The sequence below is a fragment of the Puntigrus tetrazona genome, chromosome 11, assembly GCF_018831695.1.
Source record: "Puntigrus tetrazona isolate hp1 chromosome 11, ASM1883169v1, whole genome shotgun sequence".
Classification (NCBI taxonomy): Eukaryota; Metazoa; Chordata; class Actinopteri; order Cypriniformes; family Cyprinidae; genus Puntigrus; species Puntigrus tetrazona.
In genome coordinates, this window is record NC_056709.1 from 5,676,461 (window position 1) to 5,820,639 (window position 144,179).

Below are 144,179 nucleotides of genomic sequence, written 5' to 3' on the forward strand. Positions count from 1 at the left end.
GCTGAAAAATTGGTTTAATCACAAAACGCATGCAAAAATAGCAGATACGCATGAAGCTGATGTGAGTTAGATCCACGCTGAACCTTAAATGACCTTATTGCGATTTCTTGTTAACCCTTTCTCTTCAGGACTACATATTTGAAGGATTACATTTCCTGTCTCTTACAAACATAACTCGTTTTCCTCTTCGCTGGGTATGTGTGTCTTTCATATTTATGTGTGTGCGTTTGAAGTCTGACTCCTGTCTCCTTGAGGTTGCTCGGAGCAGTAGGCGTGGCTTTGGCAGAGGTGTGATTAACTCTGACTGACTCAGGTACAGGTGTTTTGAAAGTAGAGGGACGCACCTGTAACATCCTCCTGCTTATTTTAGTTTCAGACTGACAGTCGGCTCACTCCTTCACACGCAAACCTCTGCTATGACCTAAACACACACAGAGGAACAAATGGGAGCTATTACCAAGTAGTAATTTTATATGACTTCAACAATCAATATTGTAAAATATTATTTGACAGAAAATATAACTGAAAATTAATAATAAATAATGTTAATATTTATGTCTGCTTTGCTAAAAAAAAATTACAAGGTTAAATTAGGCAACACGTGAGTGCTCCAAAATTAATATATAAACATATATTGTTTTGACAATAGTTACAATAATTACATTTCTGAGTCAAAATTATTGACTTTTCTTTTATGTACTGCTAACACCTTTAACAGTGATTTTCTCAATATTTAAATTTTTTTTGCACCCACAGATTCCAGATTTTCAAGTATTTCTATCTCGGTCAAATATTTTGTTATACTCTAAATATTGTCCTAACTAATCAAACATCAATGCTTATTTGTTCAGATTTCAGATTATGTATTAATCTTGATTTGAAAAAAAAAATGACTCTTATGACTGGTTTATGAAATGTATTTTTTTCAAATTTTGCACAGTATATACTACACAGCTCAAATACACATCTGCTCTGGTACTGTTCATCAACACAAGCTGGTATATCTTAGCTTACTGACAATTTGTATCATTTTGGCACCATCAATCTGTGAAGTGACATTGAGTGCTATTGTGATCAGCACTCAAGCCATGTGGATTTTCCTGTAAGATGGCCCATTGTGACGCAAACCGCCTTGAGAGTCAAAAGAGCCGATTGAGTCATCAGGCACTACAAAGTGAAGGGAGGCATACTGGAGGAGATGGTCTATTGTTTGAGAAGTGTGCCCAGCTAGCTTGTTTGAAATGTTTGATGATATCACTGAAATTGACCCGTTCATAATTTTACGTACAGTATATAGTACATACAGAAAAAAGACCAGTAGTGATTAAAAATCTTGCATCGTAACTGCAGGCAAATCAGATGCTTATCACCTCCTCCACCTCTTCAAATGACAGTATTGAATGTTACATTACAGAAAGAAGCATCAATACTATTTAAGCTCTATTTGGAAGTGTTTTCATGTCATTATCAGCTACCTGCATGCTTCTGTCACTTTCTGTCCTTTCGCTGATTGCTCTCGGTTGCACTTGGCACCACATTGCTAAAAATAATTAAAAACAAGGGAAGACGTCTCTGCTGCTGCCGTTCTGCTCTTAATTATAGAGTACAGAGTGAAATAAAGTGTGTCCTTTGTCTGACTACAGTCAAATGGGGATCTTTTAATAGCAGTCTCGTGGAAAATGTTCTGTTGCTCAGTTCTTTAATGACTTAATGGAGTCTTCAGTCATATTTCTTCTAAAATACCTTATGATGAATAAAACAATTGGGATGATTACTGATGCACAATTTGTGCAAATGTCCTTTGAAAGATTGTTCACTAAGAAATTGCTAGTAAATTTCACAAATAATTACAAAGAAATTGCAAGGAACAATGAACATGACATTTTGAAGTAGAATGACTATGCAGAACATCTGATTATCCTTGTTTTATAAAATGTTCCATTTAATTTAATAGGGCTAGCATAAACTGATTTATTTAGAAAAAATGTGATGATAAATTTTCAGTTCTCACTAAAATCTTGATAAATCTGGTAAGAGTTTGTGAGGGCCTCGTCTGAAACTTAGTCTTTTTTCATAATAAAGAACATCTAGGAAACGATTTCGCTGAGTTTAATCCAACAGATGACCTGTATTTAAAGAGATAGTCCACCCTAAAAAAATAGAGTCATTTAGTAGTCTTTAAGAAATTCCAAGCCCTATACACTTTTTCTTTCACAGACTACAAAAAATATTTTTAAAGCACCACTGCATTTCTCACAATCTTCTTTTAAGTTCCACAAAAGAAAGTAATACAATTTTGGCATGACATGTTGGCATGTAATGACAAATAAATTTTCTAATCCTTTAAGTGTACAAACTATACATTGTTTTTGTAGCATTATTCCTTCATTATAATTTCAACCCCAGGCTATCTTTGCACTGAAATTAGCCCTGTAATAAAATTTCATATTTAATGAATGTTCTGTTTCTAATAGCGTGATCTCAATGACGAGATTCATAGTCTCCTAAAGTCAGACGGTAGCACAAAATCACACCCACTCTTATCCTACAATTATTTTTCCTTTAAAATTAGAATATTATTCTCCCTTTTGTCATACAGGATGCGCCTACACATCTGACAGATGACTAACTGTTCACCTGGACTATAATTAAAATCTCTCCATTCTATTGAAGGCTTCTGAGAACAGATGAGGCAGAGAGGGTCTTGTGACTCACGATCAGTCAGGTAATATCAGCCTGTCTTGAATGAACAGGAGAGTGGTGAAATCAAATCCAGACCTGCGCCACAAATCTTAAAAAGCCTGCAGCGGAAAAGCAACTTAAAAAAGCTCCAAAACCCCAACCCACCTTTTTCAGACTGCAGGTGAGAATCTGGAAAAAGTGGATACATGAGTCACAAGGGGTGAGAATGAGTCCCAACAGGTGGGATTATTCAATCATCTCATTTATTAAGAAAGAGGGGATAAAATGAGAGATGAAAAGAGGAAGGGAAAATATAAACACGGGAAGTAACTACAAGTAGCGGCACAGTTAAAAATCGCTTTTTCCAACTAATATGCAATGCATTTCCAACTTTAAACTCAGTGACTTTGTTGTTTTTAATGTCACATTACACAAGTGTGAGTATCTCCTAGACTGGAAACATCCCCCGCACTCTCTAATTGAATGCTTTGCATTAATGTCCCGCATGGACCACTGATCTAGAAAAGGACAGAGAAAGGCGTGCATGCCTGACCGCTCCTGGGCTACTTATGCTCTTATATAAGCTTGATTATTGCACTTACACATGCACACACACGCTCCCTTTGGCTTCAGCCTGTGGCTACAACACAGGGGTTCGTACAGTTGTCAATTAACTTAGAATGTTTTCACCCCTGTTTACCCATAGGCTGCTCTAGTTTACCTTAGCTTTAAATGACAGGGGTGTTTAGTGCCACAAATTTCCAAGAATAACTACCTGTGGAGGTCTAATCAATTATGTTGAACACTAGCCTGCAGAGGTCATTTGTGCTTCTTGTTTTAACCATTAATATGTCTCTCAAGGCTTTACTAAGTTTTGAGAAATGACTTGAATGACTGTAAACCAATGGTGAGAAATATTTCTTCAGATTCTGGGCTTTTTGTAGCTCAAACAGTAAAGCATGGTGCCAGCCTGAGTGTTGAGAACAGGATCGTTTGACACAAAAATACAGTCTTTCTAACTAATAATATTTCAAATATTAAAATAAATAATAACTCAAATATTTCTGCATGTGGCAGACACTTTTATCCAAAGAGACTATATTGCAGTCAAGATATACATTTTATATAACAAAACAGACAAAACAATTACAGATTCCTAAACTCAATATTCATAAATATTAATAAACATTCAATATGTTACTAACAGGTAGAAGAATCAACTAGTTAACGTGCCCCTTTCATGTTTTGCCCTCTTTTCATATTTTTGTTTTGGGAGTGCATGCAAGGTCAAAAAACACTATTGTCTTACAAATCATTTTCTAAACAACTTCTTCGTTTTGATGATCAGAGTCGACTCTTTCTTTTGAGAGACAATAACTTTCAGTTTTCATTCACTTGGAGTTGTGTTACACACTGCATGAAAGGTCATTTTCAAAAATACATAATAAGGGCACTTTAATAAAGAAAAAAGTGTTGTCACAGTTTTTCTGCATTCCCTAAGGCTCGAACCTATGACTTTGTTTTCGCTATAGTGCAATGCTCAACTGTTATAGCTATAGAAAAGTTATCCCTTCACAAAAAAACAAAAAGCTGACCTTAAACTTTTGCTACATAAACATAAATGCCATTCTTTCATAATAAATCACAAAATCTACATTTCAAGAATTGCAGCAATCACAATTCCGGAACAATAGTTGTAAAGGATTCACAGACTATAATCTGTAACTATAATGGAGGTTGCTGGAGGTCCCTAATGGTGGTGGAGGAGCCTAATGATTTACTATTTTACATTAAGGAGAGGCTGAATTACATTACGACAGCTCATAATTTATGCTTCATTACATCTGAAAACTAAATTAAATGAGCAGTGCTGAACTCATTCAAGTGTGCCTGCCAAACGGGAAGCTCAGAGAGGATTATACATATATGTGCGTGTTTGAGCGTGTGTTGGTAAGCAGCACCTATTCTTGTTGCAGGGTTAGAATGCACATCGCCGTTTCTATATTTGTAGGTGACAATTGGGTGTTCAATTCTGAGCTCTTCTAGAACCGATGAAATGCCGTATAATTATAACACAGAGTGGGAACCCTCTTCAGTTCTCACTCTTGCTTATCTCTCTCTCTTCAAAAAAAACTTTAGATATTTTGAAGAGATTAAAGTTGCAGGCAAATTTGTGCCAACCTGGAACATTTTAATTTTTTTAACCCTGCACTTAGATTTTATGATTTTGGTTTTGTTTTCTTTTACCTCCTTATTCTAGTAAGCTTTAGTTAGTTAGATGTTAATTAAGGAGTATATATCAGCTTGGCGATCATGTGATTGAGGAAAATAATCATCTGGTACATTTCCTACAACATAAGCAGTGTTTATTTATGTTTGTGCCCATGACTATGCATGTGTGCGTGTTTCACACACATACATAGATAGACATTCGCAAAGTGCATACAGTTACACGCAGCCCATGGGAACCAGAAGAACAGGTTGGACAAGTGTAGATAAAGGGGGACAACAGGAAACAAGGATGAGTCGTATGTGTTTAACTGCTGGTGGCAGGCTTAACCAACACTCAAAACCATCATTAACACAATCATAACACAAAACAAACACTATTTTGTTTATTATTACAGGTTAGGATATCAGATACCTAAATGCATACGGCCAGTAAAATAAATGACTTCAGATCAAATCACTGACATCAAACAGATATAAAACTGTAACATTTGGACCTGTCAAAACAAAACATACCACTTTTGGTAAACATTTTGCTCGTCCTAGAATCATAATAACTCTGCATACTTATTTGCATTTTGCTATCTTATCTCAATCCCTGCAGGTGATGCAATTGCTGTGGTTGCAATCATACTGGTACTTTTACTTAAAGGTGCTGTGCACAATTTCACTCAGTATAATTTTTTTTTTCTATTCCAGTTTATTGTGCAGTGAATTGTAAAGTATAGAAACTAAAATAGTACACCAAGCAATATATTAGGTATCAAACAATATACAATAGAGCATTTGTTAAATATGGTAATCAATTTATTAGGTAACACTTTATTTTGATAGGCAACTTTAGACATTCTATTAACAGTTAGCAGCTTTGCAACTACATGTCATCTAGCAGTCATTAGAGCATTAGTAGACTGTCTGCTTAATATTATCTAACACTTTATTTTGATGGGTTTAAAGTGGACAATCAAAATAAAATGTAACCATTTATTAATGGTAATTTCTACATATTATTAGCAATGATGTAGAAATGTTTATGTACCTGCAAACATATAGAAAAACATTGTTTTTTGTCTTATTTTTAGACGTATATGAAGACAAAGAAGCAAGTTTATTCAGCAGGATTTTCAGAGAAAGTAGGAAAAAGAGCAAAGCGAGGATCAAGCGAGGCAGAGAACGAGAGTCTAGTTAATAATTTGTCAGCGACTGTGGTGGATCCAGCCAGTGTGTTGACAACGGGCCCAGTGTTCTCTGGGTCCGCTGATGGAGATTAGAGCTGGACTTATCCAACCATTCAAGGCGTGGGTAAAGAGAGGAACATGAGGGGTCTGGTGGGAGTGGGGGGGGATTGGATGCAATACAAATGGAAGTCCAACAGAACAAAGCAGTGAGTCCCCAGGGAATCAGGCTAGAACAGCATTCTGGGAGATCACAGCACTAGCTTTCAACGCTCCCTAAAACACTTATGCTTTCTATACTGCGAATGTGCGCCTTTTCTGACATTTGCAAACAGATGCTTTCTGGATAAAGTTTCATCACGCATCCGTTCTTCACTGAAAATACAATCCTACGCAAAACAACAAGACCTGAGCAATACTGGCAGCGGAACATTCTTACGCAAGCTGTAAAATCTCAGGCGTAAACTAAACGAACAAACCAAACACACATGATGTTGACAGAGTAATTATCTGCTGATAGGACGAGCAGACTAATAACCGGTCACATCTCGGTTCCCTGAAAGCAGGTACATTCAGCGTATGATATCAGCTGTCCAAACATGCTCTGGCTACACAGTGTACCCTTGTACGGCCCTTAGGCCATCGGCTTCCACCCACGCATGTTTCTTCTGACCTCTTTGTGCATATCACTAAATCAATGTGCTCTATCGCTGCTTTCCTAATTAGATTAGGTTCATATATTCAAAAAAAAAAAACTTGCAATAACCTTTATTTGTGCATTTAGGTTTCTTTATCGAAACAAACAGAAACAGCATGCTGCTACAGTCATTAACCACTTCGTTAATGATACTCTGGAATATTGTGCAAACAGGGCACATCAGGACGCATGCTAAATTGCATCCTCAACCTATGCTGTTTGGCAGTACACGGTCCTGCCACCTAGTGGTTCCCTGTGGAGAAACAAGTGTACAGGGACAGGGTGGTACGTGAAAGGTCAGCGCTTGTGAGTGGGGTAAAACCTCATTTTGATTTGTGTACATAACACAGCAAATGCATAATTTCGCAACTTTTTGAAGGTCAATGATAAAGTCCAGGAAAGATCCAGCGTTAGGAAACATGTTGCATGCGTAGCTTTGTTATTATTAAAGACTTTGGCTGAAAACTGCAAGATTTTGCATGCATACCTTGCAAAGGGTTACTATTTATCACCATTGTTTTGATGAAAAAAGCACTTAAAAGCATGACAAGCATTTAAATATATTAAAATAAACTAAATGCACTTAAAATAGTAATAATATGCACATTTTAGTGGTATTTAAGGTACAAATACCTTTCAGATTATTGCCACAATAACAAGTCTTTTACTAGGAATTACTAGGAGTCATACTTATTACTAGGATTCATTTCTGACAAACATTTTGACCTTCCTGTGTTACTATTTTTTACAGAGTTTTAAACTAAATACATGTTTATCTACCCATAATGATGCAGATTAGTACTAATATGCACCTAATAAGTGCATAATAAGAACATTTTAGTAGTTTATGATGTACAAAAACATATTATTGCCATTTTTTTGCAAACTAAACTAGTTTTGGCAAACTAAATTTACGTTTAGTGTACATTTCAGAATACTGCCACACACAAAAAACATGCAGGTTTACATGCTTCTACACCTTCTGGCAATATATCAAGTGTACCATTTAGATTACTGCAATAGCAAGCTGTTTGGTATCTTTTTTGCTAACATTATAAGTGAAATTTTAAGTGTGCTGTAAATCGCTCAACAATTTCCACAGTTCAAGATGGTGAAGCGACTGTAAATGCTAATATATTATCCTGCTTGTTTTTAATGAGTATATAGCTTCAGTGGCAGATTTAATGAATCAACTCTAAACCTGTATATTTAATACAGCCTCAGAGCATAAAACAAAGTCCAAATGTGCAGCTTCGTCATAACTCACTCAAACCCACACCCACGCACACACCTGCTCATCCACACCTACACATACAGGAAGAGGGAAGGTGGAAGATCCACCTACGCACACACAAAAACACACAAGGCCTGCGCTCGAGGAAGGCCGTCTGAACACGCAGCTTCTTCTGCAGCTGGATAACATACAAATGCCTCTATGCTGACATCCACATCTGAACATCAAAGCCAAAATCTGCAAGGGAAAACCTGTTTTATATCATGTGCTCTAGTCAAAAAGGAAAAAAGAAAGTAATACGTGCAAACTAAAAGAAGAGAGAGAAAGCAAAAGTAAAAGATCTAAAATTGAATTAAGCTTTGAGGCAGATTAAAAATGGGATAGATAATTGTGTCTTTACCAGTTGACGTCAAGATCTCCAGGAAGATACTAGGAAGAATTATTTTCTCTTTTACAAATGGAAGACCTAGTTACTAATTAAAACATCGTTTTGCCCTCTGCTGGTTACTGACATAAGAGTTACGATTAAGGTTGCCAGAATAAATCAGCATAATAATGCACCCAAAAGGTTTTAAAACGTCATATCAAGCTGCAGTTAAAACCTATTATTTTTGTTCTTTATAATGTACTGATCATGTATTTAAATGGTGCATAAAATAATCAGTCTGTTCATTGTCTGAATTTAATAATAATCTGAGTTAGATTAACAAAAAACACATAAACAAAAATTATGACCAATGAAAATGTAAGAGGGAAAGGCTACAAGTCTTACTCCAAATGTATGCAAAGCGCTTGTAAACATGTGGCTGTGGCTGGAATTTATTTTAACAGCAGTCAAAATTTCATGCAAATTTTTGACCAACAGTTTTGACATTATACATCTGATGTTACATTCATGCAAATCCATTAGGCACATATATACAGTATTAAGCAGAGTATGTATGTGACTTACGTAACTTGCAAATGGAATCGGAAGAACATCCTAATAGGTCTTAGGTTACAAAATCAATTCTGCATCTCTGAGAGTTGTTTAGAAATAAGTTGTATAATAAATACATAAGTCATTATTACAATAAATCATTTGAAAACTTACATAAATACTTATTTTGCTCTTGTTGTGCATATTTGTGCCAAAGGTCCATGATGACGTCTTGTAATGTTTAATTTATCGTTCATGGGCCAGCATCCATCGTGAAGCTTTCTGAATCAAAGCCACAAACAAAAACTATGGAAATTCCCACAACTTCTGTACGCATGCATTGTGCAAGCTGCCTTATTTCCGTTGTTTGTTCGACACTCCAGACAAATATTTTGAAGCAGACCTATTTTCTGTGCTTGTGTTCTGTCGCAGTTTGACACAAAATAATGTGACTAAGAAATCACACCTGTTTAAGAACATTACAAAATACTTTGACTCTTCTGTGTGTTATGTACCAAAGAATAACTTTATACCCAGTGCTTTAATAGTTATATAGAACAACAACTAACAAAACAGCAATAGCAGACTGAAGGAGAGCTTTTACTCAGTGTGCTTGAATGTAGAGGATTGACCAGAACATTTCCATGTGAAGCCTGAATGAAACTTGATGTAGACCCTTTTTTTTTACATGCAAAGCGCATGAAAGTTGATCACAAAAGCATGAGGTAGGGCGTTTCTCTCATTTACGTGTTGTTGGTTGACCGACAAACCATCATAATCACTCTCCACTCAGGCAATCACAGCACATCAAAACAAGAAGAGAATAAGCAATACTTCGACTGAGGTCAGTCCAGCTATTTCACTTTCATTTATTAATTTCTATGATATAGTGATGTGCTTCTTTACGCTTCCTGGAATGTTCGCCCTTCAGGATGGATAAGGAGTGGACACTTCTGGTGCTCTGTGGCATTCTTGGGTCTGGATTGAGCACGAATCCATCATGGTTCAAAAATATCTCAACTGATCTCTTTAAATCGCCTGGAGATGTTATGATAGGAGGACTTTTCCCCATTAACGACCTGACCAGTGATCTGAGCAAGCGGGTGAAGCCTGACGATCTTGAGTGCAACAGGTAAAATCTTGAAAAGAAGTCTTCAAAATCTGAAAATGCTTTGTTGCTAAAATCATTTTTATTCTTCTGTTGTGGCAGCATTAGCACATATGGTTTGTCCCTCGCATTGGCAATGAAGTTCTCTTTGGATGAGATCAACTCGAAAGAGAATCTTCTCCCTGGAATCACGCTTGGATTTGAGAGTTATGACACCTGCATGCAACCAGCAGTTGTCATGAGGCCCGTCCTCCAGCTTCTCACAAAGGAATCAACAGAAGAACTGGATGTCACCTGTAACTACACTGACTACAAGACTCGTGTTATAGCTATCATAGGACCAAACAACTCAGAGCTGGTCCCAGTTGTTGGCAAGCTGATCGGGTTTTTCTTGATGCCACTGGTGAGTTAACATTTAAAAGTGTTAGATCTGAAGGATGCTACATTTTCCCTGATAAATTTTTGGGTCTCACTTTATATTACATGGCCTTAACTACTGTGTACCTGCATTAAAACGAATCATGTGGTATTTGTATTTATATACATTTATAATTACACTGTTGACCTATCTCTTACACCTTAACCCACCCTTAAACTTAGTCCATACCACCAAACCCCAAAAGTGTTTTGCAATGCAATATGATAACTATAAGTACTTTACTTACTTTTTGATGCAGGTACATATATTTAAGGCCACCTAAAATAAATTGTGGCCTAGTTTTGAAATCGTAAGGAAAACACCTTTTAAAAATTAAGGTTTGTTTTTATATTTTACTGAAATATTTTTTGCAAATATATGCAATAATATAAATGATTGGTCTGATATATCTGAGTTGGAAATTCTCATGCAAAATCTTCACACGTTAAGAAATAAATACGACCTCACATTGTGTCAATCATGTTTACACCCTGCCTCCAAAAATCTAGTTTATTTTTTGCATTTAAGCATTCATATCAAGCATATCAATTAATAGGAAAGGTTGACAAATACAAAAAAATGTATTAGAACATTTCGAACTCAGTGTGCAAGGACTATTAAGGCTGGAATAAGACTACATGACTATTTAATAACTGAACAGTTCTTTAAGCACTGTACAACATGCACCAAATGAAAAAAAGTATTCTAAAATCAGCACAAAAATTTTTTTGGCAAAAAAATCTGAATCTGTGACCATCGTACATTAAACAATTTTCGATGAAATCTGTCTGTCGGCTATGACTTTTGGCAACATGCATTACCTTCTCCAGTAAATTGGTGGAAAATCAGGGCAAAAATCATGTAGTATATTCCAGCTTTTAATCTGCGATGTTCCTCCTGTTTTTAAATTTATGTCTAATTGTGCATTTTTAGATTAGCTATGGTGCCACCAGTGACATGTTCAGCGATAAAGAGACCTTCCCGTCCTTTATGCGCACAGTCCCTAGTGATCGCTGGCAGGTAGCAGCCATGGTGCAGCTTCTGAAAGAGTTTGGCTGGAACTGGGTGTCAGTAGTAGGCAGTGATGATGAATACGGACAGAAGGGTCAACAGCAGTTCTCCAGTATGGCCAATGATGAGTCCATCTGCGTGGCATATCAGGGTTTGATTCCTGTATACAGTGATCCTGAGCAAGCAGTGAAAGAGATTATCAATCGTATTGTGGATGCCAAAGTGGGAGTGGTGGTGGTCTTCTCTCTCCCCAAGCCAGCCAGAGACTTCTTCACAGAGGTGAACAGTTTGCGTCTTTATGGGTCATACTATGATGCAATTATTTTATCCTTTGAAGTAATAGTCTGCAATACTATAAAATTATGCTATAGACTTAAAACTGAAACTGAACTTTTGATCAAGGTGCTCTGGGTGTGTGTTCACTGCTGTGTGTGTGCCCTTTGGATGGGTTAAATGAAGTATGGGTCACTACATTTCATTTCAAAATAAAAAAAATGGTTTAATTAGATGTTGCAAAATGTGCCAAATATATGATGCCCAATAACAACTTCTGCTAACAATTTATTTTCCTCTTTGTTGGACCAATTTGAGACCATAACAACTTTTAAGAAAAACTAAAGACTCATTGCTTATCTACACTGTAAAAAAAAAAAAAAAAAATACAGCAACAGCATTTTAGGTTTAACAGTTTTAAGATAAATTTACAGTTAAATACTGTTATTTCATTAACTGATATAATGTTAATATACCAACCTATTAAAGTACTGAAATTTGTTTTGTACTTTGAAATACACTGATAACCACCAAAAGCAGGTGATGAGAAAATCATGATCAACCAAAGCTCATCACAAGCTGCTTTTAAATATGAACATATATAGAAGTGCTCAGTGTCATTCACACAAGCACTAAACACCACCATGGTGAGATTTAAAATGAAATATGCAAAAAACATTAATTTAACAACATTACATGTAACATACTACCCTAATTAACATAACTGGTAAGAAAAAACTAAGAAGAAACATTCAAATTCAGACAAACAAATAATCCATGTGACATAATTGGATCAACCATAATTTTACAATTCGTGTCCTGCTAGTAAGCCTTTTCATTTAGTAATTTGTGTCCTGCTTTATTTAGTAATTCAGGAATAAGCTTGTACCATTAAAATATCAATAATTTTCTTTTAGAACAGAGTAATTCAGAAATAAATATTAAATAGTCTATATTAAAATTAAGTTTACATAAAAGCTTTTCCTGCTTACAGAAGCAGATGTGAGTAAATATAAAACACGTCAAAGCTTTTTTTAAAGATCACATTGCATATAGAGAAAATAAATTACAATCAATCACATTAATAATAATACACAAATGCACAGATGCAGAAAAAAAATCGCAAATAAATCTTACTGTAAGTAGTACATTAACGTTATTAGTCTTAACTAATGGCTAAAAAGAAAATACTGTATTTAAAACTTTTCCCAAATTTTCCCGAGAGGCCTCTGGAATAAGAGAAGTGCAAATACTCTTCTTTGCGGGAAAGTGGAAGTTAGCTGATGTCACTGTGAAAAGGGATTATTCTGAGTGCTGGTCCCTATGCAATTTATACTAAACTACTGTCTGAGTTCGAGGGGAGGGGCTTACCAATTGGTAAATTGAAAAGCACCAAAGTGGAAGCAGATTTAAAGATCAAAAACCTTAACTGATAACATAAGTGGGAAAATATTAATAGATAATTAATGTACCATTGTTTTTCATTGCCTGCTTTTTTATTCATGATAAATGATGCAGGTTTTGGTGATTCTAAATTCTTTTTTGATCACTTCCTGATCAGGTAATCAAACGAAACATGACAGGCGTTTGGGTGGCAAGCACAGCATGGGCTCTGAACGATGTTGTATCCACCCTGCCTGGGATCAATTCGATAGGAACAGTGCTGGCGTTCGCGGACATCACCAGACCTCTTGAACTTTTTACTCCTTACATCCGTGAGCTCTTCACCAAAATGGAAGACATGCAAGTCCCCCAGCAGCCTGATACAGGAATCTCTCCTCTGGACAACCCTTGCACAAGATGCAGCTATTTAAGCCAAGCCAACGTGAGCATGGTAGAGATAAAACTCGTGCAGCGGTCAGCTTTCAGCGTGTATACTGCAGTCTACTGTGTGGCACATGCCCTGCATGACTTGCTCGGATGCAATGACACTCGCTGTGCTCTGAATCCCAAGATTGACAATGTTTATCCATGGCAGGTAACCACACGCAAGCAATTATTTCTGTAAATGTGCTTGTTTCATCCTACAGGGTTAATAGTGTGCTAATATAACAATATATGATCCTTTTTTACAGCTGCTAAAGAGTCTCCAGAAAGTTTCTGTAGATCTTGAAGGGGTGAATATTAAGTTTGATAAAGAGGGTAATCCGAGTTTTGGCTACGATATTATGCAATGGAACTTTAATGACACCACCGTGCGCTTCGACGTAATTGGATACTTTTATGATAACCTCACAATTAATAAAAACAACATAACATGGCACACAAAAAACAGAAAGGTATGGAGTATTAACATTATTTGCATTCGAAATGTTTGTATTTTCATTTGAATCCCTTGTTTTACTACCAGCCATAAGTTTTGACACAGTTTTTTAATAAGCCTTAAAAAGAAGGGATAGCTCTCCCAAAGAATTTCATTCTGACATCATTTACATCATTTACCCTCAAGCCATTTTAAACCTGTATGAAATCCTCCTGGTGAACACAAATGAGATTTTAACAAAGTAGTTGATGGCCGCTACTTTGATAGTATTTTTTTTTTCTATGGAAGTCAAGGGTTTGGTTAACCACATTCTTCAAAACATCATGAATTAAAATGGTTTAAAATCAGTTAAAATATATGAAATACTAATAATAAATAGCTGTGTCCAAACTTGACTGGCGCATCCAAGTGCAAGCACCTCTTGACAAATGGTCTTTGTAACAGGTGCCAATGTCCACTTGCTCCTCAGACTGTGGGATAGGACAAGTGCGCAGAGTTAAAGGTTTCCACTCTTGCTGTTTCGACTGCATCGACTGCAAGGAGGGAACGTTCCTGAATAGCTCAGGTGTGCGATTACACCAGCCAAGTCATTCTAAACAATCCTAAATATTGACTCTGACCATAATGGCTTCATGCAACATCATTCATCAGATATGAACCCCATAGCAAATTTATGGGGTATTGTCCAGAGGAAACAAGAATGCAGATGAGCTGAAGGCCACTGTCAAAGAAACCTGGGCTTCCATACCAAACGGTTCACCTCCATGCCACACCAAATTTAGGCAATAATTAAAGCAAAAGGAGCCCCTATTAAGTATTGAGTAAATGGACAGTAAATTAAAAACAGTACATTTTACAGTAAATTACAGTAAATGAACATTCTTTCCAGAAGGTCAACAATTCACTAAAAATGTTTTTTTGATTGGTCTTATGCAGTATTCTAATTCGATGAGATCGTGAATTGGTGAGCTTTGGTAAAATTGTGAGCCAAAATCATCACAATTAAAAGAACCAAAACCGTAAACTACTTCAGTCTTTGAATTTATTTAATAGAATAATTTGAGCTGAATTACTGAAATAAATGAACTTTTACACAAAATTCTACCTTATTGAGATGCTCCTGCAGATTGATTCAGTCGGGTAAGAACGTCTAGGCTACTCTCTTCAAATTAACGCTGTTGAACAGAATTCACAAAGCAAATCATTTGCTAAAACAGCCTAACCTCATCAGCAATGCTAAAATATAAGCGCAGTTCTGTCTGTCAGACGCAAATAAAAAAGATGCTTTACTTTAAACACTGCCTGTTTTGTTTCAGGATTATCACTGGCTGGTAGAAGGACAAAAATGGAAGGAATCCATCAAATCAATATTATCCAATCCATGATTGACTGAATAATACATTTAGACCTTATTAAGACAGCGATTTGCCACCACCTAATGTTTTATATATAATTTGATATTTTACAATATATTTGCATTTTTGTATGTTAAATTAAAATATTTATTTCTAAAGGTCCTTTTTTTAATGTCGATTCAGTGGGGGTTTTTTATTATCTTTAATAATAACTTCATTGTAAATTGAGGTGCATGTTAATTATTTGTTATTTTGATATTAACTTTAGTAATGAATCAGCACATTGCATTAAAAATCCCTTAACAGGCCTATTTAAAACATACAAAATATATTTAAATCTTATACTAGATTTATAATAAACATTTATAATAAACAGCTGCAATAAATTTTTAGCTATTTAGGCTAGTCATACATCTGTAGTTATTTTAATGAAAGTAACTCAAAAGTATTGTAAAAGTAGTGTAGCGCATTACAATTCAGAGACAATAATATTGTAATGTAACTAATTACTTTAAAAAAAGTAGCTACTAATATAATGTTTGCTCATGGCACTGTAGGGAACAGAAATGTATGCATTTAAAAGTTTTTTGGTTTGATGTTGACTAACCCTTCTTGCCTCCTCTTTTTATTGAAAGACGACATCCAGTGTAAATTATGTCCTTCTGGCCAGTGGTCCACCCTACGAAGCACAAGCTGTGTCTATCCAATCTATACCTACCTGGACTGGAGCAACTATGAGTCAGTCGGACTCATTTTAGGAGGAATTTTGGTGCTAGTATCACATGTATGGGTAGGAGCTCTGTTCTTCACGCACAGAGGAACTCCACTGGTGAAAACTGCAGGTGGACCCCTGACCGGCCTTATGCTCCTGAGCCTAGCGGGGGAGTGTATTAGTCTGGTGCTGTTCCTGGGTCAGCCAGGAGACATTGTGTGCCGTCTGCAAGAGCCACTAAACGCCTTTTTCCCCACCGTGGCACTTTCAGTCATTCTTACCATTTCGCTTCAGGTGATCCTACATTCAAATATTATAAAAGTGAAGTGCGTTTGACCCATCGCTGTGACTGACAGGCAATCTGACCGATCATACCAGTAAAATCCTCTATGCTGTCAGACAAACAAAAGAGACAGGAGAGTAGATTAAAGTTCACTTTCAAATTAAAAAAAAAATAATAATAATTTACTAACCCCCATGTCATCCAAAATGTTTGTGTATTTTTTTATTCTTCAGTCGAATAGAAATTAAAGTTTTTGATAAAAACATTCCAGGATTTAAATCCATATAGTGCATTTTTATATTTCAGTTTTCAGTGCAAATGTACCAGATGGTAGCAGATGCTAAGGGTCTAGCGAAACGATCAGTAAAAAAAAAACTACGCACACAAATGCTCGCCTTGCTCTATTCTTTTTTTAATGACCAATCATTTCGCTAAATAGGACCCTATTTTCATCTGGTATCGTTTAAAGCCCTTTGAAGCTGCACTGAAATTGTAATTTTGACCTTAAACCTTCTATATGGATTTAAATGGATTTGGTAAATATAATATTTAGAATAAGGAACGCTTATTCACTATTAACTATGACCTCTCCCTCAGTAAATTCCTAATTTTCTACTTTTTTATAGTTATTAAGGTAGTTGTTAAGTTTAGGCATTGGGTAGGACTAAGGATATGGAATAAGGTCATTTTTAATAAGGCATTAATATGTGCTTATTTTGTACTAATAAATGGATAATAGTAAAAATGCATGCTAATTAACAACATGCTAATTAGTTAAGAGACAGTCAAATAAAATTTTACCATATTTTTTTATTAAATAATTATATTCACTGTCATCTTTTATTTACCAGATTGTGTGCATCACAGAATTCCCTGAAAAGTCTTCGGATCACCTGGAGCACATACGAGGACGGGGAAGCTTGTTTGTGATTCTGGGATGTTGCGGGCTCCAAGCGGGACTGTGTGGTTGGTACGCCCAAGAGGCTCCTTCTCTGACCCAATACGTGGCCAGTTTGGAGGTGACCTATGTGAAAACCTTTTTGCGTTGTCCAGTGGAGCCCATGTTAAACTTCGGCTTGATGCTTGGTTTTAATGTTATGCTGGCACTGGTGTCATTCATGGCCACATTCATGGCTCTCAAGCCTCCTGGACAATACAACCTGGCCAGAGACATCACCATTTCCACCCTGAGTTACTGTGTAATGTGGGTGATGTTCATCCCCATCTACACAAGTCTAAACGATAAAGAAAAGTCTATTGCTCAAGTAGGAGTCAGTTTGCTTAGTAATATGGGGTTGGTAGCAACCTATTTTTTCCCTAAATGCCAACTCTTAGTTAAACACCCTGAACTTAACACAGATGATCACTTCCGTACATTTTTAGAAGGGGTCCCACCAGCACCAGTTGAAGAAAGCTAGAAACAACTGCTAAATTATAATATATATATATATATATATATATATATATATATATATATATATATATATATATATTTATTTCATACAATACAATGTCAGATGTTAATAAAAGAAATAATACAATTATTATATTAGTCAACCATTATATTGTTTTTTATATGAACTATTAAATACAGTTATGACTCCTATATTAAATAATTATATTCCACCGTCTCAATTAATCAAATGTTAAATGTTTGACACTTCATAATAAATGTTTTTCTTATTTAGACAATCCCTACTGAAAAAATAAAATAGAACCCGTCATAGAAATTCAAATGGTTTCCACTAAAAAAACATTTCTAACGTTACAAACCATCAATTTTTAAAAATTAAAACAATTAAAAATTATTTTGAATATTTTTATTTATTAATATTATTATGATTACAGCAGGGATATTATTTCATATTAGTTGCATAATGATAATGTACCTCCTATTTTCTATCTAACTTAACAAAACCAGTCCATAATTCTGCATATGGAGTTTTGCCAAGTCTACTAGACAGGTTATTGTAAAGTTTATTTATTATTTTAACGTTTTGTTTCACAAACTTGGTAACTGTGTAGTTTGTTGTTTGTTACTTGTGTTTTGTATATTATTCATAATTCAAAAATGTCTGTTGTTAGCCCAGTGTTGTATTCATTAAGGATAGCCTGTTAATTTACTCAACCTTAGCCCATTAAAGATGTATGACGACTAAAAATGAGCGAGTAAATGACAGAATTTGATTTTGTAAATATTTCCCCACAACAAACAGAAGAGGGCAGCATTTAGCTATGTTAGCGACTTGTACTAGTCACACTGGAATTCCCACGATTCTTTTCATAGAGGCTAATATCAAATATCAGTTCGTTTCAGTACCACCCTTTTTTTAGGGGTTATTTATTTTATACGGGTTACCCATTATTCATTCTTTCTTTTTTTCTATTAAGGACAGCGGTGCTTCAGAGTCACAGCAATTAAAAAAAACTAATATATATAAAAAGTCTGGCAAAACGGAAATGTAGAAATATTGTGTTTTTATCGAACATCAAATGACTTTAGCGAATCTGTTTGGAGACTGTGTTACTATACCTGGACCACTTGTGCGTGATTTCAGCAATAGAGGTCATGTCATATTGCTGATGAAGTATAAACGTTGCTGTTTGAGACAACAGTTGGTAAAGTTTATAATCCTAAAAAACATTCCACAATGCAGCATGGTCACAAATGATACAACCATTTCTGGTGAAGACACAATGAGACGTGAAGACACAAATGTAAGTACCTGTTTAAGTAGGCTACTTCGTTTAAACAGAATGCCATTGAAAAACAGAATCAAAGAATAGCCTGCTTGTTTTAATTGCTTATATTTAATGTAATCATTCATTTTAGGACGAACTGATTATCACACAGGCCTAATTTTGATTCCTGTTTATTATTTTATCAATGCTTATTCGCTTCTGTGCTCAGTCTCTACTAGGTATTTTGTTTATTGCAATAATCCGATAAAAGGATAAAAAAAAAATCTTAACCCTTGAAGGATTTGCGTCTCTTTTGAAAGCAGAGCTGCTTCGAATACGCATTCTGTGAAAGAAAACGCGCACAGATAAAGCATCAGACGCAAGTCAAGATGGAAGTTTAGATGCTTTGAAATTCGACCCCTTTTTAACCCCCTCCATTTGCTGCAAAATGTTTTGTGCGCACGGCCCACCAGGTTACCATGGCAACGCTCCCCCCTTTTTTTTTTATCACAGCCGAAGCTCATTTCCTCATACTGGCGAAGACTCACTCTCACCCACTTACAAGGACCGCCCACTCTGCAAAAAAATAGCCAATCAGAAATCACGTTGACACAAAGAAAAATAGTGACTGCTAGAACTTGGCTATTTACTATCACTACGTCTTATCTGGTTCTCCTCTGCTGTTTTTCTTCCCATTATGCATTAGGTTCCTTCCTCTCTGTCTTTCTGTATGTTTTGTTAATAATTGGAACGTTCCGAATCCATTCAAATGCAAGCATGGCTGTAACTCCTTTAGTTTTAGTATTTAAATTTACAAATATTAATTGTTCAAATTTGTGGTAGTGTCCGTGTTCTTATGTGATTATTTTTAGCTGACAGTGAATTTATTTTTGTCTTATTGACTTATTGGCTTTCAAATTATGTGCACTTTCATCAGGATTTAAAAGGCTGCACACAAACAAGACAGACATGTTCATCCACCGTTATCTTCAGCACCCAAACCAGCCCATATCCTGTTGATTTTGACAGCACACTCTCCAGCCCTTAAAAACACATCCTGTTCGGTCACTTAGACTCTCTTATCAAACACTTTTCATCCACATCTGGCTGCATTTGGTTCTTGTGGAAGCCTATTTCCGCCACTGAACTCACAATTCAATTTTTCTCAGAATTGCATGATATAAATTGTTAGATGTAAACTTAAGTAAGTTAAGTTTACATCTAAGTAAATTTTTTTTTCTATAGGTTCTTCATATCCTCTGCATGTGTTATTCTACCAAACACTACAGCTAGGTTTAGGTTTTGTTTTGTTTTGTTTTGTTTTGTTTTGTTTTGTTTTGTTTTGTTTTTTTGTTTTGTTTTGTTTTGTTTTGTTTTGTTTTGTTTTGAATGGTGTTTGCTATAACATTTGTTAACTGGCCCAAGAAAAATCAATTCACATGTACATTTCCAAATTATTTTTGGACAAACGAACAAAAAACCGAAATAAAACAACAACTGTGTCTATATATTTTACTGAAAGTTACACTATAAGGGTGCTGTTGTAGGTGACTTCCTTGTGGTTTGTTCCTGAAGGCTGCGTTCTTTGCCGTCAGATCTTATGACTGATAATGCACTGTACTTTTTTTTACACCTTTATTAGGTCTCTCTCTCTCTCTCACTCTCTCTCTCCTTGTTTATTTTTCTTGGCCAATTTCCAAGTATTTTCTTCCATCCACAAAATGTGTTCCCAGAGGCCCTCCCCCGATTCTGATTGCGTTGTTAGGCAACCTGAGATCTTATGTTGACCTGACCAATCAGGAGCTTTGTTTGTTTTTGAATGAGACTTGAGTTTTTGCTTCTGCACCCAGTTCTGATTTCAAATCAGATATTAATGTGACTGATAAAACATTACATGCACCCTAATGTAATTTTTAGGCAGTACAGCGTGAACAGAATGCTAATGTGAGTAAGTAGAGTAAATATAATCAAAATGAAATGACACATTTTACACATATAGATACCATGCTAATGCAAAGGACACCGTTTTAAAAACATGAAAAAGCCATTTATATCATATTTTTAAAAAGCCATAGAATCGTGTACATCTGTCACTAAATGCATGCATTGTTTTTAGATTTATTTGCATGATCTCATAAGAAATACTTCCTGTTGTTTGGGAAAATACATTGAATGGTTTAACACGTTCCAAGGGAAGAGGTTTAATATTTGTTTAGCTGTGAATATGCCATGAATTCACTATCAATCACATCACTGCACGGTGCCACTAGATGGTGGTAACAGTCACAGGCGAGAAGAAGGGCTGCTGTTGCTAGGTGATCCATCTGCACCTGTTTGTCATTTTGCAGGGCTATTCATCACTAATGCTTGTATCTGTTAATCTATAGTAAATAATATAAAATATTTGCACTGACTTGCTTGATAGTTTATGGGCTGCTATTGTTTAAGTGTCTAGCTGTGTTATGATTCAAAGATGTACAGCGGTGCGTTTATGTGTTATGATTGTGTTCAGAAAATACATTAACATGCATACTGTGAGAGAGTGAGCTAAAACCCAGTTCAAGCACATTTGAATAATAATTCCAATGGGGGGGGTGTAACATAGGTGTCACATGTTATATAGGTAACACTTTGCTTTTATTTATTAATTATATTTATTGCAAAGACTAATATTAACAAATATTAAGTAAAACATTGCTACAGTTTTTATTCATCTTTGATAACATTAGTTAATAAAAATACTTTTCCTGTTCATTTGTTAGTCCATGTCATCTCAGGTCCGTTAAATAATTATAATAATTATTAAATGACGTTTGATTTTAATAATGTAATAAACAATGGAATGAACAAAGATTAACAAAGATTACTAATTTACTTAAATTACTTAAATTAAACATTATTGTAAAAGGTTACCAGATATATATATATATATATATATATATATATATATATATATATATATATATATATATATATATATATATATTTTTTTTTTTTTTTTTTTTTTATAAAATCTGTATTTATAAAATATTTGTCCATTTACTGCTTTAAGAAAATTAATCTTATTTTTAAAATCTTTTTTAATCATTTTAACAGTGTATATATATATATATATATATATATATATATATATATATATATATATATATATATATATATATATATATATATATATATATATATATATATATATATATATATATATATATATATATATATATATATATATATATATATATATATTCATTTTTCTTAACAATAGGAAGATTACTTTAATAATAGAATTATATTCTGTTTAATCAATGGTATTATACTGATTCCTCTGTTGTTTTCTTTATAGTTTATTCTTGGCCTTTAGAATTATTTTCACTGTAAAGCTTTTATTAAACCATCACTATTGATAAAAATGGGAATGAATTATAGAATGCAATATCAAAACAAATCTCCTTGTATATGAAAGATAGTTCTTCATCTTGAGACATGAACCTAGAGATATACTTGAGAGTTCTGAGCTGTTTCTTTTCTCATTGGAGTAGGTAATGTCCTTGTAACTGCATTCAAACTTCTTCTTGATTAGACCTTTAACAGTGCCATATATCTCTCGACTTCTCAAAATTGGTGGATTCTTCTTAGATTTAGATCTGCCGGACACTCTTTTGAAATCGGTCGTGAAATGGTTAAACTGAACCCAGCCCCCGAGAGCTCTAATTACTTTCATCCAGTCCTGTTAAGGAAGTATGTTTGCGAAAGATTACAGCAGCCCTCCATTTTCTTGACTGTGTGCTGGTTTTTGGTTCTGTGCGCTCGTTTGAGAAACCATAGTTGGTTTACCCTTCACTGCAAAATTACCTCATTCCAGTACAGATTTCTGCAGAGGAAGCCCACCGATCCGGTTCCTCACTTTCTCATCTGTCTTTGTTCTTCTCTGTGCCTGTTTCTGCATCTTTCTAGAGCCGGCGTCCCTCCCCCAGTCAGTCAGTCCTCCATGTTTCTGTCTCTTGTCTCAGCTTGGCTTGCCCTGCAGATGGTTCTTTGTTGGAGCCTCACAAAGGGGCTGAGGTCAGTGTGGCCTAAAACAGACACGTAAACACCATCACATCAACTTTAGCTGCTTGCGCTGCTTGCAGAATAATGCGGCACTAAACACGCAAGGGTAGTGATTTAAGCAAACCCAACACTAACTTTTAAAAACTTAGATGTGTAACTTATCCATGTTTGTGCTCAAAACGTGAATGATTTCCTAAAACGTGATGAAAAAAACTTGCATTGAAGGCCAATCAGCCTTTAATCTAATTTATCATTTTAATATGCAAATTTTATTCAAGGTAAGGCATCTAAATTGACCTAAATCAAGATCAAAAACCTGCTAAAGAACCTGTGCACTGCTAATACCTGCTTTCTGTCATCTGCCTATTTTAGCAAATAAAAAGACTTATTAATATGATTTTTTCAATAACATTTCCAACTTAAGTTGTTGCACTTCTCTGTGAAGTCTTTGCTGATTTACATAAAGTAAACAAAATAAATATTTTATGATGAACACTTGCTGAACTAAAGCAGCTTTACTGAATTATCTATGATCCATTATGTTTATTGGATTTTTTGGTTAGTATTTTTTAGGTGAGTATTGAATGTGAATATTAAGCTTTGTGAAATTTATCTCTTCTATCCTAATCAAAGATGCATTATATTATATGTTTAGAAACTACAGATGTTTGATCATTTAAATATCATCTTATTAAAACATTTAATTGGGATGTATAGAGATATATCTAGACTTTTTTTTATCATTTTATTTAAGGAATTTTACTGTTATAAACACAAACCATATTGATTTACATTACAAAGTAGCAAAATTTAATCTTAATGTTTGAACATATAAATATCAGTATATATTTTTTTCTCAGTTTGAGCTTCTGAAAATCTTAATATGTCATATTATATGAGCCATAAAAGCCTGATGAACTTAATATGATAATAGACAAACATGCATATGCAATTGTTTTATTACTTTTTATTACTTATTTGTCTAATGTTTAAACTATTGAGTTTATATACTCTTATGTCATGAATTACAGGGTTAAAAAAACAGTTTAATTACACCAGTTTCAGGTTCATCTGACCCAAATCAGAAACATTTATTTGGGACTGAATATCTAATACTTGTTTAGTCTCATTTTTTTGGAGTGCAATAGCAGGAAACTTATTTGTTTTTATTTATTTATTTATTTTTAAGATGGCCTATTTATAACATGATCTTAAAAATAGAGTTCACAGCTAGTGGTTCAAAAAACAGTGATGACAACGATGCCCAAATAAATGAAAAAGAGTATGGATTTTAAAATAAAATGAAAAAAAAAACTAAATGAAATAAAAAAAATTAATCAAATAAAAATTCTGAAATGCTGCCTTGACAACTAAATGAAATAAGTTTTAAAATGAAGTAATACAATTGCAAAAACTGAAATAAATATTAAATTAAAAGCACTAAAACTATAGAAATGTTTCAAAATATAAAAACATTGCTACATAACTAAATGTAAAATGAAAAATATAAATATGAATAAATACTATAAATAGTACTATAATAAGACTGAACATATAACATCACATCACTTTCAAGTTATCTATTCAAAGTCTTTACCAGTAGGCACACCTGACTAGTGAGTTTAGGCAAACGCTGGTCACGTTTTCTTCAGGAAATCTAGTATACTATTAACCTGGCAGCCCTGTTTTATAAGGCACAGATGAAAGTGTTTGATGTAGTATGTGATGGTTGCTCATTGCGTAATAACTTCTGTGCAGCTCTGGCTGTGTATAAAGACTTCTTTGTCCTGTAAAACTAATGTGTGCATGGCAGCTTTTGTGGGTTGCATTTCATATTAGCTCAACACTGCATCTGCCAGTGCTTCTCTGGAAAACCACATTTCTTGCAGATCTTGCAGTGCGCAGATAATTGAATTGCTATGAATATCTCATTGTATGTTTGAACTTGCATGCATCCCAAATCAAATCCAATGGGAGAAATATCAGCTGCAGCTTATAGAGGGAAATGCTAATTTGCCATCTGGATTATTGGTCATTTGTTTAACTCCCTTGTGCGTTATCATCTGCTGCAAATGAAAGCTATCGTACGGATCCGGGAGAATGAAACCCGATTGGTTACTTCTTAAACTGTTAAAATATCCAGTGACGTTGAGGGACACACACAGACACTGTAAAACATTAGGAGTTTAGCATGCATTAGACGTCCACGTGTAGGAACATGAGGATTTGGTTTCAGACCGCCTTCATGTTGACTAAGACCTGCTAAGACCTGCAAGACCGTTGGAAAAACTTTCTAGCAAGGAGTGGCTTCGTTAATGAGATCATCCTCTTGAATATGGGTGAAGCACAGCCGCATCTAAGTGATCATTCACAGGTAAGGAGGGCTTATGGGAGGGAACTGTTTAGAAGACCCTCCCTGTGGTGAAAGAATGGAAATTTCCACTAGAAATAGGAGCAAGTAATCAAGACTGTAGGCTGTAATGTAGCTGGTAAAACGTATGTCACCAGCTTGTTAGTTGCCTCTTTAAGATTGTTACTGTACTGTAAGAAATTAGTGTTGCTCAGTATCATTGCTTATATGCACTCTACTGGTCAAAAGTATTGAAATATTATTACAATTTCAAATAACTGTTTGCTATTTTAAAGTGTCATTTATGAATGTGATGCAAAGTTGAATTTTCTGCATATTACTCTAGTCTTCTAGTCTCACATTATCCGTCAGATATCATTCTAATATTCAAATTTGGATATTCTTTGTCGAGTAGAAAGTTCAAAAGAACCACATTCATTTGAGACAGATTTTGTATTTACTGTCACTTTTAATAGATTCAGTGCAATCTCTGAAATAAAAATGTTTCTTGAGGCGCAATGATTTCTAAAGGGTTGTGCATTAACCACTGGAGTAATGATGCTGAAAATTCAGCTTTGCATCACAGGAATAAATTACATAAATGAAATATATTCAAATTGAAAGGGGTTTTTAAAAATGCTGTGTTTTACAATATTACTGTTTGTACTGGGGTTTATAAAATAATGCAGCCTTGTTTAGCAAAAGACGTTTAGTCAGTTGAGCAGCACCTAATCCAAATGAATTAATGGTTAATGAATGATTCAAATGTTGTAGGTTGTTGGTGAGAGCTGTGCTATTATGAGCCTATTTCTTTTTAAATCACATTCCTTAAACTCCACTACTACGTTTTAATTCTTTCATCTACATCTCATAGTCTTTGTTATGTTAACTGCCAGTGCAGTGGACACACTTACTGGAGTACCCAGCATGCCTCATTGAGCGTCACTATTCAGGACGGGGGCCAAATTGGCCACATTCCACAGCATCATCCCCTATTAGAAAGTCTGTGCTTGGATAGAGGACACAAAAGACTGACCCTGGAGTTTTACAGTGTGCACACAGAGCCTGAATGAGAGATGCAAATAAAAGTTGTTGGGACAAAAGTGCAGGTTAAATGTGACCGTGTCTGGTTGTAATGGATTTGTGCAGATTTTGCAGGATATTAATGTTGTTCATTGTCATTAATAGGCTGAATTGAATTTTCAATGTCAGTTACACAAATAATGGTCCCAAAGCGGTCACTGTGGCTCACTGTGACTTTTCTAAAGGTACATGTTTGTACCAAAGGGGGACATTTTGGTACCTTAAAGGTACATATTAGTACTTAAAGTGTACACATTTGAACCAAATAGGTAATTAAATTGTTTTGTAAAAACAGATACAAAACTGCCCTTGCAGCATTTGCTTTCATTATAATAATATGAAATTTACTAGCAGTTTCTAAACACCTTTTTTCTGTATACATGTGGCTGATTTTTACCGCTGTTCAAGACAAAAGCACACAGTTGGAACACCAAGCCCTCCCTCTGATTTCTCCAATTATGGTGACCTTTTCTTCCCTAATCCTGACCCCTGATCATTGACAAACTCCTCCTCAGACTCCCCTAAAGCCCTGAAATTCCAAGGGTCAGGTTGCAGCTCTTTGTCTCAAAAAATTCATGTTCAGTTGCAAATTACTTCCCTCACAGACCAAAGAGGAAGTTACAGAAGACAGTTCTCTATAGTACATATATATATATATGGGGTTATCTGAGGTCACTGTGAAAGCTGAAGTTTGATTATGCGCAACATGTCATTGCTAGCTCCATAAGAAGTGATAATTTGCCAACTGTAAATAGCAACTTTGAATGTTAAATATAGTAGTGCATCAGCTGTACTAAAATGCTACTGTCAACCCATTTTATATACAATTAGCATTCATTTTATATCTTATATTTAAAAAGTATACAAATTTTGATTAACTTATTAACTTAATTTTCATACAAATCTAACTTTTTCTGTGTTTTAATTGAGTCAACTCAGACAACTCAGTAACTTTGTTTTGTTTTTCTCTGCACACTTGTGACAAGCCACTCAGATTTCACTCCCACTGTATCGTAGAAAAGGGGATCTTAATATAATATTACTGCCCCTTAATTTGCAAGTTGTGTTTTAGCAAGCAACAAGGTTCTAATGCCATGTGGAAAGTTCAAGCAATCAATATGCTAACTTCTATCATTTCTGGCTGCACTGTTTAGTAAAATACTGTTTAGTTTCGTTCCAGCCTCAGAGGGGACAAGAGACCAGTGGATTTATTAATGTTTTTATTGTATATTTCATTGCTGGCACGCAGATCTAATATAAACATGCGATTTCTTTCAACATTTGTCAAATATCAAATATCTTTAAGTGCATTAAGACATGAAAGATAACTTAGCCTAGTACTCACCTGCCGTGTGCCAGACACTTTCTGTGTGTGTGCTTTCAAGTTTAAACTGAAAAAAAAGCATTATTTGATATGATAATATAAACCAAACAGATGTTTTTATCAGACCTATTTTGAAAAAAAGGGCTTGGGGAGCAGGAGCTCATTTGCATTTAAAGAGAGTTGCATTAAAACAACATGTTTCATACATTTCAACATTTTCATAGTTCTATAATAAATTATCTATGGGATATTTTGAGCTTAAACCGGCACATTCTGGAGACACATGAGACTTATATTATATATTGTTAAAAAGGGCCTCATAATGGGTCTCCTTTAATTGGGAACCAATTGTATTGTCATGTCAGGAGGTATCTAAGAGGTTGAGAAGTAAGAAGAATTTGTGATGTCAGGTGAAATGGCAAGTCATTTCAGAGGTGGAGCAAGTTCTATTTTGCTTTAATTTCAGATTTTTATTTGCAATTACATTGATGTTTTCTTTCCCTCCATAATATGGAAGCAAATGGCTACTGTCAACTGTTTGGTTACCCAACTTTTTTAAATATCTTCTTTGTGTTCAACAGAATAAAGAAACTAAAGGTTTGGGAGTAAACTTAAGAGAAAGTAAATGATGACAAAAAATGTATCTGTCTCTTTAAGACAGTAAATTGTGTAGATTTTGATTTTATTTCTTTTTTTATTTGCTGTTGCACTGAAAATATGTTGTGTAGAAACAATTTTCACGTAATCATTATTTAAACTTTGAGGGGAAAAAATATGTTTACTTTGTAACTGTGTCCTTTTGATGTCTCAGGAAGGAAAGAAAGTAACTAGTCATACTGCATGAAAGAAGATGTGAGGATTACAGGAACGTGTTGGCTATTTTCTTCTTCTTCCCATCTCTGGTTATTCCGAGGCTTTCCTTCATCAAAGCGCGCACTAAAAACCAGCAGGCAATCGTTGGAATTGTTCCAGTATCCATGGAAACAAATCTAGCTCGTGGGCAGGCTGTGGGTCTACAAGGAAAAAAACTACAGGAAATGACCTAACAAAGATTCTCTCCTCTTGCTCCCATTTTCCAGTTGCAGGGAATGAGTAATGCTTGGACAAGAAGTGTTTTCTTTACAAAAAAAAAAAAAAAGTCTGTTACTTGTCTGGATTTGTACGGCAGACACATCGTGGGCTTCCAGCGGCAGACGGCTGTTTTGGTGTGTTCTACATATGGTCTTCATTTCCCCAATGAAAGAGCCTCTATGTGCATGTGTTCCACTGAGTTTACGTCCAAGCTCAAACAAGGACTTCATGAGATTGAATACATTTTCTGTCAATCTGATGCATCTCCACCCCCTCTGACAAACTGCCAAACTCCAAATCAGTCCAAACACAAGCTCTTAAAGCCTCCTCAGATTAAGAATACATATAACACTTTCATCTTAGAGACTAATTACATTCACTCCTCACTCTAAAGACTGAGTGTTTTAATGGGATTCATTTTTGAGTGGCACTGCTGTTCATGTTATTTCTTCTACTGTTGCAGATTAGATTATGATCTGCGGTTACTAGTTTTTTTGGGGGGGGGTTGACTTTGTATGTTTATTTTTTTCTGATTGTTAAAAATATGCTGGGTTCATAACATTGCTTTGCTTCAGCAAATCTGCCATTTCATTATAATAATGTTTTTTACACAAAGAAAAAAAAATCCTTTAAGGACTGTTTAACTGTAAGCTTCTTTGGGGATACAAAAATCTTCACGCTTGAAAATAATTATTCTAAATAGTGATTTTTGCATTAAAGAACCTTAAATAACCATTCATATTTTGTGTAATGGAGAGGTTTCATGGATGTTAATGTTTCCTCATGGAACCATAAATGCAAATAAAGAACGCTTATTTTTAAGTGGAAACCCCCATTTTGGAACCTTTATGAACCACAAACTATTATTTTACACAGAATGCCTGAATTAAACAAATGAAAGTAAACCAGGAATGCACTCACAGGATCTACCAATCCAAATTTCAAAATAAATGTAACGTTATTTAGAAAATGTTATAGCAGCAATAGCAGTAATAATAGTAATATTCCTCTCTGGATATGGTTAGATTTCATTAGAATACATCTGAAAGGCATGTACATTGTGTAAAAATTGTTTTTACCCAAGTAGTGAAAAAAGTACATCTGCAAAACACAAATTTACCTCAGCTCCTTAAAAAAACTAGCCTGAATAAAGCTTTAGTCCCCAAATCACTGTTTTCAGCTTCTAATTTACATAGGAGTCAAAGCTGAGGTTTAAATCAATGGTCTAGTACTGCATAATACTCCATCTGATAAAACAAAGACTACATGCTGACCCCTCACAGAGCACACCATAGGCCCACACCATCTGTGACCACCAAGTGGGCTTTGTTACCACGGTATGGCAGATCTGATGAGATTCAGATGGGGAGGGGAGTCTTTATCTCAGTGTGCGCAAAAGGAAAATCCTGAGGAAACGTCCCACCTCTGTGGACATTTTTGACTAAACATATCTTTTATTTACTAAGAAAGAATATAACTTATAGTTAAGAATATTAGAGTACTTACTTCTTTTGAGGAATTAGAAGTGAGGGAGGTTTTGACCCCTCGAAAGGGGAGGTAGGGAACATTAATAAGTTCCTTGTGCAACAGGTAGGCTAGTCTTACAGAGAAGCCTGAATGATCGTATGGCTTATCTTTCAAGCCATAAATCAGTTGGTTGTGCTGAGGTGCTTGATGATGGTTTGGAATAGATATGTTAGCATCTTAGTGTGACTTCTCATCATGAATGAAACAGCTGCCTGGTGCGTCTCCATCTGGGACACAATGGCCTCTGAATACAACATGCTAATGAAACTGTGGCTGTAAACAAAGCACCCAAAGAAGCTTAAACTCATCTATGCAGACTCAGAGGCAGGTTCCAACCACACATAACAGTTATCAAGAAATGACGTCAAAGAAAGGTCAAAGGGAAATAGTGAACAATTTGCAGTTGAAACTAAGAACACACAAATATTTAAGTTTGTAAAGAAAGTTGTGTTAATAAATTAACATATTCATTAGATTATTGCTAAAACCAAAAACACTCAATTAGCAATCTCTTCAATTTTCCACAAAGAGAGAGAATATAAGGCACCAAAACAAGCATTTCTGTTGACAGAAATTCATACTGAAGTCACCAGAATAGCTAATATTCATTCCACTTTTAGATACTCATAACAGCATTTTTAAAAGACCGGGTAAAAGGTAAAATTGAATATCCCACCAATAAAACAAGACAAGTGGGGCGGGTGAAGGGGCGGGTCTTCATAAAACAATTGACAGCGGCCTCTCCAATAACATCGAAGAACGGATTTACGTTACCACGCTCCTAACCAATCAGATGTCACAGAGGTTGGCGCTGCTCTAGACGCATCTTTCAGTTCTCAGGTTCAGTGAATTTTGATTCACTCTTCCTCCTCACGTCTGACCGTGTCCTACCTCATCCCACCGCTTCTAACGTTTTCTCGGACATTTTTTTCTTTGAAACATCAATATAAACCACCATGGCTGATACCGCTGTTGATACGACCACCACCCCTGAGATCACCGCAAAGGTAAGTTTGAATGAAAAATTTGCATTTGAAGAAATTAGATATACCTAGTAACGTTAGTTAAATAAAGAAAAAGCGACCAGTCAGTGAAAGGTTTCGTCAGCGATAAATGTTATTCTTAACGAAAAAATACTAAAACCTTGTTCGAGCAACAGCAGCTTTAATTCGTTTATTCACATTTTGCGCCGAATCGTGTTTTAAATGAATGAATAAATAGTCAACCGTTACGGATATTCAATTAAAAAAATAAATCCATAACCTCTTTGAGGACACAATTCGACATTATATTCCCATATGTAATCATATCCTATTAACGTTAAATGGAGGGTTCAGGGGGTGTAAATTGGTGAACCATCTGCCACACTTTTTTTCTTTCTTTGAGTGTGTGTGTGTGTGTCTGTGTGTAAAGTCAAGGCTCTTGATCTCTGCCGCTCGAATAGGCGGGAATATCGCCGCCGCGTGCTGTAATCGTTCGCGCCAGTCTCTCGAGCACGTTGTTTTGGCGCGCGCCCTACGTCCTTTTGTTTCCAGCCCGGTGCGTGAACGCGCACGCGCGCGCACGTTTCTTACCGGGAAATAAAAGGGGCAATGGGCAAGACGTCGCGAAATGACCTTAAGTGACCTCGGCATGTGTGTCGGAACAATAGAGTTAATTCACGAAGGCGTGAACTCGAATTGATTGTGTCTATAATAGATCTATTGTGCAGGTTTCAGAGAAAAAAAAAACCCACAGGCGACGACTACAAAAAAAATCGGATTAAATTTTTTTTCCTCCTTCAAAAAGTTGCTCCAGTTAAACACATGCATCCATTTCTAAAAATAATTTCATATTTTTAGAACGTACTTAGTTGAGATTACGTTTAGAATGTGACCCACTGCGACTACATACTATATTTATGAGGAAATGAATAAAATGATGGCATAGTTTCTAAAACCGTTTTTAAAAGTGTAACCTGAGGTGGTTTTCAGGACCCTCATGTTGTCATTCAATGTTTTTTAAAAGGCAGTCAGTCAGCCAGCTGGCGTGTGTGGTCTGTGGCTGATCTGAGTGCGTGGGGGGGGAAGAAACTCAAGAAAACAAACTTTCCCCTTTACTACCTATCAGATACTGGCGCGCTGCGTTTGTTTATGTAGTCGGAAGGGGTTTATTTAATAACCTATGCATTTCTGTTTCGTTCCAGGACTTGAAAGAAAAGAAGGAGGTGGTTGAGGAGGCAGTGGAGGCTGCAAAGGAAAACGGCAGCGAAGACGCACCTGCCAATGGAAATGGAACAGTAAGCGCTGAGTATTTCCCAGCAGGCCTTGTGGCTTTTGTCCCCGAGTACCCACTCGCCGCGCAGGTGTTGGAGGGCCCCTTCCCCCTCTTTCATCGTGCTGCTCTTTGTTTAGGGTTCGAACTGACTGACACAGATGTGTCTTCTGAGAAGACAGTTTCGAGGCTGTGCACGTTTTCTCAGCACATGGCTTTTACATAACTGACCTTCCCGAAAACTTTGAAAATGATCTTAATGATGCTTAATCACCGACTTTGCTCGTAAATCCCCAAATTGTCTTGTGATGTAACACCAGATTGGGTATCGGTTTCACTCGTGGTACTTTCTGTTTTAGACTAACGGTGCTTCACACGAGGAAGAGGAAGCCAACGAAGACGAAGAGGGTGGGGATGATGAGGAGGGTGAGCTTGCCTTCGTCACCATTACATAATTTACTAGCACAGAAACTGGTTATTGACAAACCCATTTGGATTTTAACAGCAGGAGAAGCAGAGGAGGAGGAGGAGAACGGTGCTGAAGAAGAGGCAGACGGGCAGCCTGTGAAACGTCCAGCTGAGGAGGAGGTGGGTTTGGAATTCAGATGCATTTCACAACTTTTCCGTCATCTTTACCTCGTCTAATCTGGCCCGTCTGCTTTCAGGAGGCAGTTGAAACAAAGAAACAGAAGACGGAAGAGAACGGCGACTCCACAGAGGCTGAGGTCAAAGCCTAAAGCTCTCGCTGCCCTTCAGTAGCTCTGTCTGTATGGTCAGGTTGACCTAGTAGAGTTTGTGCTTTCCTGTATATTTCACAGACCTTCTTTTCGCCGCTACAAAATTTTTATTGCACTGAGGCCCATAACATCATGACCCTGTCCCCTTTTGTAAGACCTTATTTATTGGTGTAGGACCAACATTAGAACCCTGTATCAAAGGAAACGATGTTTATTTTAGCAAGCGTTTAACAAGCACACATTCTACTCTGTTATTTGACCAGCGGATGTACACTCAAGCAACTGAAAGCCTAAGGTTCTGTCATTTTCATGGGTGACATTTTTTTTTTCTGATCCACTAAAGACCAAAGATGAGTTTTAAGCAGGGGCTAATAGACAATGTTTAACCTGGTTGTGCTGCTAGAAGTTAATCCCTCGCTTTGGCAGATCAGTTAACATAACAGATGGCTCATATGAATGAGAGGGGTTTCTTAGTCAACACATCGCCCGCCCTCTTAACATGTTAATTAACCCCTTTTTAAATCTTGAAGGTCTTTTGTTCCATATGCATTTAAAAGGATTGTATCTTTCTATCCTTATGTACAGTTTGGGGGTTTTTGTTTTATCATTGTGTTTTATATGGGAAGTGCAGAATGGAGAAAAAAACAACAAAAAAAAACAATCTATAACAGAACTGTATGCTGGTACTGGTGTTCTTTCAGTCCTTCAAGCGAAACTTTTTTTTTTTTTTATTGTGTTTTGGTTGCTTTTGACCACTGCTTTGTATAGTTTGGTTCAGGATTATAAATAAAAAAAAAACGGTTGTCTTTTTAAAACCAGTGCCTCTTGGGTCTTTTCTTAACATTGCGTTGGGGGTTGTAAAAACTTTTTTTTTTTTTTTGAAACAAGATTGGACATGCACCAAGTATGTGCAAGAGGATTGACCTTGAGCTCAAACTTAGGTAAAAAAGTTAAAATGGCTTCTTGTAAAAGGAATGTGCTCACCCAAAAATGTAAAATTGTTCAAAGTTTTGCCGACCCTCAAGCTATCCGAGATGTAGATGAGTTGATGTTTTTTTGTTTTTTTTTAACAGATTTGGAGTAATGCAGCATTACATCACTTGCTTACCAATGAATCATTTGTAGTGAATGGGTGCCGTCAAAATGTAAGTCCAAATGGCTGATGAAAAGCTAAAATAATCACCACTCCAGTACATTGATTAATGTCTTATGTAAAATAAATTTTAACTTTTGTCTTTTGGCTAAAATCTTAAGTCTTAAGACTTCTTTTTATATTTCATTCTCCAGTGGAAAAAGTCATTGATTAGTAGAGTAATATGCACAGATCAAGTACAGAGAGGCCAACTGGGAGACACTTTTTTTGGAGAAAGTTATTTGTATGGTGGACTTAAAGTAATGGCTTATAGTTAAAACGCCTAAATGATGGTTCTGTTTCTTGAAATATTCAGCTTTTGGTTTCAAAAGATGTTAAACTTGTTTAAAACATTTAAACCAGGTTTAGTTCAGGTAGTCTTTTTACTGCCAGTTGATTTGGTTCAAATAAGTCAGACTAACTGCAATAAGCCAAGCTTATTTAGTAAAATTGTTTAATGAAACGGACCCCTTTAGTATTTTTATCAGCTGTTTGGACTCTCATTCTGACGGCACCCATTCACTGCAGAGCATCTGTTGGTGTGCAAGTGATGTAATGCTAAATTCCTGTAAATCTTTTCTGATAAAAAAGCTAACTCCGCTATATCTTGGATGGCCTGAGTGAAATTTGGACCAAATGTAATTTATCTGGGTGAACTGTTCTTTTAACAGGTTCAGTTTGATCTCCATTTGAAATCACACAGCGCCCCCTGCTGGTTAACCATGCATGTACTAGAAACTACACCTTTAAATCAGAACGACACCTGCAGCAGAACACCTTCGTCCTGTGACAGCTGTTTAATTCTCAGAGCATTAACCTGTACAATGCCACTTACATCACTTTTCCTTAGTGGAAGATATCTGTACATGCTCGTGTGGGTTACACATGAAAAGAATGCGATTATGAATTTCGTCTCAACCGCTTCTTGAACTGCTTGCTACCTGGAGTTTTTAAAAGGTTTAATGTGCCGCGTGTATTGCAAAGCGAAACGAACAAAACAACAACAACAACAAAAAAGATGCTTAGCAATACAAGCGCACAATTGTGAGCGAGCGAGCGCTCTGGTGGAGAGTCCGTATCGGTTGTCCAGATTTGTCGTAGTCACCGAACAATACGTTCGGCTCGTTCTTCCGCACGGGGCCTGTTTCCGTATTGCGATCACTCACACCCCAGCCTCAACGTCCGCTCTGCCTGATAATGACAAGAACGACTGTCATTACAACGATCACGCCAGACCACAGGGAAGCAGGCATGAGAGCGTGCGTTCCATGACATGGCTCAGTAGGGGAACCATAAATACGTCATTTATGTTTTTCTTATAAATATGTCATTGGAGCGTCCACCGGTGTCAATGCAGTATGGCAAACATGCGACAGGGATATCGGTAGCGCTTCATTTTACGGTACGGCTACTTCCGTGGTGCGTACTAAATATCTTGTACCTGTAGACAGATGAGTGGTAAAACAAGGCACTTGCCTGAAGTGTACATACAGACAAGTGTGGGTAAGAACCGTCACTTACAGGTGGTGCCTGTACATGGTGACTAATTAGGTACTTTGCTGTACTCACTAATGTGTGTATACTTGGTAAATATGTAGTGCTTACAGGCAAGTGGGTACGAACAGGCGCGTCCTTACAGTATGTTAACTAATAACACATTACTGTACATACTAACGATATGTAGTCCTATCTATTATGTGGTAACAAACAAGACACGTTACTGTACTTGGTATACATGTGGTAAATATGTAGTAGTTAATGCTAAATTGCTTTCCACTTTTCGCTTTGAAGAATTATTAAGTCTCGTGTAATGCTTATTCCAATACTTACTATATACTATCAATTTCCCAATAAGTACCTCGGTCCATGTTTAAACCCCCTCCGAGTTGAGTACCGCTTAACTTATTCTGTAAACGAACAGGTGCATACTCCAGTACTTACATAGTAAGTATATGGAAATGGAAGTGCACCATTTTGCATAAACATTACACAGTCATTTCCAGTTCTTCAAACTCATTAACGCACACTTGTTTGTAAGTTACGTATTTACCACGTGTATACCAAGCACAGTATGTGTCTTGTTTGTTATCACATTATAGCACATTTTTCTGTAGGTGCAGTACAGTAATGGGTCTTGCTAGTTACTATACAGATATTGTTATACCCGCTTGTCCGTAAGTACTTCATATTTACCACGTATATACATTAGTAAGTAAAATAAAAGTATTAGGCTACCTGTAAGTGAACGTTCTTAGCCACTCTGCATATTCAAACTAATTAGCATGCATGTACAGCTGCTAAGTACAGTGTCTTTCTTACTTGTCGCTATGTCCATACACTTCAGGCAAGCTCCTAATTACCACTCATTTGTATGTAGGTACAAGATGTTTATCATTTATGTACCAGGGAAGTACACATACTGTAAAATAAAGTGCTACCAGAATATTGGTACTCTTAAGGATTTGTGTAGTAGCTAGCTAGTATTCAAACGACGAGCCTGATCGCTTTAAAAAAGGAAGCTATATGCAAACCAAAGAACCAATAGACACACACATGTTCTCTGTTTTACTGTGGTACAGTGCGAAACAGAGGCCTACAGTAAGGCATCAATGCGGCTTTACATGCAAACAAACCGACAGGTGACATCTTCAAACAGTTCATTGACAGGATACATTTGCTTTGGATATGTGAGAGGGGTTTATGTTTATTAAAAGCAATGAACTTTAACAATTAGCTGAACAGAAACCACATAAAGAGAGTTCAGGGAGCTATAAACAGTTTTGGCTTCGTCCTTCGTTGAGGATTAGACAGTAAAAAAAAAAAAAAAAACCTAAACATTTCACATTATGTACAAGCCAGATGAAAGTAGTCAGGCATCACTTGGAAACACGCTTTCTCTGTCGCACACACGCACACACACACACACACACACACACACTACACAAGCCTGCCATCATGCAGTCGCTGTTGCAGCATGCTTACGTTAGAAATCCGAGTGAGATGCATAGTGAAAACCGCAGCTCTTTTACCCTCTCTCACATCTCCAGTACTGCGAACGTGTGGTGGAAGGTGAGGAAGGTGTATCTGAAGCAAGCGCAGGAGTCTGAGATGTCTGCTGTGTGTATGTGGGGTCCAAAATTAACTTTCACCATGTCTGACAACAGCTGGGGAAATTTTATGTACACTGGGGTCCAAAAGCCACTATTATTTTGAGTCTTGTTTAAATAAAACCATCAAAAATGATTACGATTGGTATGAAAATGTTTGTCCCTGATTTTTTTTAACATAAAAATAACATTTTACATGTATGTGAATGTTGTATATGTATAATGTACTGTAATACAATTACCTCTAATAATTTATTTATGCTCAGAAAGATTTCTTATTGTATTAAATTTGCCATATATATATGTATAAATCTTTTAATTTCTATTTTTCTATAAAAATTTTCTATATATATATATATATATATATATATATATATATATATATATATATATATATATATATATATATATATATATTATTTTTTTTTTTTATATATTTTGTATATATATAAATATAATACATATATATAACACATATATTGACAAAAATGTTGCAAAAACCTTAAGAAGTCTTTCTGTTTTCTTTTTTTGAAATAAATCTTTAATCTAGTCCCAGACTTGTGGGCCCCAATGTATGTATATTTTTTTGTACTTTTAAAAAAGGAAAAATGTTTGTGTCCTACAAAATCTGTTACAAAAACGTGATTCTGTTCCTCAAACAATTTTGTGGTCAAATTTGTCCAGACATAGTGCACTGAAGTTCTGTCAATAAAAGGAAAAAAAAAAGAAGGTTTAAACATCTGAAGACGTTCACCACTAGAGAAAAAAATAGCGTGACAGTCATTGATCTTTTTATTTGTTTGGATTTCTTTTTTTTAAATTCTGATATCAAAGAGCTTTATTATTCTGCCTCATGATTTAATTGATGTTGCAATGCAGGAAGGTTACCTGGGTGTTAATTTTGGACCCGGTGTGTGAGAGATCAGGTCTAAATGTGCACCAGCAGTGGCTGCGTCTCGCTCTGGGGAGGCTCACCCTCAGGTGGTGGCAGATGGTACACCACACACAGTGAGGAGTACAGGCACCCCACAAATGACATCAGACTTGCAAAGTACATCACGCCCTGGGCCCCACCCACCAGCGAAGTCAGAGGGCCCATCGCCACCGAAACCAGGATCTGTGCCAGGAAGTACTGGCAGCTGAGCAGGGAGATGTCCACCCCCATTCCTCGCCTGGTCCCATCCTCTGAGGAGCCGCAGAACTGGGGGAACAACAACATGTGGATGGTGACAAAGGCCCTAAAATGCCTGGGTATTCCTAATTGTTTTCATGCCTGCTTAAAGTAATGGCGTGCGTGACAGTGGGATCAGCCAGGACATTTCAGTGAAAAAGATATAGCTATTGTCACCCTAACTGATGTCAATCAAAAATTTCACATGGTCACTAATTATTGTCATTTTGTTTTTGCCATTTATAATTTATATTTATTTCTTTTAAACTTATTTTATTTTAGTAATTTTAGTACTTATTTTATTAATTTTTGTATTTCGTATTTTCATTTAAGTTCAGATTTTTCATTTCATTATATATATATATATATATATATATATATATATATATATATATATATATATATATATATATAGATATATAGATATATAGATATATATATATATATACATAATCTAAAATAACAAATACAACTATATAAATGTATATACATTTCAAGATATATACTGTATGTGTGTGTGTGTTTATATATACATAATAAATATACAGAATACACACATATATTATGTAAACCATTCAATTAATCATGTATTAATCGTTTTACAGCCCAACCAAAAATAAATACACCGTATGGGTCAAAAGTATACATTTTTTGGGGCGGGCAAAAATCATTAGGATATTAAGTAAAGATCATGTTTCATGAAGATATTTATATAAATTTAACACCAAAAATTCATAAAACACATTTTTGATTAGTAATATGCATAGTCTTTTGATTTATTTTTAAAATGGCTGTATCTCAGCCCTATACTTACTTTATTGTATTGCACTTAAATATTACAGAGGGTTTTTAAAAACAGAAATGAGCCACTTATATTTTGGTTCATTATAAGATATACTTTATAGGCAGTTTGAGGTAAAAAAGTTGTATAAAAATCTTTGTTTTATGTGTTGCCAACAACAATATTGCAAATATATATCCTTATATTTTCACTGTCTGTGTTTCATTGTATTATGTAAAAGTTACCATTCATTAAAGCTGTGGAAGTATTTCAAAAATCTAAATAATGCACATACAAGGTTAGCAATTTACTAGTCTCATGTTCCCAGCTAACAAAAGTATGCTCCAAGAACATTGTTCTAATGTTCCCATTAAAATGTTAATTCTAAAATGTTCTATTTTCACATTCAAAACGTACATTTTTTATATATATACAAAAACTGGCTATGCAAAGTTAAGGTAACATTCTTAATCTAGTTGCATTTTTATTTTGAAAAAGTTGTAACATTTAAAAGAGATTCAACTAATACTTTCCATGAACAATGTATGAATGTTTTTATGATGTCAAAAATTTTTTTGTGCTAAACAAATTAAAATCCATATAACTTTAAACAAACATTTAAATGATGTTACTAATACAACGTTTGTTCGTAACTTGCCACATTCACAAATGAAGTTTCATTTGGATAATATTTTTTTTTTAAATTAGTGTAATAATGTTTCTACTGATTCCATGCCCCGTAGACTTCCATTATAAGTGCGTTCATATGAACGTGATTTTATTTATTCTAGATTTTATTTTAATCAAATTACTCTGTGATCTCACCTGCGGGCTCTGGTAGTATTCACAGAGCAGAGAGTAAGGCAGCGTACAGAGAGAAGAGAAGAGAACGCCGTAGGTGACGCAGAGAGACAGCACCACGTACAGGTTGGTGGAGAGAGTGGCCAGCCCTGTGCCCAAACCAAAGGCCAGATAGGCGAAAAAATACAGAGAGCGCAGCGAGAACCGCTCCTCCAGCTTCTCAAGAATGGCTGCAAAAGGAAAGCAGTGTGAATACGAAATAATCGTTGCGTGTGCTCAAAATGTACTGTCGCACTTTTACTAACCTGAATAAAAAGCAGCACTAAATGCATAGATGCACATCCCCCAGCAGCCCATGGTGACGCCTGAATTGTAGAGCTTGTACTCCTCTGAATCGTGGTGGGCCTTTGGGTCGCCACCAAACACAACCTCCCCCATAAAGTCTGTGTAGAAGAGCAGCATCCCCTCGAATGATAACCAACCTGTATCAATCCAAAGATTGGGACACAAAATACTTATTTTATAGTAGCCGAACCCCGTGCTCATAACTTATGAAGTTTTTTGTTTTTTTTCTTAATTACTTTGCCTTATTTAATTATGTTTTACTTATAAAAGTACAGATTCATTTGACCCATATTTCAATTTCATTAAATTTATTTTACCTTATAAATTATATATTATGTAGTGTTTATTTTCAATAAATATTTCTATTTTAGTCATTCTAATGTTTCAACTTACCTAAAGACATTGCTTATATTCTTTTATTTTCATGTTTATAATTTTTAAGCGTTTCTATCTGATATTTACATTTTGTTTTATTTCAGCATACATTTCAATAACCTTAAATCTATTTTAAAAAGTATTTAAACATTGAATATATATATATATATATATATATATATATATATATATATATATATATATATATATATATATATATATATATATATATATATATACATATATATATATATATATATATACATATACATATATATATATATATATATATATATATATATATATATATATATATATATATATATATATATATATATATATATATATATATATATCCCCTTTGGGTCTGATGCAAAATTTTTACATAATGAAATTATACTGTAATTAAGAAATGTGATCAGTTGTAGGTATTTAATTCTGTTTGTTAAATTGTTAAATTCTATTTGAAGTATACATGCAATATCAGGGCTTAAAATTAAAATAACATATATAAGCCTCAGACATTTTGTATATGCCTAATGAAATTCAAAACCTATATTACCCAGGAAATGGTTGGTGCACAGGCTTCGTAAACATGGAGGCATCCTGTAGATGGCGGTACAGAGCAGTTTTATTGACATCTGAGAGTCTGCTGCTTCATGGGTGCCACTGAGGTCACTGTCATAACGCATGCCATTCAGCAATATATTTGCCACCTTGTGAAAAGAGCAATTTATATATTATATATATGTATATAATACCTGTACAGTATTGTAAGTAATATATATATATATATATATATATATATATATATATATATATATATATATATATATATATATATATATATATATATATATATATATATAATCACATTACAACAAAATCACTTAAACTTAAACTGAAATAAAGATTAAAAAATAAATAAAAATAATAACTAATTCAAAATATTGATAATTGTATTGTAATATATAAAAATAAGGAATTAATTTAATTAATTTAATTAATTTAGATATGAGAAAATCTGTTAAATATGTTTGGGAGAACTATAAGTAATCAAATATATTGTATTTTTAATTAGATTAATTAATTAAAAAATAATTATCAAAATAAAAATGTTTAGCTACTAAAATCATTAAAGCAAAAACTGAAATAAAATAAATGAAAGCTAAACAGATATTAAAAATAATCAAAGTGACAAAGACACACAAAATGAATAAAACTGAAACTAAAGTTAAACTGACAATCTTAAATAAAATAAAAAATAAATATTAATAAATATTTACATAAATACTACTACAGTATATAAATAATACTTAACATAACACTGTTTTTTAAAGTGATTGGTGCAAAAGCTGTATAATAAAATGTTAATTGGATTTGGGAGTAATATACATTTATAGTTGAATAAAAAATATACTATATACTATATAGTTACTATAGTTAGTGACTGCTCACAACAAGTGCTATAATTGAAATAGGAATAAATTAAAGCTGAATAGATATTACAGACAAAAACAGATAACAAAAAGGCTAAAACTGAAATTAAAATGTAGCTAAAAACTAAAAACTCTCTCTCTCACACACACACACACACACACACACACACACACACACACACACACACACACATATATATATATATAGGAACAGGAACAAATGTTTCGCCTTATAGGCCACACCTGAGAAAATGACATCAGCTGGTGAAAAACAAATAATGCTAAAAGCCAACAGAATGAAAAGCTATTAAAGTTTTTTTGCATAAATGGCTCTGAGATTAAACATAACAATTTTAATTGGTTTCATTGTGAAACATTTTTGTCCAAAAGGTCCCAAGTGTAAATGTTTTTTGTACCTAGTGTAAAATAATTTATTTAAGGAAATGGGGGTGAAAAAGTAAAATTGCAATAAAAAACACACTGCAAAAATGTATGCAGCTGGCAAAAACATAGTCAAGAAGGTTGCAAAGGGTTAAATAAGGTAAAAATGCACATAGGCAAACTGACCTGCTGACTGAAGGTGACAGTGCGTCTACGACCATTGTCCAAAGCACCGCTCGGAACAATCAGCGGGTCCTCCATTAAGGCCAGACTCTGGGGGCGCTTCAGTATCCCTGAGGTACTGCCTCGCTGTGACCCAGACGCAGCCTGCTGGCCCTCGTTAGGCTGCTCAGATGCTTCATTGGTTTGCTTTTGCTCATTAGCTTGCAGCGCTTCAGTCGCAAGCAGCTCTCCATTAGGCTGCGAGAGTTTGTATTGCTGCGCTGCTTCATTTGCGACAGGTGTCTGACTTTGAGGAGGAGGGGGCGTGTCCCCCGGAGGAAGAGGCGGAGCCACCGCCTCAGGCTCTAACGGAGTCTGCTGTCCAGTGTAGCATTCAATCAACACTCTGTCTATGTAGGAGGTGCCTAAAGAGGAAGCAAACTCATTAATGCCCGTGAGCGAGTTATCTCGACTGATGAAGCTGCCGTATTTAGGCGTCAGGGGACTCAGAGGGGAAATGGGGCTGGTGAGGCCTGCGTACAGACGTGCGTTGGCACTGCTCGAGCGACCCAGTGGATCCTGGTAGCGGCAGTTAGAGAACTGGCTGTTATAACGGGCTTCGTCATCTTCCTCGTCGTCCTGGTCCGCAGCGGCCCCGGGAGGGGGAGGCGGGGAGGGCGGCAAAGGAAGATTGGGGCTCTTGAGGTTGCGGGTGTTTCTGGTTTGAGGCTGGGACTGGGGTAAAGGGCGCTCTGGGATACTGGTGAGGGTCATGGCTGTGGCGGCGGCGAGGGTGATGCTGGTGAACAGGTATATGACCCGGAGCTGGCCACCCATCGACCTTCCGAACTCAGTTTTGTCCCAGTTGATGCCACCCACAATGTAGCCGAAGCCACCGCCAAGACCTGGGTAAAATTGAAGACGCGGAAGCAATGTGATTCAGTGTTGTTATTCTTCATTAACTGTAAGAGTACTGGCAAACAGGTTTGGGTATTGAAATAAAATAACTGGTAACTAGACATTTTGGACAGAGTGGGTAATCAAAAACTGATTAGTTTAAGTAATTAAAATTACTGAAATGGATTAAAGATAAATTGTCTGGGGTTTTTTTTAACTATTGAAAGTCACAAAACAAAATGACTATAATAATATATACATTTATTAATATTTATAGATATGTTCTGGGAGCACTATGCTTTTAACAAAAAAAAAATACAATTATCCAAAATAATTAATAAAAACTTGTGCATAACTCTAAATGACACAAAAAAAACGAAAATATGAAACTAAAAGCTAAATTAGAATATTAGTACATTTTATAGTGGTGTAGAAATATTACTAAAACAACACTGATGTGATTAGACATAAGCTCATATTAGATTTTGAGAATTCAAAAAAAAATAGTCCTCATGTGAAAACCATGGCTTGAGCAGTTAAGATAACAAAAGAATGTTTTAAATGTATATTTAACCATAATTAATCAAGTTTTTCTCGAACCTGCCAGAAGAGCGTGTATATTTAGGCCTCGGTCCTGATCCTCTGGGCTGCACACATCCATCATGTACGCATGACTGGGGTTGTCCGCTGAGTCAGCACTGAAGTCCATCAGAACCACGCCGCACACCGTCAGCACGATGCCCCACTTGTGATCCAGGGTGGTGTCAGCCACAGCCGATCCAATGTCCCGGCCATTCAGCACCAGCGTCAGACCCAGCAGAGCCCCTGCAAACACACCAGAAGAGCAGCATTAAAGTATTTTAAATTAAAACTGATAGCCTTCAAACCTGAAACTCTAATTTCAGGATCAAGTTAAAGGGTTACTCCACCCCAAAATGAAAATGTTGTCATTAATCACGTTACAATAAATCTTCGGAACACATCTTCTGGACCTTGACAGTGTTTATTACTTGCCAGTCAATGGGACAGTCACAAGCCTCCCGATTTTCATCCAAAATATCTTAAATTGTGTTCTGAAGACAAACAAAGCTTTTGTAAGGTTTGTAATAGCGGGTTTGTAATAACATGGAGGTAAGTGATTATTGACAAAAGTTTCATTTTGGAGTGGAGAAACCCTTTAAAGGATTAGTTCACTTCTAGAATTAAAATGTGCTGGTGATTTACTCAATGTTCATGTCTTTTAGGATTTTTTTTTCCATATAGTGGACTTTGCATTTTCAATGCAGTGTCATAGAGCTCTACAAGATCGAAACAAGCGAGCGAAACAAAAAAGTCTGTTTTCTAAAAAAAGTTAATAAATTAATAAATAAAATAAATATAACCACAATTGCTTGTCTTACACTAGCTCTACGATGTGGGTATATGACTTCACATATCACGTAATTGCATTGGAAAGGCCAGTTACAGTTAGTTCTTTGTGTACTTTAGTTTAAAAAAGGTAGCGTGAAAAAGGGTAGGGTGAAAAACTGCATCTCAATTTCTCCTTCAACTCCAAAATATACCTTATTGGCCACCACTGAAGTCCACTAGAAGGAGAAAAATCATTGGAATGTTTTCCTCAAAAACCGAAAGAAACAAATCTTGGATGACATGGGGGTGAGTAAATGATCAGGAAATTTTAATTCTGTAAGTTAACAAATCCTTTAAACAGCAAACACAGAGAGAGAGAGAGAGAGAGAGAGGACATTTATTGAAGTTTGTAATAACTAAATTCATACTTCTTACCTATTGCCAGGGCAAAAATAAAAGGTCTTCTGCGACCAAAGCGAGACGTACATCGATCACTCCATGCCCCAAGAATTGGTTGAAGTAGGAATCCTGGGAATCATAAAAGAAGACAGACAACTTTACTTGTTAAGTGTTGTCTTTACGAAACCTTAACAGCACTCATTTACTTTTAAATTCCACACTGGCTTTTAGATTTTTATATTCAATAGAGCAGCCAGGATCCCAGCTAACAGGAAGCATTCTCACAACTTTAATGAATGTTTTGTAAATGGTCAGGACAAAATGTTTTTAAAGTAATGTCAGTGGTACATTCTTCTTAAGAGAAAACATGTTATTTCTACCTGATGAATGTTCCTTTAATTTTGACAGTCAAATTTTGTCTTACAATACTAAGAATAAACATACGTTATACCTTGAAGAATAAAATGTATGATGTAAAAGTATGTTGTAAAAAAACCTTTTTTTAACCTTTAAATAACATAAAAATGATTTCAAGATCAATTTTTAAACAATTAAAAACATCCTAAATTTCTTATGTCTTTCAAAAAGTTTTGTAGTGGATGTCCGCATACCTAAAATTGGACTGATGAACCACACGAGACTGTAGAACTGGTCGGGCAACCCCATCTGAAGTAACACAGGAGTGACGTATGCCGTTTCCATCGCGTAGCTGAACTCGATCCCAAACAAGATACAGCCGTTGAAGAGAAGCTCGGGGAAGGTGCGTCTCGGAGGAAGTTCGCTGAGGTCGAGCTGTTCCAGGGGACACGGCGTGTTTGGCGGTGGCGGCGGAGATGGCCGGATCAGTTTCCGTCGCTTCGGGTGCCTCTGAAAGTTGTTGGCTCTGTGACTCAGGTGCCGTGTGGTGGACGTTGGGAAACTGGATGTTTTGGACAGAGTGGGTCTCCAGGTGCCTTCCTGGGCAGTCCCGAACTTTCCCCCTACAGGACTGGACAGCAGGGGGTCGCTCGGGGTGCCCATTCCAGGAGATGACATTCTGCTCACGCTAAAAAGGAAAAAGACAAGAAAAAGCTCTGTCTGTTGCTGCTCCAGGGACAGCGGCAGCTGTTCAGGGATGTCCGCCTACAAGAATAATTTTGCAGTAAATAATTCTTTAAAAGAACAAATTTTTCTTAGTGAGAAAAATAGAACTCCCAAGAATGATAATTATAAAGATAACGATATTAGCATCCACACCAACAGACAATATTATCTGTTTATTCTAAGCACACAAAATTCTTGAACGTGTTTGATTATTAAAAATTTTAGAGTTATTTCATCAATATGGTTTCTCTGTGCCTTTATCTTTATTGCTATGGTGCAGACTCTACTATTCTTTAATACTGAGAACAAGTTTGATAATGATTTTTTACTATATTTAACTATATTATTCTTGGTGTGAATGGGCCTTAAGTTACGAAAATGTTATTTCTAAATAACTTAAAGATTTCATTTTAAAATAAACAAAAATATATATATTTTTCCTAAATGTGCAGAATTAAAGCCAACATTCCATTTTGCAAAAATTATGGAATGTCACTCTAGAATGTTCTCTAAATGTTGGTTGTTGTTTTTTTTTTTTTTTGTTGTTGTTGTTGTTTTTTTGGTTGTGCAAACATTAAGGGAACGTTGTGGTTTTATAATTTTGCAAGCATTATGGAAACATTACAATCCTGTCACGTAAGCATTAAGGGAACAAAACAAAAACCAGATTAACATCCATCTCAAATGTTTTAATTAAAAAAGAAAAACATTATAAACATTATGAAAGACCAGATAACCTAAATTCTATTAAAATTACTGCGAAAGCATTTGTTTGTAACTTAAAAAAAATCCTTGTTAGCTGTGAAGAACGGCTTATTTTATTTTTCCGCAATAAAAAAAAAGACCCAGAAAGATTCAATAGATGTCAAAGGTTTCTTACTGAACCAGCATGCCAATAAAGAACCTTTATTTTTTAAGAGCGTAGGTCATGGTGACATTGAGAGCCAAATAACGCAATTACTTAAAGCCATTTTGAAAAGCATCCCAATTAGCTGTGAAGTATCGTGCCGAAGCGCCATTGCTTCAAGGAGGTCAATGATATGACACTTCTTCTTCTTCTCCCCTCGTGGACACGACGTGCTGCAACCAATGCGCAGCTCCACTGTCAAGATGCGCATTGCACATGTGGTCTCTCCATAGCTGAGGAAGCAAAACGCAAAGCTGCAGCCTCGTACCCGCACACTTCTGAGAAACGCGCGAGGTTATCTCTAAAAAGCGCGCATAATCGCCGATTTATACGAATGTTTAATTATGGATGAAAAGAAAGGACGCTTGCACGGAGAGCCAGACGTGTTTATTTTCTGTTTGACCACACCGGCTGCACTTCAGCGGTGTAATAATCACCCTAATCGTCCGCTTTCACGGTAAAGATTTTACAGTCGACTCCACTCATGTGTTCTTTGTGAGAGGCGCGCGGCGGATGGAAACTGAAATATTACCTTTATCCCGGATGCTCTTCATGCATCACTGGCTTGCAGACAGCAGACGGAAGGACGCATCATGTTGACGCCTCTGTTTAACGTTTGATGTTTTTTCGTGCTTTCTGGCGCAGTCATTTCTCAGGTTTTTATCGTGCTCCTCCGGTCTTCCCCTGTTCTCGCATCTCTCCTCCTCCGGTCCATCGGCTGTCTCGCGTGACGTCACGACATCGCCCCCTCCCGCGCCAATCTGCAGCATCAGCATCAGCTGAAAACTGACACCTGTCTCAAATACTTTAAAAGCCGTGTGGGCCTTCAAGCTGTCATCCTGTATCGATTATTCATCATTATCACTTTTGTCAAACCAGATAAAAAAAAATAAGAAAACGATTCAAAACGTAATTTTTAATTTTTTTTTCTTGTTTGGATAACTTCATTTCATTTTAAATGTTCTTTAAACAATCTAAAACTGCTACGTTATCTAACTTTTATTAAAGTCCACATAACTTTGAATGAACGTTTTGTTAACGTTACTGCTAAAGTTTTCATCAATAATTATGCTAATTTTATGATTACTTGGCTATTTATTAATGCTTGTAACATATTGTGAAAATGTAACTTATTGAATGATATAGCATTGCTAGACTTATTCTTCTACTTTATACTGTACAGTGCTTTGATGCAACCTGTGTTGTTAAAAGCGCTATATAAATAAAAAATAAAAATGACTTGTTTGAGAAGGTCACTCCATTTAATTCTGTAACCTCATATATATATATATATATATATACATATACATATACATATACATATATACATATATACATACACACACACACACACATATATATATATATATATATATATATATATATATATATATATATATATATATATATATATATATATATATATATATATATGTTGCCAGATCATACTACTATCATAAAACTATCATAAAGCGTATTTGGACTCCGGGACCAAGTTTGGACAGCCCTTACATGAGGCAAAACACACACACACAAAAAAAATATTATATATATATATATATATATATATATATATATATATATATATATATATATATATATATATATATATATATAATTTTTTGTTTGTATGTCAGGGCTGTCCAAACTCGGTCCCGGAGTCCAAATACGCTTATAATAGTTGAATCTGGCAACATGGATGCTACTCCTTTCGCTCAATTCCTTCAAAAAGTGTAGGCCTACCTCGTCAGTGTTTTGCATTTTCATACTACAAACATTTAACATTTTTGCAAACTTGATAAACTTTACATTTTTAACAACAAACTAGTCCTACAAAGTCCAGAAGGTGGACTAAATACACAGTTTCATTACTTAAGTGAAATGCTGCTGGTCAAATATTATTGGTTCTGTTATTGTTATGCAATACCTGCAATCTTGTGCCTTTGTAGCAACTTAAAATATATTATACTGAATACACTGTGCAATATTGAAATGAACAGCTTTTAGAGTGTTAAAAACTTTAATGTTAAAAAATATATATATTTAGCACCTATATTCAAAAGCAGGATGATAGTGATCTCACATAGCTCTGGCAGTGTGTACCCACATCTATGTTTAACCATTCTACCATTAACCATTAACCACATCTACATGTCGTAAAATCATGCTGACAGTGAAATTGCTGTTAATACAAACTGTAGAGAAAAAAAAAGCATTAAAACCCAGCAACACAACTGTATCTAACTTCATACCAGCAACACTGCTTCAAGTAAAGAGCAAGATTTATTTGATCTCAAAACAATCATTTAAAAATGCTCTCTAACTGCTCTGGTGGTACCTCTGTCATTCAAGTCAAATAATTACTGTGTTTTGTTAGGAGACCCACAACAGTTCTTCAGTGGCTTTATAGGTTATATTAATTTTTTATGAATGAATTGCAAAAAAAAATTAATTAATTAAAAAATAAATAAATAAATAAAATAAATAAATAATATATATATAATATATATATATATATATATATATATATATATATATATATATATATATATATATATATATATATATATATATATATAATATTTGTAATTGGTCAATGTTCAAAACATGCTGGGAAATCATTTTACTTGGATCTTCAAATCTAAAAATCTGTTTTAGAGAATAAAAAAAAAAATCACACTGACTTTCAAAACAGCATAGTAACAGCTTTTTACTTGTAGGAAATAAATGTAAATGTAAGAGAGCTATTATTAAGGACTAGCAAATCAACACCTTTCTGGAGTCAATGATTTACCATACACACAGAAACCAAGGTTAGTTTGTTTTTTTTACTTCGTTTGTATTGATTATTGATTGTAAATCATTGCAACATTCATAGCTAGAGTAAAACCATTGACCTTTGATGTACAGATAGACCACACCCTAAATGATCTTATAGAACAGCCTACATTAAACCTGATCTTTGGTTTAAAATAAAACAAAACAAAAAAATATGTTGTTGCTGTTGTTGATAGAATGTACATTTGAAAATATTGAGTTTGTACTGGGAGAAAAATATACAGGGCGTTCAGATAAGATGTATTGTTGCATAAATAAGCACACAGAGTTGCCATTGTCATATTTATGTAATATTCCCCGCCCCTCGAGCGCATGGTCGGACTCCCTGACACTGTGATTGGTTGATACGCCTGTCGCTCACGTCATGTCTTACACAAGTGGGCGTGTGTATATAACAGCGGCGCTTTTGTGTGATTGTGTAAAGCGTAAAAACCGCTGGAGGAAACAAGGACGAATTTTACACCTAAAGGCGCAAAATAAACACTACGAAAATGTCCGTGAATCTGACCAGCTTAGGAGCTAACCAAGTGAAAAACACCACGTCTGGAGAGGTAATAATTCACACAATACTATAAGTTATAATGAGCAGACTGTACAGTGCTGTGTTCATGTGCAAACTGTCAGTGAATGAATTCCTAAACTAAAATAGTACTAAAGAAACCCCGGTTCTTAAAAATTACACATACTACGTTATTACAATACATTTAAACAATATACATTTTAACGTGTGCTGTACTCGTTATCGTTTCTTTGTGAACTGAAGTAATTTTCTCTTGATTGCACGAGGTTTTCTCACACTGCACCTGTTAAGATGTAATGGATGTTTGTAACGTGAAGACCCTCGGGAACAGTTTACTTGATGTGATATAAACACATCGACACTGTGGGTGTAAATGAGAGCTCATTCGCTGCTTGCAGGTGTCCAATGCCATGAAAACACATTTAAGTCTTTATAATGTAAACAACACTTCATACCAAAGCAGTACTGGGTAATGTTTTTTTGTTGTTGTACTTGTTCTTATTGGGTAACTTTTAAAAAATATAAAAAAAAGAATCAATGATCACATATTGAATATTATTACATTAATGTTGTATATGTAAATGCAATCATATTAAACATTATATATGTTATACATTTGCCTTTTCTATAATATATAATATATTTAACATTCTAACAGTATAAAACATGCATGATATATGTGACATAAATATTTTATATTTTATTCTTTATTGAATTTTTTTTTATACTTTGTACACTTCTTCTTATATATATATATATATATATTTTATATATATATATATATATATATATATATATATATATATATATATATATTGTTTGTTTGTTTTGTTTTCTATTCCAACGCTGGATGATTGTAAAAAAACATTTCACTGCATGTCGTACCATGTATGTATGTGTATGTGACAAATAAAATTTGAATTTGAATTTGAATTTTGAATTTGATTTGAATTTGACTTACTGTAAATCCGTTTATTAAAATAAGTCATTTTCACTAAACATGATCAGGTAATGTCCATGAGCTTATATTTGTTTCAGAATCATTACTTACTTTTTGTTACATGACAGTTACGTCTCTTAATTGAGACTACCAGTTGTGTATAAAGAAAATAAGTTTTAATTACCGCTAGTGCATCACACTGCTGTCAAAGCAAATACCAACCACCCAAAAATGTAAATAAAGTTTGTTTCTTTCATGTACTGGAAAAATCAAAGAAGCAGTGTGCGTCTTGTCATCCGCATTTGTTCTGTTTGTCTTGTATCTTTTTCAATAGATGGTGGAGATTGGTTCTCTCTGGCGGGAGCAGACAGTTGTTCTGTTCTTCTTGCGGAGGTTTGGTTGTCAGGTGTGTCGGTGGATGGCAGCGGAGGTCAGTAAACTGGAGAATGACCTGAAAGCAAATGGTGTCGCTCTGATCGGCATCGGACCAGAAGAGACGGGAGTGAAGGACTTCAAGGATGGGGTATTCTTCAAGGGCGGTGAGGTTTTGTCACATAGCTTGGTTTATATTTTAGTGTTGTTCCTATTTTATTAGTTTTACACTAACGTTGCTCAAACATAAACTGTACTGGAAAATCAAACCAGTTTTTTAATCAAAATATCAAAATGCATTTAATTACATCTGGATCCAGAAGAGATGAATAAAAATGTCTAAAAATCCACAGTTTTTAGTGTAGGAACCAAAATTTGGAAATTTATCTTTTTTTAATATATTTTTTAAGTGAGTTTTTTAGCTTCAAAGACTGAACCACTAACTACTGTTCTAAAATGTTCAATTCATGTTTTAAATCACTAATCTAATTAAATCTAGTAAAAAAAGGAATACCTTTTCAGAGGTATTCCATTTGCATCATTTGGACATTCGGAATGAATTTGATAGTGTCAGTACATTTTGAGCTGCATTTTGAGCCGAAAGGAACAAGTGTTGATTTAAGAAATGCTCAAAGATTCATGCTAAATAGCCTAAAAGATCGCTCTATTGCTTAAATTTAATGCATGAACCAATTGCCTCTTCCTTTTTACTAGTTATAGCATGAAATAAACATGATTCAGCATCAGAATGTATCTTTTTTTAGCCTCATCAGTACACACCTTTTTTAAGTTCAGTACAGTGACGTTAATCTATTGTCTTCTCTAATTTGTTTGTTGGACAAAACAGTGGATTTGGCGTTATGATTGGTCAGATCACTTGTCAGTCAAGCTTCCTGCGGTTATTTGTATATTTCCTTGGAAATTTGAACAAGCGCAAAGTGAAAGCAAAGTGCGCTGTGCGTGCATTAAATAGTCACAAAATAAGACATTTGCATCAGAGCACTTTCTGCTAAAACACAGAAGAACACATGACGGTGCATTCTGACGTTTAAACAAAAGGTTTATATATATGCACGCACACACACACACACACACACAATTGAACCATTAAATGCAAGGAAACTAAAAATGAACAACATTTCTTAAAGGTAGTTATTATTTATTTGCAACAATATTTAGGAGATATAAACATTTAAACCCGTAATAAACTGAAAACAGTAATATAATGCATGCCATAATGTTTTTTAATGTAACCAAATTATTTCAGATTGGGCAATGTAACTGACTTGTGACTTTCTTTCTTCCATTGAAGCCCGAGATGCATAAATTGTTAAATCACGCTGGATTCAGGTTTTGTTAATGTATCTCCAAAGACGGAGATATCCGATAAGAAAATGCAATGCTTTATACTCCTTCTTGTGAAATAAGTGATAACCTCGGGTTAAGCACATTATGTGTGTTTAGTTTTGAATGCATTGGTGATTGAATTTCTGTCTTTTTACAGTATTTTTATGACCTGTTACTATGGTTACCCTGCCTGTGTTTACCATGGCTATCATTACCATCTTACTGAACCTGTGAATCTTTAACTTTGTCTTTGTTTCAGACATCTACATCGACGAGAAGAAGCAGTGTTACAAAGATTTAGGCTTTAAAAGGTATGATGTTTGCATGTATATTTTTTAATGTGTGTGATGGACTATGACACAAGCATGTCAAAATGAACAAAAATGTTTCTGGTTTTTAAACTCAGGTACAATGCCATGAACGTGATTCCAGCTGCTATGGGAAAGAAAGTACGAGAAATTACCTCAAAGGTATGTATAACACATTACACATATAATGAGACTTAGTCATCAAATCACACATTTTTAATAACAACCTTATTTTAGGTGTTAAATATTGCTATTTCAACATGCATGTGACACTTCCTTGTAGGCAAGCGCAGGAGGAATTCATGGAAACTTTAGTGGAGATCTTCTTCAGAGTGGAGGCATGCTCATTGTTGCAAAAGGTAAAATTACAACTCTTCGGTCACATTCTCAAAACTAAATGTATTGGTAAAGTCTCAAAGTTAGCCATGTTATTATCTTTTACTTTTTTCTGTGTACAGGTAAATGTGTTAAAGAGGAGAACTTGGCCTTTATTATCACTAGAGGGCAGCAAGACTTCGCATTTATAAAATCTAGCACATGCAAATCTGCTCAGTGCTTAACAAAAAGAAGAAATCTGCCTGTAGCTAAGATTAACCATTTAAAATAATGTCTTCACGTTTGAGGATTTTGATAAGTCTCTGCACCCTTTCTTTGTCTCCGGGTTTAGCTCCAACCTAGCAATTGCACGAATTGTCTAAACAGGCTAATTAAGGTTTTCGGTATTAATAAAAAGTTACAGGCAAGTGAATCTGATCAAGGTTGGAACTAAACTCCGCGGTAACATGGACCCCGAGGGCCAGAGTTTAAAGGTTTAAAGGAACAGTTCATTTAAAAGTGAAAATTAGCTGAAAAGGTCTCAGGGCAACCAAGATGCTGCTGATTAAAGACGTCATGATAATCCAAACTGCTCCAGTTCATCAATTAAAACTATGTGTTTGTAAGAAACAAATCTATCTTTAGAGTTCTAAACAAACGCGTCAGTGGATTTGTATGGGAGATGGAGGAGGCGTTATTATTGATTGCGGAACTGTGTTTTGGCTTGAAGCAATAGTTGAACTCTCATTCTGAGGACACCCATTCACTACAGTGGATCTGTTAGTGAGGAGCAAGTGACGTAATGTTACATTTCTGTCTTCAATGGCCATGGATTGGGAGAATGATCAGCAAATAATCATTTTTGGCCATTCCTTCAAAAACTCAGTGTTAAGAAGTGCTTCAGCAAAGAGAGTCATTGCTAAATCGTTATCATTGTTAACTTGTTTTGGTTAAGGATAATAAAGCATATTTTAGGATCATTAAGTTATTGTGCAATGTGACGTTATTTTCAAGCAAATTAAACATGTTTACCCCCAATTCTCATCACTTGAATGCAGCTGGATCTTTTTTTTGTTGTTGTTTGCAATTCTCATTAATTTCTTGATGATTCTCATTAGATTCTCATTACTGTAACACAGTAATCAGTATATTTATGTTCAAATACTTTACTATATATATATAAATGTGTGTGTATTTGTATATATGTGTATGTATGTGTATATGTGTTGTTATGTTGATAAGAAAATTAAAACGAAAATGTGGCATGAAAACAATATCAGCATGTAAAAATGTCCCTCTGTTCAGGTGGAGAAAAGGTTCTGCTGCATTTTGTCCAGAAAACGCCGGCAGATAATGTATCTCTTGAGGACATCACCAAAGCTCTTGGGATCTCTGCGAACGTTCAGGCTGGTGAAAAGCCCCAGGTAAAACAAGAAACATTTGTCAGGTCAAACCTCTTTGATACTGGTATGCAGTCAGATTTAATATACTGTAATAGGGCTGCAAAAAACCAAAAAACTAAATCATAACTGGCGTTTATTCCCTCGAAATTGCAATTGCAATTATCACATCACAAATTATGTTTATACCATTGTTCAAAGCAACTGCATGCGATATTTGTACATGAACATCAGCCGAAAACACTCTTAACTGAATAACATTTATTGTTTTAGTATTAGTAATAGTATTAGTAATGGTATTAAGCCTCAAATGTCAATTAAACTTTGGATTTATTTATTCTTTTAATAAATAAAATCAAAAGCTAAAAAAAGAAATCTAAACTATGAATGGTATTATAATGTTTTACTAAAATTAAATCAATTGGAAAATCCTTAAGAAAACCTGCAGAAAGAAAACAACTGAAGCACACAGAATAATATAATTGGACTTTGAACGATTAATTGCCACTTTGAATGAGTACATAATTGTGGAATCGGTAATTGTTATTGCGATTAGAAAATTACTTTTTTTCTGGGAAGTAAATCAGTCAGGGGTTCTTCCACTAAGTTATTTCTGGTTTTGTTTATGGTAACAGGAACAGCATTGCAGTACATGATATCTGTTAGGACAGGATGGAAATTTTTTAGTTTAGTCAGTGATATAGAGTTAAACCTGCATGAATAATAACAACTTTCAACACAGACCAAATTTAAAGCCAAGTTTAACTATTCATTTATATCAGTGTTGCTGTTTTGCAATTTTTCAGTGTTGTTCTCATGCTTTTGCATGATATTATATTAAGGTCAAAAGGCAAGTGGTTTTTCACCACAAACTCTCTTAAAGTTACCCATTATTATGTTTTTGCTTGAATTTAATGAAAAATGTAACCACTTCAGCATGAATGTATGTTTTGAGGTCAGCGTAAATACTTCTATTGCGTATTATGTAGGAATACTTTATAATGACCGTTTCACTGTGGTTTTTATTCAGTAAAGGGTTTATAAAGTGTAAGATTTTTGGGTTGCATTGATCTATGCACGCACATGAGAACATATAAAGACATCCATTGTAAAACTGAAACACCAGAGACAACTTGAACTTGTTTTGCAGAATTTTGCTGGAATAGTATCTTACTAGAACATGGGGAAATGTGCAATTAAACCCTTACAGGCCTTCACAAGACATATTAAGGAATCTGTTTTATGCTGCAGCGTGACCTAATTCATGTCAGCGAGCGACTTAACAATTAGCTGTTCTGTAAAGTAAAAGCATGAATCTGTCTGATTTTGGAGCACAGATGCTTTGGCTTATGTAACTGGATGTTGGAACAAGTGAAGTGATTGTAGGATAGAACAGAGTGTTGTTGTGAGGCTGATCTCCTGGTTTAACATGATCTTAACGGCCCAAGGCACCACGACGCACCTGGGCGTGAGATTACAGAGGGCTCATATAACGACAAAACCCACTAAAACCAGCGGATGCATATCCCCAGGCTGTTATTTTTGATGCTGGTTATTTACGGGGGATTTTTACACAGCCGTGTGTAGAGCTCTTAACGTCACACGTGGTCTGAGGTAAAGAGTTTTAACAGTGGTATCCTGGAGGAAGTGACACTTTTGGCCTTTCTCTTCCCTGACAAGCTCAAGATGAGAAGCAGACTAAATTACCTTGTTCAAATGGTGAACGGTGCTTCATGTGTGTCCAAAGTAGGAAGCATAAACTTCCTCTACAGAAAATCTCCACAGAAACAGATTGTTAAATTAACCCATTAACCACGTTGGTGTCATATTTTTTACATCAGACTATATATGTGACCCTGGAAAACAAAACCAGTCACGGGTATATTTGAAGAGTTAATTTGCAGAAACGTTTTTTAAATAGATGCCTTATTCATTAATTCGTTCCTTCAAAATGTAAAATATTCCTAGGATATTAATATTCCTAGGATATTAAGTAAGATCATGTTCCATATAGGTATTTTCTAAGAACTTAATTTGTGCGACTTTAAAGGGTATTTAGATACTTTTTTTTTTAACCCTCAGATTCAGGATTTTAAAATAGTTGTATCTTGGTTAAATATTATCTGACAAATCATACATCAGTGGAAAGCTTTATTTCTATTTTGAATGTGTGTATTAATTATTTTCACAAAAATTACCCTTAAGACTGGTTTTGTGGTCTAGAGTCACATGTATGGTATATGTATAGAATACATATCTAAATAGCTCATACTCAAGGTAGAAAACCTCATAAAGAAAAAAACACAATTTGCCAGAAACTGAGCAAAAAAAAAAATTGGTACAGATTCTGATATATATATATATATATATATATATATATATATATATATATATATATATATATATATATATATATATATATACCAAAACATAACTAATTCTATTAGCTTATGAAAATCAGTGAGATCCTTTTAACAGTATAACAGACTACTTAAAATGCTTATATATTTAGACATCGGTCTACCTAAAATGTATATATATATATTGGAATATTAACTCATGATTATGTATTGATAATCAAGTAAACTAAAGATGTTAAGTTATAGCATTTATAATAAAATGAGTATTTCACAGCAAAAAGACACATGAAATATTAATAGAAATGCAGAAAGCCTGTATTAAATTATGTACAACAGGCATTAGAAATATTTCTTTCTACCATTAACCATTAACCACATCTACATGTCGTAGAATCATTAACAGCACAGTGAAATTGCTGTTAATACAAACTGTAGAGAAAAAAAAGCATTAAAAATGCTCTCTAACTGCTCTGGCGGTATTTCAGTCATTCAAGTCAAATACCTACTGTGTTTTGTTAGGAGACCCGCAACAGTTCTTCTGTGGCTTTATAGGTTATATTAATTTATTATGAATGAATTGTAAAACAATATATAATATTTGTAATTGGTCAATGTTCAAAACATGCTGGGAAATCATTTTATTTGGATCTACAATAACCAGTGGATCCAGTAAGTATCTGCAGGTTAGTATCTTTATCTAACAGCTAAAACCTGCATTTCAGAGGCATTTTATAGACCTAGTGTAGAATTGAACTGTCCCAGTTCTGATTTGATTTTATTACGTTGATTGCATGTAAGAAAAAAGACATGAGTAAATAAAGTCCAACTGAGATTTTCCTTACATTACCTACATTTCCAAGTACAGTCACTCAGAGAAGTATTTGATCACATAAAATAGCGTAGAAAATATATACTGTTATACGTATACTGTTTTAGTTTTCATATATGGTTATTTATCTCAAAATTCAAGTGAAAACTAAAAAAAATATAAGCTAAGGTTAAGTGTGTGTCTATATAAACTTGTGTATATAATCTTGTGTGTATATGTAATATTTTATTTTATTTGGTAGAAATGGAGAAATATTAATTCATGAAAAATATGATTTTGTTACCATATATTTTATTTAAATTAAAAAACTTATTAAAAAAAACTAAATTAAATTCAACAAATGTTTTAAAAACCTTGTGATTGCATCAGATGTATATTTTTCAGATGTGGCAAAAATATTTTAAATAATAAAATTTAAATTTTAGCATACAAGATGGCATCAGATCTGTACAACAATTCTCTTAATTTCATCATTGTTTTCGCACTAGGTATTTTTAGCATGTTTTTTTTCCTCACTAGCCTATTATCGTGATCTCATTTGTTTTACTTCAGGCCGAAGTCAAACGTCTGGTTTTCAGAAGGATCCATTGTGTCACACCACACCCCTAAAACTACCAAAAGACATTTAGTCCATCCAGAGAATAAACATGGTGTCATTCAGCAGCATATCTCAGAGTAGATCGGCCCCAGGGGTCTTCTTGCACCACCTCAGGAAGGAAAGGGCCCAACAGACACAGTCGAGAGCCCAAACCCAGTGTCGTCACTGGATGACAAGGGACAATCTCAAGGGAAACGTAACAGGCAATTAGGTAGACTTAAGACACTTTCAGAACAAAAAGAAACAAAACTCTCTCTGAGGCGCTGCCCTTTTTAAGACAAATTATAGTCCATTACAGATTATAAATGATATGATACAAATTGTACTTGGTATCATAATCTGGATTACACGTATTAAATAATGTAGTCTGACTACTTTCAGATTATGTTTCAACTGATTCATTTATTACATAGACTTGATTGCAATTGTGTACCACAAAAATAGAAAAAATATTAAATTCTTTATCAACATCTTGAAATGCATTACACATTGCGTTTCCGTCAGGGTTTTGCAAACTGTATGCAACTGGAAGATTCAAATCAATTTTAGAAAGCATAAAATATATAAGAATTGGGGTGAATCAATAAATGATCAATTATTTACTGCCGTTATGTGGATCAATCTACATAATAATTTTAATCATATTATGAGCATTTTAATGAGCAGTCTGGTCTAATTAAAAGTACTTAATTTTTATGTAACCTAGGTTAACCCATTTTGGGGTAAATAAGGTGCAAAGATGTACCTTTCGCGTTTTTATACTAGTCCCAGTGACAGTTTTTTCTGAGAGCGTGTGTTTTCAATAACTGATCTGTCAAATGTTCATAACCTCTGGGAAAACCTACTGTCTTTTGTTTGTACATGTTTATTCTTTGAATAGACTAATTTAAATTACTAAATAGCTAATTTTCCAGAGTTAAACAGTTGAGTTTTACTATTTTTGAATCCATTAAGCCAATCTCCAGGTCTGGCGGTAGCACTTTTAGCTACAGCTTTGGTCATAGGTCATTGAATGTGATTAGACCATTAACATCTCACTCAAAAATGACCAAAGACTTTTGATATTTTTCATATTTAAAAATGTACTCTTCTGCAGTTACATCATGTACTACGACTGACATAAAATTAAAAGTTGCCATTTTCTAAGCCAATAAGGCTAGGAACTATACTCTAATTCTGGCATAACAATCAAGGAATTTAGTTGTCGTGCCATGGGTGCAGCAGGCATAATGATGTTACACATTGCCTGAAAGTAGTCCCGTTTTAAAGGAAAAAATATTGAAACACTTTGGTCATTTCCGAGCGTGATGCTAATGGTCTATTCAGATTCAATGACCTATGACCAAAGCTGCAGCTAAAAGAGCCACCGTTTAACTCTAGGGGAGTTGGAAAATGAGATCGTCTGCATGGATTCCGTTGACGCTGTATGTTATTATGTCACTCGAATTCGAGTGACCACTGTCCTAATGCTCAGTAAGTCAGGGAACAACTTACCAGCACCAAAATTTGTGTAAACAAACCTGGGAGCTAGGGAGCAGTTTGAGATGCACCCTATGATTGACCCAGAGCTGAATTTTCACTGAATTTCAGTGAATCCGGGTTGGCCCGAAGTACGTTTTAAGTCTAATCTTCATTCTGCATTCACACACACAATCAATCGAGCAATTTACGGCTAATGTTACAACTTCTCATATCTAAATTACCAGTAAGGTCTGTTTATGTGTGACTAATGTAAAGAGCCGAACAATGAGCTAATGTAAAGAGTGGACCAATCAGAAGATCTCAGAGTTGCATCAAGCATTGCAAACTTTTGTTAACAGTAGCAGATTTGTATGGAAGGCGTCCTGTGCTTTTGGGGTTTTTTTTACATTCTTGAACACTGCATTTCACATTTTTACACTTTCTGTGTGAACGACCCATTAGCGGTGTGGTACAATAGATGATTTTGAACATTTCATATTGTAAAGCCAGACTTTTCATTATGGCATAAAGTAAAACGAATGAGACCACAATAGTATTGATTAAATGGGAATCTTTCTTAGGGTTTTTGTAATCGGAATTGATGTATGTACAATTCTGTTACAAATTTAATGAACTAAATAAACATTAAACTGACTTGAATAATAATGCTGTTGACTTCTTATAGATCTGCTTTTTTTTAGCTGAAATTAAGTTTGTTTCTTAATTATTAAACTCTATACTGTTAATAAATAGAACACACACTGAACTAAATTAAGCTGAACCATGACACTATTGTCTTGTAGGGATGCTTAACAGCAAAATTTGTTAACAGCAAAATAAAATTGATGAACTTTGCTTCAGTAATTGAGTTGTTTTAAAAAATGTATGTTGTATGAAGTGCTATATAAATAAAGGTCACCTTGATTTTCTGTGCATATTTGATTCTAGACAGTATTTTTTTAGATGATGCCTAGAATGAAATGTTATTGGTTTGTTAGAAATGCATAAACTCGATCTGGTGACTGTAAAATATTCTATTATTATATCTACGACAAAAAGCATGACAGCTGCCCTTTTAGGATATATGTTGCTTTGAAGTTCAATAACAGGACATGTCGCAGGTCTTGTTTACCCATAAAAGACCATCGGCGTCATCTTTGAGCCACCAATGCCATTTCCTCTGGAGCGTGGGATGTGTTAGTGACTTTCACACGGCTGTAAATGCATCGACAGACTGATCCTACTTTGATTTTAGCTTTTAAATACTAACTTTCCTATAATTAAAAAGGAAAGTTCTGCCAATACAATTTAAATTCTTGTGTAATTCCAAGCTTGTATGCATTTTATTGTGTGTCAAGCACAAAGATATTAAAAAAAAAAAAAGCGTTAGTGTTGTTTCTTGTTTAAATCTGTAAAATCAGTGAGATACAATATTATATAATATTTATGTTTTAATGCATTTTAACGCCAACCTATTTAATGTCACTTTTGTGTTCTTTACAGTGTAATGAAGAAGTTTGCACAAGATAGAGGATTCAAAGTTCTTCAGGGATTAATGGACTGTGATTTCTGCTTATCCAGTGTTGTATTCCCACTAATCAAATCATCTTCACATTTATATGATGCTTTGGTTTACATCCTAAACTTTAATGCACTGATCATAGAACTAAGGAATAAGAACATTAATAAGCATTTGTGCATCGTTGTTGATCAGTAACACACTTTTGATACTCTTTTCTTTTTTGATATATGCATTTAAATAAGTTTAATAAATAAGAGGTAAAAGATATTGCTTTAATGAGATTCTTTTATAAACCTATATTTATTATGATCTGTTTCCAAACACTTTTGACCGAATGTGACTTGTTAAAGAATGTGAATGACACTGTATATATTAAATCTCTTACCAAAGTATTTGTGTTTTTTAAATTCTTGAATGTGAGAAAAAAAAAAAGAACAAAATGATGCAGAGTATATTTGTTGCGTTATAAGTTTATTTTTGAAGCTTACATATTTTCTCTTATATAATATAACACTATTTTAATGTTTAGGGTAACTAAATAACATTTTAAAGCCATATATTTTATGCTTGAACATTCAGTATTGGCAGAACGATAGAATTACAAAGCATTCACTTGAAAAGTCATTAAAACATATATGGTCTCAACCAAACATGGACCCTATATAATAACAAGAGCATTTCTGTCTGTAAATATTAATCTTTCAACAGTCAACGGGTCTATGTACAGAATACATATTGTCATAGCAGCATCTGTGGTCATGTGGCATATCATAACAATCTCATAAAACCTGCATCAATGTCCGGGGGTGCACACATATATATATATATATATATATATATATATATATATATATATATATATATGTGTATGTGTGTGTGTGTGTGTGTGTATTTAAAAGTCACGTTTTAGGAACTCATGTCATTATTTAGTTACATCTAAGAATGCTTCTAAAATAGACTTCATTTTGAACATAAATCAAAGTTTACATAAAGTTTATGGACATATGCCAACCACCCATAATCTTGTCTTTTGATTTTTGCGAAATGTAACCTGGACGTGTTTTCATGAGAAACATCTGTGAATCGAAAAATAAAATAGTAAATAGTTTCTAAACTGAATTGTGAATCATCATTCTTGTGTCTGACAAGTTCTTGGAATTGTCCCACAATGCACAGAAGAAAGTAAAGATTCCTGACTTTATAATTACTCATTATAAGCTTACTTCTAATTTAACACTTTTAAAACCACACAATGAAGACACTAAGAATGTACACAAATGCTATTTTATAATACACACTTGGCAAGGTATTTTATTATGTACTTATTTTTCCTTCAGCTCAAATATCTTCAAGGCAGTTCTATAAACAATCACAGAGGGTGATTTTATATTGTAATTTCACAGGATACAAAATGGCTGTTTTAAAATGAGATTTGCACATCAGCAATCCTTGGCACGAATATGTTGTGGTATAAAGAACAGGTAGTTCACATCACAACTCATTTTATTGATTCTCAATACAATAAAAGCCTCAAGGCCAGCTAAAAATGATATATGCGTGCTGTTATGGAATTGATGGTGTTGCATGTGCATATGTTTTGATATTTTAAAGATCTTTTGCCATAATGCGCCTTAGCAATGACATCACTGGCAAGTAAATAAACCAAAACAATGTTGAAAACTACATAAATTAAATACTGCACATTTCTCTTTGTTCTATATTATATATTGTAGATATAGAGAATAACATATGTGCATTATTGGCTTTATTATTGTTTCTAATCACACTAAAATGTACTCCACACCAGTATCTGACCTTGTTAAAGCTCAAGTTCTTCCAATTTCAATTGAGGCAGAGCTGCATTTCTTGTCTGGCAGGGTGTTGCATTGGAAAATGCTTGCACTAATAATTCAGGGATTATATTTTTTTTGGCATTACATCACCATAAAATCCTTTCCGCTGCCAAGGTTCTAATGTTTAATTTGATCCAAAGTTGCTTGCATTCAATATATCACATGTCTCCCGTGCATCAAACAGTACGTGCCGTTACAGTGGTGTCGAGGTTTAGATTGGCTAGCAATGAAGCTTTAAAGGCAGATATGAACATTCAAATGATCAAAGTCTCTGTCGTGAGAGATAACAGTCATAATCAATAACCCAAAGCAAGCCAATATTGACTCCGCTAAGCTTTCTGAGAACTCAACAATCTATTTCTTCTCCTACAGCAGCCGCCTGACATCCGTTTGATCTTTTCCATCATCTCCTCCTATCATTTTTCTTCCATCCTGTTCGGCTCTTTACTTCTGCTGTCATTACTGCTTAATCAAGATGGAAAATAACGGTCACCGGCCTTGACTGGATCTGTAACGAGAGGGCCGCCTCCCCTATAGTGTCCATTTGAGAGACAACTGCTGGCTGTCACTTCATCTGCTACGCTCCAGCTCACACATGAACCCCTGCCGTCCCATTAGCCCACATCTTAGACCAATTTATAAAATCACAAGATATGATGCTAGCTCACAGATCCTTGAACCAGACCTTTGCCTAACGAATCCACTTAGTGTTTGGTGTTTTATGACACCGCTATGTAAAAAATCTTTCTATGAAAAAAAAATCTGCTGGAAAATCACGGTTTATGTGAGTTTAGAGTAGGTTCATGCTTGACTAGATGGTTCATCAGCTGAACTTTGACATGGTAGACCATCTTGGGCAAGCTGGTTAGAGTCAGTAGATCAGCTACCATGTTCAAAAAGGTAACTTGACCACTTCAACTTGGTATAACCTGTTTTTTCTCTTTTTGGTTTTCCTTTTTTAGCGGGCTTCCTTTTTCAACATGTAATGTGAATATTTCTACCAATGTAAACATAAAATGTTTCAGGCTACTCTAGATGATTCATCAAGAACTTTCCACGCTGGATAGAGTTGTTAGACCAGTAACAAACCAACCATAATGTTAAAAAAATGTAAACGTAAAATATTTGGTGTTGGAAGCCACATTTATGGACAAAATTGCATGTTCGCTCTGCTGAAAATAAAAACAATCAGTTGATGTTTTTTTTTATTTTTTATAAAAAATCCAAGCTACTTTTAAGCTACCATCTTGGCCAAGCTGGTTAAAATGAGTAGACCAGTAACAAACCAGCTACCATCAACAAAGCCAACCTAAAGAAAAAAAGAAAGTTACATCAAGTCACAGTGATCAAGTTGACTTTTTGATTATGTTATGTGATGTGAACATTCCCACCAATTACCATATAAAAAAAAAATTTATATTCAAGCTATATGGTTCATCAGCTGGTAAACGGTTATTTTCATGCTGGTTAGAGTTGGTAAACCAGCTACAGTCTCTCTCAATATATATATATAATTTTTTTTTATAGGTTTTGAGCTACTCTAGATGGTTCATCAGCTGAACTTTGACCTGGTAGATCATCTTGTCCAACAACCTAATCACTAAAACTTGGTATAACCCATTTTTTCCAGCAGAGTTATGTCACATGAACATGAACAGCATAAGCAAACACAATTGTTTTAGAGTATTAAAACTAAAATAATTCAGGATCAGATATTTATTACAAAATCTGTTACTGCAGAAAATGGTCTTGTTCTGCTGAAAAAAAAATTAATTTCTCTTAATGCTGCAATGATGTTTTTTAAGATTCCTTCATAAAACTCAAACTGAACAGATGAAGATGCTTGGGTTTAACTATAGTACATCTCTCAGAATCTGATTCTTGCTCCTAAACATGCTAAAACATTGTCTTAATAACAATGTACTGTACAGAAATGTTCCCTGGCAGAACGAACATCTTGTATGAAACAAACAAACAGTCTGAGTGACCCGTTGTACCTTTTTCATTCCCGTATTGCAGCGGCTTCCTGCCATTATCTGCTGGCTTTAACAGAAGTCTAGCGTAATTGCGAGGCAGCCATGAATCTGAGCTATTTATGGACAAAAACACACAAAGCTTGAAGCGATATGGTTTTAACAGTCTTAAGGTTGTCAGGTAATTGTCAACACGGGACCATTTACGTAATGCTAAGCCCTCGCATTTAAAGATTCTTCAGTGAAATGTAGTTCACAGACCACATACATTAGGATGTTTTGGGGAAAACTGTGCTCAATAGCACTCCAGCTTTTGCCTCTCACTGCAGCATGCTTCAGAAAAGAAAAAAAAATATTTCCTATACCATTTTCAAGGCTGCTTATTATAAAATGAAACCTTATGCCTCGACTGGTTCCTATTCAAACCACAATCTCTATTGGCTTCCAAGCCTTCAGTTGTTGACTAATTTTGGGATCACTCAAGCGCAACGGATATCTTCTTGGAGAGCCGTCAGAATCGAAAGCCAACCGAGGGATTTATCCCTTTACATAATCATGAAAAATAATTTGATGTCAATAAGCCTTGTCTTTAAACTCTTTCGTTTGCACATGTTTTCCAATGCCAAAATTGCTAATATGTCACAAGAAACCTGCAAACAGGCAAACAGGACAAAATCTTGCTTAAAGGTCTCTTAAACAGACAATGAAAAAGCATGCCTCTTTTTCAGGAAAACAACACCCTCACTGTGCATGTTCACGACGCCTGCACTCGTTGGTTATATGTGCGCATTAAAGTTCACAGTAGACATCTATGCAGTCATACATGTAGGTGTCGCACACCTTGGTCGTGTCTGTCACATCAGACTCACAGCCAGGCAGCCGCCACAGAACAACATAATATGATCCAAGCTCTCCTAACTGTCGCCTAGTTTTAAAAATATACACAGACTCCCGTATCTCTGGCAGCAGGTTACCACACTCGACATTTCTCTTCGGGGTTCATAGGAGCTCCTTGTGTACAATGAAACGCTTCAGAAAATGCCTCAAAGTTCTGGAGGGAACCTAGAACCCTGTTAAAAACAAGAAAGCAAAGAAAGAAAAATAATGACATTTCTCTTCAGCGTTTTCTTCCGAGACAGTACTATTATCCAGAGTACCACATTATTTTTGTTTTCTTTGCGCACAAAAAGCACTGATGTTGGACCTTACAGCTGAATCTCACTATGTTTCTGTGCATTGGACATGGTACTGTAGTATTTTTGATGTCTAGTCAGTGTCAGAAACTCTTGAATTATATAAAATTTGTTAGGTTATAATCAGGGATTGAAACAACATGAGGGTGAGTAACTAATGAGAGTGAATTTTGTGTGAATTTTGAGTCATACTTAAGAAGGTTTCAATGTCTCTGCATTGAAGAAAAAGTTATTTTCACTTTTCTTTAGCATTTTTGCTATCACGTCTTTGAATCAGCTGGTATTTTGATTAATTTTAGGGGATTTGTGGTTGTGAAACACTATTGAAGTAGCTTTTTTAATGTTTTTCAGAAAAGAAACATATGTATGAGATACTTATGTATAATCGTGTATTGTATGTTTTTTTTTACTTTTATTCAGCAAGGATGCAATTAATTTTTCAAAAGTGACAGTAAAGCCATTTATACAAAATATTTATATTTAATTAAAATGTAGTTCTTAGTCATCAATGACTCCTTAAAAAAATGATCATACCTTCTACAAAGACTCATTTTCAGCAAGCTCAGTTTTAGCACTGAAATAATAAAATAATTCTGAAATAATTCTTAAGCAGCAAATCAGCATATTACAATGATTTCTGAAGGATCATGTGACACTGAAGACTGGAATAATGATGCTGAAAATTCACAAATTTTTAACTATTTTCAAATAGAAACATTATTAACTGTCATAATATTGTTTTCAATATTTGAGCACAAATGACTTTTAAAATAAAGCACCAAATTTTAAATAGCATATGATAATGATAAGTTTTAAAATCCAATAAAGTCAAAAAAAAAAAGAAACATTTCTTGATTTTTGCTATAGACATTTAGAAGTGTGACGTCGCTACTTTTTTTCATCTTGAATTTAAAAATATCCAGAGAGATCTTGCCTGTACTCCAGAGGGCTGTGTGGGTCTGTTTTGATGGATTGAATGGCGTACTCCGGACGACAGGCGCCACACCAGACCTACAGAAAGCATGAAACATTTTATATTCACCAAAAATAACACAATCATATCATAACAGTTGAGCACATAATAGACAGATGAACACATTTTAGCATCATTTCTGACCTAACATGCATTTTATGCTTTACTGTCTTTTGCAAAACAGATTTTCGATTGTGATTATCTATGCCAACACATATTTTGGAGTGTGCCCATCCAAATAATGATATTTCAAATCCATGTTCTTTAAAGCAGCGCTCATCCCATCGGCTGGCATAATTCAATCAATGATTTCATGCCTTAAGCACATATTAGAGAGGCAGTAGCAATGTATTTTCCAGAGGTTAAGCGGCACCTGTACCTTTTAAGTAGTGTCAGTTTAATTTGACACGCTCTTTGAGAGAATGACCTTGCATGGACATCGAGATAAGCACATGCAGGCATCCCAAAATGTATGTCATTCATGGTCACATACCTGGGCAAAGTTTAGAAAGAAGAGCTGTTTGTGATCCATATCCAGTCCAGGAAGACGGGGCTCCTCGCCTTCCCTCTCCACCCACTTCATATACGCCTAATATTACAGATTCACATCGACGCATTTTTACTTCTTATGAAAATGTGAGTTGTTGTCTGTTTGTTTAACAAGTTGTTGTGAGCAGTCTTCACTGGGTTACTGTGTTGTTTAAAAGGGAATTAATATCACATACCTTGTATGCTTGACGAACTCCACCGTTGTCAGCAATATTCTCTCCTAATGTTGTAATGCCACTGACCTGCAATGTAACAATGTTTAGTGTTATTTAAATATTATTTATGTAATAAAGTATTTATTCATATTTTAGGTCAGCTTTTAATTTTATACATTCAGAGTTCATTTACTTTAAATCAAATTTAGTTGCATTGTAATGCTTTATTGGGTCTTTAAAAAAAAAAAAAAAAAAAATTCAGCTGGTCCACAAAGCTAGAGTCCTTAAAAGAACTAGGAAGTATGGCTCCCTATCGAACCTCAGACAGATTTTAAAATCTTGTTCATTACTTATAAAGCCCTGAATGGTTTAGCTCCTCAGTGCTTAAGCAAGCTCTTATCACATTATCACATTGTCTGCTGAGTTCTCAAAACTCTGACCGTTTGATAATACCTAGAATATCAAAACTGACTGCGGGCGGCAGATCTTTTTGCTATATAGTACCCAAACTCTGGAACACTATCTCCTAAACACTATTTGAAAAGCAGACACACTCCGTCTAAATCTAGATTACAGACAAATCTCTTTAACCTGGCTTACAGACTAATACACTTCTATAATTCAAATCTAAAGGATTGTTAGGCTGTGTTAATTAGATCAGACGGATCCAGGAACACTCCCAATAACACACAATGTACTTGTTACATCGTAAAAAGAATTACGTCTACGCTAATATTAGCTAATATTTTTAATTGTGTTTCTTTTCCTTATTTGAAACCAGAACATCTAGATGAGCCCTGTGGACAGATCACCGGAACCAGGCGCTCACACTGGAAATGAAGTGCTGTTCACACACACACACACACACACACACACATATATATATATATATATATATATACACATACACACACATATACACACACATATATATATATACACACACATATATATACACATATATATATATACATATATATATACACATATATATATATATATACACACAGTACATATAATCAACTAAATTTTTTTTTTTTTTTTTTAATTAAACCTATTAATGTAAATGTGATTTCTGTCTAGTTTTAAAATTCATTCATTTTTGTAGCTAGAAGTTTGCGTTCAATAATGTTTTATGAATTGTTAATAAATGAACCAAGATCTCATTTAAAGTTTAAGTTTTTTTTTGTTTTTTTTGTACATGTACATGTACATATACAGATTATTTCCATCCTTCTAAAAGCAGTTCAACTTACATTTTGGCCTCCTGCGAGTTTCCAGCTAAACTTGCCGTACTGTTCCACCATGCATTTAGATTGATCCTCAAAGCGCTCGGCAGAGTAGTTGCTCCACCAGTTGTACATGTTCCCATCTTTGTCAAAATTACGGCCTGTGAAAATAAATATTTCATTTTTTGGAACATGTTCATATTTTAAACAGACAAGCATTGTGGTTGCTCTTTCGCACAGGTTTTGGTCCAATGAAGAACAATTTATCTGCGATATTTAAAACTTCTTCTTTAGTACAAAGTTTAATACATCACACATGAGCAGGATCATCAACTAATCCACATTGTTTATTCATCCACAGCTAACTGATAATTGGTACAATCCATCAGATGAGATGCATATTACCGTGATCATCAAATCCATGAGTGATTTCATGTCCTATAACCATGCCAATTCCACCAAAGTTTAGAGCTTGCAGCTGTTTTTCACTGAAGAACGGAGGCTGGAGGATGCCAGCAGGAAACACTGAAAGAAAAACGGATGCATAGAAAGAGATGAAATCCAGCATAATGCCTGGGTAATTGACCAGGAAATGTCTTTTCAAGATGCTAATTGAGTCGCGTGAGAAAACAACTCATTTTAATAGGAACAGAGTGTTTATTTTCATTAAAATGACCAGATTTCAGCTTTTTCTTAGAACATTTCTGGAGGTCACATGAAACCTTTTTTTTTTTATCAAGACGAGATTTACCCTTGTCAATATTTCAGTTATATATGATGATTAAAAAGGCCATTTATATGCAACATAAATTTTCTTGACTTATTAAAGGCATTTGATATAGTTGATCCTCGCATACTCTTTAATAGACTCTGCATTGTTGGTCTCTCTGAAAATGTTATTAAATGGTTCTTATAGCACCATAAATGATTTGCTATCAAACTATCTTTCAGGGAGAACACAGTGTGTGCTTTTAAAAGATTGTACTTCATCTTATTTTGTCACTTTCCAAAAGTGTCCCTCAAGGGGTCTTTTCTTTTAAAGCAAGGTAATATTTGGTATCTACTACCGTTTTACCACTCTTGGATTATGATGATCTGTTGTATATAAATGCCCCAGGATATTCTCTAAAAAAGTGATAGCACCTTACGTTTTATTACTGGTTGCAGTTATCAAACACATCATTGTACTTTATATGAGAAGGCTGCTTTACCATCATTGTTTATTCATATAAGTTTTAATTGGTATTGGTTTATTTATAAGTCTATTTGTGGTCTAACTCCATCTTATTTTTCTCTGAAGGTATACTACAAACTACGTTCAAATGATCAGTTATATTTTAAAGTCCCTTGAATTTGAACAGAGCAAGGAAAAAAGGGTTTTTGGATAAAATGCTAAAATTGTTTAAAGCATTCTAAAGCTGACGGTGCTTTCATCATTACATGAACTTAAGATAACAAGCTATGTTTTTTATCCTTTGGTAAATTGTTTGTCTTTGATTTGTATTGTGTGTTATACTGTAAATTGTATACGTTATGTTATTTGTTGCTGCTTTCTTGGCCAGGTCACTCTTGCAAAAGATATTTTCAATGAGGTTTTTAACCTGATTAAATAAAGAAATCAAATAAATAGATAATAGATAGATAGATCTCGCTAATCTCTTGTGCCATGATCAACTTTTTCCAGTTAAGGTGCTGGTGAACTCTGGAGCTGGGGAATTTCATCCCCTCCCGCACCTTGGCCCGTCTTTGTATTCCCCATCACTGACACTTAACCACGTAACCCAATAACCACCATACAAGGGAAACCCCTAGGCAGGAGTCTAGTCCACCATTGTACACCGCCTCCATCCCTGCAAATTAGTAGTCTCCAGAATCCCTCGCCCTACTCATCCTGGAGGACGCAACCATGGATGTGGTGTTGGGTCGTCCCTGGTTCGAACGACATCAACCTATAGTGAATTGGAGGACGAGTGAAGAACTGAGGTGGAGTGAATACTGCCAGGAGAAATGCTTGTCATCCGTTACTAAGCCCCAGCCAAATCAGTTCATCTGTAGTTCCATCACCATGGAAAGTCCTGACACACAACCTGAATGTCGCTCATACTCCGATGTCTTCAGTGAAGCGCAGCCACTCACCTACCCCCACGGAGAGTCCCGGAGAGAGAGGCCATGGAGGAGTATGTGAGTGAAGCCCTACGACAGGGATTTATCCAACCGTCCACCTCACCTGCCACGTCCAGTTTTTTCTTTGTGGCCAAAAAGAATGGAGGGCTAAGGCCGTGTATTGATTATCGAGCACTAAATGACCAGACTGTTAAGTTCGCTTACCCCTTAACTCTACTACCAGCCGCTCTAGAAGAGCTTTGTGAGGCACAAATCTTCAGTAAATTAGACCTGTGGAGTGCTTACAACCTCATTCAAATCCGCAAAAGGGTGGGTGAATGGAAAACGGCCTTCATCACCCCCACTGGGCACTATGAATATGATGCCGTATGGTCTTTCACCTTCCATATTTCAAAACTTCATGAATGAGATATTGAGGGACATGCTTAACCAGTTTGTGGTCATCTACATCCTTATCTACTTGCCCAATCTGTCAGAGCATCAGCAGCACATCACCCAAGTCTCCAAGAACATCATCTCTACCTGAAAGCAGAGAAATGTGAGTTCCACAAGTCAACCATGCACTTTCTAGGCTACATCATCATGCCTACTGGTGCACGAATGGACCCCAAGAAGGTGGAGGCAGTTCGCAACTGTCCGGCTCCCAGCACCCACAAACAACTACAGAGATTTTTGGGGTTTGTGAATTTCTACTGCCGTTTTATCCCTCACTATAGTCACTATCTATAAGTTGCTGCACCACTTACCTCTTTACTTCACCAACCCAAAAAAACCCTAGCCTGGAATCCTGAAGCCGAGGAGGCCTTCACACGGCTAAAATCAGCTTTCTGCTTGGTCCCAGGTCTCAGCCACCCTGATCCCAACCTACTATTCGTAGTTGAAGTGGACACAGCAACACTGGGAGTAGGAGCAGCACTCTACCAGTGGAAAGGTAAACCTCCTGTACTCCAGCCGTGCACATACTTCTCCTGCAAGCTGTCCACAGCTATTAAACTCACCCTTGAGGATTGACGTCACTGATTGGAGGGAGCTAAACACCCTTTCGAGGTGATCACGGATCACAAAAACCTGCAATACCTCAGAGAAGCCAAATGTCTGAATCCTCGGCAAGCCAAGTTGGGCCTTGTTCTTCACGTGCTTCAAGTTCAAGATCTCCTATCGACCTGGCCATAAAAACCTTAAAGCAGACGACTTCACCAGCCTGATCCTGAACCTGAGGATCTCAAGCACATATTACCTGAATCAGTCTTCTTAGCTCCCATCCAATGGACCATCGATAGCCAGATTCAAAATGCCACCCTCACCGAACCTGCTCCATCTTCGTGCCTTCCATTCTCCGTCTGCCCCATCTGGACCCTACACACCTCTCTGGGATCTGGGCATCCAGGCAGCTACCGAACCCTCTCACTCTTCCAAGACAGTATGTCAAAGGATGTTCAGTCTGTGCCGGAAGGTAAACTCTTACCCCTGCCGATCCCACGACGACCCTGGTCCCATCTTAGAGTGGACTTTGCCACCAACCTCTCTCCCTCTAACGGCCACACCACCATCTTAGTAGTGGTCGACAGATTCTCCAAGTCTTGCACATTAATTCCTCTACCAGGTTTACCTACCGCAATGAAGACTGCAGAGGCACTGTTCCATCATGTTTTCCGGCATTTTGGGCTCCCTGAAGATATAGTATCTGATAGAGGATCCCAGTTCACCTCCCGTATATGGAAATGTTTCTTTCGACTTCTAGGCGTCTCTGTCAGCCTCTCTTCCGGTTACCACCCACAGACCAAATGGCCAGACTGAATGAAAGATCCAGGAAATCGGTCGATATTCTCGGGCTTACTGTCATCAACATCAGGACAGCTGGAGCCAGTTACTATCCTGGGCCGAATATGTCCAGAACTCCCTCCGTCAATGCACTACTGGTCTAACTCCTTTCCAATGTGTCCTAGGTTACCAACCCCCTCTGTTTCCCAGTCCCAGTGGTAGATTACTGGTTCCGTGAGTGGGTATGAGACTCAGCCTTACTTCACCTGCCTGACCACTACCGTATATCCTCCACCTTTCAAGTCTCCCTATTACAAAGCCTATATTGACCCTCTTCTTCCTCTCTCCACAGAGCACGAGGTACCTCCCCTCCACCCGAGGTCGAGACCACCGAGCTGATCTACCAAGTCAGAGACATCCTCGACTCCCAGCGGCGAGTCTGGTTGACTGGGAGGACTATGGCCTCGAGGAGAGGTCCTGGGTTCCGTGGTCACCCTCGCCATTGTTCACAAGCATCAGGAGACACTGGTAGAGGGGTAATGTCACGCCGGCACTTCCCTCATCAGCTGATCCCGCCACCTGTTCACGATCCCATTCCCCTGAATACTAATCATCCGCACCTGCAGCCACTCATCCCTGTCCCTTTAAAACCAGTTCACTGCATTCAGTCAGTGGTTGATCTCGATGTTGCATACTACCAGCTCTGATCATACCTCTGCCTGCCTGCTTGATTAATAGACTTGGCGACTACGATCTTCAGTTAAAGAAAGAACTATTGACTTTCTACTTTGAAGTATATTTTCAGTTTGTTTGAGTTTCAACTAACGGCTGGACACTGCTGTATGCCTTATTTCATTAAACTGACTTTTTTTGATTGTATCCAGAGTTTGTCTCGTTGATCAGAGACTGTCAGAAGGACACAAACTAATGATATACTGAAGTATACTTCAGACATACTTTAAATCTTGCGTACAATCCTAATCAACAACAACATTAAAAAACATTTTAGGAATAATATTAAGAAATGTGCATTGTGCATGTAATACTCCAAATAAGTCTAGATTAAAATGTCAGTAAATATGTTAATACATTTGAACTATATTTAATATGAAATAAATGGCATACTTTTTTACTAAGTATTATATAAGTAGATACTAAAAAAGGAGCTTTTAAAGAGTCTCCAGAGGACCCAAAGCTCCTGTATAGTTGAAGAAGCGCTGTAATGTGAATGTAATGGTAGATAGCAGAAGCTGTATTAGAAGGACAGAAAGCGTCCTCCAGCTATAGCTGTTCCAGCTGCCGCTCTTGTCTCTCAAAATGGCAATTCAGCTTGAAGTGTTTCCCAGATTGTCCAGGAACATTAAAATGTGCAATCTAAGAGTAATTATGTGGAAATTTCTCCCGCTGAAAATCTGCATAATCACTTGGCTTTTGTAATCTCTGTATTAACGCAGTCTGAATAGTGTGCGCTCGGTGTCCACAGCCCATCTCTGGAAGCACAAGCTTTGTGGGCAGTGGAGCCTGAAACTAGCTTTGTTTAATCTACAAGAGAAAAGCACTACAGGCATTAGAGCCATTATGACAATGGGCTGAGAAAGCATTTATACTGAGAGCCCTCAACAGCTTAGGAGAAATCTGACCAGAGCATATACTTCACAGAATGCCCACGTTTGGACAACGCTGCTTATTTTAGTGTGCAGTTATGGCCTTCTCTGTTGAAAAGATCTGTTTACTCAGACGTTAATCTCTGTGTTGGACTAGACCAGTCTGTGCTGGTCTGTAGCTGCTGGACCTGCTGTTGATGGACTGGATTTCTCAGAATTATCAAATAAATGTGCAATGTTTTCGGGTTTTTTTGGACTACATTGTGGTAAATTGATTAAAGAAAATTATTTATATTGTAAAATATAGAATAGAATTTTATTTCTGTCTGAATGCATATGTATTTATAATTACATTTATTTATAAATATAATATCGAATTTTTAAAATGTATTTTCAATTTCTCAATCTAAACATTATATACATTACATTATACATATACATTACAATTACTGTAATAATGGTTATTATATTATATAATATTTTTTCTTATTGAATATGGCTGTGAATTTCCCAATTTGGTTTCTGTTATGAGAGTTAAACATTTAAATTTTAATTAAGTTTTACATTTATTATTAATAATTATTAGATATTATATAACATGCTGTATTATATTATGCAACTACAGTACAGTACTTTTCGGCAGGTGTGAAAAAATGCTCTAAACAAAGAATGGTTTCAGAAATATAAATAATGATTGTTTATTTTTGTCAATTTACAAAATGCAAAGTGAGTGAACAAAAACCAGCACCAATTCTTATAGGTACACTTTTTGTAGGATAATAGTCAGGTGTATGATCTACCAATTATACCAAACAAGTGTTAATGATCATCAATACACATGTAGGTTGAGGTTGTGAAAGACAGGTTCATGTCATGGCAAGATTGAGCACAGCAAGAAGACACAAGGTAGTTATACTGCACCAACTAGGTTTCTCCCAGACAAAGATTTCAAAGCAGACTGGTTTCAAGATGTGCTGTTCAAGATCTTCTGAAGAAGCACAAAGGAACGGGAAGAAACCAGGGACACAGGTACACCCATCTACTGTCCAGAGAAGTCTGACCAGAAGTGGTCTTCATGGAAGAGTTGCAGCCATACCTTTGACGTGGGAACAAGGCCAAGCACCTCAAGTATGCACAAAAACATAGGAACTGAGGTGCAGAAAAATGGCAGCAGGTGCCCTGGATCAGTCAAAATTTTTGGCTGTAGCAGAAGGCAGTTTGTGCATCGAAGGGCTGGAGAGCGGTACAGTAATGAGCGTCTGCAGGCAACAGTAAAGCATGGTGGAGGTTCCTTGAATGTTTGGGACTGCATTTCTGCAAACGGAGTTGGAGATTTGGTCAGGATTATTGGTGTTCTCAATGCTGAGAAATACAGGCAGATACTTCCATTTTATAATACCATCAGGGAGGCATATGATTGACCCCAAATTTATTCTGCAGCAGGACAACAACCCCAGACATGCAGCCAAAGTCATTAAGAACTATCTTCAGCGTAAAGAAGAACAAGAAGTACTGGAAGTGATGGCATGGCCCCCACAGAGCCCTGATCTCAACATCATTGAGTGTGTCTGGGATTACATGAAGAGGAAGAAGGATGTGAGAAAGCCTACATCCACAGAAGATCTGTGGTTAGTTCTCAAGAGGTTTGGAACAACCTACCAGCCGAGTTCCTTCAAAAACTGTGTGCAAGTGTACCTAGAACAATTTCTGCTGTTTGGAAGGAAAAGGCTGGTCACACCAAATATTGATTTGATTTAGATTTATCTTTTGTTCATTCACTGCATTTTGTTCATTTATAAAAATAAATGAAAAATCACTTTGAAAGCACTTTTTTTACAGCATTTTTTTTTCACACCTGCCTAAAACTTTTACACAGTACTTTATATTCTGACTATATGGCTGTGATTTTACCAATCTGGTTTCTGTTGTGTGAATAGAATGCGTTGACCACAGCCGCACCAATAATCCACCTAAAACAGATACAAGGAGAAAAAAACAGTGATGTGTCATGAGAGCACTTCTAGCATTTATTTATTTATTTATATATTTATTTCTGTCTCATACATGTCAGGATCCACGGGCTCCCTCAACTTCTTATGACCTTTCTGGGCTGAAGCTGCCAGGTTTTCCAGAATGTTCTCGAAGTAATTCTCCTCACTGAAATTCAGCTGTAAACAGACAGAGAGAGACAATATCACATGGATAATAGATAATATCACATGGAGCTGCCATTAATGTTACATTTATGTGAATGAAATATAAGTTGGTTTGGATGCTAATTTCTTAAGGTCAGGGTTCTCTGAGTTTCCATACATGCATGTATTCCTCATCCAGCTTTTTATTTTCCTCCTCAAGGATGTGGTCAGGATAACCGATCTGTTCCGATATCGCCATAGCCTAAAAAAAACAAGAAAAATGAAAAACAAGACATTAGAAAGTGAGAACAACTGTACAATAGTAAATGCAAGTAATAATAAAAACAAATAAAAAGACATTAACTTATTTAAAATAAATTTCTTTATTATTTAAATAATTTATTATGTATAATTTATTTATTTTAATTATAACATGGACTTATTTATAATTAAAATGATTAACCATTAACTTTATTACCTAGTTATTATTGCTATTATTTAATTATGTACATAAATCTATTTGTTTAACTGCATGTCATAACCCATGAGAATATGAATATAAAATATTGAAATATCCAACATTTTCAGAGGGTACTTCAAGTGAAAAATTGAATAAAATCCTAGAAAACAATAAGTAATAAATAATTATTTTATTTCAGCAAATAATTCTAGAAAAATTCCACATTGCGTTTGAACGAATGATAAAAAAAAATAATACATATACACACACACACATACATACATACATATACATATACATATATACATATATATATATATATATATATATATATATATATATATATATATATATATATATATATATATATATATATATATAAAACTGCCTCTAATAACATCAGACAACCATGAAAATATTAATTTAAATATTAAATATATTTTAGATGATATTTCAAGTAAATATTTTAGGCCAAAGATATTTGGCTGACAAAAAAAGTATGGAAATAGGCATTAAACTCCAGAAATAAAAGACCATCTCACCTTCTCTCTTGCCTTCTCCTTGGACAGTTCATCCATCCAGCTCAGCTCTTCCAGTGTCTCCACATAAGCTTCCTGAATCTTTCTGATCAGTTCACGCACCTGAACAACAGTGCAGAGACAGCAAAAGTCAACCCTTTTCAAGCCGTTTATCAAATAGCTGAAAAAGCTGTTCACCTACTGGTATATCATTCTAAAAATCTGATTGAAATTGTACTAGATTAATAGCACTAATGATTTTCTATATGATAAGGGAATACATTATGATTTTTCAAGAGGCCAATTTAACATCTGCTGAAAAGTTGTCTGTACAAAAAGGCACATTTTGTCTTTCTGTTTGTTGAACTATTTGACAGTTTGCATAAACTATATTACTATATAAAGAAACATGCAGCTATATGTTTAATTCAGAGATAAACTACTACTAGTTAAAGGTTTTGGTTGACAGTCAGATTTTTTTGTTTTTAAAGAATTTTCTTCTGCTTACCAAGCCTGCATTTATTTGATCTAAAATAATGTTGTGAAATATTTTTACTATTTACAATAACTGCTTTCTATTTAATCAAAGCTGAATTTTACAGCATCACTACTCCAGTCTTCAGTGTCACATGACCCTTCATAAATCATTTTAATATGATGATTGCCTGTTAAAAGAGGCATCTGTAAACAGCTGCTCAGTGTGCTATTAACTAATCAGGTTCCACAAATTGTCTTTTGTCTGTCTTTCCTCCTCCATTACAATAATAACAGTATAACGTGTATTAGATTAATTTCTATAGCTTCGTGGGACTGGAGTAATGATTCTAAATATTCATTCACAGGAATAAATTAAATTTTAAAATATATATACAATTTTTACTTAAAAATATTCTGAATTTTACTGTTTTGCTGTATTTTTAGATCAAAGAAATGCAGACTTGGTGAGCAGAAAAAACTTTGGACTTTTTTGCATATAAAGTCATTCATCCCGGCTTAACTGATATGACTTTCTGTCAAATCATCAGACCAGTCTAAACAATCCACGTCAATCTGATAACAGTCATTATGTAAAGCATCGGAGAAGGATGTTCCTGTTATGTCTGGAGGTGTGTGTTTTTGGTTTTACCATGCGTTTGCTGTTTCCAGAGAAGGTTTCCCGGACATACAGGGCCCCAACAGCATTCTCCATGTTTCCCTGGACATAACGGACACAGTCTCTCCACCTCGCCTCCTCTACTGTAGTGCCATGCAAAGCCTGATAAAACACACACAAGCCAATCAATACAATGGGTCCCAAACAAGGTTGAGATCCCCTGTATTATGTAACCTAGTGGACTCAAACAGTAGCAGAGTTTTAAGAGCAGTGTTAAATGTCATGAAAGCTGTCCTGTTCAGACTGACCTTTCTGTAGTGTGCTCTCACATCTTTGAAGCGCCGGCTCATACTGCTGACCCTCTCCATGATGAGCATCCACGCCAGATAGTTCTGCAGAGTCCTGCGGAGATCACATGCGAGCAGACCATTTCATACTAGATTTGGTTCATATTCCTTTTTTTAATGTACATCTCTTTTAAGTGTCTGTTGCAAAAAAATTTAATGTTTTTAATAAAAAAAAAAATCACTACAAAAAACATTAATGACTGAAATAAATCTTTTATTAAAAAACTAAATAATTTTTATGTTGCTAAGTAAGTCTGTTACACAAGCTATATATATATATATATATATATATATATATATATATATATATATAATCTTAAGAATTTTAATAAGTAGCTTGAACTAGCTTGAATGCCGCTCAAAGATGCTTTGGATAAAAGTATCTTCATATAAAAGTTTACGAAGGACAATTAACAAAAAAGAATAATATTAAAATTAAATTTAAAAATATTGCCTTAGCAAACAACTGATCATTTTAAGATAAAGTACTAAAAATAAAATGGAAATAAATGACAGAATAACACGATCAAGAAATGAAAATTCAAGCTAAAATTATACAAAATTAGAATTCCAAATGTTAATAAACAATATAATAGCTTAAATGCAATCTAAGGATGCATTGTTTGAATAAAAGCATTTGTCAAATACTCTAAATTTACATCAAAGGAAAATAATAAATGAGATCTTTTTAATAAATCTCCTAGGCAATTTCATCTAGCAAAAACAACTTGCAAGTTGCTTAAAATGTAAATTTTTATTAAAATATACAAAAAAAAAAAAAAATTAAATGAATTAAATGAATCCTCTAACAGCTTGAATGCAATATAACTTGCTTTGGAAAAAAGCATATTCCAAATGCATATATGTAAATACACATTAATAGTGTAGGAAAGGAATCTCTTAACTGTGTTCAAATACATGCATCTTAAATCTCAATATAAACTTTTAACACTTTTATATAAATATCAATAAATATCAATATTCTCTACATTATGCTTTCCACATTTAGACTCTTTATATTTGTTACATTATCATTGTTAGACAACATTCAATTTTCAGAATTTACTAGTGAACATAACTAAGACTTCTGAGCTCTGAAATAGTAATAATAGTAGTTTTCCATGAGTCGGTCAGCTGTGATTGTAAGACTTCACCTGTGATTGTGTTTGGAGAGAACATCACTGAGTTTTTCCAGGTAAGGTGAGCAGTACACAACTATGGGTTCATCTGGTTGCACCGTCACGAACACGCTGGACATGATACCCTGGATGTAGCGCGTCCAGTTAAAGCCCTGAAATTTCAGAAAGAGAACAAAATAGTCATTGACCATAATTTTGGACAAGTGGGATGTTTATTTCTTAAATCAACATCCTTGTTTAAACAAGTGTCCATGGAAAACAATGCTGCGAAAAATAAGCATGACTGTGACTAAATTTGACATTGTTACTTTTTTCAAATAACTCTAATAAATCCCATGCTTACATTGAGGTTGAAAGCTTGCTGCACTTCTCTCAGTGTCATTTTGTTGTAGAGCACAGTGATGTCATTGCGCTCTTCTGCGGGTGAGGTAGCCTGTCGAAGCGCAGAGCAGACGGTCACGTGACCTTCACTGTATCACTAACACTGTGGTTATTATGGTTTACAGTCATCAGTTCAACTCACGTTCGCAATGTCTGTCTCTAGCTCCAGCACCTGAGTCATGTCCTCCCACACACGTTCATCATCTTGGGTCAGGTTCCTGTCTTCTCTTGCAATCCTTGCTATGGAGACCATGAACTCCAGGTAGGCCTTGCGCACCTGACCAGAGATACATGACCAGGGAGTTGCCGATTATTATAAAACTATAGCATTTAAAGACAGAATGCATCTCACAAAATGATACAATGTACCTTTTTATAATTCCCATCGCTGAGGTAATAATCTCTTGAAGGCATTCCTAGTGCTGGCTGGTCAACCTGTGACAACCAATGTAGTTTAATTATTAATCAATTAATTATTTATATGGCGTTATTTTAATACCATGGTATTACCATACCCAGCTAACAATTAACACATTATCTAAAATGTGTAATGTAATGGATTACATTACTAACTACAATTTTTGCTATAGTTGCAGTGCTGTCTATGCAGGGGCAGAAAGCTCTCAGATTTCATCAAAAATATTGTAATTTCTGTTCCTAAGATTAACAAAGGTCTGGAATATTCTATTAATAAGTTATTGAAGAACATTTGTTCAACTTTGACCAGAATGTTAGCCACAGTTCTGTTGATGTTCCCCCGCTAGCTAGGTAGCAAGTGTCCAGAAAACAGTAAATGTAAAGACTTACCATCATACATGTCTAAAAATATTAAAACATTATGGTTTTTAACTATACAGTGTATTCAGTAACTTACATGAATGATGTAGCGGCTGGAGTCGCGATCATCTGGCCACACAAACATCTCAAGTACAGCCTTCTTATTGTACCGAGCATTCAGAACAGCCAGGGTCTCCTCCAGGCTCCACATTTGCCCTGTGGGATCAAAGTTTTGTGTTTTTATTCCATGTCTGGTTACTTTGAAGCAATATATATATATATATATATATATATATATATATATATATATATATATCCTTGTTACTTGTTTAATATGTTCCCAGTTTTTCTTTTAATAATGAACTGGAAGCTCAATATTAATGAATCGTTGACTTTAATAAGCACACAATGCAAAATAAGATCACTGCATATTGTGTTCTTACAAACTACCCAGGAAATCAAAACAGCCTGTTGTTTGCATAATAACACATATACCAATATATGCGTTTTATGGTTAAACGTCTCCAATGGCAACACAACCAAAATGATTACCTGTGCAAAAATCTGTCACATAAATCAGTAAGGTGTATGTCTAGGCTGATGTCTGGATATGTAGATTGTATTTGAGCGTTTGTCTTCTATTCTTTTAATTATTCTTCTCTCTCTCTGGGTCTATAATGAGACACAGTGCCAATCATCACAGTGGGTGGCTCTCTTATCCTCTCACCCTCCTCGACACGGCTCTATCTCCCCCTACACATAACAGAAGAGTGGGACGACCACTGCTCTGTCAAACCACTGGACTTTTCCATCAGTCTAGCTTCTTATCAACACCCAGCGACAGCACGGCTGGAACGATTGCATTTATCCCATTTAGATAAGCCCAAGATGCTGCCATTCTCTGTGAGAGTGAATTAGAGAGGACGGCTGCTATCTCTGGTACCTGATGTGCCGTTCCAGACTTCAGAGGCCACAGGCCAGTCGCCGATACTGTCAATGAGCTTGAGGAGAGGCTGTGAGTCGCGCTGCTCGATTAGAACTGCAGAGGGAAGTAGAGAGACGGCAATATGGATTATTTAATATTTATTTTGTATTAATATATTAAATTCGCTAGTTTATTTTCATTGTTATGTTTGTTCATCATTTTTATTAATTTTGTGTTGTTTTTTTTATATTATTACTCTTTTTTGTTTAAAGTTTAGTTCAAGTTTAGTTGTTATTTCCTGTTACTAATTTTAGTGCTTCAACTTGCTCTAATATGCACTAATGTGCGTTTTTAATATAGTAAAATGTGTGCAAAATGTTTTAAATAATAGTCTTAGTTTCGATGAGCTATTAATATTACTTATAAATAGTATTAATACAAATCTAAATGATTTATTTTGTATAATTCATTCATATTAATTTTAAATATAATTTCAAACTAAATTATAATTACACACTAAATAGAAATTAAATATTTTACAAATATGAAAATATTTGTGTAACAGTTTTTTTGCAAGCCATGAATTTGCAGTTAATTAATATTACATACAATTCTGATGTATTAAATATAATTGGTAAGCACTTATGTAAGTATACTAAATAATTATATATAATATATATATAGATAGTTTTAATTATCAGTTTTAATAGTTTTAGTTTTAATTATCACCTTGAGTTCTAACATTACACATTTGGAAAAAAAGTTGAAAACTTTTGAACATTTTTTGTACATACAATACACTGTCTCAGTCTTTCTACTTACAAATTTTGTTTAATTCAGTGTCATTTGCCATTTCTTTGTAATTATGTGTGCCATTTAGAAGAAATTTCTGAGTGAAGATTGTTTTAAAGTGAATCCTACACCATTGTAATGGTAAATCATAACAGCAGTATAATGGAGTATAAGTAGATGACAGCATTGTTTACTCACTCTCATTCATACATGAGCTGTAGAGCGTTTTGGCTTTTTTGAAGGCCTCTCTGTCGTCCTTATTTTCCATCTCCAGAACTCCTAAGTGATAATGAATATGCACCAGCCGGATAACAATTTTTAAAAGAAACCTACACAAACCCACAGTACTCATGGTGGTTGCGTGAAGCTGGTGTTACTGACCCTTGAGTACGATCTCCAGCTCATCTCTCAGGATATTGAATACGCTGTGAAGTGAGCTGGTTTCGGGAATGACGTGACGCTCTATCCAGCCTCCGCAGGCATACTGATAGAAGTTCTGGCACGGCTCCACGCTAGGGTCCATGTTCTGAAGCAGTCGGGCTGCTGTGTTGGGGAAAAACAAACCATTTCAGATCTACAAGTTTAAACTGAGGTGGTGCAAAATTAAAGCTTTTAGATATTTGTTCTTACCAGCAGTGACACACTGTGGGGTTGTACAGACATTGCTGTCAGCGTTTGATCGATAATTCAGCCCTGTTGCAATGTGGTGAGATAAACAACATGCATGAGGTTAATATCTGACTCAAACAGGGCTGGGATCATGTGACATAATCCACTCAAATTGCACATGAGAGCTTATTGCTTCAGCTTAGCCCTGGAAAACTGGAATAATATAATGCAATTTATTGAAACAATGTTGTCAGTGCATTTCTGTAATATACATATATATATGCATATATATATATATACATATATATATATATATATACATATATATATATACATATACATATATACAAACTATGTGATATTGTACAGAATATGGAGCGATTATGCAGGATTTATGGCAGAAAAAAATGAAGAATATATAAGAATATAAAATGAAGAATATATTATTAAAAATAAATGAAAAAAGCAGCAGAATAGAATGAACGATGTGGATAAAATATACCAAACTACATAAACTGTGATTTTTATGAACAATTTCACGGCATACTGTACCTTTTGAAGATTCATTTATGTTAAAACGCTCTGAAATACAGAGGAAAACACAAGAGCTTACAGAATATATCAAATTTGTGTTCAATGAGAACCTTTTGATACATTAGATGATTCTTGTTTTTAATACTTTAAATTCATGTTCAAATTTATGATCATTTATAATATCTCTCTCTCTATATATATACACCAATATTCATTATTTTAAATGTAGGAATATTTTAATTATTTATTCTATATAATTCATTAATATTCATTTCAAATATAATTTACAAAATTTATATAATTACTATTATTTGCATATTTTACATATACAATAAAACTCAGAATTGTATTAATTCATTAATATTTATTTTGAATTTATAATTTTTTTTTAGGTTTTCTACAGGCTTAAAGGAATGGCTGCACAGGCTGCACCACGTGGGCAAAAAAAATAGTTATTTCTTAATGTATTACAACGATTTTGAGCATGTTTGTTTCTTTTTTGGGGGAGGGTTGCATTGTATAGCATTCAAACGACCCTCTGATCTGTAGCAGAAATTCCCACCTCTCAGAGCTGAAGTGTAGAGCACTATGAGTCCAGCCAGAGCGCAGCTCATCAGAAGCACAATGACAGACAGTCCGATCTCCACTACAGTCCAGCGATGCTTCCTCGGTTTAGTGCTTTTCTCCATGATATCCATTTGGCTCTCTGATTTTCCCATTCTTGGAGCTGTGGGACAGAGTATTGAGGTGTTGGTGGAAAGGGACAAGTGCGCGCGTAATTGTGCGTGAACGCGCGTGAGCGTAGAGAGCCACAGGTGGAGAATCAGTGCATCCTGTTGTCGACTTTTGCCTCCAAAAACACAGATTTTTTTTTTTTATGTGGAGGCAGTTTAGTCTGAATAAGAGCTGTACGTTTATACTTTTCAAACAAGGTTCAAGAGTGACCCGAAATACGTAGTTTGGCCTTAATAAACTTACCTACAACGACATTTTCTAAATCTACAGGTCGAATAAATTATATTTTCACCTTTAAAATCAACAAGAATTCTTGTTCAGAGACCTTTTTATTTTGATAGCATAATAATGTAGTTCTAAATGAAACGACACATTTAAAGTGAAAAGGGGGCGGGATTTAAATAGTAATAAGTCGATTGATTCGATTGCCCATATATGGAAGGCTGTTTTCCTCCACGGGGCAATAAACAAATCTAACAGTACTATATAAATTCTAATAATAAAATTCGGAATGGTGAGATATGTTTTTGAGATAAAAAAGTATTTTTTTTTTTGTACTATTTTTAATCTCTAGTATAAATGATACCAATAAAAGTCGGTGTTGGCAATTCTCTCTCTCCCTCGGAATTGTAAGAAAAATCCTGAGTTAATGAATCGCATTTACCTTTTTATATATTAATTTATTTGTTTGTTTTATTGATTGATGGGTTGATTGACTGATTGAATAATGAATAAATGAATGAATGCCGTGGAGGAAACTGTCTTCCATACTAGAGCAAGCTTTATACATCAGAATTATGGAAATTTGAACAGAGTTTACTATAACAACAACAATACCAGAACTAATATGCACGTGACATGGGCTAAAATGGTGGAGCAAGCGAGTTTTTCTTTATATTGAATAGGCTTCAGTGATGAATGTTAGCAACAGGACTAAGTATTCCTATTAAGAAAGTAAATAGGACCATTTGATTTCATATTGACTTGAACATATTAGGCAACCAACACATAAAGCAGTTAATGAAGCTGATAGAAAAAGTTAATGTAGTTAATGCACTCAGTTAATGCACTCATAAAGAGCAACAGCTTGTTGAATTTTTAATGATGGTTAAATCCAGACGAGTCTACGTATGAAACACTCTCGAGGTGTCTCCTACCCCATCACATCATGAAACGTATTTAATCTGTGAAACCTGACGGGTTTCAGAAATGGTGTTTTGCCTCATATTGGAGTCAGCACTTTTTCTGTGTCTTGGAAGCTGGAAAGGGCTGATAAATTTCCTGCAAAAAAATTTAATTTCCTGACTCATTTGATGTCTGAAGGCAAAACAATAATCATAGAAAACAGGCTAATCTAGAAATGAGTAGCTTTTATATTTTATATTTTTTGTTACATTAGTTTTAAAGCTGTCAGCTACTGTGCAAAAGGCAAAAATTATATGTTTGCTTTGGTCACAGTGTATGCACTAAATCATTAAATGCAATTAAACTACTATTTGCATTGAACTATACTTAATATGTTTGTTTGCTTGTTCTTTCATATTTTTGATAATATGAAACACATTTATCTGCCCATATCAATAAAATGTGTTTCCCACATCAACCAAACCACATAAATTTACATAATAAGGTTCAGTGCAAATATTCGTCACATTTTTTAATGATTAACTGTTTAAAGCTTTTTTTAATATTTCATGAATGCATGCTATTTTCATTTATCATTTTCATGTAGACGAGTACCTATTCAAACCCCTGACTCCTTTAAGTACTGTTCATTTGCATGTATGCATTAAGCAAATTAGACGTTTTTTTTTTCCTCTTAGAGAGATAATTATAGCTTATAACAGATTGGCATGCAGTGATTTCCTTGGATCAAACAATGTAGTTGAGAAAAATCATGAAGCAACAGACAACTGCGTTACTGTATCACTTACAACAAGAATAGGTGATGTAGAAACTCAATGGAGAAGTGTTCATTAAAAAGTCCAACTGTTTGCATCCACCTCTAGAAACAGCACAGAACTCTGTGCTGAAAAACTATTCCAACACAAAACACCCTTATACTGTAGAATATGTGAAGCCGTACCTCTCTGATGATGGAGTCCTTGTTGGCCCAGGTAGGACACCTTTCAATTTCCCAAACACCCCTTCTGAGTTTGCACCCAGAGCTGGTGTGTGGTGAAATGAATCAGCGCCCGAGCGGCTATCTGTGCTGATGTTCCTCTGACTGACTGACTGACTGAGTGAGGGAGATGCAGAAAAGAGCAAGAGAGAGAGGGAGGGATGTAAAGGAGGAGGGGCAATCGAGATGCTGTTTGTTCCTGATGCTAGTTGTTTTGAGGAGAAATCAAGAGGTGCTTTGGAAGAGGGACAGATGGATGGTATCTATCTATCTATCTATCTATCTATCTATATATATATATATATATATATATATATATATATATATATATATATATATATATATATATATTACCTAAAATATTCTTATAGTTAATTTTCTATAAAGAGATATTAATACAACAGAATGATTTAATAAAAAGTTTCAACAGTTTCTTTGTTTATGAACATTATTTTATTATACATGTCCTCAGTAGTTCTGTGTATTCAGGAATAGATTCAGTATCTCAGAAATATTACTTAATTTGAATATTACTTAAGAACAATACAAAGAAAGGATTTTTAGAAATCTTGGCCAAATTAAAAGTATGAACATGAAAAGTATGAGCATATACAGCACTCAATACTTTTGCCTGAATTACTGCAGCAATGCCGTGTGGCATGGAGTCGATCAGTCTGTGACACTGCTCAGGTGTTATGAGCGTCCAGGTTGCTCTGATAGTGGCTTTCAGCTTATCTCAGCATATCGCATCTCCCACTTCACAATATCCCATAGATTTTCTATGGGGTTAAGGTCAGGCGAGTTTGCTGGCGAATTAAGAAACGGGGATACCATGGTCCTTAAACCAGGTCTGGTAGCTTTGGCACTGTGTGCAGGTGCCAAGGCCTGTTGTAAAATGAAATCTGCATCTCCATAAAATTGGTCAGCAGCAGGAAGCATGAACTGCTCTAAAACTTCCTGGTATGTGGCTGTGTTGATCTTGGACCTCAGAAAACACAGTGGACCAATACCAGCAGGTGACAAGGCACCCCAAACCATCACTGACTGTGGAAACTTTATACTGGACTTCAAGCAACATGGATTCTATGCCTCTCTTCTCTTGGCTCTTGGGAACCTGATTTACAAAGGAAATGTAAAATTTACTTCATCAGAGAACATAACTTTGGACCACTTAGCAGCAATCCAGTCCTTTTTGTCTTTAGCCCAAGTGAGGACACTTCTGATGCTGTCTGTTGTTCAAGAGTGGCTCGACACAAGAAATGCGACAGCTGAAACCCATGTCTTGCATATATCAATGCTTAGTGGTTCTTGAACCACTGACTCTAGCTGCAGTCCACTCTTTGTGAATCTCTCCTACATTTTTGAATGGGTTTTGTTTCACAATCCTCTCCAGGGTGTGGTCATCCCTATTGCTTGTACACTTTTTTCTACCACATCTTTTCCTTCCCTTCGCCTGTTTATTAACGTGCTTGGACACAGAACTCTGTAAACAGCCAGCCTCTTTTGCAATGACCTTTTGTGTCTTGCCTTCCTTGTGCAAGGTGTCAACGGTCGTCTTTTTGACAACTGTCAAATTAGCAGTCTTCCCCATGATTGTGTAGCCAACAGAACTAAACTGAGAGACAATTTAAAGGCCTCTGCAGGTGTTTTAAGTTAACTGGCTGATTAGAGTGTGGCACCAGGTGTCTTCAATATTGAACCTTTTCACAATGTATTAAAATTTTGTGAGATACTGAATTTAGGGTTTTCATTAGTTGTCAGTTCTATTCATCAAAATGAAAAGAAATAAATATTTGAAATACCCACTCAGCAGCCACTTTATTAGGTACACCTGTCAAACTGCTTGTTAACACAAGTTTCTAATCAGCCAATCCCATGGCAGCAACGTTTAGGCATGTAGGCATGGTCAAGATGATCTGCTGCAGTTCAAACCGAGCATCAGAATGGAGAAGAAAGGTGATTTAAGTCACTTTTTAACGTGGCATGGTGGTTGGCATGCTGAGTTTTTCAGAATCTGCTGATCTACTGGGATTTTCATGCATAACCATCTCTAGGGTTTACAGAGAATGGTCCGAAAAAGGAGAAAAAAATCCAGTGAGCGGCAGTTCTGTGGGCGCAAATGCCTTGTTGATGCCAGAGGTCAGAGGAGAATGGCCAGACTGGTTTGAGCTGATAGAAAGGCAACAGTAACTCAAATAACCATTCGTTACAACCAAGGTATGCAGAAGAGCATCTCTGAATGCACAACACATCAAACCTTGAGGCGGATGGGCTACAGTAGCAGAAGACCACACCGGGTGCCACTTCTGTCAGCTAAGAACAGGAAACTAAGGCTACAACACGCACAGGCTCACCAAAATTGGACAATAGAAGATAGGAAAAACATTGCCTGGTCTGATGAATCTCGATTTCTGCTGTGACATTCGGATGGTAGGGTCAGAATTTGGCGTCAACAACATGAAAGCATGGTTCCATCCTGCCTTGTATCAACAGTTCAGGCTGGTGGTGGTGTAATGATGTGGGGGATATTTTCTTGGCACACTTGGGGCCCAATAGTACCAAATCAGCATTGTGTCAACACCACAGCCTACCCGAGTATTGTTGCTGACCATGTCCATCCCTTTATGACCACAGTGTCCGCATCTTCTGATGGCTACTTCCAGCAGGATAACGCACCATGTCATAAAGTGCAAATCATCTCAGACATGTATACTTAAACACATAAAAACACAGCACACACATATAGTATGTTTTATTTTTGATGTGATTAATCGTGATTCTTTGTTAAAATGCAATTCCAGCCTGGTTGAGCATCCATCTGATTGTAAAGGAATTATATTCAGACTTTATTATATATATTAATATATTAGTATGTTAGATATATATATGTAGAAAAAATCTTAAAATAATCCATGTATTATCGATAACTACATTTTGCAACCAATACCTCAAAATAAGCTAAATAATGCTTACAATAAAACAAGAATAAACTGTAAACAAAACATTAAACCATGAGCAATATTACCCTGTGAAAAACCTGTGGCATTTTGTATGTGGTTGCTAAGATGCTAAAGTGGTGGCAACAATCTAGCAATGAGCTAAAAATATAAGTATACCGTAGCATCTGGATAGCAAGGCCATGGGTGGGTAGCTATGCGGTTGCTAAAATGTTCTCAGTGGGTTTTAGTTGCTCTAAATTCAAGTTACAAGCCAAAGTTTAATGCTTAGGGTTAGTGGTTTGTTAATAGTATAACTGTGAAAACCCCAAAGCTCATATTTATTAGCAGACTTTATTTCACCTCCCAGCAGCACCTGTTAAACTAGAGGTAGTCCAAATCTGGAAGAGGAGCACACAGGTTAATGTCCGCTGGCCTCTCATTATTCACAGGCCAGGTGGACTGAAGATGGCAGTGCGGTCGGGGATCTGGCAGGAACTGACATCAGCTTGGCAGGGAAGTGAGCTTCACTCCCACCGGTGTCAGATTGAAATGGCATGGTGCCCATACTCATTACCAGCCTGATTAACCACTGTAATTAGCTGATATTAGGGAAAGCGAGAGCCACCGGTGGCAGCGATCAGCGCTGGTGCAGAACTGCCCAGCTGTCCATATCAGTTAGCCCATCATAACACAAGTCGAGGGATAAATGCTAGAGACCAGAATAGAATGAGAGCAACCTTTCGCTCACAATGGAGAACATGGGTGAATGGCTGCTAATTACAGGCGTCCATTAAAGATGATGAAGCTCCGCAGACTGATCTCGACATACAGAAGATGAGTTTGTTGAACTCAGAGTAGATTTTCTTGTCAGATTTATTCATAGTTTCACTCTGCCTACTTAGTCACTTTTATGATTCAATAGTATCAAAGCAGCACTTCAGGAAGCTCAATGATGGATTTGTTTGTTACAAACATGCAGCGTTTTGTGTTGCAAAATGTTAACTGATTGACTGGAGTGGTGTGGATTACTTGTGGATTACTTACTCTCATTCTGACGGCACCCATTTGCTGCAAAGGATCAATTGATGATCAAGTAATGCAATGCTAAATTTCTTTAGATATGATGAAGGAACGCACTCATCTATGTCTTAGATGGTCTAAAGGTGAGCAAATGTTTGTTTGGGTGAATTATTCCTTTAAGGTTTGTGATTAGAACAAACCTCTAATAATAGTTTGTCTGTGCATTAATCATTTGCATTTTAGGACAGTATAAATGGCATATTTCAGCTTCAAAATTCTCAAAAAGAATGTTATGCCAAAAATCATTACAATATTAAGTAAAGATTATGTTCCATGAAGATATTTTGGAAATTTCCTACCATAAAAATATGAAAATATTAATGATTTGATTAGTAATATGCATTCATTTGGACAATTCAAGGGTGAAATTCTTAGTATTTAGAAATATTGTCCTATCCTAACAAACCTTACATCAGTGGAAACTTTTATTTATTTATTTATTATGTACAAATCTTAATTTAAAAAAACTGAGACTTAAGTGGTCCAGGGTCACATACTTATTTTAAACTAAAATGACACATTTGAGAAAATTATGGGGTAGGATTTGATATTTGAACTATCCAGGCAAGATTTTTATTTTTTTTTTTGCAAGGTTTAAAATTTATAATTTAGATTGTTCTCCACATTGCCCAAAGTTACTCAAAATTACTCAAAAAATTGCCTGTGTATCATAGGCCTAATTGTATCTAAGTTTGAATGCAAGGCTGCCTCAAATCTATGATAAATAAAAAGCAATTAAAGCATTAGCAAGAGTGAAATATTATTTTTTTTAACAATTAATCTTGTAGTTAAAAAAAAAACAACATAATGTAATATTAACAGCAAGACCTGGTACTGCACAGAGTACAAAATATCATTTCAATAAATATTAGTTCATCAGCAGAAAGCTCATTTAAATAATGGGCTTTTAGCAAATATTAGTTAAGCTGCTATTTTAAGATACCAGTTCCACCTTAACAGCTTAATTAAAAAGCTTTCAAAGCTTGTTTTTCTATGTTCCTAATCATTGAGACAGTGAAGTATTACCTGAGCGTACTCAATCCCCGGTCTTACACAGCATGGTAAATAAATCTCTAATGACTGAATTTGTTCTCCCTGTGCCGGTACACAATTAGACACGTTTTCCTAAGAAGAGCCGAGTCCTCAGTCTGCTCCCAGGTGCCTGAGCATTCAGATGACAAGCCATGAAGCCAGTAATAAGTGCAAGCAGACGCCTAAGACCGAGCGCATTTATCTTTGCTTCATGTCACATTAGACGCCGCAGGTTCACGAATCAGCTACAACTCGGAGGTAGAAGCACGACTTCACATTAAAGCCTATATGCAGGGGAGGTTTTATTTTAATAAGAGAGTTCAATGTGCTGCGTAAGATTAAAGTGCAAAGGCGCACGATAGCGCTCGGAAATTCTGCTGATTTTACGTTTAATAAACATGCATCTTGGTTCCAGGAAATCTCTGCTGCACAGCAGCATATATTAAGGTCAACACTCAGGCAAATGCTCTTTAAATGGCAACAATCAAACTAGATCTTGACATTTTCTGCGTAAACCTTGCAGCCGTAAAGTGGTTTGAGTTTAATATAAGGCAAGACAGTGCACATTGTGTTTTCATGCACTGGTTAGTTTGGAGATTTTGGGATATTTGGCTTTTAATGTTTGTTTGTTTTTATAAGTGTTTATTTTATTGCCGATACAATATGTATTATAAAGAATGAATCTTTGCACTTTAGCACTTAATGATTTTATTTTTATATTCTTGAGTTTTTTCCTATATCATTTATTTTATTATTTTTGGCAGTTGAAAGTGATTTATGGGGATTTAACTTTAATATGTCAACAAAATAAAACAATAATTTTTTAACTTTAACCAATGTTAATAATTCTGGAAATGTATGAAAACTAGTGCATATTGAATTTAAAAGTTGTTACAAAAGAATATTTGCAGTTCTTAATATAATTGATCAGCTGGAGAAAATTGATATCTAATTATTATTATTTTTTTATTTTTTTATTTTTACCCTATTCACATGGCATGTCTTGCTTAATTGTATTTTTATTGTGTATATTTTTTTATCCGTCATTAGCAAAAAAAAAATCATGCCTGTAGCATAAATGATGCAGATTTTTTTATTTATTTTAATATTTAGAGATTTGAACAAACCCCTATTAAACCAGCACATAACACTGCATGCACTTTTAAGAAAAATTTGATTATATGTGCCAATTTATGTATGCAGTCCTAAGCAAGTGAAAACATTGGGCAAAGTTTACATCTGAAAGTGCGCCGTGTATAAACTTATTGTCTCTCAACACTCTGAAACGCTGAAACGGGTCGTTTTTGAAACAAGTCCCAAGCCTTTTCATTTTGATGTCAAAGTGAAACATTAGCATATTGCCCGCCGACTTGTTGTTCTTTTCACGTTAGTCTGAATAAAAATGCAAATTCATTTTTTGCCACTATTGCTGCTTTTGTAGCGTTAAAAGCTTACAAACACTACACTTTAAAACTACACGGATGTTTCCATATAGAACTTTTAACATCCATGGAAGCCAAAAGGTTATAACAGTGTAAAACGTTTCTTTAGATCATTAAAAAGTTCCTCACACTAAAAAAAAAACTGTTTAAATTATGCTTCTATGGCATATTTTTGAGCCTTTATAGGGTGTGATACATGATTTCCTTTAAATTTAAGTTTAAGTTAAAATGATGCCATTTGGTGCACACAGTCAAAATGCATTTTCCTATTAGGTAAACATATAATCATCACATCTCATCACAAATCAGACTTGAAGGCTTAAGGGATAAGGGATTGCATGCTGGAGGTGAGCGACAGGAAAGCTGAAGACGTCTGTCTTTAGTGCAAGCAGCTCTTGGCAGATTCATGGGCCTCGGTCATGGTGTGGTGACCTGACCTACACCACACACTCATTTCACTGCTGATTGACTGCTGTGTTCCCTTCAGGAGATTTACTGCTTGAATTGAACTCATCAGACAAGGAACAGAAGGTGCAAAACAAGGAGACGGCGCGGAGCCATCAGTCACAGTACAGCCTGTAATCGAAACATAACTTTTTGTTTGGCCAATTAGCTCGTGAATAACCTCAGGAAACATATCAACCAGCCTTGGATTTTTACATCTAATCCTACTGCTTAAGTCTCAAAGCTTAGTGGTCAAAATACTCTAAAGAACTTAATGTTTCAAGTCAACATTAAATCAAAATCGACCCTTTACATTCTGAAAGGAACAGTTTACACAAAATTGTCAAATGCACTCACTCTCAGTTCATCCAAGATATAGATGAGTTTTGGATTTGGAGAAATCACAGTGGAACAGTGAATGGGTGCCGTCGGAATGAGAGTCCAAACAGCTGATAAAAACATCACAACAATCTACAGTCTATCAGTTAATCTCTTGTGAAGTGAAAACCGCTTGTTTGTGCGAAACAAATCCAGCTCTAAGATCTTTTCAACTTCAAACCATTGCTATGATACATTCGATTTTGATCTGTTCTGAGGAAGAAACGAACTCACCGACATTTTGGATGGCCTGAGGGTGAGTACATTATTTTTCAGCCTCTCCCGAACACCTGTTATAACACAAAAAGAAAATGAATAAACAAGCTCGCTCGCACTCTGAACAGATTTTATGAAACACAGTTAAAAGGTGAAACATGTCAGACCTTTTTTATGTTTCTGAAAATCTCTCTCAGAAAGATTTTGCCGTTTAGCAGTCTTTCTTATCCAAAATGACAAAAATTTTCCTTGTACGACAAAGTGCTTTGCTCAAGGTTTCAGGGTCTAAACCCACAACACTCGGCTTATTAGCCAAGATCTTTAACCACTAAGCTGCACTTCCCAAAAGTGCCTTGCGGTAGCACTTTTAATCACATGCACAACAAAATAATTATGCTGTACTTTAGGCGCCTGCTAACCTGTTATTACTGCCCATGTTACCAAGGCAATGCGAGGAAGTGCGTGAACTCCCTTGTGTAGAGGTTGACCACTCTCCAGAAAATAAAATCCATGTTGTGGATTTTTCTTTAGCATCATTGCCGTCACATTGCTGTTGTTTTATACAGAAGCGAAACGATTTTGATCCTGCCTTGAGCTCGTCATCCTTGCTATATTCAACAGCACTTGGCTTGAGACTTTTCTTCTCCCCGACTAATCCGTCTTATCTTAATAACATGCACCCTCTATCTGGCACACTGCAGAAACAATCGACCCAAAAGTGCTCTTTTATCAGTCTGTTCAATATCAGGATACCTGTTCTACAGAAACCGTCTCGGCTGATCTTATCACTTGGACTCCACTGTTTATCAGGATTTTTCACTCTGACAAGTTCACATTTTCATGCCACGTAGACCTACTTGTATGCCTTGCCTTTAAATTCTTCTTCAAATTGTGTGCATGTATTTTCAGAACATATATTTCTTTACATATTAACATTCAATATATTAAATCATTTTCATATATACATTTTCATATACTGAATATATATATATATATATATATATATATATATATATATATATATATATATATATATATATATATATATATATACACACACACACAACTATTTGAATATCTGAATGTGCAAAATGAAGTCCAATGAAGTCCTTAGTAATGCGTATTATAAATTTAAAAAAAAATAGTTTTAATATATTTACAGTAGGAATTTGACAAAATATCTTCATGAAACATGAACATCTTTACTTAATATCCATATGATTTTTGCCATTAAAATTGATCATTTTAAACCCATACAATGTATTTTTGACTAATATTACTGTTTTTTTGCTCCAGGGTACATACATACATACATATTCCCATTTGTCATTTATATAACTATAATATCAGACTAAAGAGATACATGCAGCTAAAAATATTAGTTGATTTCTCATCAAACATCAACATTTTTAGCGATTGGCATAACGGCCCGATTTTAATTTGCCAAATACTGCCATCTGTTGGAAAATTTAATAAACAAATCCACGTCCAAACAGACGGCTTTGCGCGTCTAAAAAGCTTAACTATAAATCTTTTATAGTTTTATATAAACAGTTTTCTTAGACCCTGCTCCGCTATCTACATACTGTCCACATGTTTGTTTTTCTTCCTTTAGCTGTGATAAACGAGCCCTCATTAATGAGCTATGAAGTATTCAAGCAGCACGCATTGATTGTCCACAGCACCCGACTCCGCGACCAGCGCTGTTTAACGGTAATAGGATGCAACACATCAGTCTAATGACATTGCACTTGCCTGGACACCTCTAAACACATTAGATACGTGCTCTGAATATGGAGAGATACTGGTGTGCCCTGCGCGGCGGGACAGCGTCCATATCATTACTGTCCTCCTCAGCAGCGCTCACATGCTGGGCTTTGATTACTGCCATTATATCCGGACAGAGACAGTCCAGCTGAACGCGTCGGATCAAAACACTAGATGAATAGCCACATGTACACATTAACGTCGTTCATTCATTTGAGGGATTGTACAATTTGATTGTGGTGTAAAAAAGAGGTTTTATTAAAAATAATAATAATTTATTAATAATAATAATAATAATAATATTATTATTATTATTATTATTATTATTATTATTATTATTAATAATAATAATAATAATAATAATAAATATTTAATATTTAATGATTAATAATAATAATAATACATATTTATTAATAATAATAATAATAATAATAATAATAATAATAATAAATATTTAATAATAATTACAATATAATTGTGATAAAATAAAAAATAATAATAAATGTGTGTGTGGTCACCTTTATGCTAACCAAGACTGCAGAATACAGCAATGTATTTACTATTTGTAAAACAAAACTAGTAGAATAGATTTTATAAAGCATTGTTTTCATCCTGAATTCCAAACATTATTAGAAATCCTTCCTGACTTCAGAAATTATTCTAATATGCTGATGTATAATCAGTGCTGGAAACTGCTGTGCTGTTTTGGGACCTGCTATATTTCAGGATTATTTGATAAATAAAAAGTTAAAAGGAAGAGTGTTTGTTTGTTTGTTTGTTTGCTTGGTTTTAAAATAGACATTTTGTGTTAAAATATACTAGTATATAATCAGTTTGGGTTCAGTAATTTATTTAAAAAAATTAGGAATTACATTTTTTAAAAGAAATTATTACTTCTATTCAGCTATTTTTGTTAAATTGATTTTTAAAAAAAAAGTGACAGTAAAGAACAGTATATTTGGGAATAAATTGCAAAGAGACCAAGTGTAGATAGATAGATAGATAGATAGATAGATAGATAGATAGATAGATAGATAGATAGATAGATAGATAGATAGATCGATAGATAGATGTGCTTGTCCCTTTAAACGGAGCTAGTGGTCATCACACAGATGCATTGTGGGAAATGTCCGGAGCCAATCAGAGTTTTCTGTTCCCTGTTTAATTTTTGACCGTTTTAGTCTCGTGGCGGAAGTTCCACGTCTCTTGTTCTTTTTTTTCATAATTTACACAGCATTTTAAAATAAATTATTACTTAGCTACCAACTGTGTAAGGCGTAAAAACACGTTTTTGTGCGTTTAGTTTGATCCGCTTTTGAGTCGCGTGCTGGAGTTTAACTCGTTGCTATGACGACGGAATGGCGGCGTTCAAGCAGATTGACTCTCTGCGAAAGCGGAACAAATATTTGCTAGATAAACTCGAGAAACAATCCGACAAATTGCGTCAGCTGACGCTCTCGTGTCCGGATAAGGTGGACAAATGTCACAGCCTAATATACGGAGACAGCGGCCCGCGTCGAGCGCCTTTAACGGAAAGAAACGGAGCGCATCCGCCGCGTGCTGGAGCTTCACTATCACCAGTGAAAACAGTCAGCAAATCCGGTCAGAATGTACAAATTAAAGCTGTGAGGTCTTTAAAGGCTGTTCAGTGCACAGTGAATTGGCTTTTACAACTCAAGCGCAGTTTAAAGTTTGCATGGGGATCAGTATAATAATCTATTATTTCAAATAACTATATAACGTTAACTCTATACCTTTATAAACTATACGTCTTGCGGTTTAACGTTGTTTGGTTTATATAAATAGAGAGAATGGGTCAAAGACAAGATAAAATTTTTTTTTTTATAAATATCAAAACATATTAAACCAAGTCCAGTGCCTGATTTAATGTTTCATATGACTTTGTGGAAATAAAATGTCAAAATATAGGTGAAATATGTTCCATTGTTATTCAGTGTATCAGATATATTTATGTAAACGTGAAACAAGGTACCTGAATTTACTTTTTAAAATGTATAAAAGAAAGAGTGATCACTCTAAATCATATCGTTTTAAATTAATAAAAATGCCTTGCTGACAAATTGGTAAATCTAGTGCTTTCGAAGGATATATTTTGCTATTTAAACTATCTGTTACACTGAATAACGTTTTAGTGGGTCAGCTGTAAATGGAAAAATGTAGGAAATGCTAATGTAGAAAAAAAGCTGTTTAAAGCTCTTGAATTTTTCTTTGATATACTGTGTGTTGACTTTCGGTAGATTTTTAAATGTGTATATATATATTAAAAAAAAACCCTAACAATGTAAATGTTGGACCAATAACACTCATAAAATGTATTTGTAAACTCAGATGAACTGCAGAGAAACTGTGAAGACCCCACAACGGACCACCAACTGAAACCCAGCCCCAGCCAAAGCTCAGAATTGAACACCTACAGCACACTACTGGAAGACGCAGCGAACAGTCGCCGGAAGGGGCAGAGCAGATCTGTGAGACTGATGCTGCCCAAATCTGCAACTTTCACTGCCTGTGACCAGGTGTGTGAACTTGAACATTGATGCACTTGACGGTTAGTCAACAGATGAAGACTATTCCTCTGTTAAGGCTGATTCATACCACACAGACAAACACCAAGTTTACAATTTAATGAAAAATAAATGTCATATTCACAAAAACTGATCTTGAAAACGAACTAGGGGTGCTGTCAGGTGTAAACGTGTTTGTTGCTGTTTGTTTATGGGGTGTGAATCGACCTTTAGTCAGCTTGATTTATATTTGCTAGATAACACCAGGTAACCAGTATGCAGTTGAGAAACAACTTTTGCAAAATCTTAAGGAGATCTGATGGTTTATAATGATTTCCAAAGAAGTGAAAAAGCACCTACGCAGAAAGAAATCCCCATCTGCTACCGTCTAGCCATAGTGTTTTCATTTCAAAAGTACCAGATGTGTGGTTTTTTTTTGTTTTTTTTTGGGACTGCAGAAAGAGAATGACAGTTCAACGGCTGCTGGGCTAGAGATGGATGCAGAATCGGAGAGAAACATACAGACTTTACTGGGCTATGATTGGATAGCAGGTGGGATGTTTGACACATACACATGCGCACACACACACACACACACAAATAGTAATTAATTTGCTTTCATTTGCATGAATAGAATACAGCAAAGTTTCCATCCAGGTGCTTTTTGGAAACCTACCGTTTGATTTCTCTTTAGGCCTACTGGATGCTAAAAGCTGTCTTGAAGATCGTTCGGAGCAGTTCTTCAGTGATCTCCACAGCTTCCGTCAGGCCAATCGAGATGAGTGCACCCACAACTTGTTATCAGGGTCGGTTTTTTTCACATCTGCTAGATGAATTCTTGTATAAATCGCTGAAGGTTACCTTCACTCTTCTTTTTGATGTCACTTAATCATAGTGAACACACTGCAGGCTGTTGCTTAAATCTGTTATATCTCATGGATCTTACGCTTAATTCTGCAAGATTAAAAATTGTTTAATCTTGTAAATTGTGCTTTTTTTCCCCCCGCAGATGTCCATCTGTTACTGATCTTGCATCTTCCACACTTGACAGCAAAGAGCTGCAGACATCTGCAGACGCACATCAGTGTAAGAGATCTGCAGATTTGGATTGGCTTGACATCACTTTGAAATGCTTTTTATGTCATGGGTTTACCAGATAATTCTTTTTATTTTCCCTTTGCCTTTGTTCCTCAGGCACATTCTGCTACAGAATAAACAGTCGACTGTTTGCGGCTCCACTGGATGCACAGGTCGCCTGTCCAGTGTGCAAGATGCCCAAATCTGATCACCCTCATACTGAAAAAGAGCCTGCTGTAATCAGGTGCATATGTCTTTTGTTAGTGTCCACCTATTCATACATTACCTTTTAGAAGTTTGGGGGAGAGAGAGTATGCATTAAGCATACTGTAAGCAATGACAGCATATTAGAACCATAAGATCATGTGACACTGAAGACTGAAGTATGAATTTTAATCTATTCAAGTAGATTTCACAATAGTACTGTATTTACAGTATTTTTTCATTAAATAAATGCAATAAATGCATTTTTGAGCAAGTGATAAATTAATTATATACATGTTACATTCATGTAGTTAATGTCATGTTTATTTTAGACTGTGCCATGCCAGTCCAATATTAAATAGTAAAGAGGATCTATAGACATTACAGGTCAGAAGCAGTTTCCAGTGTCTTAGTGCTGTTTTGTTTTTTGTTTGGTGCGTGATTGTTTTTGGGCCATCTCTGCATTTGTTTTAGGATCAGTATCCCTCGTTCAACTCTGCTGCCAGCATACAAATACAAAGCCCATCGCCGCTGCAGTTTTGATCCCTCTGACAGCCTGGGTTTGCCCTCTGTGAGTTTCATATAGACAAATCAGCATTAAAACGGAACATATACCAATTACTTTGGTGATATTTGACTTTTGAGGTTATCAGATAGGCTAATAACGCGTGTGACAGCTTTGTTAACGACTAGAGCACAGTTGAAAATATATAGTAGCATTTAGACTTTTTTGTGAGAAATGTCATTCTCGAAACCTTAAACAAGCTAACATGAATTTTGCAGCACTGTTTGTCCGGATGGTCTAATCCCACCCTGAACGCTGGCTCTCAGATGAGCAGTCTTGATCTGCGGGGCTACATGGCAAAACCAGCAGCTATAGCAGGGTCAGCCTCATCCTGGTTTGGCCATGAACGGGTAAGACATTATAGGAGAACACAGTCCAGATGTTTAACTGTTGCCAGTTGCCTCTTCTATATATACATATTTATATTATACATATTTAATGTATAATATAAATACATATACCCCTTCTAATTATACATATTTAATGAAATTTCAATATGACTTCTTATAAAATCTGTAGAGTTCACAGTATGTATTTTATTAACTCTAATGTCTGTTTTCTAATGAAACTGCTTTTAGATTTTAGATAATCTTAAAAAGTAGGTTCCTAAGAAACCCTGAAACAAACAAATGAAAAAATCTAATCTTATTCCGAAATCTAAACATTTTCCTTTGAAAACTCAAGAGCCGAAATGAAAACCTAAAAAATCCAGTTTCAGTTCTTGATATTCTCATCTATCAGGTTTGATATTTAGATTTTGGATTAATACGTTATGCTGCAATTAGATCCTCCTTGCTCCGCTGACAGAAGAACAGGCTTAAAATACAGGTTTAAATAAAGGTGAGGAGCAAACAGCAACCTAGCACTAGCAGAGAAACAAGAATAGTTAGAAACTACCACCTCAAAAAGAATGAACTAAACGGGGACGAGAGATGATTCAAAAATAAATGTGTGAAAAACAAATGTTTGTCTTTCAGCAGTCATGGAAAGTTGGTGTGTCAAAACTGTAATGTTTGTTTCATTGTAGTCTCCTATTAGATATGTGTGCACATGATAGTGTTGATGGAAAATAAAGTTCTGGAACTATTAATTTGTAGATTAAATACAACATTTATGTCATTCATACGTTCATAGCTGTTCATCTCAGTTGGTTTCTATGGATGATTTGTGTTCTCTGTATATTTGGTAACTTTTAATTAACATTCATGTTTTTTTAGGAGTCCTCCTTCTCCAATGCTTTGAGGCACCCACATTCTGACCAGCTTCAAAATTTAGTTTGTTTGCCACGGTATCGCTTTCAGCATTCAGACCCAAAGAGGACAGAACCCCACTCTTACTCTCTTGACTGATTTCAAAAGTTACGTTCAAAATGGAGCTACTCATGAATGTTTCTGCATCCAGGAGATTTTCTGTATTTACCTAAATTAATGTTTGTGTGCACGATTTTCTTTATGTGCGTGTGCGTGCGCGTGCGTGTGTGTGTGTGTGTGTATAGTTGTAATAAAAACATTAATCATTTTGTAGTAAAGTTTGAATTGTTGACACATTCAAGCTCACTTGGTTTGTTTTATTTGCATCGTCTGGTTTTAACAGTGAGGCTTTTAATGTTAACTAAACCATAATATATAGAAGTTGTAAATACAAATGTGTTCACAGATTTAAATGCACATTAAAATGTTACAGTAATTCACTTTATATGAACTAAATGCATATATACATGTATACTATACACATTTTGAAAGACTTAAAGTCACATTACAGGTTCTTAATGGTTTAACATGAAATTAATTATTTTATATGTGTAAAGGTAAGGAATGCGCATAATGAAAAGCTTTACTTTGTAAAAGATTCTGAATTTCTAAATGTAGACTTACTGTAGACATGTTGCTTATTACATTTGTTGACCAGTTATACTTACGTTTACGTTAGCTCTGGCACCTCCTCACTGTGATCTTCCCACGCGTGTAGATATAAAGTCATGAAACAGAATGACACATTTTTTAGCTGCAGCTTTCAGTATCTGTCTCTGCTGTTAATCATGACACCATCTACCTCAACAAGAAACACTTTTTTAATGCTGTTTTATCTGGTGAGTGTGACTTTTATATTACTATTTTCGACTAGTCGTTTTTTATTCAAATTAATTTATCATGGATGTTTTACAAAGGGACTTTTATTATTGTGCGTTTCGAATTAATTTGCGTATCTGAAGACTAGGTGAGCTTCAAAATAAAGGTTCCAATTAACGCCAAAAACATTCGGCAGCTTGATGCCAAGTGTTTAAAGTTATGCAAGGAGTTCGTTTTTAATTCAGTAGTTTTTCAGAAAGGGGAAAGTACGTGTTCCTGAGTGCTTTTATTGTTTAATGCCTAAATGAATCGCGGTTTGAATAGACGGCTCACAAAGTTTCGAGATTTTGTGCCTTTTTTATTGACATAATAATTCGTTTTAACATGAATATCGCTTTCTTTTGATATATATATATATATATATATATATATATATATATATATATATATATATATATATATATATATATATATATATATATATATATTTGTGTGTGTGTGTATGTAAATAGTATTCAGAGACAATCAATCGCTAATAATGAACCTTCAACCAAGACGCACTGAATGGAAAAAAGCGGTTTCTCGGTTTCAGCACACTGACCCTTTGATGCTTTAGCTTTTTTGCCTCACTTCAGAATTTAGTCACAAAAGAATTTCCGATTTAGTAAGGGGACAACAAGGGCCATTACTAGTATCTCTGCACTCTGTAAAAAGATATCTCAAAACCCATCAGTTGAGATCAACCCTAACAGAATGGGCATTCAGTGTAATACCCAGGAATCTACGCTGCAGAAGCCACACAGTTTTTCTATTTATTTATTTTGTAGCATGGCTTATTTTAACAGCTTGTTTCCGTGTACATTTTATGTGGGTTTTCAATGTACTGACCAGGTCCCAAAATCAAATTTGATAAGAGTTTTTCAGTGGGTGTTTTTTTTTTTTTTTTTTTTTTTTGCATTGAGAAATTCCATTTCATGACCTGTCCCTTATCTGTTTGTTCTCAGGCACAAAAACTGATTACGTACAAACCTAAATTTGTCAGTACTCCTGTTGTGCAATTAATCGACGCAGTGAAAACATTCAGATTGTCCTTCAACTGCGTTTTTCCTTGACCTTAGTATTGAAAACAACAGGATGGTAGCTGTTTTTACTCAACGACTGGGTGACCCAGAACGCCTGTTTTGATCAAATCAAATCAATCTTTGACTCACTCCCTTTACTTTGATCTTATGATAAGTTTTAATTTTAAAATGCTCTGGTTAAAAGCATCTGTAACAAGGTTGTCTAACTGGTTGACAAACCCCCTAAACAAACATTTCCTTATTTATTTATTTCCTCTTTAAAATGCACACTACAAGTTAATGCACTTTTCTCCATAACCACTATTTAATGTGTCAAAAGCAATGTAATAACCTTGGAGTTCATTTCGGGTCAGACTTACCTACTTGTTTTTGAGCTGATTATGCAATCCAAAAACTGATCAAAACATAGAGATGAAAGAACCATTCCAAGAGAATAAAACAGGTCTCAGTTCTGACATCTGCAACAAAGAAAGTGTTTAACTTCTCTGATTGGAAAAGACATTCAGACTAAAATTGTTGTTTTCCTTTTACAGATTTTACAAATTCTACATGTCAAGGTTATTGGTAAGTTTATATCACTTCCATTTCCTCTATGGCATACATAATACACTTCTGAAGTACAACCCATTGTCTGCCTATTAATATTAAGTGATTTTTTAGCTCATTAGTTTAGTTTCAAATTTGAGAAATAAAAAATCTGTGGAGAAAGATGCAATCATCTATATATAAATTCTGTGAAGGCTGAATGATGTCAGTGGGATTCAAACAAATGCTTAAATGTTTATATATATGCTTTTTAAAATCCAAAAGGGCTTTCCAGTTTTGTGAACAGATCTAGTGAACCAAAACAAACCATTTTTCGTTGCGAACCTTCAATCTTTCTATGCACATATGTGTAATAGACCACTAAGTGGCCACTGATCTCTATGCACAATCTCTGAGGGTGTTTCAGCAGAAATGATTACCTCACTGCTTTGTAAGCATTAGGATATGTGTAATGTCTAGAAGATTAAGCACAGTAGAAGAAATGGTTAGTTCCTCAACCATTCAGTTTCATGTAATTTTGCCCTTGATCGCTTATGATGTATTTGAATGAAAGCTTTACTTTACAATTGAAAGCTTAAGTCTTGGAGGAGGACTCTGGTAAGCACCTCCAGCATCCATTCCAAACACCTTAGCGTATCATTTGGAGCATTTGTGGTGAGTTGTGCAACACTCAGGCTTGCATGTGAAACTAAAAAAACCACGCTGCCGGTCAACATGTAGGTTAAAATTAAACGATGAGTTCATTAAACACAGTCAGTATGTGCCTTTTAAAACAGAATTGGCATTTACACACAACAGAACCCCTGTCCCTTACTGACCAAAAGATTGCACCCTCTTTGACTTAACTTTGGCTATAGAGAGTTTTTACTCAGCCTTTAACTAAATGATTTTCCCTCAAGTTTCAAAATGTCTGTAATTTGTGTGCAAGTATGTACTTAAAAATGAGACAACAGTCACTTCAAAACTCCTTTAATCACGCTGCAAGTACTCTTGCAGTTAAGAGTTATGTCACATGAGGATATGAGATTACTTTTGATGTCTATTGTTCGCCTTTTGTTTCACACATAGGTTATAACGGATGTTTTCAGGAATCCAGACAGAAAATCCCAAGATGTCAACGCTGTACTGAAGAGTGTTCAGGTTAGTAGCTGCACAACATTTCCCAGCATTCGAGCACTAGTTTTGAAAATGACACAGGATGGTATTAGTGTTGTCGTTCTTATTATACTTCATAAGGCTTTCTTGCTCTTGTGTGGGATTCATTGGTGCACTTTATGACATTGAAGCAAAACTCGTCTTCATTGTTTATTGGCAAACAATGCAAGATTGTTTTTCAGCTACTCAAAATTCACAATTCTGTGACAAAAACAGGCCTGTGCAATGAATTGCAAAGATGCAATCCAGAATGTGTTTATGTAGAAAAACGGTTTATAGTTTTGTGCGAAAAACCCCTAAAGCGTAGCTTGAAAAGAATAATTTTGTGCTGTCAAAAAATTAATTGCATCCAAAATAAGTTTTTGTTTACATGATATAAGTGTGTATTGTTTATATTTATTATGCATATATAAATATACACACTTACAGCATATATTTTGAAAAAATTACATTTATTTATGTATTTATCATATATATATATATATATATATATATATATATATATATATATATATATATATATATATATATATATATATAAAATATATGAATGTATCATATTTTTCCTAAATATATACATGCATGTGTGCACATATTTATATTTTATATCTATATTTATTTGTATTATTCAAGTATAACATTTTTATTGTGTTTTTGTATTTGGGTGAAAACAGAGAATAAAAATCAGATGGAAGTTGCGCCATGCACTCGGAAAAGCAATAGAATTTGCTTCTGTAAACCAGGTTTTTACTGTACAAATGACAACAATTATGAAACACACTGCCATAAACCATGTGTTCCCTGCGGGAAGGGCACATTCTCCAGCAAACCTTCTCTAGGAGCCTGCAAGCCTCATACAAAGTGAGTAAGATTTATACATATGTTACTTGTTTTAAGTCTGCAGTAATACCTTAAAAACACATAAGGCACATTTACAATTCTTTTGGAATCTGGTCAAACACATACACAGAGCTAAAGCACAAGTAGAGAATTATAATTCAATAAACCGATCAATAAAGCGATGATAGTCCTCTCCCATCCCAATCCCACGAAAAAAACCGGGGAAATCCGGTCCTGTCCCAATCCCAGAAGAATGAGTCCCATTCTCTTCCACTACCCGTTGTGTTTTTTTTTTATGTTTAAATTTTAAATACATAGTTTATTTGTATAAAAGGTATATTTTTGTATAAAGTTTGGTATCATAAGGTGTGTTCAACTTGAAGCGGCCACCTGAAAGCAACATGGACCAAATATGAATTATTTATGCTATGCAATATGATTTGACGATGCATTAAACATGGTGTATCCAAAACAAAATTAGCAGAGGGCAAACGTGGAGCAATCTAGATTTAAAGTGCCTTTTATAAGCTCTGTGTGAGTTTACAGGTGGTGAAAATAAAACATACGTAAACACAACAACAGAGAGCATTCGACAGAACTTAAAAAATATATATATGTCATTCAACTTAACCAATCAGGTTGGTAGTGTCTGTTGGCCTGAACTAAATTATTTTTATTTCTATAAAAAAGATAGATGGCAGTGGGCAATGCATTCGGCAGCAAGAGTACATCATATGCAACACGCTGATGCATTATTCCTCGTGAACAAATATAACTCTTGTTGTTTGCATATGTGCATACCAGTGTACTATTACAACATATTTCATGCATAAGCAACGAACCATCACATGACATATGCAAATATATGAATACAGCATTTTTAAGGGTTATGTGCTGTGTTGCACTCCACACAAATGACACAGTCAAGTTTCAAGAAATTACACAAACTAAACTGGAAAAATTACGTGACTAAAGAAGAAAAATGACTATGACTCAATTACAAAATAAGAGACATGAAAACATGAATGTGAACCAAACTGAAACAGACATGAAATCTAGGCAACACTTTATTTTTAAGGTGTCATTGGTTCATATTACTTGTATTTATATTAACGACAAATTGTTAATAATTGCATGCAAGTAACCCTAAATATAATCCTGTCCCTTCACTCATTTATTAAAAATAAAGGTGCTTCACGATTACATGGAGCCCTTTTTGTCTAGATGGTTTCATAAAGAAAATTTAACATCTGAACAACCTTTCTGTTTCACAAAAGGCGAAAAAGTTTCTTTAGATTCTAAAAGATAAGAAAGGGATGGTTCTTTAAAGAACCCTTGACTTCTTTGTGGAAACAAAAATGGTTCTTCTTATGCTCTGAAGAACCTTTTAAGCAGCTTTATTTTTAAGAGTGTACCCATATAGTAAGGACATGTAGTTTATTAATATTACTCAATAATTAAATGTATAACACTTTAACAAGGACATCTTAATAAAGCGTAACTAAAATCTACTTCCTCTTATCGTTTCAGTTCTTACTCAGTTTCTTTGTCTCTCACGCATTTGTATCTTTGAGCTTTCTTCTGCTGATTACAGCGCAAATTCTTCTTTTTCTGTGTATGAGAATCAACACACAAGCACTGTTTACAAAGAGCTATGAGTAGTTAAATATATGGAAAGAAGATACTAATCACAATGTAGTATAAATGTGCAAATTACAGTGACATCACCTCAAACCGTTACCGCATGTTCAATTCTTTCTGGAAACGTTCAAGCTAAGGTTGATTTAGTTGCAGATTATGTAGTAGAGAGTTTAGAACAAACGCTAACCAGAGTATCTGAGGCATGTACCAATGCTATCTTACAAACACGCAATATTAAGACCGACCTGCTTTTGTCTCATGCATTATCTCTGTGCTCTTTTCCACAGTTGTACTCAGTTGGGGATGATAACGCTCAAAGAGGGCACAGCGACACAGGACAGAGAGTGTTTGAATGTCACCACGGTGATGCCTTCCTTGTCCACTACCACAAAAGTTATTAATATTATCACTAACACTTCCATCCCCAGGACAGGTACTGATAAACGCATGACACTCTGTTCACAGTTGGAATGTGTTGAATGTACATTTTCGGAAAGCAACGTATAAAGTATTTCAAACTTAAAGTGAAACCTGTAAAGAATATCCCACATATTATCAAAAAGGATATATATATATATATATATATATATATATATATATATATATATATATATATATATATATATATATATATATATATATATATATATATATATATATATATATATATATATATATATATATATATATATATATATATATATATATATATATATATATATATATATATATATATATATATATATATTATACAAACAGTGGATATACAATCTCAAATGTCTACACACCCCTGTCAAAATGCCAGGTTTCTGTGATCAAGATAAATAACTTCAGATTTTTTTTTTTTTACATTTTAATGTAAACTATAACCTGTGCAAATCAATGAAAAGCAAACTAAAATATTTTAGGTGGGGAGAAGTGTAAAAAAAAATGTCACATTGAAATATTTCTATAATATGGTAGTACTTTAAATGGTTAAATAGCAAAGAAATGGTTAAATAATGTCATACTTATAATCATAATCCAACAACAAAAAATGTATTTGAAAAAGTAATTACATTCTGTTGCATTAAAAACTGTTAGAAAACTGAAGAAGCACGCTGAGTAAAAATGACATTTTCTTTTTGTCACCACCAGAGGGCACTGTACAACGCAGAGGCTCATCAGAGGAAAGCCAGTCCTATTGGCTGCTGCTATTGATCTTAATGTTGATTTTGTTCATGGCTGGATTCTGCATGCTGATGAAAAATGGGGCAAAGAAAACATTTTTAAAATGGCTTGGTATGATATTAAGACTAAAATGCATTGGATCTTTTGAGCTACAAATGATGATACTGTATTTGTCAGCAGTAACTGTATAATACCAAGAAACTCCTTTTAACCACAGTACTGTGTTGTCATGTCTGAAGTGCAGTGTAGCGGCTGTAAGTTGCCTGGAATGCCCCCAATTTCTTCTTACAGTAAAGCGTATTGCATTGTCTGTTGCACGTGTTTTAATTCCCATAAGGACGGACTCAACATAAACATTCACAGTGTTTCAGAATGACAAGCATTTAACACATCCATAAGAACCTGAGAAACCGCAGAACGCCTAGGCACGCAACATACGGTTCTCACAGTCACTTTTGCATCTACATGAGCTGCCTGACACATGCAACCTTTTGACTTATTTCTTGTTTTCATTTTAGGTTCAATAAAAGGAGGACATGTAAGTACTTTTCTGAATGCATGTCACAATAAATTCGAAAAAAAGCAATAGTACGCCTAAAATGGAAAATTTGCTAAACGTTGACTCTCCCGCAGGCCATCCGAGAAGTAGATGAGTCTGTTTCTTGATGGGAATAGATTTATGGAAATGTAGCAGCACATGGTTTGCGGTGAATGGGTGCTGTCAGAATGAGAGCCCAAACAGCTGATAAAAACATCACACAACTTAAGTTCTTGTAAAGCTAAAAGCTGTTTGTGTTGTAAGTAATTCATCATTAGGGAGTTTCAAACTGTTATTTCTGGTCAAAATATAAGCTCCTAAGCAATAAAAAAAAGAGCGAAAAACAGTAATCCATAGACATTGGTGCATGATGTCTGCATAGTTCTCACCTGAATCTGATTTTATAGATAGAGCACTTGTATTTTAGCTGGAAGCAACAGTTTGAGCTTAAAAATGTCTTAATGATTGATTTGTTTCTTGCAAACATGCAGCCTTTCACTTCACAAGACATTAACTGATACACTGCAGTCATGTGGATATTATTGTGATGTTTTTATTAGCTGCATGGATTTATTCAGGACGGGACTTATTCACTGCAAAGGATATAGCAGGTGATATAATGGTACATTTTTCCAAATCTGATCCAATGAAGAAACAAACTCATCTACTTCTTGGATGGCCTAAAGGCGAGTACCCAAATGTAATTGTTTTGGGTGAAATATTCCTTTTAAATGAAGTCCACTTTCACTTTGTTTCACGGTCCCTGTAGAAATATCATCAACCCTTGAATCAAACTGCAAGGGACCATCAAATTTCGTCTAATTACAAATCCCAAACCTTGGAGACTGAGATATCCCTCAGCAGTGATGGCAAAGAGATCAAAGGCCCGATGCCCCAATCTGGGACTGTGCAGCAGGTCACAATGGAGCATAATGGGAAGGGTGAGAACGTCAGCAATACTGTTGGTGAGTTGAATTTACATTGTATAGCATTTGAATTTGCAACTTGAATTTAAGCAAAAATTCTGTCCTGATTAAACACAAAAAATACGTCAAGAAAGCGTCTCCCCAATAGATTTCTAACAATAATGCCACACTTTTACTTTGCTACATTGGGAGACGTTCCTCTCTTTACTTAATTATAGTACAAGAAATGTCAGTTACAATACAAAATGTCTCATATGTGAATAAATCACAAGTTGGCAAAATGGACTATTTAAAATTAATTCGCAAAACCAAATTATTTGTTCGGCTTCCTGCATTGACTGAACCACTGAAGATGTTTTTCATTCATACACAGAGAACATAAAGAGCGTTAGATAAAGTGGTCATGAACCTACAGTCAACTGAAACCAAATCTTTAAACTCTACTGTTAGCTTGCGGCGTAGCTGAACACCTGCATGTGCTATGAACGATTGCACAGGTAGCCTCTTTAATTTCACAACAGGCCTACTTCGTAGCGGTTGTAAGCTTGATCTGATACGACTGTCGTGATAAATGTGAAGTTAATATAGAAATTCTCTCACATAAGCTCATAAGGTCTCAGGTTATTGTGGTGCAGGATGAGTTCCAGTACATTTATTTATTTGTTGTGACCTGTCACAATATCAAAACTGACAGATTTACTAAAAAGCTTCATTGAATAAACATGAGAACGTAATGCACGTTTAAAAATCAAACCAAGATGTGGGTGTTTATATATTACTGTATTTCTAAAGGTAGACTGTCTTTAGAAAATGTCACTTTCATTTAATTGAATTTTTGTATTTAAGCTCAGAGCTGCTTTGTCTACAGCCGTTACCGGGGAAACCTCCTTTTCTCCTGCTTAAAGCACCTCCTGCTGGCAAAGAATGTATTTGCATTTTTAATAAGTCCATCTGATTTAGGCAGCAAACATATTTAAATTTATAGAATTTACTCTAGAAGGACTTAGCTGTTGTTATTGATTCTATGGGGATGTCTACTGGAGGTTAGGGCCACAAAAGCATGCATGCGCAGTAACGTTTGTTTATGTTGTTGTCATTCAAACTTTCATTGTCTATATAGGGCCCTGTGATTTATGCAATGCAGAAAACGCAGACGGTATCACAAAATCCAGTCATAAAACCCAATTTACTGTATAACGTGGAATGTCACAGAATTTGGAAAATTTTGAATGGATATATGAAAAGTAGGTCGGTAAACTTAAAGTTAGTTCACCCAAAAATTAAAAGTTTCTTTTACTAATCCAAATCCAATCAGAGTTATATTAAAAATGGTCCTGGCAGTCCAAAACACATTAAATAAGGTGCACGCAAACGTAATAAAACATGCCTCACTTGGCTCCGGGTGGTGAATGAAGGGCTAATGTAGTGAATCCATGTGTTTTTGTAAGACTAATATCCATATTACAAATGTAATAAACACTTCTTTATTCACTACTTTCTATCGCTTCTGCTATTTAGTAGATGCGGAAGCAGTTTTGCTGGATTACGTAAGACGTTGGCGTGGCATGATTAGAGATGAGCGAGATGTGGCGAGGGAACAAAAAAAAAATGCCAGTCATGAATTAGAAACACAAAACAAGAATTTGTAATGAAAAATGTAGCACCTCTGCTGCCTCAATATATGATGAACACATGAACATAACCTATAAAACTGCTCTGAGAGTCACTTCTTGAGCATTTGACCATTTCTTTTGAGCAAAACTATCATTATTATATGTAAACAGATACCTAAAGGTCTTTACAGCAACCCATCAAAATAACAGTTTGGTTTAACTTGAAGAAATCATGACATAAATATTACTTAATGTAATGACGGAACAACTAGTAATAATATAATCATTATTTAAACATTATTTTAAAGGAATATTTACTAGAATTTATTTAGCAGAAAAAATGTAGCACACAACACAGTATTTCTGAAAAAAAATTGCTTTTGATTTATTATTTAGATTTGCAACTTACAAATAATTCTTAATATTTAATGAAACCTTTAAAATAAAATAAAAATATAGAAAATAAAAAAATAAATAATAAAATTGAATTAAAATAAAAATTAAATATAAAAAAATAAAACTGAATTTATGGGAAAAAGATTAACATTTCACAAGGCCTTAAAAATGTTGTTAAACATTTATACATAATTTGCAATTTAATATGAGTTTCATGATATGCTTTTTGATGAATAAAATTTTATTTAACCATGGAAATAAGAGGGAAATTATCCAGATCGAGAGCAATAATCAACCATATTGATTTTTTTCATGATATTGCTTTTTCTAGTTTAGCAGGTTGGAGATTAAACTCTGTGAAAAGCATTCAATTATTGTATAAGTGGTCTGAGTTTGCCGCACAGAACAATTTGTTATTACCCAGTCAACCAATTTAAATGAAGAAAAAAAAGTACATAAAGTAAGTAAATAAAATATATTTTTTTTTAATCTTGAAAAAATATGCATTCTTTACTCTGGAACGCTGGGGGCATGTCCAAAGTTTGCCATGTCTCTCATCCGTCAAATATAGCTACAACCTGAATGGCTGCTTCCTATTGGATTCACACAGCCATACAACACGTATTATGCATTAATGTGTGACAAAGGCATAGCTAGCTAGCAAACTGTAGGCTGCAGTAACTAATGGCAAACTCGCATACCATTGCTGCTGTAGTTATTATAGTGTTAGGGGAGAGGCAATGATGATGCACTCAGTGGCTCCAGTGCATCATCATTGAGACAATAGCCACCCCCAAAAATAATACTGAACAAAAAAACAACAATGGTTAAAAGCCAAACCCTCTAATTCAACAACATAATTTACATTTTAAAATATATTCAGATATCCATCCATCCATTTTCTACCAATTATCCAGGGTCGGGTCACGGGGGCAGCACTCTAAGCAGGGACACCCAGACACTTCCTCCAGCTCCTCCACTTCCTTCCATCCAGACACTTTCTCCAGCTCTTCCGGGGGAACACTGAGGCCAGCCAAGAGACATAGTCTTGCCAGCGTGTCTTAGGTCTTCCCCGGGGCCTCCTCCCGTTGGGATATGCCCTGAACACCCTGAACAATGCCCTGGCGTCAGAGAGGCATCTGGAACAGATTGCCGAGCCACCTTAGCTGGCCTCTCTCGATGTGAAGGAGCAGCAGGTCTACTCCGAGCTCCTCACCCTATCTCTAAGGGAGCACCCAGCCACCCTACAGAGGAAACACATTTCGGCTGCTTGTATCCGGGATCTTATCCTTTTGGTTATGACCCAAAACTCATGACCATAGGTGAGAGTAGAAAGATCAACCAGTAAATGGAGAGCTGAATCCTGCTCCGGTTATACAGGGACTGGACAGCCCTCAGCAATGGGCCCCTTTTCCCATATTCCCAGAGCACCCTCCACAGGACACTGCGAGGAACCCGGTTGAATGCCTTCTCCAAAGCACATGTGGACTTGTTGGGCAGTACCTTGGCATAGACTTTTCCGGGCAGGCTGAAAAGTGTGATCCCCCTATAGTTTGAGCACACCCTCCAGTCCCCCTTCTTAAAAAGAGGAACCACCACCCCGGTCTGCCAGTCCAGACATACTGTTCCCTGTCTCCACAGCCCCACAACATCCAGAGACCTGAGGTACTCAGGACAGATCTCATCCACCCCCAGTGCTTTGCCACCGAGGAGCTTCTTAACAACCTCGGTGACCCCAGCCAGGGTGATGTTCGACAATGGAGGTAGAGAATATTGTCCACTCGGACTCAATGTCTCCAGCCTCCCTCGGGATCCGGTCAAAGCTCTGCCAGAGGCGGGAATTGAAGATCTTCCTGACAGGGGTCTCTGCCAACGTTCCCAACAGACCCTCACGGTACGTTTGGGCCTGCCGGATCTGTCCTGCTACTTCCCCTGCCAACGGATCCAAATCACCACCAGGTGGTGATCAGTTGACAGCTCCGCCCCTCCCTTTACCCAGTGTCAAAGACATGTGGCCGGAGATCAGATGACACAACCACAAAGTCGATCATCGACCTCCTCCCTAGGGTGTTCTAGTATCATGTGTATTGGTGGACACCCTTATGCTTGAACATGGTGTTCGTTATGGACAGGCCGTGACTAGCACAGAAGTCCAACAACAGAGCACCAACTCCTGTTGTCGGAGCACTGTCCAGCACCCCTCCCATAGACTCAAAGAAGGCCGGGTACTGGGGGGTGGGGGGTGGGGGCTAGTGATTGAATGAACAACATAGCTCCTAGGGTCACTCAGGCACTCAAACCCCTCCACCACGTTAAGATGGCGATCCCAGGAGAAGATATTCAGATATAAACCAGTTATTTTAATTGTGATAATATTTCAGAATGTTACTGTTTTCACTGTATTATTGGTCAAACAAATGCAGCCTCGTTGAGCATAAGAGAATTCTTTAAAAAAAGAAAGCGTTTAATAGGAGCCAATTTTGATTATAAGCTGAAAAGCCTGTTCTTCATTATTTGCCTATAATAGGGTCCATCTACATCTACTCTCCTGGAACGGTGATTTTGGGCTCCAACTCGGGTGATAAAAAGGAAGAAGTTTGCAAAGAAGGTGTTCCCCTCATCAGCAGACCGCAGCAAGAATCAAATCCACACTCGCAAGAGGTTAAACTAAGAATAAGCACACAGGAAGAGGCCGAGGAGGAACTGAGCTTGAGTTTTCCTGTGCCGGCAACTGGAAAGTGAGAACTTGAACATGTGGTTTCTTACATGAATTCATGTTGGCCTTTAGGAAGATTCCTATTTGAATCACAAGGCTGAAAATCACAAGTGACCAGATGTAAGTTTCCTGGTAAAACATGGCATCAGTAATGGCCGAGTCATGGTTTCAGTTTCAGAAAAACACACATGCTGGCAAAATGTAAAGGCTACCTTGATTGCTCTGTATGTCGAATACGGAACGCGCAGTTGTACGAAATGGAAACGCTGAGTTGACTTTTGCTTTTTTTGCACATCATGAAAAAAAAATGTATGCTTCATTTAAGTTTTTAGAATTGCACATGTCTGAATCTTTGCTGCAGTGAAAATAGGGCAAAAACATGCATAAAGACTCTGCGAAAGAGTGAGAAAAACGTCCTCAAAGGTGTTAGGAGTTTTCAAAATGAATATGTTATAAAAATGAGGCAGCTTAAGTGAAATGCACATGTGTATGAATTGTTATATTGTTTAAGTGAGTGGTCGAGAACCTAATGACTGGGCTTATATGTTTCTAATCAGACGTTTGTTCTGCTGTGTGGGTGTTTCATATGCATGTCTAAAAATACCCAACCTCACCTTCGGAAAGAAGGTGTCTGATTTGACTGTCGTAGGAGGTCTAGTCGGGACAGGGTATGTTTGCCCTGCACCCTTTATAGCACAGAATGACATTTCTTCATTCACCTCACATTCACTTGAGCTTGCGTGTTTGTCAGTTTGCTTTGTTTGCAGTGTACATGAATGTTTGATTGTAACATTTGTAAATGACGTGTTCTGCTTCTTCATTAATATCAAGTCAATAAAGTCCATTCCTTCAAAAATTACAGAATCAATCAATCTATCTATCTATCTATCTATCTATCTATCTATCTATCTATCTATCTATCTATCTATCTATCTATCTATCTATCTATCTAGTTCAATATCTAAAATATCTATTTCTTTCTTTCATTCTGTCAGTCTATGGCTCCTTCTATCTTCCATTTTATCCTTCTACATAGTCATTCTTTCTGATTCTATGTATTATTATTTCTATCTATTGTTCTTCCTATCAGTCTGCCGTTCTAGCTATCTGTGTCTATCCATCTATCTTTATTTATATCGTTCTGTCATTCTATCTGTTCTGTATCTATCTTCCTTTCTTTTCTTGTCATTCTGTCTACTGTTTTATTTCTTCCTTTTCATTCTTTCTTTCTATAGTTTATCTATCTATTTTATTCTTCCTTTTCATTCTTTCTATAGTTGTCTTGTTCTCTATCTAGTCATTCTGTCTACTGTTCTATCTATTTCTTCCTTTGCATTCTTTGTTTCTATAGTTTTCTATCTTGTCTGTCTATTTATCTATCTGTCTGTCTATCTATCTATGGTTGTCATTCGGTCTTCTGTTATCTATCTATCTATCTATCTATCTGTCTGTCTGTCTATCTTTCATGCTTTCTATGGTTGTCATTCGGTCTTCTGTTATCTATCTATCTATCTATCTATCTATCTATCTATCTATCTAGTCATTCTGTCTTATCTATCTATATCTACCTTTTCATTCTTTCTCTCTATAGTTCTCTCTATAGGTCTTCTGTTCTCTATATATCTATCGTCTGTATGTCTGTCGTTCTATATGTCATTATCATCCCTATCTATCTAACTCAATGTGTATTCAACAGATGATCGAGTTTTTAATTCTACGGTGCAGGAGGAGCTCATATCACTCTCTTCAGAGGTCTGCTGTGCTTGTGTCAAACACGCAGTCGCTTCCTGGTTACAGGGGGACTACCGTTCAACATTTCCGGGAGTGATGGTCAGTTATTTGAGTTCAGTCGCACGGGTCGCTGAAGGATCATGCTGATTAACATCTCACGGTTATTATTTATGGCGGCGGTGTGGCGTGTGGCAGAAGGAAAGGTAACGAACAGATTTTTGTGTTGCTGACAACGCAATGTAATGATTCATTCTTATACTTACGTGACTTTCACAAGTGTGTTTTGATAGAGATGAAAAGATTCTTCTGAAAAACACTAAACGAAAAACAAACGTTATTCTCGGATTCTAAGTGTGTGTGTGTGTGTCGTAGAAATGAAAGATATATTTATTTTCAGTTGTGCTCTGTTCTTTCGCTGCTGGAATTTCCAGCAAAGGCTGCGTGCTCGGCTGGTGTCTCAAATCGAAGCGCACTGCCTACTGTTTTGCTTATCACGTGCATAGGCTACTTTATCGCGCTGTCTACTTAGGCTTTCTACCTAGACATAGTATGCTGCCTACGTAGACAGCGTCGTGGGTGGCATAGTGACCTAATGTCCTACATGTCTTGATATGTAATTATAGGCATTATAGAGATCTTAAAACATAACATGTTGCGTGAGGCGCTTTGGGCAGCTACCTAAATTTATATTTTTGGCTAAAATGAAGGAAAATCGTAATGTAACTGCCTACATAAACAGCATTTCCAAGTGTGTTTGGTTAAACAATTTGAGCTAGGCTTCATAAGCTTTTAACAGCTCATACCAGCTGACATGCTTCAAAACTTACCTAACCAGCATATGCATTTTATAGAGATAGTATAGGTAAAACTGGTGTACACCTATACGAACTGCAATGTTTAGCGTGATTCGTATCTTAAAACTTGGTGTGCTGCCTAGTTAGACAGCAGTTAAGGCATAAGCGCCACTCTTGCCATAATAGGCTTAACCCAGCATACTGCCAATCTAGACGGCCTATTTTTGGGAAAAAACGAGTGGCCTGCCTACACTGACAGCATCATAAAGCGTAATATACTGCCTACATGGACTGGCAAAAAAAAGTGTGCAACAATAGACGTTTAAAGAATCATGTTCCACTTTAAAGTTTTGTGGAATAAAAAGTTTCTGTGGATGTTCTTTGTGGAACCCTTTATTTATTTTTTAGACTTTATTTTTAAGAGTCTTAAAACATAGTGTTCTTTCTATTTAGGCAACTATTTGGGCATGGTGGGCATAGGCGAAGCCTATTCATCTACAGTGCCTACATAGACTCTAGTATTAGACATAAGCATGAGGAAAAACCCAACAAACTCTACAAAGACCGCAGTTCTTAACATAATAACCCAGTGTACATCATCATTGGGCATCATGAGGTAATAAGCTGCCTTCTGCAAGTGCTGTCTAGAAAGGAAGTATCCAGTGCAATGTCAACTAGTTTTTCTAGCTAGTTTTTCTTGTGGTCTAGATTGAGAAGGTGGGGAGTTCACGTATATCACATTTTATCTAGAACACATCCGCGTACTTTACCACATATCAAATGAAAATGTAAATTAAGTCTTGTTAAACAGCCCTGTTTCTGTCTCTTTAGTCAACTGTTTAAAAACTTACACCACAGGTTCCACTTGCTCTACTTGTTATTATTTCACATACATGGCTTACAAGTCATGGGAACTTTAAAAAAAAATGTCATGAAGTTCAAAACAAAGAGCACTCAGTTTCTTAGATGATAAAATAAATGCACAGATGACTGAATGATCTTGATTTTTAACTGGAACCACGTGTGCGTGCTTTTTGCATGCAGTGTGTAAATGTGTTAGGGCTAGTTGATGCAGTCGGCTCAGAGACCGGCTTTCACAAGGATGCTGATACAGTAAAGATAAGAACTCAGTCTCTGTTTTTCAGTAAAGCGTACTGTTGCATGGAGGAAGTCTGCTGGCCTGTATATGTGGGTCGTTTCCCAGTAGCACACCTCAGCAATTTCCTCTTAACATCTTCAGCGTTAGTCGTTTGTCTGTGAAGACATCAGTGGTTTTAGAGATGATGCAGTCATTTTTCGTAATCTGTTTGATTATATCAGTATGTGTATTTCTCGCAAAATTGATTTTCATAAGCTAAAATTTGGATTTGATGTTGAATTAAATAATAGAAGACCTTTTATGTCAGAAAGTATTTCAGTCAGTTATGAGTCATTGTCTAAACCCCACCGCATGAATTGAGTGGTTCATTGGATTGCGTCAATTCTTCAATCATTCTGTGCATTTTGGTCTGTGTCAGAAAGTGCAATGCTCTGGCAACTTCCTTTGGTAGATGTAGAGATCAGTAATTGTGCCTATACAGACTTAACTATATGTGAGAGATCTTGATGAATCCACATTTAACAGTTTGAGGTTTTACACTGAGAATCATGGGAAATACTAGGGCTTTGAAATGCGATTTGTTATGATTTTGTGTTAAACTTCAACAGCAAACCCTAGACTGCAGCAAAAAAAAAATTTAAGCATAATATAATTAGACTTTTCAGTCATTCTGAAGTAAAACGTGACCTGGGATATATTTTTTTTTCCATTTGCTTTTGTGGATCTGTAAAAAAATACACAACACAACTTTGCAATTGCGAGAAAAAGTCAGAAATGCAGGATATCATTTTTTGTTTTTTGCAATTGTGATTTTATATCCCACAATTCTGACTTTATAACTCACAATAGCCAGTTTGTTGCATAATTCTGGAAAAACTCTTTGAAAAAAATATTGATTGCGAAATATAGTTGCAAATTATCGTATTTTAATTTTTTTATACAGTGGTAAAAGCATGCTTCCATACAAATATGAGGTTCATATTAAAAAAATATCATAAATTACCTCTTGGGAAAGTTGGCAAGTTTTGAAAATGGACAAACAAATTCAAGCTGGGTCTTTAGAGCAGTCAGAAAGTTCCCAGCATTTTACAAAAGTCCCTTGCTTTTCCTCTGAACAGCTTGTCTGGTTTCCCGATCTAAGTTTCCCAGTCATTACTGTTTTTTCCTCACTAATTTGCACGTTATTGTTTAGTTAGTTAACAGTCATTTCCTCCTGATTTCATTTCTGCTTTAAGACGCTTGTGACCCTCTTCAGTGTTGATCATATCTGTATTCATTTGTTATGTATGGGCACCTACTGCGCTCAGACGCCACAAAATCTGTACCCAGTATAGTGGTCAGAGTATAGGATACAAATCAGTCTTTTATCTTTACCGCTCTCCATTTTCCATGGCCCATTTTGGCCATTCGTATCAGTTCACAGCACTTTCCACTGCAAAAGTACCATGCATAAAAGCCTTAACTGTGTAGGCTAAAGGAAAGCAGAATATGTCATAATGCAAAATTTGCATAACAATTTTCTTAGATCAATAAATATAGTGACAACGCCTAACCTAATGTCCCATTACCTTTCAGTAAATAGCCATGTTTATTTATGTCTATATTTACATAAGCAACGGCATGAAAACCCCCTCATTGGTCAAATTCAAATGGCATAACAGATTTGAATGTGTAAAATTATAAGTTGACCTTCTATTGGTGATTCCTGTTTCTTGATATCAGGGCGGCTGCTGGCTAATATTATGTTAAGATTTCTAATAATAGTGCTGTCAAATGATTAATTGTGATACATTACATACAAAATAAGTGAAGCAAAACCTTTTTTGTACATCACTTGCGGACACAAAAGGTTGTGTTTGTTAAACTGCAAAGTGGGTAAATATATCATTATTAAAATGACTAAATATCAGCCAATGAATCGGTTTGTCACTTGTTACTGAGCCTTTTTGTTTTAGCTGACAAATATGAAACTGCTATTTGTACTGTTTTTGACATATTTCATGTCAGTGAACCTTCGCCAAATAAACTGTCCAACACTAAACAGGCTGCTCTAATAGCAGCATTAACATCATTGGGAAAGACTCAAAGAGAAGATGTATATTGTGACTATGAGGAAGTGGTGGGCAGTGTTTCATTCACAAGACAAGAATCTGTTCCTGATAACCCAAGGAAAATGTCAGTGATATTTTTGGCTTTTTCCCCTTTGTTTTTTTATAGACACCTCTGCCATATGGATCAGATGGAAAATGTAACAATGCATCCTCTGAATATTATGTCAAAAAATTGAAACTTTGCTGCAGTAAATGCAACCCAGGTAGGTTGTAAAGCGCAGAGAGGGAGAAAGTAAAGTTTTTGTAATATACAAGGAAATATCATTGTTTTGTGACATCATTGTAAAATCTAATTTGAATATGAAAAGTAAGGCTGATCACCTCTTGGTTAACTGCTAGTTAAGCCTCGAATACACTACACAGTTTTTGCTTCGATTTACCGTATAAGTTCATGCTAGTTGCCAAAAGTCAAAACCAAGTGTAGTTTATTCCAGCCTTTAGTCAAACTAGTTCTTAAAGAAACACAAGAAGCACATTCTCCAACTCCCCCAGAGTTAATACGTTGAGCTTTACTGTTTTTTTTAATCCATTTAGCCAATCTCCAGGTTTGACAATTGCACTTTTAGCATAGCATAGCGTAGCATAGCATAGCATAGATCATTGAATCCAATTAGACCAGTAGCTTTGCCTTCAAAAATGACCAAAGAGTTTCAGTGTTTTTTCTATGTAAACCATCTGTAGTTATATTGTGTATGACTAGGATATGAATAGGAGCTATACTCTCATTCCGGCGTAATAATCAAGGAAGTTTGTTGAAAAATATAAATTTTTCATTTTCCACCGGTCTTAGTACATGACATGTACATGTAACTACAGAAGGGTCAAGTTTTAAATAGGAAAAATATTTCAACTCTTTGGTCATTTTTGAACACGATGCTACTGATTCAGTGATCTATGCTAAGCTATGCTAAAAGTGTTATCGCCAGACCCGGAGATCGACTGAATAAAACAGTAAAACTGAGTCTATGTGTTCCTTTAAAACATAGTGTTAACATTGGGACTAATTTATTCCTGGCCACTGAAGTATTTATATTTATTCTAGGGACTCATCTGAAGTATGAGTGCACTACTAATTCAGACACCGTCTGTAATCCCTGCCAAGATGGACATTACTCAGAAAATCATAACCATTTTCCCAATTGTTTCTCTTGTCAAAATTGTAAAGAAGGTGAGTTCACTACTTTAATAACACACTTCACGGTCAAAAAGGCTTGTTTCAGAACAATCTGGAATTGGTATACACATTCTCTAGATGTCATTTTTTTGGTATAATCTTTTTTTAAAAATATTTTGGCTATATTTCATGTCCATGTTTCATTACCTCTATTGATGAATCTTTTAAAGGGACATTTCACCCAAAAATTATCCTATTATTTACCCTCCCAACCAGCCTAGGTGTATTTGACTTTCTTCTGTCAGATGAATACAATCTGAGTTATAAAAAATAATTGAAAATATAATTGAAAATATAATAATTGAAAAAAATAATTGTCCTGGCTCTTTCAAGCTTTATAACGGCAGGAAATGAAAAGTCAAAAAAAGTGCATCCATCTAATAAAAAAGTGCTCCACATGGTTCCAGGCGATAAAAAAGGCTTCCTGAGGTGAAGCAGTACAAATCCAGAAGTGACAAACATGGAAGCGAATTGGTAAAGGAAAATGAAAAAAGCAAAGACTAGAGGATTTTCTTTGCTGTAAACAAAACTTGGTTCTTGTGAGACAAGCATATGCACGCCAGCATCGTACGTCATCCACTGGAGAGCCACTCTTTCGAGAATGTGACAGTTAGCAGAAGTATATACTTTTTTTATACACAAATGCATTAGTTCACTTCTGAAGGCTTTTATTCACCCCCTGCAGCCGTGTAGTGTTTTTTTTTTTTTAATAGATGGATGCACTTCAAAATCTCAACACCCATTCACTGCCATGATAAAGCTTGGACAAGTCATGACATTTTTTTTATGTATCTCTGATTGTATTTGTCTGAAAGAAAAAAAGTTACATACATCTTGGATGACTTGAGGGTGAGTACAGTTCACTTCTGGGTCCTTTTTGGAGGGCTCAACTGAACTGGGTTTCAAAACACCCTAAAAGAAATAGCTCATCCAAAATTCTTCTGGCATTCCAAATCCTCATGAATTTAGCCTTTTGGTTAAACACAAAATGAGAAGTTCAGGACCTCAATGTTCTGCTTGATTAAGTGAATGGTGGCCAGAGTCTTTTAATTGACAAAAATTATTTAAATGTTTGGCTATTCCTCACGCAAATATGTCTAAAGAGTAAATTATGATAAATTTGCGTTTATTGGATGAATTATTCCTTTAAATAAAATATTACATTTTGAACACAAACAATATGCTGATTTATATTGCTTATGAATTTATAGTAACACTTTACAATAACGTCCCATTAATGTTAGTTAATTCATTAATTATGAGCAGTACATTTGTTATAGTAATTATTAATCTTTGTCAGTTTATAAAAATACTATTGTTCATTGTTGGTTTAGTTTAAATAAGGTCCATTACATAATAATGACTTTTAATAATGACTTATGTTGAAATTAATATAAACTTTCATAAATGCTTCAAACTTATTTTTACATTCTTAGTTCATGTTAAGTAAGATTTTTAACCAATGTTAACAAATGGGACCTTATCGTAAAGTGGTACCAAATTTTCTTGTATCATTATAATATTCCATTTTTCCCCATTACATTTCTAACGGACTTGCTGTTCATTTCTTCTGGTTAGTGAAAGGACTGATTTATGGCACAAACTGCTCTGCTAATACCAAAGCTGTTTGCGTCTGCGCAGAGCCCGGGATGTTCTGTTCTAATCTTAATTTCAATAATGAATGTGAGGAATGTAAAAAATATAAATCCTGCAAACCTGGTCAATATGTCTCCAAAAAAGGTAAGACGCAAAATAATCTAGCCACTGTACATAAACACGAGTTGTGTAGCCTTTAGCCTATGTCTGTTAGCTCTAAACTCACCGGCGTGAGTAAAAGTTAATTTTTAACACATTTCATATTCTAAAATATACAGTCTGTTCTGAGAAAAGAAAAATATATAGATGACTCACTGGACTTTTCTCCAATAAAATGCTCAAGTTTTCAAATGCCCTTCTCTCAATATCTACACCCACTAAAACCACAAGTAGGAAATGATTTCCAGTTATTGGCTATTTAAATTCAATTTCAAGGCAATATATACAGTCAGATACATAAAGTCACTTGATGTATTATTTGCACATTTGTTTTAATAGGTTAATTCTATGTATTGTCATCATTGTGCTGTTTTTATGAATGCAGGAACACCTAGATCTGATTTCAGGTGTACATCATGTCCGCCTGGACACTTTTCAGACCACATAAATGCTGAGCAGTGTAAACCACACACACAGTAAGATGCAAATGGAAAGAAAGACTCACCGCTTACAAATACACACACGTGCATATGGCTTATTAGTCTTTTTCTCTGTTAGATGCGAAGGCAGGTCAGTTTTAAGACTCGGCGAGTCTACAACTGACACATTGTGTGAGAAGACACCACCACCATCAACAACAACAACAACAACAACAACAACAACAACGTTCACAAGTTCACCCAAGGATCCTCAGTCAAAACCACCAGGAAAATTATGGAGCCCAAAGGAAACCGAGAGCGTGAACATGACCACCACCACGTCTTTACCAAGCACATCAACAGCACTCCGTAACTCTCCAACCCCTGTCTCATTTTTGAACTATTACATTGGTAAATATGAGGCCATATCACTACAGTTTAGTTTATAACCCATATAAAAATACCACAATGCTACCAAAATAGCAATTGCTTTGGAGAAACTACATTGCTTTGTGCAAAGGTCAGCTAATAATTGGCAAAAAAAAGCAAAATAGTTGACTGTGATCAGCCAATCAGAATCAGGTTTTTCAAAGCGCATTTATCTGTTTTTAGCAGTGAACCAAACCAATAAGCTATGAGGGGAATCGGATTAAAACGATTATTTGAAGCAAAAAATATATAGAAAATATAATCTAGTAACATTAATAGAATGATCATTCAAAGTTATCTGGTCTTTAATAAAGTTCTAAAACGAACGATTTTGTTTCAGAATGTTCAAAAGTAACATTTCCGTAATGTTTGCAAAATTATGAAATGGAATGTACCTTTAATGTTTATATGTAACATTTTTTAAAACATTTAAAATGATTTAAAAGTTTTGACTTTTTAGAGAACGTAACATTTTCTTAACCTGCTGGGAGTGTTAGGAGAATATTCTTGGAGCGTTCGTATTCGTATGGTTTGTAGGAGTGGATAGAGGCTAAAGAGTATTTTTAGTGCTGTCTGCAGTTCCCCAATTACTATAAATTTCTCTGCACAGTCATGGATACTGTAGCTTTTCATCTAGAATCCTGATAAAGATGATAATTAAAAAAAAAAAAATACGTTGAAATAACGCAGGCTGATGGCTTCAACAACAGCATACTATCGAGCGGGTCTTTTTTAATATAGATTTGAATTATCGTTAAAAAAGCATTTCCCTTCTGGAGAATATGGGACTTCCAGAACCACACTATTGTACTCTTATGAGTTATAGTATTTAAATAGCACTTAGTGGAGGTGCTGTAAAGAATAGCATAATAGTGCCATGTTCATAAAACATTCATAAAAGCAAACCATTAGTTAGTGTTTTGAGTTTGTTATTCATGTTGTCTGCCAACAAGTGACTTTCTGATGCTTTGGTTGTTCATTGTTTGAATGTTTTCATATTTCCTTCCTCTGCTGCTATCACCATTGACCCTTCATTGCTCTTCAGCTAGGTTATCGTCTCTGATTCCGTCTTTTTCTCTGTTCTCCTCCAGTCATTAGTTGTGTGCTGGTTTTGCTGACCTCAGCAATGGTGATTATCGCTTACAGGTTACGAAAGAGAAAAGGTAACGTGTGCGTTCTCATTTCAATTTCAAAAGACAGATCAGAAAAATGATTTCAGTTGCTGAGGTTATTGTCGTCAGCACTTTAGATTCAGATTAGCTTCTCTTGTAAGCATCATCACCAGTTATGCGAAATGATCACCTTAGGTGACTTTTTTTTTCACTTTGTTCTTTCTGAAGGTTTACAAAAGGTTCCGATCACAGATGACAACAAGGTATGCTTTCAAGTTCGTATTGCATCTTATGTACTGCATACAATGAAAAATAGCATTTGTTATTTTTGGTGCTGCTTTCCTATACGACAAGTTGCATGGAAAAAGCAAATCGCTAGCAAAGAAGGTAAACTACTAGCACCTGTTTTTTTGTCATGATGTTAATTTCTTGTTAATGCTCTTACTATTTATGGCATATAAAGATACAGCGAGAGTACATGTAATTTTCTTCCATTTAAAGAAATAGCATAAGAAAATTTAAATAGCACCATTTATAAGTGATATAAAAAGTGAAAAACACCTTATATTTAGGTGTGCATAATTATTGAGCATGTTGGAATAAAGTCATGCAGAATATGTGCTTTGTAAGTACTAATAGGACACTTTCAGATTTAATTTGAGGCGAGTGAGTCGAGCTGACTGGCAATTAGAGTGAGGTGAAAATTATGATTACGATGAGTTTCAAAACTAAATGCAAAAGCACCTGTTGAAATATTTTTTATTTTGAAAAGCCTGCTAACTTTTGCCATCAATCTAAGCGATAATGGAAGTAACACAAACAGCGCTTACAGGCTAAAGCAAGCAAGGAAAAGACAGAAAGCTTAATACCTAGGTGTTGGTATTGATATATGAGTGTTAAAGAGTTACTCCACCCCAAAAACTAACATTTTGTCATTAATCACTTACTCCCATGTCACTCCAAACCCATGACAGCTTTGTTTTTCTTCAGAACACCAATTTAAGATGTTTTGGATGAAAACTGGGCCCAGAAAAGTATACTCGCTGAATGCAGAGCGCTTATGCTGTTCTGTTTCGCTCACCAGATACGTCTTCTACACCTTGATAAATAAAGGAAGGAAAACAGCATATCTGGTTAGGCGGCTGACACAAAAGAGCGTACGTTCCCTATGAGTATTCTCCAAACTGGTGCTACGCTGAAGATTAATTGTTAAATAAATTAGTAAAAAAGTAAAAGTATTTTACAAAAGTATTCTCATAGCTTCATAATGTTATGGTTTAACCACTGATGGCAGATGGAGTGCTTTAATGACGTCTTTCATACTTTTCTGGGCCAATACTTGAGGTAGAGGTGATTGCTACAAATCATATTTTTTTTTATTCTGCTGGATCTATCTGCTGCTTTTTTACAATGTCATTCATTAGATTCTTTTTTCAACCCTCTCAACACTGGGATTCCGCTTTTGATGCTTGGTCAGGGCCGTTTTGCATTGGTTTTGACACACAGAATTACCCTTTTGCGTCATTTTTCAACGTGAAGGGCCATTTTTTTCTATTTTTTTTGTCTTATTTTAATTATTTGCTAGCATTTCTAATGTATATATGTATAAATGTATACTTTCATTGCAGCACCTAACACCACCCCAACCACAACCAAAGCTGATTTGGATTATTAATCCTTTTTGAATAAATAATGATGGTAGTTGCATCTGGCTGTTATATCTTGTGTTTTATTGAGAAATGGTAGGTTTAACGGCAGGGGTTGGGTTATGTGCTTATAAATGTATAAATAATGTAATATAAATAAAACTTTTGCGACTGTTTACACTGAAAATTCAAACCCCAAAACATGTAATAATGACAATATCATTACTACATATATAATTTAATTATGATGATAAAATTCACAGAATCTCACGTTGCCATGTTGATGCCTTTAATATTTAAAGCAACGGATAAGCCTGAAAGCCAAAAAAATGATGCTAAAGGGGTACCCCGTGTGTTAAAAACTGAGGCAAAACTGGCCTGACCAAGCAGCAAAATGTGACAAGTTGGGGTGAGACCACGTTGGCTGGTTTGAATCCTATGTACTGATAGAAAAGAGGTATCCAAAACACATCAACTGGACACTGAGGTTCCTCAGGGATTGGTTCTTGGACCCTTCCTCTTCTCCACATACACAACATCACTAGGATGACGACCAACTGATCTTAAAAAAACACATTGCAAAGACTGCTTGGTCTTCCAGATTTGCATTACACAACATCAGAAAGATGCCCTTTCTTACAGAGCATGCTGCACAACTTCTTGTCCAGGCCCTGGTAATTTCTAGGTTGGACTACTGCAATGCTCTTCTGGCTGGACTTCCTGCAAGCACAATCCAACCTCTACAAATGATTCAGAATACAGCACTGCAACTGGTCTTCAATGAGCCCAAAAGAGTCCATGTTGTACCTTTCTTTATCTCCCTGGACTGGCTACCGGGTGGCAGCTCACATCAAATTCAAGATGCTTGCTTACAGAACAGCCACAGGCTTAGCACCTGCCTACTTCCACTTATTATTACAAATCTACATACCTTCCAGAGAACTCGTGGGACACTAACAGAATGGCTCAAAATTACTCTCTGGAACATTCTTGTTCACCATTCCTGGCTGGTGGAAAGAACTTCCCACCCTCTCTTCGACGCTGCTTGACCTCATTATACATTTATATTTATTTTTAAAAAATCCTTTTAATTGATTCCTTTCCCTTTCCAGCTTGTACATATTTGAACAGCACTTGAGGCTTTCTGTTTGCCTCTTTAAGGTAAATCTTTATGGTAAACTTGTTTATTCCCTATTTGTAAGTCGTTTTGGAAAAAAGCACCTGCCGGTTTACATACAGAATATCATAAATTGTGTTCCGAAGATGAGCAAAGCTTTTATGGATTTGAAAGAACATGGGGGTAAACGATCACTGACTGATCACTGAACGCTTTCATTTTGGGGTGGAGTAACCCTTTTACTCAAGAGTGACGTGCACTTACGAAAAAATATGGTTGTTTTGAATTTCTGAATAATGTGTAAAATGTTGAAATGGCATATCAAGCCAAAAGCACATTGTATTTTGGGATACTCATTTCATTGCTTTCCCATCTCTTGTTCCCTTCAGCAAAAGCAGGATGCCTCAGTGAGCGAAACACCTGATTATCAGCGCCTGTTACCCAGTGAGAGGTGCCTTAAGGAGCCATCCATGACTTCATCAGACAGCCAGAGTCAGCCAGACTCGAGTCACAGCAGCGCTGACTGGCTGGAGCGCACCAGTCAGGAGGAGTCCATACCAGAGCAGCTGTCCGTCTCCAGCCCCTTCAATCTCAGCATCACGGCCACCTTCAACTGTCAGCTGAACCCCACGGCAGCGTCCTGCTCCATCCCTCTCAATACATCTGCTCGGACATCCCATGTTGAAGCTCCGGTGCCGCTTTCTCAAGAAGAGGTCTGTGTATCCTGCCAGCAAGAGGACGGCAAAGAAGCTCTGCAGTCAGTGCAGGAGAGTGGCCTGTGTGTCTTCTGATTGGGCTGATCGAATGTACAGTATACGTTTCGATAAATGCACTTACGAGTTCCTAAATGCAATCTGATGTTAAACTGAAAAAAAAAGACATATATTGCATTATTGCAAAGAGAATTAAAACACTTTAAAATGAAAATTGGTTGACTCCCGGGCCATCCAGGATGTAGATGAGTTCCTGGAAACAGATTTGGAGAAATGTAGCATTACATCACTTGCTTACCTATAGAGTGAATGGATGCCGTCAGAATAAGTCCAAACAGCTGATTAAAACTTCTCTATAATCCATTCCACTCCAGTCCATCGATTTTTCAAAAAGCTGTGACACAAACGCATCATTGGTCGCATATTTTTCACTTTTTCTGCCGGAGCGTGCCGAGCGCTGAGCACTGATCATTCAGGCGTTTGTTTTTCTCGCTGCTGAGTTCAACTTTGGGTAAAAATGCTACACTCTCACTGTCACTTTCTAGTCAGCCAACCAGTCAGAATAACGGAGGTGCGGGACTACCAACAGCAAGTGAAGTAATGATCATTTTTTTCAAATGTGGCCCAATTAAAAATGTATTATGTTTATTATGTAAGTCTGACATGTAAAATGTGCGTTTTTCTCTGTCCAATGTTTGTATCTGAAGAGCGGTATTTAAAGGCAGATTTAGTTTTGTTTGGGGTAAATTGCATTTACACATGATTGCTTGCACGCCTAAAAAAAGTAATAATTTGGATTAGACAAAGTCTGTTGCCCAAAACTCACCAAATAGGTTAAGTTGATGCTTATCATTTAAAATACAAATATTGCCCCTACTGACATAAAGGTCGACCACGACCACAAATAAATAAATGAATATTTTTTATATATGTATATACATGAAGCTAGTGCCTCCCAGTGGTAGGTAATTTCTCTACCTCCATTTCCAAAGATGTTTCACTGTCTATATTTTAATATTTTGTCCTATCATTTATTGTAAAATAGGTACAGCCTTCTATTACAGTGCAGGTTGTCCAATAGTTTTAGATGTTATATATCTAAAAAAATTTAGATATTATATCTGAAGATGAAGATTCAGCATTTTGTATATTTCATTGCCAAGTATATAGTCAAATGTTATGGCAGACTATGTATATACTTTTTTTTAAAAAAAATGTTTATGTTTTGAACATGTAAAGATTTTGTTTTTTGTACAATTTTTGTATATGCACTTTATAAAGCACAGTTCTATTAACTATTGTTATCTGTATACATTTTTTATTATCATGGTATTTGTTATTTTAGCATTGCATCACTTGCTCAGCAATGGATCCTCAGCAGTGAACGGGTGCTTTCATAGATTTTAATTTTGAATTTTATTTATGTATTTCCCTTTACAGAAATCTCATACTCTGGCAACTGTGCAAACTATATGTAGTCAAGACCGAACCGTGGTTCTTCTCTTCAGAACATCCATTACATAGATGCTGTTGGTAGACCACCAGCACAAAAAGCAGTTTAAGATTAAAGCATCTTTAATATGAGGTTGGTGGAAAGCCTCCAGCGGTGGATCAATACAGGTGTTAACCGACTTAAGGAATCACAGAGAAGTATCTCTTTAGAAGCTGATTAAATATTGATCATGCCCTCTACGGCTGTTGTGAAGGTTGCTGTACTCCCACGCCGATATCACACTGTTCACTTGAGCTGTGGAGTGTGCTGCTTTCTTTTTCTGAACGTGGAACAAAGTCTTCTGTAAGCCACAGTCTGTTTGTTGTGGGATTGGTTCAGGAAACCTGGTTTTCATTTGTAGGTTATTGAGTAATTGCTTGATTTATTCAGATTTAGAGCAGAAGTATGCAAGTATGGGAATCTAAAAGCACTTTTTTGGACACAGTCACACTTTTATGATTCTCCTTTTTTCACTTATTATTGTCTCTTTTATGTATACATTTTATTGTTTTGCCATTGTCCCAGACTTTCACTAGAATATGAATATATATATATATATATATATATATATATATATATATATATATATATATATATATATATATATATTTATATTAATTAAAATGATCACATCTATGAATAATTGTGATATTTGTGTGAATGCAAATTGGACATTGTTATTTTTAGTCTTTCAATTTGAAAGTACATTAGAAAAAACTATATATTTTTTGTGTTTTTTTATATATATTTTTTGTATAATAATAATGAATACACATATGTATATGTATACAAAAAAATATATATATATATGTGTGTGTGTGTGTGTGTGTATATATATATATATATATAATGTATATGTATGTGTGTGTGTGTGTGTGTATATATATATATATATATATATATATATATATATATATATATATATATATATATATATATATATATATATATATATATATGTATGTCTATGTATATTATAATTTTATTTTGTGCTAATTTATTAACACATAGTTCCTTTTATTTTCAGAGAACAAATGATGAATTATAGAATAGAAGAAATCTATTACAAAGTGAGACGTGAGGTGGTGTCAGAAAATGTGGGCACATGAGGAACAAGATGGATTTTTTTGAAAGTACTTTGACAATAATAAGGACAGTAATTCAGTTATACAGCTGACCAGTGATGCACCAGACAACCTTGAGCAAACCTTGTTCTGCCGATCTGTGGCCTTCATTATAGGAAGAATATGAAAGTTAGAAAAACATATTTCATGAAAAAACTAAAAATCGATTTTATGAAGTCTAGTTTAGGGCTAGTTTTGCACTGTTATATGTGTATATGTATATATGTATGTGTGTATGTATGTATGTATATATATATATATATATACATATATATATGTATATATATATATATATATATATATATATATATATATATATATATATATATATATATATATATATATATATATATATATATATATATATATATATATATATATATATATGTATGTATATATGTATGTGTGTGTGTGTGTGCCTTCAGAAAAAAAAATCCACCACTGGACATTATGAGTGGACAGCTTAAATAAACTCATGTGAAAGTTTATTTTCTAACAAAGCCACTGATGCATATCGAAACCCCACAGGTGCTCGGCAAGTTGCGTTCTCCATTCAAATCCATCCCTGTTGAGAAAGCATAGCAATGTGTTCAAATCACAAGTGTTATGATTATGAGTAAGCAAACAGCAGAGATATCGTTCTGTTGGTGGGAAATGGCTTGTTTGCGCTGCGCCCTGTGACAGGAAATCCTGACATCAGGTTGAGGTAGAGAAGCAAACCAACGGCCTACCCATGAAAGCACATCACTTCTCCAATTCAATGTATGCAAGCTATGAATGAATTCTGATAGCATCTTTGTCGCATGGTTTCATAATGAACGAATGGTGTGTTGCACATATTATTTGCTCTGCACTGTGAAATGCACACAATCGACAAAAACCACAGAACACACTGAAACTACACAAATAAACAGGGACCAGTGTAGATGAATGTGTCTAACAACTGCAGGAAATTTATGAATCAGCAGTCCTTCTTGTAAAGTGCATGGGGACAGGTGTTGAAGACATCTTTATTTCTTTTTGCTTTGTTAAATGTGTTTTGGCACATTCAAACCACGAGCACCAGAATAACTCAGCACAAGGTTTGCTGGTGAAAGTTTAGCTTCTAAAGTGAGACGGGAGGTAGTGCTGGGAAATGTGGGCACATGAGCAAAAAACACCTTTCCTGAAACAAACAAACAAAAAATATGTTTTATGAAGTCCAGTTTAGGGCTATTTTTGCATAAATATAATGTAAAAAAAACCCCAATGCATAATTAGAACTACCACTGCAGTAAAAAAGTATTTATTAAAAGCCCTATATAAATTAAAGTGAAACGCATAAATAAAGATGCGTAAAGCATAAAATCATTTATTCATGCATTTACGTATTCATTTATTTATGCATTTATCTGTGCATTGAATTATAGAATTATGCATTTAACAACTTATTTATATATATTTGAACATTTATTTATTTGGGGGTTTATAGGAACACAGATTTGTTTAATGACATGGGTATGACAGAGGTATTACAGTTTAATTTGAAGGTGGGTTATGAGGATACTGCCAATGTCACATAATGCAAAAAGATAAAAACACATACTAAAAGTAGTTTTTATGAAGGTTTAGGTTTAGGGTTGGTGTAGGGCGATAGCACATACAGTCTGTATAGTATGGAGAGTCCTCACAAATGACAATGTGTGTGTGTGTGTGTGTGTGTGTGTGTGTGTGTGTGTGTGTGTGTGTGTGTGTGTGTAAAATTACATTGATGTCTATACAGCTTATATGCAGTGCAGATTAAGAAATAAATTAAATTAAAATATGTTACGATTCTTTCTGATCATCTTATAATTATTTTTAGATGCTTTCTTTAATATACTAGTACAAATACTACCATGATGTATAAATGCATTTGCATTTATTGCAGTAATTGTCTTTTAATTAATTTTCTCTCTCTCTTATGTATTTTATTTTAAAATATTGCTAGAATACGATATGGATTATATAGTATTATATATTAATTTAATCATTATTTTCTTTATTAATAATTATTGATTTATTTTGAAATAAACATTGTACTACCATTTGATAAACAAACTAAAACATGAAAAATAAATCTAAATATACATTTTAAAAACTTTAATATATATCAAACAAATAATCACAATTAACTTCATCCAAAATAAAAGTTTTAGTTTACATTATATGTGTGAGTACTTTGTACATTTATTATGAATAAATAAATACATACACATAAAGTATATATTATTTTATAATATTTACAAGTTTTACATTTATATATTAATATTCTTATAATTATTATATAAGCATACTTTTTAAATATATAAATGCACGTATTTGTATTTATATATGCATAATAAATAAACACAGTATACAAACATATTATGTAAACAAAACCGTTTATTTTGGATGAGATAAATCGTTTGACAGCACTAAATATTTATATAATTAACAATTATTTATTGTGTGTGAGTGTGTTATAATTTATAATTGTAATATTTAGTATGTAATTTCAATGAAGACTATATATCTGGACAAAAGGTAACAATTTGCACTGCAGATTAAGAAAACTATAAACTACATTAAAAATATGCTGTGATTCTTTCAGATCATTGGTTTGTTTTTATCTGTTAATTATGTTAGATAAAATAGGACTGCTTAAAATGATTGCTTCAGATGTTTTCGTTAATTGAAACAATTTACTAGTGTGCTGAACTAACTGTATAAAATCAAATATCGGGTCGACCTACAAACACACGCCAGCAGAGTGCGAGCAATCACTGATATTATCATATGCTCATTTCTGCCCATGATGAGGAAGCCAGGACCGTACCATCACAGAAGCGGGAAGGATTTACCTTCACCAGTGTACAAATGTCTTATATCCTTCACGAATCCAGCTCAGATGACAAACCCAAATGAAAAGTGCGTGCATTACTTAATTCCTAACAGCACGAATCAAATTCCCGAGAGAGCTGTCTTATCTTGCCATCTGTTTGTGTGCGTGTGTGCGTCTTCTGTGGAGTTGGTTCGCTCCGTTGCTGTGCGCCTCTGGATCGAGAGTAGAGCAGAGCGATTGAGAGGAGCTGCGCGTGCGGTCGCTCTTCAGCTTTGAACGATCTGACCTGATGAAAATGTTTCATTAAAACCACGACCTGCTCTTTCAATTATGTGACAGTCGGTTGTTTCCACTGCACAACGAGTCTGGACCGGATAGGGTAAGCGAATGAAGTGAGAATGTCAGTTTTTGGAGAGGACCGAATAGATAGAAAATCTGTTTACACATCCTGCTAGCTGGCTAATTATTTAGCAGCCGGCTTGGATAAACAGTAAAAAGAAAACAATGGAAAACGAGAAGAGAAATGGTTTGAAAAGCCGTTGTTTAAAACGAAGCAGTGATGTTCCATAACTTTTTGCAATTGCCATGGTGTACATAAGCTTTTTGATGTGTAAACCGCTGATTTAAAAGGAGTTAACTAACGTGAAAGTCTGTGGTGACAGTATTTATAACCTAATTTAGAGAGTCAAAGTGTTTAATTTTTAATTAAAATTATATTTTGATATTTTCAGGTTTGATGTATTGAATTCAGTGGACGTCTGTGTTGACTGAGTGGCAGCGTGTAAATTAAACGGTTTTGTAATGTTTTTAATTAGTAAGTAGCAAGGGAATATAATGTTAACATATTTTCTTTCTTTTTTTTAAATTGCGTTAAGTAATTTTTCTATTTATATACGATTATGGGGGCCCAAAGCTATGATAAAATAAAGAATATATATATGCATAGAATAATAATTGAAAAATATAAAAAGTATAAATAAAGAAAATAAAAAATGAATATAGAAAAAGGAAAAGGTATTGCTAAAAAGATTATGATTTATATAAAGACATTCATCCATCTGTTCATTCATTCATTCAAGCAAGGTTGGGTCTCCATACAAGATTTTAGTTGATTTTTAGTTAAGTTGGTTGTGTCTGCATGACATCTGTATAATTTTTTTTTTTTTTTTAGAAATGAATGTCCTTAATTAACCAGGGTGTATCCTTTCACACACTTAAATGAAAAAGTAATTATTTTTTTAATGGGCTTGATAAGGTACTTTTGAATCTTGCAGAATAAGACCAGTAAATAATTAGATTTCAGACGGTTCTCTTTTTAATTAAGGAGTACCACATTTTTTTTGTCTACTTTCAGTTAGATTTAACTGCATTTGCTCATCAGTTTATGATAATTTAAGACAAAGTCCATATCTGAAGCTTTTATACCTGATCATCTGAGAGTCTAATATCAAACTTCAATATCAAAATATGCTCATTGCCGTTGTCTTTACAGTGTCTTTTTTTTTTTTTTTACTTGCGCTCTTTTTCAGGAATCAGTCTAGGAACATTTTTAAACCTCAGAGAGTAAAGCTGATTCAGAGACTCAGGGTTAGTGCGTCCTGCTCCCTGCACAGTGCATGACCGACCCCTCCATAGATTCAAATGGCTTGCTGTCTGAAGGACGAGCTCTTGTGTTCCATTTGTCTGAGCATTTATCAAGACCCTGTCAGTTTCGGCTGCGAGCACTACTTCTGCCGTAAGTGCATCACTGAGCACTGGAGCAGACAGGAGCATCACGGGACGCGAGACTGCCCCGAGTGCAGGAGGACCTTCACGGATCCCCTTCTGTCCCCCAGCCTGAAGCTCTCTAACATCGTGGAGAGGTATGCCGCTTTCCCTCTGGACGCCATCCTGAACGCCCAGAGGAACTCATACCCGTGCAAGGACCATGAAAAGGTCAAGCTCTTCTGCTTGAGTGACAAGAGCTTGGTGTGCTTCTTCTGCGATGAGCCTGCCTTACACGAACAGCACCAAGTCACCACCGTTGATGAGGCCTATGAGGAAATACAGGTCTGTTTGTTTTGGGTTATTTAGCTCTTACTGTTTTCATTGGCATATTATGTGATGATAATCTCACATGTTTGCAGTCCTTTTTATGGGTTAGCGTTCCAGGGCTCAGGGAAGGTCAGTTGTTATCCGTCATTACAATAACTTAAGGGTGACATAACGCAATTTATTTAGATTTGAAAAAAAATTGCTGTTGACATTGGGAGGGTTTCTGATTACCATGATCAAGAATGAGTTGTGGATTTAGTGCCCAAACCCACATTGCATTTATTTACAATTGCAGATATTTGTTTATGAGTCTTATTACCATTTTCATAAAACGGTTAGCGCTGTTTGCTTTTCTCTTCAGTTTATCTGTTACAGTAGACGAGCATATACGCTATTGTTTTTCTTTTTTTCATCTCTGCTTGGAAATGCATGGGGAAATTAGTGAAGAAATACGCTTTCACGAGTTCATTTTCTAGATCTGTTTAGTTTTACTCTTATTATTGGCAGAAGCCTGTAATATCTGCGTTTGTTTAATCCAAACAGCTGTTCTGGAGAGATATTAATGAAGCGCGTCCCAGTTATTTACCTTACGAGCTTAGAAATGGTGTTGAAAATGTACTCCCCCACCCCACCCCCTCACTGTACTAGTTTTATAATGATTCAGTTTTGCATTTAGGTTTTTCGAGAGCATTCAGGGCTTCATGTTGTTTGCCTCGAATGCTTTTCATGTAACTTATTTAGTCGAGGCAGGCCTCTTTGTTAGGATCTCTTTGTTCACAGTACTTCCTGGTCTTTACCACTAGTCATCGCCGGTCTGTAAATACTGTTCTTCAGAAGTAACATGCCTTTTATAAACTGCTGATTGTAGACTGCAAGAATAGGTAACATTTTATTTTGCTATTTCCTATGTTTATTTGGTTTGCGCAAATGCACGCTCACTCTTGAAGCTTAATTTATCATACTTGTTCAAAGGTGCCAATTTTTGTGTATTGATGTTTTTTTGCTAGTGTTAGATTAATGTATACAACCAATGGACTTTTGCATTTCACAATTATTACACAAGCATCACAAGCTTTCCCCCTCATCTGTCCAGTGCATAACTCTTTTCAATTTGAGTAAATATATGTGTAATTTAATATAATTAAACCAAGCAGATTCTACAATAAAATTTGTACATTTATCTTAAACATTTAGTGTCATTGCTGCGAGGCTCTACTGGCATTTTTCTTTGTAACACAATAAATAATGGATGCATGCAATGATATAGATGGAATCGCAATACCAAGTTAATTTTGTGCCTGTTGCCACAAATAGACCCGCCTTTTATCTTAATGGACTCTATAGTTTGGCATATTGGCCATTCAGCACATCCGCCTGAGGTCTGATAACACATCAGAGGTGGCTTAAAGTGACACTTGCATTTAGTGTGGCTTGGCCTTATCTGTAGGACTTTTTTATTGTCTGGAAGTGAGTAAGTGCTTGAGATTAAGATAGGAAACAGCATTGACACAGATGCAATTAAGCCCAAGTGAAGTGTTTGAGTGGAACAGCTTCATACGTAACTTTAACTAAGAAGACGTTCACTTTCGAACATGGGCATTAGGTAACATCGTAATGTTGCTTGTTTGTAATAACTAAACTATGCGGAAGTCCTATATCCGCAAAGTTGCTTTCTCAAGTGAAAAATGGACTTCGAAATGTCTTGATTTGTTTCTTACAAATGGGCAGCTTTTTACTTAAGACATTAATCAGATGACTCAAGTGGTGTGGATTACTTATGGATTATGGTGATGTTTTTATCAGATGTTTGGACTCTTATTCCGATGGCACCCATTCGCTGCAAAGGATCAATTGGTAAGACAATGACGCAATGCTCCATATCAATTCCCATGAAGTAACCTTTATCTTGGTTGGCTTGAGGGCGATTACATTTTAAGCAAATTAAAATTTTTGGAAAAACTGTTCCAATTTTTGGTCAAATGAACTTCTTCAGAGACCTTCACCTTTTTGCAGTCAGCACAGCGAAGGGTTAAACACGTCTAAACTCTTGTTGGGGAATTAATAGGAGCAACATGCTGCAGTTGTCAGACAATTAGCAATGGCCTCCTTAGAGACACTCTCCAGGGACAGACTTTATTCCGTTCCACATCTTTTAAGATGCACACATCGAGGGACACGTTTTTAAATGGCTCAGAGATACACACTGAAAGCCTCCTTCAAGAACAAATACTCCCCATGAGAAACTGCATACTCGCTAATGCCAAGTGTGTACTTTATACACACGTTTTTCTGCAATTTACTCCCAACACCACAAAGAGCAAATTGCTAGGGAATTCCTGGGCAGCTCTTGGGTGCAAATGAAACTGTTTATCCTCAACAAAGCCCTTTGGCTAAATGAGGTAATGTGTTGGAGTGTTGGATGGGGTTTCATAAGATGTGGCATTACATGGGAATCAATAAAGCACTTGTGCGCTTTATTCTGTTAGCAATAACATGAGAAAAGCGTAGCAGAGCAGCTTCTTTCTTTTGCTGTTAGACCAACTTTCATTTTGTGATAAATTATGCCAAATTGTACGTTTTGAATTAATGTATTCATCATAAGCAGTGGCAGGTGCAGATTTTTTTTTTTCAGATACATATTTTACTTACTAACACTGACTAATATGATTGTGCACGGTAGCCATTGGTTTTGGAACTTGACTATGCTTGGTTTATATTATTATATATTATATATATGTTTGTTATTTTCTGGCATTGTATTTTTTTTATTTTGAAAATTAAGAACTTATTGCTCTTTTTTTCAGTAACCCCTTTTTCATTTTAATCTTAGGAGCTCCTCTGAAAATGATATGCTTTTTAAGCTCATATAGCTGTTGCTGTTTGTTTGTAGTCTGATGTTCCCGGCATCCAGATGTCTCTGGTATTAAATGACACTAATTTCAGTATACTAGTGTATTAGATTTATTTTTTAAAGACTATCATACACAGGCGGCACAGATCTGAACCTCCATCAACAAATGAGTTGCCAAGTCGACAAAAGATCTCTCTACTTAGACTGAGTGTGAATGTGTTTCAGTGAGAATAGAAGGCTCATTGTACTGAAACAGACTTAAGCGGTCATGTTTTATTTGAAGTGCCACTGTTCAATGCTTTTATTAGATTTAATTGATGGTCAGTTGTCTGTGGATAGCAGCTTTGACGATATTCTGTAGTCTGTTTTTAGATTGAAATATTACCATTGGCTGACCACTTTAGCAGATTACTTGCATAAATGCTATATTGTATGATGACATGTGTATTTTAGCATCATATTAGCCATCTGCCAGCATGCTCTTCTTCAATATTGTGGAGAGCATCAACTTGTTTCTTCAGTTGTATCTGTAGTTAAAAAAAAAAAAAAAAAAACATTCTCTTTTCTCACGCTTCATCAGTCTCCCTCTCTCGTAGTCTACGTCTGTCTATCTTTCTCTTTCTTTCTTTTTTTCCCGCTTTTCTTATTCATGCCCCATCTCTCGTTGTAATGACACCTTTGGAGTTCAGACACCTCTGTTTCAGCCAGTGATTGAGTAGAGGCTGAGGGAAATAGGCTGCTGGGAAGGGAAATAAAAATTCTGTGTGTGTTCCACCAGCGCTGCAGACCCGTGCCAGATATGAAACGTTATTTAGCCGTGATGACCACGTGTGTTTACTGCTTCTTGTTTTACGTCATGCAATTTTGCATTGGCGCAGAAAAGTGCTTCTTATTGCAAGTGAATAAGAAAACTCTGTTTTACCAAAAGAATAATCCTATTACTTTAGGTCTGTTTTAATAATTAAAGGGGTTATATGATGCTACTTAAAAGTTACATTTTTTCTAAAGGTTTTTAGGTTTTGGTCTCCCATAGTAGCATTTATTTGAATCATGATAAACACACTTACAACCACACATATAGCACCTCAATAACATGAAAAATGTATAAATATAAGATTTTTAGGTATCCTATTTGTATAAAAAAACTGATCGATTGAAAAAGCTATCTGAAGAAAAAGCTATCTTGTTGCATACAGTGTTTCTCCTCTTTAGTTTGAAGCAAACTGAAATCAGTGAGTAATTAGTGCTCATCTCTCGATTTGCGCTTCACCTTGGACTTCAGCGCTGTTTAGTGCTCGTGTGACAGAGTAAACTGCTCTAAACCTGCTCTAGTGATCTTGCGCTGTGCTGCGCTTTGAGCTTTGGTCCGATAAGCGATCTATGTGGCGATATTCAAATGAATCGCTCCGTTTAATTCCTCGTTTGGCGCATAAACATTATATCAAACAGTTATCGAACTCCTCGTATGGTTTTATCAAGGAAAATTATATTGTTGTCGAATTATTGCCCACAGGATTTTGTCCTAACAATCCAAAGTCCAAATAATAAATAAGCAACAGTGCCTTGTACTCCTCTATTACTGACGAGTTCGCTGCGTTATGTCCAGCTAAAAAAGTGCTAAAGCGGCGCTCTCGTGTGTGAGAAGCGGGAGCTGATGGCAGCGGGTGGTCAGTGTTGATATTGCTGGCGGCCCACCACAAATAAAACAACGTATGAGCAACACTGCCTTTGTACTCTCATAGGTTAACAAAACTGTCGTCCCTAAAATGTGTTGCACAAATTCACACAAATCGAGCTGCTCTGCTGTAAGCAATCTTAATACTTTCTAACTGCATTTACTTTAGGCCAAACAAAGCGCTCTTGCTCCTGACATGGCTGCATCAACACTCCTGTGGTTACTGAAATCACGATTTTTTCCTTTTGCGTGAACATTAAATATTACCACATTGTGACGTAGACATGTGATAGCGTGTTTTCATTAACTCTGTTTGAATCAGCTTTCTCTTTTAGATAAAATAAATCTTTTTGTAGGAGATTTTTGTAGCTACATACCACCTTTTTTATAAAGTATCACATGATAATTAATTCACTCCGATGCCCATTTGTTTCTTTGTCAGAACATATTTTGAGAAATTTTGCACTGCATTACATGCGTATACAGCAAATGGGTGCCATCAGCATGAGTCTAAACAGCTGAGTCTAAAACGTCACAGTATTGCACATGAAATCCTGCCCAAAAAAACGAAACCACAATCCATAATTCAATTCCTCCAGTGAAAAGGTCCATTCTCTGTCGTCAACAAAATCTGCCCTTTTTTGCTTGTATACGATGCTTGATCTCTGCATATTTCTCTGCTGATTCAAAAGAAGTTGACTTTGCACCGGAGATGGCTATATTTGGATTAGGGATTAAAAATGCAAATATTGATAAACATTATGATTTCTAAATGCCGCAGTATTTCTAAAGTGTTGCTTAATGTTAGTTCATGCTACTAATGTGAACAAATGAAGCCTTCTTATAAAGTGTTACTGGAATAAAAATGTCTGTTCTTTAGGGTTGACTACTAAAAACCAGTTCCGTTTTATGAATTTTCACTTATTTTTATGTCTGTTAAACACTAAACCTTGACTGTAAATCTTTTGTTTTTCAGTTACTGAATCTACAGAGTATAAGAGAGTTTTAGCTAATTTATAAGTGAAGATGAGAAAGACAATAAATAAAACATTTGCTACGTCACTTGTTGCTACATCAATGTCTTTTTTTAATGAATTGATCAGAAAGGATCCCAAAATCTGTGTCAAACTCATTAGTTACTGGTTT

At 35.4% G+C, this 144,179-nt stretch overlaps 9 protein-coding genes across 19 annotated transcripts in view; 7 read left to right on the forward strand and 2 right to left on the reverse strand.

Moving 5' to 3' along the window:
- Window positions 1-9,373: 9,373 nt before the first annotated feature.
- On the forward strand, window positions 9,374-17,778 carry LOC122353611 (taste receptor type 1 member 3). 3 transcript variants are annotated; one of them, XM_043251432.1, is made up of 10 exons: window positions 9,374-9,661; window positions 9,730-9,780; window positions 9,868-10,068; window positions 10,147-10,447; window positions 11,396-11,752; window positions 13,308-13,724; window positions 13,822-14,025; window positions 14,454-14,574; window positions 16,000-16,370; window positions 17,211-17,778. In XM_043251432.1, the coding sequence occupies exons 3-10, from the start codon at window positions 9,869-9,871 to the stop codon at window positions 17,775-17,777; spliced, it is 2,538 nt and encodes an 845-aa protein (XP_043107367.1). In that variant the 5' UTR covers window positions 9,374-9,661; window positions 9,730-9,780; window position 9,868; the 3' UTR covers window position 17,778. The 3 variants fall into 3 exon arrangements, with proteins under 3 accessions (XP_043107367.1, XP_043107366.1, XP_043107368.1); XM_043251431.1 differs by having other exon boundaries at window positions 9,374-9,780; XM_043251433.1 differs by having other exon boundaries at window positions 9,374-10,068.
- A 13,504-nt stretch (window positions 17,779-31,282) lies between these two features.
- On the forward strand, window positions 31,283-34,248 carry si:ch211-222l21.1 (prothymosin alpha). Of its 2 annotated transcripts, none has more exons than XM_043251469.1 (5): window positions 31,283-31,450; window positions 32,629-32,721; window positions 33,056-33,122; window positions 33,205-33,284; window positions 33,362-34,248. In XM_043251469.1, exons 1-5 carry the CDS (start codon window positions 31,400-31,402, stop codon window positions 33,431-33,433), a joined length of 363 nt encoding a protein of 120 aa, XP_043107404.1. In that variant the 5' UTR covers window positions 31,283-31,399; the 3' UTR covers window positions 33,434-34,248. The 2 variants fall into 2 exon arrangements, with proteins under 2 accessions (XP_043107404.1, XP_043107403.1); XM_043251468.1 differs by having other exon boundaries at window positions 31,286-31,450; window positions 33,202-33,284.
- A 1,098-nt stretch (window positions 34,249-35,346) lies between these two features.
- slc45a1 (solute carrier family 45 member 1) lies at window positions 35,347-48,914 on the reverse strand. 4 transcript variants are annotated; one of them, XM_043251437.1, is made up of 10 exons: window positions 48,296-48,913; window positions 46,385-46,818; window positions 45,810-45,902; window positions 44,625-44,849; window positions 43,152-44,032; window positions 41,708-41,861; window positions 40,731-40,907; window positions 40,450-40,655; window positions 38,648-38,873; window positions 35,347-35,756 (listed from the first exon to the last, which is right to left on the reverse strand). In XM_043251437.1, exons 2-10 carry the CDS (start codon window positions 46,806-46,808, stop codon window positions 35,728-35,730), a joined length of 2,415 nt encoding a protein of 804 aa, XP_043107372.1. In that variant the 5' UTR covers window positions 46,809-46,818; window positions 48,296-48,913; the 3' UTR covers window positions 35,347-35,727. The 4 variants fall into 4 exon arrangements, with proteins under 4 accessions (XP_043107372.1, XP_043107370.1, XP_043107371.1 ...); XM_043251435.1 differs by lacking the exon at window positions 35,347-35,756 and adding an exon at window positions 38,129-38,374 and having other exon boundaries at window positions 38,561-38,873; XM_043251436.1 differs by lacking the exon at window positions 35,347-35,756 and having other exon boundaries at window positions 38,129-38,873; window positions 46,385-46,895; window positions 48,296-48,914.
- Window positions 48,915-50,996: 2,082 nt separating this feature from the next.
- prxl2b (peroxiredoxin like 2B) lies at window positions 50,997-62,965 on the forward strand. Its single transcript, XM_043251466.1, has 7 exons — window positions 50,997-51,152; window positions 52,396-52,600; window positions 54,040-54,091; window positions 54,187-54,250; window positions 54,372-54,447; window positions 55,709-55,827; window positions 62,555-62,965. Exons 1-7 carry the CDS (start codon window positions 51,093-51,095, stop codon window positions 62,579-62,581), a joined length of 603 nt encoding a protein of 200 aa, XP_043107401.1. The 5' UTR covers window positions 50,997-51,092; the 3' UTR covers window positions 62,582-62,965.
- A 460-nt stretch (window positions 62,966-63,425) lies between these two features.
- Window positions 63,426-88,654, reverse strand: mmel1 (membrane metallo-endopeptidase-like 1). 2 transcript variants are annotated; one of them, XM_043251438.1, is made up of 24 exons: window positions 88,519-88,654; window positions 86,260-86,424; window positions 85,716-85,745; window positions 85,185-85,247; window positions 84,936-85,097; window positions 84,753-84,833; window positions 83,781-83,876; window positions 82,935-83,053; window positions 82,430-82,495; window positions 82,203-82,337; window positions 82,023-82,112; window positions 81,695-81,831; window positions 80,502-80,595; window positions 80,227-80,355; window positions 79,125-79,223; window positions 78,301-78,384; window positions 78,052-78,155; window positions 77,899-77,957; window positions 70,904-71,023; window positions 70,526-70,659; window positions 69,291-69,356; window positions 69,059-69,154; window positions 68,527-68,603; window positions 63,426-67,469 (listed from the first exon to the last, which is right to left on the reverse strand). In XM_043251438.1, the coding sequence occupies exons 2-24, from the start codon at window positions 86,414-86,416 to the stop codon at window positions 67,370-67,372; spliced, it is 2,298 nt and encodes a 765-aa protein (XP_043107373.1). In that variant the 5' UTR covers window positions 86,417-86,424; window positions 88,519-88,654; the 3' UTR covers window positions 63,426-67,369. The 2 variants fall into 2 exon arrangements, with proteins under 2 accessions (XP_043107373.1, XP_043107374.1); XM_043251439.1 differs by lacking the exon at window positions 85,716-85,745.
- A 10,358-nt stretch (window positions 88,655-99,012) lies between these two features.
- On the forward strand, window positions 99,013-103,769 carry LOC122353622 (migration and invasion inhibitory protein). The gene is made up of 9 exons (XM_043251455.1): window positions 99,013-99,454; window positions 100,202-100,389; window positions 100,836-100,929; window positions 101,072-101,183; window positions 101,387-101,463; window positions 101,572-101,698; window positions 102,133-102,229; window positions 102,442-102,573; window positions 103,441-103,769. Exons 1-9 carry the CDS (start codon window positions 99,211-99,213, stop codon window positions 103,570-103,572), a joined length of 1,203 nt encoding a protein of 400 aa, XP_043107390.1. The 5' UTR covers window positions 99,013-99,210; the 3' UTR covers window positions 103,573-103,769.
- A 390-nt stretch (window positions 103,770-104,159) lies between these two features.
- si:dkeyp-61b2.1 lies at window positions 104,160-117,771 on the forward strand. Of its 3 annotated transcripts, none has more exons than XM_043251457.1 (9): window positions 104,160-104,312; window positions 105,908-105,938; window positions 106,989-107,060; window positions 107,750-107,936; window positions 109,844-109,989; window positions 110,694-110,837; window positions 111,245-111,264; window positions 112,034-112,229; window positions 115,117-116,720. In XM_043251457.1, the coding sequence occupies exons 1-9, from the start codon at window positions 104,202-104,204 to the stop codon at window positions 115,224-115,226; spliced, it is 1,017 nt and encodes a 338-aa protein (XP_043107392.1). In that variant the 5' UTR covers window positions 104,160-104,201; the 3' UTR covers window positions 115,227-116,720. The 3 variants fall into 3 exon arrangements, with proteins under 3 accessions (XP_043107392.1, XP_043107393.1, XP_043107391.1); XM_043251458.1 differs by lacking the exon at window positions 115,117-116,720 and adding an exon at window positions 112,564-114,139; XM_043251456.1 differs by lacking the exon at window positions 115,117-116,720 and adding an exon at window positions 116,727-117,771 and having other exon boundaries at window positions 104,161-104,312.
- Window positions 117,772-118,654: 883 nt separating this feature from the next.
- tnfrsf1b (tumor necrosis factor receptor superfamily, member 1B) lies at window positions 118,655-132,310 on the forward strand. Its single transcript, XM_043251452.1, has 9 exons — window positions 118,655-118,849; window positions 122,757-122,853; window positions 123,693-123,818; window positions 125,403-125,564; window positions 125,965-126,055; window positions 126,138-126,409; window positions 127,519-127,590; window positions 127,768-127,802; window positions 130,692-132,310. Exons 1-9 carry the CDS (start codon window positions 118,787-118,789, stop codon window positions 131,091-131,093), a joined length of 1,320 nt encoding a protein of 439 aa, XP_043107387.1. The 5' UTR covers window positions 118,655-118,786; the 3' UTR covers window positions 131,094-132,310.
- Window positions 132,311-136,708: 4,398 nt separating this feature from the next.
- LOC122353619 (E3 ubiquitin-protein ligase TRIM62-like) overlaps window positions 136,709-144,179 on the forward strand; it is a 41,553-nt gene continuing 34,082 nt past the window's right edge. For both annotated transcript variants that reach the window (XM_043251450.1, XM_043251451.1), the window contains exons 1-2: window positions 136,709-136,852; window positions 138,003-138,522. In XM_043251450.1, coding sequence (XP_043107385.1) covers window positions 138,115-138,522 — 408 coding nt within the window. In that variant the 5' untranslated portion in view covers window positions 136,709-136,852; window positions 138,003-138,114. The remainder of the gene's footprint in view (window positions 136,853-138,002; window positions 138,523-144,179) is intronic.

What these genes read in the sequence shown, in the direction of transcription:
- LOC122353611 (XM_043251433.1), top strand. Translation starts at nt 9,869, where the DNA reads ATGGATAAGGAGTGGACACTTCTGGTGCTCTGTGGCATTCTTGGGTCT. An exon ending in GGTTTTTCTTGATGCCACTG is followed by an intron (nt 10,448 to 11,395) that starts GTGAGTTAACAT and finishes GTGCATTTTTAG; the next exon opens with ATTAGCTATGGTGCCACCAG. An exon ending in AACGTTCCTGAATAGCTCAG is followed by an intron (nt 14,575 to 15,999) that starts GTGTGCGATTAC and finishes TTTTATTGAAAG; the next exon opens with ACGACATCCAGTGTAAATTA.
- tnfrsf1b (XM_043251452.1), top strand. Translation starts at nt 118,787, where the DNA reads ATGCTGATTAACATCTCACGGTTATTATTTATGGCGGCGGTGTGGCGT. An exon ending in CTGCAGTAAATGCAACCCAG is followed by an intron (nt 122,854 to 123,692) that starts GTAGGTTGTAAA and finishes TATTTATTCTAG; the next exon opens with GGACTCATCTGAAGTATGAG. An exon ending in TCAATATGTCTCCAAAAAAG is followed by an intron (nt 125,565 to 125,964) that starts GTAAGACGCAAA and finishes TTATGAATGCAG; the next exon opens with GAACACCTAGATCTGATTTC.
- slc45a1 (XM_043251436.1), bottom strand. Translation starts at nt 46,808, where the DNA reads ATGTCATCTCCTGGAATGGGCACCCCGAGCGACCCCCTGCTGTCCAGT. An exon ending in GTTCATCAGTCCAATTTTAG is followed by an intron (nt 45,903 to 46,384) that starts GTATGCGGACAT and finishes TATGATTCCCAG; the next exon opens with GATTCCTACTTCAACCAATT. An exon ending in CTGTCACCTTCAGTCAGCAG is followed by an intron (nt 41,862 to 43,151) that starts GTCAGTTTGCCT and finishes TCTTTTCACAAG; the next exon opens with GTGGCAAATATATTGCTGAA.
- si:ch211-222l21.1 (XM_043251468.1), top strand. Translation starts at nt 31,400, where the DNA reads ATGGCTGATACCGCTGTTGATACGACCACCACCCCTGAGATCACCGCA. An exon ending in CTGCCAATGGAAATGGAACA is followed by an intron (nt 32,722 to 33,055) that starts GTAAGCGCTGAG and finishes TTTCTGTTTTAG; the next exon opens with ACTAACGGTGCTTCACACGA. An exon ending in AACGTCCAGCTGAGGAGGAG is followed by an intron (nt 33,285 to 33,361) that starts GTGGGTTTGGAA and finishes GTCTGCTTTCAG; the next exon opens with GAGGCAGTTGAAACAAAGAA.
- si:dkeyp-61b2.1 (XM_043251456.1), top strand. Translation starts at nt 104,202, where the DNA reads ATGAAACAGAATGACACATTTTTTAGCTGCAGCTTTCAGTATCTGTCT. An exon ending in TTTTAATGCTGTTTTATCTG is followed by an intron (nt 104,313 to 105,907) that starts GTGAGTGTGACT and finishes TTCCTTTTACAG; the next exon opens with ATTTTACAAATTCTACATGT. An exon ending in GAACGTCAGCAATACTGTTG is followed by an intron (nt 112,230 to 116,726) that starts GTGAGTTGAATT and finishes TGCCTATAATAG; the next exon opens with GGTCCATCTACATCTACTCT.
- prxl2b (XM_043251466.1), top strand. Translation starts at nt 51,093, where the DNA reads ATGTCCGTGAATCTGACCAGCTTAGGAGCTAACCAAGTGAAAAACACC. An exon ending in AAAACACCACGTCTGGAGAG is followed by an intron (nt 51,153 to 52,395) that starts GTAATAATTCAC and finishes CTTTTTCAATAG; the next exon opens with ATGGTGGAGATTGGTTCTCT. An exon ending in AGGCTGGTGAAAAGCCCCAG is followed by an intron (nt 55,828 to 62,554) that starts GTAAAACAAGAA and finishes TGTTCTTTACAG; the next exon opens with TGTAATGAAGAAGTTTGCAC.
- mmel1 (XM_043251438.1), bottom strand. Translation starts at nt 86,416, where the DNA reads ATGGGAAAATCAGAGAGCCAAATGGATATCATGGAGAAAAGCACTAAA. An exon ending in CTACACTTCAGCTCTGAGAG is followed by an intron (nt 85,746 to 86,259) that starts GTGGGAATTTCT and finishes TCTGTATTTCAG; the next exon opens with AGCGTTTTAACATAAATGAA. An exon ending in GAGCCCGTGGATCCTGACAT is followed by an intron (nt 77,958 to 78,051) that starts GTATGAGACAGA and finishes TATCTGTTTTAG; the next exon opens with GTGGATTATTGGTGCGGCTG.
- LOC122353622 (XM_043251455.1), top strand. Translation starts at nt 99,211, where the DNA reads ATGGCGGCGTTCAAGCAGATTGACTCTCTGCGAAAGCGGAACAAATAT. An exon ending in ACAGCCTGGGTTTGCCCTCT is followed by an intron (nt 102,230 to 102,441) that starts GTGAGTTTCATA and finishes TGAATTTTGCAG; the next exon opens with CACTGTTTGTCCGGATGGTC. An exon ending in CCTGGTTTGGCCATGAACGG is followed by an intron (nt 102,574 to 103,440) that starts GTAAGACATTAT and finishes ATGTTTTTTTAG; the next exon opens with GAGTCCTCCTTCTCCAATGC.